The sequence below is a fragment of the Hippoglossus stenolepis genome, chromosome 1 (assembly GCF_022539355.2).
Source record: "Hippoglossus stenolepis isolate QCI-W04-F060 chromosome 1, HSTE1.2, whole genome shotgun sequence".
Classification (NCBI taxonomy): Eukaryota; Metazoa; Chordata; class Actinopteri; order Pleuronectiformes; family Pleuronectidae; genus Hippoglossus; species Hippoglossus stenolepis.
The window spans coordinates 31,133,998-31,278,176 of record NC_061483.1 but is presented as its reverse complement, the minus strand read 5'-3'; the positions used below and the strand labels follow the sequence as shown (position 1 = coordinate 31,278,176).

Here is a 144,179-nt window from a genome sequence, read left to right as displayed (position 1 = left end):
TGGAGGCCCATCTTTGACAAGTGCTCTGAACAAGCCGTGCCTTACAGCAAAGTAAATATCACAGGCTCATGTTTCTGCTGCCGCCTCTCTCTGACCCAACTTATTGATTTCCCCCTTTTGAAAAATACATTTAAAAAGGGCCTTAAGCTATCTGACAGCACTGAGGGATCTGACACACACTGGCTAGGCTTGGGGCCCTCTAGGTATTTCATGAGACCCCAAGCAGCTCTGGTAAGAGGAGAGGTCAGGGGTCATCCTGTCAGGCCATGTCCTGCAGGTCCTCCAACCCCCTCCCCAACTAATGTCCAAGTAAATCTCTAGGCCCCCACTCTCAACAGTGAAACATGAAAAAGGGCACAGCCATTACTGCCGGTTACCACAGCAGACAAGCACCACCCCTTTGTTTTAATTTTACTCCTATCTCCTCTTCCTTCCTCCAGCTCTCCTCCTTTTCAGCCCATCCCTCCTCCTCCTGATTCACTCCTCTGATTCTTAACTGTCTTTCCTTCCTACGCCTGGAGAAACTGACCTTGGACACTCAGTCTGCTCTGACAGAACAAACGTGGGTACAGTGGAGCTCTGTGGCTTTTTGTGCCCCTCTATGTAAGCGCAACACTTACAACAGCTCAGGGCTTTCCACTCCCTGGCTCTGAATTTGTCAAAATTGCACTGAAGATTTAATCAACATACAATGGGTGCCAGTTGTTTTAATATGCTTTATGTCTACTGCAAATCTCCTTTTCAGAGACAAGCAAATTATTGACGTCCATGTTTACCGTGTTTCTCGATATATACTGTATATTATTGTTACTGTATAGTCTTCTGCATTACCACCCTGAGGTGGACTGGAGAATGTTGGCTTGTTCTAGCTCTAATTTCCCCTTTAGGCCAAGGTGGAAACGCAGGCAATCACCAGTCTGCTGGAACCTCTTAGTTGTTGCTGTTGTTGTTTGTCATGCTGCTGAGTCGGTTCACCACTGAGGACCTTTAAACTCGACTCGGCTGCTGCCTGAACAGACTCGCTGTGCTCAACACTTGCTGTACGAGCTGAACTTCAGCCTATTTACCAATGAATACCAAAAAGACCACTGGGCAGCTTCAGGCTCACCAGATTACTTCATGTTACAGAATCCGACAGTAGACCCCTGTTTTCTGCAGCCTGCAAATTGAGGAATGAATTTCTGCCGCAGTTTATGAAGTTACACATCTTTTCTTGCCTGAGTGCATTTGGATGTATGTAGTAAATTTAGTCACATCCAGGTTCTTCGTCAAATCCTTTCATGAACTACCTGGTGTTGCCATCTTATTGTCTAATTGGTAACGTCAAATCAAGTCAATTTATTGGTAACTCATGTTTAGAAAGAACAGACATTGACATGTTGTACAGCGAAAATAGGGTAGATAGATAAAAAGTTACAACAAACAGCCAAGAAGACAACTAAATAACTTAAAAACAAACTATAAAATAAAACCCCCAAAAATATAAGTCTCAACCTAGGACTGGTTGACACCCGAATAGAGACTGTTGCAGTTGTGCAGTTCCTTTATGCCACAATTCTCTAGCTGAGAGTTGAGGATGCCATAATCCACTTTATCAAATGCAGCACTAAAATCGGAGAATTACCAGAATAACTACTGCTCTTACCCCATATCTGCCGACATCTTACAGTATGCTGCACCAAAAGATTATTCACAGGGGATTGATACAGTTATCTGTCCATTTAATTCAAATTAGTTTAAACATTTAAAAACATACACATCCACACTGTCACACCAAAACATTTGGTGCTCAGTTCCTTCTCCCATCTTTCTTTTCTTTTTGATGTAGACCAACTTGTATTTGCAAAACTTTATTTATCAACCTGCAAAAGGCAATTACAAAACTCTCTTCCTTTGAAAATGACATTAGTCGTTTCAGGAAAACGACATATGCAAAGGTTCGAGTGACAAGACCCTCTAGTGGCCATTGTAATTGTTACAGGAGCAAAGGAGAAGGTCAAATAGTCGATAGTTGATGTTGCCTCAAGTGAAACAAGAATATCACTTGCACTATATGCAAGCTATGTTACAGTTTCTATTGTTTGTAAAATGTACATGACCAGTGTTTTTCCTCCCTCTTTAGTATTCATAGATAATTACTGATTGTTAAATATTGATAATATATAATAATAAGATAACAATCAGATCCACTAAACTGTGCTTCATCAGTACATCCCAAATATTGTTATATTATCATACAGATATTAATTTTTAGGGTATGCTTAACACTAGGAAGAAATATTTAGTCAGTTTAGTCTTGTATTATATATATTTTTGCTGCACTTCACCCTTATGAGCTTTAAAAGTCCAGACCACCTGTAGCACCATGACTTAATGATTGCAAACTGGCCACTGGAGTGAAAAGAGGTTGGTTGTGTCAGTTCCATGCATTGACTGGGCTGTCTACAGGTGGTACATTGATATATCTGACTGACTTTACTGAGAGAGGCGAGCAAACAGACTATCTGTCCAAAGTCATTAACTTGTTTTGTACATGATTGTGTCAGGATTCGCATCTATTGATATTTTTGGAGGAGCATGAGAGGAGAATGCCATGACTGCCCCAACATATCAATAAATCAAGCCAAACCACACATGAATTATATAGAAATCTGTGGCTGACGTCAAAATAAGACAGAATCCTTAGACATTTCTACTCTAATTTTAATTAAATGCAATAAAATCTAAACTGTAATTTCAAAATCAGTTTTTTAATGAAATCCTGTAAATCCATACTTCAATCATAGTTGTGTATAGCATAGTTCATCACACCATTATATTTAAGGTCCAGTTTGGATTTTTTTAAAACATACAATATATTTTGCTTCACAAATGACAAAAAATACACATAGATGCATTTACCTACCAAAGATTTACCAACAGCCGATCACTCAGACCACATTTAGATGTGGTTTGGGATATAAAACACTGTGGATGCTTGAAAACCAAGGTCTGCTTAGTGGGAAAATAGAGCAAAATACTAATAATTTACAAAATTACTGCAGTCATAATTTTTTCGTTACAAATGTGCAAAGTTACTGCTTTAGTCTTGATTACTGAGTAAGTGATGTGGAGTATGGACTGCATTCATCAAGTTGCATTAAAGCTTTGTCAATGCCATAGAATTAATTATGGTAAAATATAATCATATTTAATGCACCGGACAGTAAGTAGCAGTTTCAGTTGGTCCAGTTAGGGTGAAGGTGGCAGACCAAGGAGCACATGGCAGTTCGAAGAAAGAGGTCAAATGGTTGAGTCTAGCAGTGGAAAAAACAAATGAAGACCTCTTTCAATCAAAGGGGAGGCAGTGAAAACATGGTGATTTCCGCCCACAATTCCATACACCAGAAAGCAGTACCTCACACTTCTCAGCCATATGTGTTACTCTTAGCTGCTGCAAAAACACACACTGCATAGCCTGTCCCTGTCTAAGCCCATAAGTCACATTTAGTCATGACCTACGAGTGCTGAGAATGATGGCTTCAGGAAAGGGGGACTTCCTCTGAGAGTAAAGAAGAGCAGAGGGGTGGGGACGAGACATTAGTGGGGCAGGAAGCATAGTGTGTGGTAAAGCTGTAGCATGGGCTGTTCAACGTTTGCCTCTCTTCATGGCCATGTGCATGTGCTACTGGATCTCAAAGGGGGCTTCAGGGAGAAGAGACAGACCCAGCGGAGGATGGAGACACCGGAGAGAAGGCTAATTTATGCCCCGGTATGCAAAAACATTGCCACAAAGGACTCATCGAATTCTTCTCTTTAGTTGTCACATGTATGTTGGTCAGAGTTCGGAGAGAACACAGCTCAGGACGCAGTGGGAGAGAAATCATGAGGTGGGAGAAGTTTAAAATAGACAGATCATGTTGCTCTCAGCTGTATGAATCACCAATCCACCACAACTGCACTGTGTCAGGAAAATGAAAATAACAAAGAGCAATGCTTTGTACATTTCCACGAAGAAACAAGTAGCAGGACAACAAATATTATCATGTGTAAAGATATTTTCTATTTATGCCTCAATCTCTATTGTTACACAAAGCCACCTGCGTTGCAGAAGTTAGTGGCAGCAGCAAGTAGAGACAAGGTGGCCATGACTACTTACTGCTGCCTTCAGAACTGATGATTCAGCTTTTTCAACATACCCTACACCTTGTGACCATAGGTAACACAACAACTACACTGAGGGAGATGATTTTGGAGGTACCGGTGAGGAAACAGATCCATGAGGAAACATTTTTGAGGCAACATCAGCTTAAAGTGGAACCAATTTTCTACTCTAACAAAAGTATCAAATGACTAATGTGAAAAAAATAACAGAAACAAAAAGGTGTGGTGTCAAATGGTGTCCATAGGCCCCAATATTCAAATCTGACTCGAAACGGTGTCATTTACACCATGTTTTTAGCCTAAGTGTCCTCTGTTGCCCCCCCTCCGTTGTCGTGTTTTCGTCCGGCATTTTATGTTTTTTATGTTTTTTTCTGTTGTTTTCCTTTACGTTTGAAGAAGTGGTCACCAACTTCAATTTGGCTGCAACACTGTTTACCACTGAAACTCCAAAGGTTTTTTGTGGACTCAAACACCTCACCCAACCCTCCATTGGCATAGTGGTGAGTGGCTAATGCCTGAATTTTCATTTTTGGGTGAACAGAGGCAGAGACAGGTAGAGACAGAGGTTTTTCCCAGGAGTTGGAGAGGACCAATCCAGAGCTACAAGAGAAAGAACATTGAACTAATGTTTACCAGGTGCTTAAAACATGACTCAAAATGTGATGCAAATATTTCTTCACAATGACTGGTTTGTAAAAATACACAGCTCTTTCCTGAGAGGTTTGCCACAACGACTTAAAACATGATAATATCTCAATATTGTGTTCACAACATGTTACTGATGTCCCGAAGGCCAGAAACCTGCCACAATTTCAGCTTTCGATTTTGACTCTCCAGTCTGAGCCAATCGTGTCATTGTCCAATTTAAGCCACAGCCCACTCTAATTAAGTATGTGTTGAGATTAGAGTGAGTGGATAATATCACGGTATGTGTTGGAACTACTTCTTGAAGAAAACATCAGTCAGTGCAGTGACTGTCATAGTCTTGTTGTCACACTGGAGTTACCATGTTTGATACAATTGTTCCTGTGCAGACACCAGAACCAAAATCACTGCTCACTATGTGCCGCTGTACCTGTTAACTTATGGTAATGCTGCACAGAGTAGATGCAGATGATGAACTGTTGTTTTTCTAAAATAGTTCCAGCCAGCAGCAATTCCCACTGAGACCACTAATTGTAGTGTTTACATATCTGCATATGTTCTAATAAAATAAATGATATACAGCTGAAGAACTCGTGAACTTTGGAATCTTCTAATTTTGGTAACATCACGCTGATACTGTGACTTATGGTAAAACCTGTTCTGACTGACTGTACCTGGCATATAGCCATGAATACAGCACAAAAGTACTGGGTGAATGGAGAAGCTGTTGTTTGTCAACAAATAGATTTGTCAACAAATAGATAGCACATAGCACATGTCTCAAATTTATATTTGTGTTTGGAAAAAATGTTTTAATTTGTGAGCTTTATTTCTTTTTAACATTTTGTTTCCTCTGCTTCCAGTCTTCATGCTACTCTAGGTTAATTGTCTCCCTTTTGTTGCATTATCATTTAGTAAACACATTATATCACATTTCATAACACTAGTCCTTTGTCTGTTTTCACACAGAATGGTAAAGCTTGAGACTGAACGTACTGCTGCAGATAAATAATGAAGAGAGATTCTTAACAATCATTCTACTAACACCCTCTGAATGTCAAGTGACTCTCAAGTCCTGAACCAAAAGGTCTTCATCAAAGACTAAAGCCTGATGGTCTTGACAAGCTCTCTGCCCAAGTCTAAACATCTTCCTCGTGCCTGGTCTGTTCTGGTCCTTTACCCAGACAGCCCCCACCAAAGCAAAGTGAATCTTTTTTCACGTCTTTCTCTCTCTCGTCCTCTCTTGATAACTACCAGCATTCTGCAGGTTGCCTTTACTGATCTGTCCCGTGGGAGGGTGGGGTTTGTAAGTGTTGGGGGGTGGGTAAGAGAGACAGGTGAGATGAAACTAGGAGTGAGGGTGGAAGGGGTGACAGGGTATAGAGAAGGAGAGGGGGCTGCAGAGTGAGCAGAAATGGCAGTAAGAGATAATGGGGGAGGTGAGGGATAAAAGGATGAGGGACGGAGGGCAGGGGGGGGTTAAGGAGTGCTGTGCATGTGCTTGGTGTCATCTGACTTTCAGGCTGGCTTGCTGATCTCCTCTGATGTACAGTATATGACATTGGCCTGGAAGCCCAGCCCCTAATCAAGGCAACAGCAGCTGCAGTCCTACACCCCCCACCCTCCCCCCTTGCCTCTCCACAGCCAGTGCCCACGGGAAGGAGGCAAGAAACCAGCAGCTGCTCACCTCCTCTCCCTCCTCTCCTCCAGTCAGGTGGAATGAGGGGATTGGAGAGGACTGGAAGTGGAACAGAAGGGTATCGGAGTAAAGCCGGAGATATTTGCATGCCTCCCAATGCTTCAGAGCCTCCAATTAGCATCGGAGGCCCCGCTGCCGGCTGCAAGACCAAACCACGGTTCGGCCAGTGGTGGCATTCCTGGGCCTAAGGATTAACACACCCCGCCTCTGGATGGGGATGGGCTAGAGCTACGCCCCGACCATGACCCTGTAACCAGCATGCATAAGGTCACACTCTGCTCGGCAACATTCAGGTGAAAGCTGTGTCTTAGCCATGAAGAAGTCCTTAAACTAATGAAGCTTAAATGAAACCAAAAACAACAACACTTAAACCCAGACAGTCCCCTTTTGAAGCTACTTTTACAACTTATACGATTTATGACCAAAAGTACATATATCACAGACACTTTTTTCAGCATTTATCGTTGAGCATATAGGCATTCTGTTATAGCCTCTCTTACAATGGGACCCATAGTCTGTCCTCCTTAGACTGGAGCTGGATTTATTTTGTTTTTACTGGACATCTTAGTAACATCTCACCACATTAAAGCAATGCAACATTCATGGAATACTATTTTAGAGTTTAAATAAATACTGATACAGCTTCAGACATACAATTAGCATATTTGTCAAACCGCACACTGTTAAGAGTAGACAGACAGTCGTGTTTAGCCCACACTCACACTAGGCTACAGCATGTACTTTATCCTGTCTGAAGATATGCCCATTCTAGGTCATGGGCCAGTTGTGCTTCAGCAGACAGATATTAGTCTGTCGACCATTTTAGTCATTATTTCTTGCTGTTGGGCTTCAGTTATGCGTTGTGAAATACATCTCTCCATTTCGTTCTAATGCATACTTTCTTTTTTCTCTTGCTTCAATCTGAAATTTTTCCTAAATCTCCTTATAATAACTTATCAACACCCAAGTGAAAATTATATGCAAAATATTATAAGATATTTTCATGTTGTACAAAGATATTGTCTGTATTTGTAAAGTGTTGTAAATTGCCATTAATAATTCACAAATATTCACAATCACAGCATGAAACACTCACAAAAACTTGCATCTACCTCGAAATCCACATCAAACTAAAATATGATGAGTACCTCACAGGCCCCATCGCTCCAGCAAGTTTGGTGGAGTAGTGTTTACATAATCGGTCTAACAAATAAACCCCAAATTAGACAGAGGTGAAAACATAACCTTCTTGGCAGAGGTAAGCTTCTCAAACGTCTGATATTTTTCATAAATGCCACTATTGTTACACGTCTTCTGGACGTGAAGTTCTAAATATTTCCTCACACATTAGCAACACCAACTTCATGTGCTGATGTCAGTGTTGTACGTACAGCTTATTGCTCTGCACAAAATTCAAAGCAGCTTCCCATTGGGATCAGACATGTATAGTCAAAGCTATTGTATATGCATAAAAGTGGGTATATTGAAGGAAGATATGGACATAGAAAATAGGATATTAGGGACAGATAATTTGTATTTATTTTTAGTCAATATTTACTATTCCAAATCCACAGTCTCTTTTATGTATGTGAGGACAACCTTTTCCTGCCTGGGTTCTAGTTGTTGTATGGAGCTGTCGAGCAAGACTACATTGAAGCAATGTGAATAAGGAACATGGATATAACGTGCACCTCTGTTCAAGGCACAACCCCAGAGGAACACAACCAACAGAGTACAGCACAGGTACAAAGACTGGATTTGAAGGGACTCAAGTTCCCAGAATCACCGCTTTGGGAGTAGAAGCAGAGAAGAAATGAGTACCTGTAGCTGAAACATCAATACTGTCACTGAAGAATGGCACCGCTCTAAGATCTAAAAACACCTTGGAGAAAGGATTCTCTCCAGTGTGTGCATCTGGTAGGACAGAGCATGTTTCATGTGCATTTTATATTCAAGCATGAACATGTGCATACATGTACTGTATGCTTTTGTCAAGTCTGTGAAGTGACTGAGGGACAAAAAAAACTGTCTTGATTACAGCACACACTGGCTATATATTAAATTAAATTAATATTTATTATTGTTAAATCTAATTACCATAATCAAACAAGACCTTGGCTTTGGCTCAACTAAAGAGGACTAGTAAGTGATGATTACCCACAGCAAATTTACCCACCATCTTTAGTGGTCGAGATTTTTCAAGAGGAAAAGTAATAACAATAATTTCAGGGCAATATGACAGTTCCCATAATTCATCAATTTTTGGTAGTTTTTTTTACATTGGTGTATGTTCAAGTGTTTCAAGGCTGAGGCATTGTGATTCCCAGCTGAGACTGACTCATGATTGGTCGGCAGGTGTATTAGTGGGACTCAGATACCCTGGCTCCACTATCCAATCATTACTGCAAAAAACTTTGTCTCCAAATGCCGTAACCGGTCCATTTCTACAGCTAATCTTTTATTTGTAAGTCATAATTTTTTATATAATGCATCACAGGAGTTTCACACAAAATGTGATCATGCTTATGCTACATTGTAAGAAATGTTTTCATGTGTTGATGTGTGTTGTCTGACTGGAGAGTCTCCTGCTGCGTTCTTTATATGTGAAAGACTCTGGATATTATCCGGACTTAATGTTTGAAAATAGCTTTCCAGGGTAACATCAGCAAACTCTACTACATGAGTCAAATCTCATCACAAAATCTATTCATTTGCTTGAGCATTTCACTGATGTGATTGTGCTTTTTATTAGTAGTAATTCTTATGAAAGAAACTACCACAAATCAGCAGACGCAGAGTTAATTATACAGTGATGACGATAGATGTAAGTAAAACATTTGATGATGCTATTTTTATATCCTGATCAGTCAGGCACAATTTAGGCCATAATTATACTGGTTCTGATACACACTTTACACCAAATCCTAATTTATATAACACAGGAGTGTTTGTGTAAGGTTTCGTACTAGAACTGGGACTCAATAGCAAAACTCGCCGACAGAGTTTAGTTTTCAAAAGGAAGTGGTCTTATTACCAGGCAGGGTTCGGTACACAGGGAGTCAAAATCACCACCGCAAAGGTATCCGAAACATGAGGCAAAAACGAGGTCAAAATATCCGGGCAAACGTGGTCAAGAAAACATAAGACGAGACAAGACATGGTGAGATCGCTGGAACGCTGCGTGCAATACGAGACGAACTGGCACTGGACAAGGGGAAGACACAGATCTTATATACCGACAGACATCAGCTAAACTACACACAGGTGAAACACATTAGGGAGGGGAAGCCAATCTGTGAGACACAGGGGGTAGGAGTGAAGCTGCCTAGGAGCGCAAGTATCAAAATAAAACAGGAAGTGTCATAGAACCTGCAACAGGAAATGGTGTGTGTGTGTGTGTGTGTGTGTGTGTGTGTGTGTGTGAGTGTAACCATGAAAGTACCCCCCCCCCCCCAAGGGTCATCTCCGGACGACCCAGGTACATCACGGTGAGAGTCATGAAAGTCAGTTGTGGATCCATGATATTACTGACCGATGTCCATGACCTCTCCTCCGGTCCGTATCCTTCCCAGTCAACCAGGTATTGACGACCACGCCCCCGACGGTGGACCCAGTTTCCTGACGTCGTAGACAGGACCGCCGTCGATGACTCGGGGGGGAGGAGGGGGTTTGGAGGTGGGGACTAATGGACTGTCGTTGACGGGTTTGATGTGGCTGATGTGGAAGGTGGGATGTATCTTGAGAGACTTGGGTATTTTTTATTTTACAGCCACAGGATTGATTATCTTGGACACTGGGAAGGGCCTGACAAAACGTGGTGCTAATTTACGGGGTACTCCGGGAACGTTGAAGTCCTTAGTGGCCAACCAAACCTTTTGCCCGACCCTGTACTGTGGAGCATGCGAGCGGCGATGATCTGCAAACTTCTTATATGTCGTAGATGCTTTTAACAATGTCTGGCGGGCTCTATACCATGTGTCGCGGCAACGGCGAATCAACACCAGGGCAGACGGGACGGTGACCTCTTTCTCCAGGGTCGGGAACAGAGGGGGCTGGTAACCAAAGACACAGTGGAACGGTGAAAATCCAGTGGATACACATGGTAGTGAATTGTGTGCATACTCCACCCATAAGAGCTGCTTGGACCAGGATGAGGGATTCTGGGCGGCCAGGCATCGATGTCCCGTCTCCATTGCCTGGTTCATCCTCTCCGTCTGTCCATTAGATTTCAGATGGTAACAAGACGAGAGGCTGGCTTTGGCCCCAACCAAACTGCAGAATTCTTTCCAAAATCGTGAAGAGAATTGAGGGCCTTGGCCTGAAACAATGTCTCTGGGGAACCCATGTTGGCGAATGACATGGGTCAAGACCACATCCGCGGTTTCCTTGGCGGAAGGAAGCTTGGGCAAGGCAACTAAGTGTGTCATCTTAGAAAACCGGTCAATGATGATGAGTATAGTGGTGTTACCTTCAGATTTAGGTAACCCGGTGACAAAATCCAGGGCGATACGGGATGGGCAGCGGTTGGAGCTGACCATTTGGGGCCTGGTGAGAGGGTTTGCAACGGGCACAAGTGGGACAGGCCGACACGTACTCCTTGATCTCCCTCTCCATGCTAGGCCACCAGAAACGTTGCCTGACCCTGAATAAGGTGCGCTTGATTCCTGGATGGCAGGCAAGAGAAGAGGAATGACACTAGTGGATTACCTCTGAACGAAGCTGGGGAGGCACAAACAGGCGATTGTCGGGGCAGCCATCCGGAACCTGCAGGTTCTCTTGGGCAAAAATCACTCTCTCCTCCACCTCCCAGGAGACTGCCCCCACCACACAATTAGTAGGGAGGACTGGAATGGGAGCCTTGGGAGAAGAATCAGGGTCAAAAATACGAGACAGGGCATCTGGCTTGACATTTTTAGAGCCTGGGCAATAAGTAACAATAAAACGGAACCGGTTAAAAAAGAGGTTCCATCTTGTTTGTCTGGGTCTCAGTCTTTTGGCGGAACGAAGGTATTCCAGATTTTTGTGGTCGGTCCAAACCAGAAAAAGAAGCTCAGCTCCCTCCAACCAGTGTCTCCACTCCTCCAGGGCAATCTTTATGGCGAGTAGCTCACGGTCCCCTACATAGTAATTCCTTTCGGCGTTGGACAGTTTCCTAGACAGAAACGCACCGGGATGAACTTTATTATCAGACACTGACCTCTGTGACAGGACTTCTCCAATGCCTATGTCTGAGGCATCCACCTCTACAATAAACTGAGATGTGGAATCCGGGAGTATGAGAATGGGGGCTTGGGTGAAGCGTTTCTTAAGCTCCTTGAAGGCCTGATCTGCCTGGGGGTTCCAGTTGAAGGAGAGCCTGGTAGAGGTGAGAGCATGGAGAGGAGCGGCTACCGTGCTAAAATTTCTAATAAAGCGTCTGTAGAAATTGGCAAAGCCCAAAAACCGTTGAACATGTTTGCGATTGCTTGGCACTGGCCAACCAGGATCTTCCTGGGATCCATCTTTACCTCACCCTCCGCTATAACAAAACCTAGAAATTATGTGGTGGTGACATTAAATTTGCATTTTTCTGCCTTAACATAAAGCTGATTATCAAGGAGTTTCTGTAGCAATTGGCGGACATGGTGAACATGAGTCTTTTCTTCGGGGGAAAAAATGAGAATGTCATCAAGATACACAAAAACAAATTGGTTAAGCATGTCACTTAGTAGGTCATTGACCAAGGCTTGGAAAACTGCAGGTCCATTCGTTAGACCAAAGGGCATCACCAAATACTTGTAGTGACCACTGGAGGTGTTGAATGCTGTTTTTCACTCATCACCATCTGATTCTAACCACGTGACAAGAGTTTCTTAGATCGAGTTTGGTGAATACCTTGGCGCCCTTCAACAGTTCAAAAGCAGATGCCATTAGGGTAAGAGGGTATCTGTTCTTTACCGTGATGTCGTTGAGTCCTCTGTAGTTGATTCACAGGCGAAGCGACCCATCCTTCTTGACTACAAAGAAGAATCCAGCTCCAGCCGGAGACAAGGAGGGTCTGATGATTCCTGCCGCCTGAGACTCACTAACATACTGGTCCGTGGTTGCCTGCTCAGGGGAAGACTGGGAACAGAGACGGCCTCAGGGTGGACTTGGCCCCGGCAGGAGATCAATGGAGCAGTCGTTGGGTCTGTGAGGAGGAAGAGAGGTGGCTCGGGCCTTGTTAAAGACCTCCTTAAGGTCTAGATCGTTTTTAGGGACTTGAGTAATGTTCGGATACACAGAGTAATTAACATGATTAGTCATTTCTATCAAGCCACTTTGTCAACTACTTTACAAAAAAGATAGATGACATACGCTCCTCATTTTCTAATCCACCTTCTATAACTACGTTTCCATCAACTTCATCTTCATCCCCTTCGCTTTCCTCTTTCACCCCCCTGTCTCCCAATCAAGTTCTTACCTTGGTAACCTCCGCCTGCCCGACCACCTGCCCCCTTGACCCCATCCCCTCTCACATTCTCCAGTCTATTGCTCCCGACCTTCTTCCTTTTCTCACCCATCTTATCAACACTTCCCTGTCAACTGGCTGTTTCCCTAACTCTCTGAAGGAGGCAAGAGTAAATCCTCTCCTGAAGAAACACACCCTCAACCCGTCTGAAGTAAACAACTACAGACCTGTCTCTCTTCTTCCCTTTCCCTTTCTTACATTCGAGCGAGCTATCTTTAATCAACTCTCCTCCTATCTCCACCATAATAACCTTCTTGACCCTCACCAGTCTGGTTTCGAGGCAGGCCACTCAACTGAGACTGCCCTCCTTGCTGTCTCTGAGCAACTTCACACTGCTAGAGCCGCCTCTCTCTCCTCTGTCCTTATCCTTCTAGACCTGTCTGTTGCATTTGACACAGTGAACCACCAGATCCTTATTTCCTCCCTTCAGGACCTGGGTGTCTCAGGCTCTGCTCTCTCCCTGCTCTCATCATACCTCAACGACCGCACTTACCGGGTAACTTGGAGAGGATCTGTGTCTGAACCTTGTCCTCTCACTACTGGGGTCCCTCAAGGTTCCGTCCTGGGTCCCCTCCTCTTCTCTCTGTACACCAACTCTCTCGGCTCTGTCATTCACTCACATGGCTTTTCCTACCATAGCTATGCTGATGACACCCAACTAATTCTCTCTTTTCCCCAATCTAAAACACAGGTAGCAGCACGAATCTCTGCCTGTCTGACTGACATCTCTCAGTGGATGTCTGCACACCACCTGAAAATGAACCTTGACAAGACTGAACTACTTTTCCTTCCAGGGAAAGGCTCTCCCACCCACGACCTGACTATTACCTTTGACAACTGCGTGTTAGCCCCCACCCAGACTGCTAGGAACCTGGGTGTGACACTCGACAGTCAACTCTCCCTTACTGCCAACATTACTGCAACATCGCGTTCCTGTAGATTCATCTGTACAACATCAGGAGAATACGCCCCCTTCTCACTCAGAAGGCGGCGCAGGTTCTGGTCCAGGCTCTGGTCATCTCACGCCTAGACTATTGTAACTCCCTCCTGGCTGGTCTACCTGCTAGTGCCATCCGACCTCTGCAGCTCATCCAGAATGCAGCAGCTCGACTGGTCTTTAACCAACCTAAATTCACTCACACTTCTCCGCTCCTCCGCTCCCTTCACTGGTTACCGGTGGCTGCCCGCATCCGTTTCAAAACATTAGTACTTGCGTACCATGCTGCGAACGGATCGGGTCCAGTCTACATCCAGGACATGGTCAATCCCTCACTGCGAGCTAAACACTCAACACAATCACGACTGTTTGCTGTCCTGGCTCCTAAATGGTGGAATGAGCTCCCCAATGACATCAGGACAGCAGAAAGACTAAACATCTTCCGCCGCAAACTAAAAACACACCTCTTCCGACTATACCTTGAATAAAAGTTTAAACTAACAATTTATTAGCACTTAAATGGCACTTACTTATAGCACTTTGTAGTTTTTTTTTTTTTGAAGAAATTGTACTTTCTTGATTCTTGTTGTTCAGGGTTTGTACCCTCATGGTTGAATGCACTTATTGTAAGTTGCTTTGGATAAAAGCGTCAGCTAACTGTAATATAATGTAATGTAATGTAATAGACATGGCACATAGAATGGATTCAGGCTCGGCATGAGTAACAAAACAGTTCTTGGCACACTTAGTTCCCCACTGGGCCACCCGACCTGTCTCCCGATCAATGCAGGGGTTGTGGGTCTTGAGCCAGGTATACCCCAAAACCAACGGGTATTGTGGGGATTTAAAAATCAAAAAACGAACCTGCTCGGTGTGGTGATCAGGGAACGCTACCTTGACTGGCTGAGATTGGTGTGTGACTTGCCATAGTAAGCGTCCATCCAGCTCGCTGGCTGATAGTGAGTGTGGAAGCGGTTCCGTCTGGAGTCCGAGTTTCTCAGCCAGTCCATGGTCCATGAGGTTAGCGTCGGAACCTGAATCCACCAACACCGACAACTGCAGAGAAAAAGAGGGAGCTGACACAGTTACTAGTACCTTGGGACGTGAGGGATTAAAGTTAATGAGGGTTTGGTTTACCAAAGCCCTTGTCAATGGTGAGCCCGACCATTTGAGCGGACACAAGGTGAGAAGATGTCCAGGCTGTCCGCAGTAGAAGCATCTGCCTTCCTGGAGGCGACGTCGGCGTTCCTCCACCGACGACGTGTGCTTGTTGCATAGGTTCTACGGTCTCCTCCGGGATAGGTGTATGGTTAGCGGAGCGGGTGGCTGTTGTCACAGGAGAAGACGCAGGATCTGCTTCCAATGAAACAGTAAGGAACTTGGGAGTGATCTTCGATCCTGATTTGTCCTTTAATTCTCACTTAAAACAAATTTCTAGGACCGCCTTCTTTTACTTGCATAATATCTCAAAAATCAGACATGTCCTTTCTCAAAAAGATGCAGAAAAACTAGTCCACGCCTTTGTTACATCCAGACTTGATTATTGTAATTCCTTATTATCAGGCTCCAGCAGTAAGTCGTTAAAGACTCTGCAGCTTGTCCAAAATGCTGCAGCACGTGTCCTGACAAGAACCAAGAAAAGAGAGCCCATTTCTCCAGTATTAGCTTCGCTACACTGGCTTCCGGTTAAATCTAGAATATAATCTAAAATTCTCCTCCTCACCTTCAAGGCCCTTAATAATATGGCACCATTATACCTCAAAGAGCTGATAGTACCTTATCAACCCACGAGAGCACTGCGCTCCCAGAATTCAGGCTTACTTGTCGTCCCTAAAGTCTCTAAAAGTAGAGTAGCAGCCAGAGCTTTCAGCTATCAAGCTCCTCTCCTCTGGAATCATCTCCCACTTTCAGTTCGGGAGGCAGACACCATCTGTACGTTTAAGAGTAGGCTTAAAACCTTCCTTTTTGATAAAGCTTATAGTTAGAGCTGGTACAGGCTTGTCTTAGACCTGCTCTTAGTTATGCTGCTATAGGTCTAGAAGGTCGGGGGACACATGACACTCGGAGCTTCTCTTTCCAGCTTCTCCTTCCTCTTCTCAATCGTTATCACATCAAAGAAATTCATATCTCATCAATACATGTTACTGACTTGACTTCTTCCCCGGAGTCCCTTTGCCTTATCGTCCGCAGATCCAGGGCCGCAGCTGTGGCCACATCGTGGATTATGATCTGTGGATCGCGTATCAGAGATCGTAATGGTGGATCCAGTATGGCGGATTCTGTATCGTGCTGGCTGATCGTGATAATAATGGTGGATCCTTTATCGTGTTGGCATCTGATAATGGTGGTGGACCACGATCGAGGTGGCAGCTGATGGTGGATCCTGATGGCGGCAGTGGACAATGACTGTGGACTATAGTGGCACCTTGATGGTGGATCATGATCGTGGTGGCTGCTGACCATGGACTATGATTGCAGCAGGACTGCTCGATACATAGTATTTCTCCTCAGATACTCGACCATTACTGACAATAATCCATCAATTCATTGACCTTCAGTTATGCTTCAAAATGTTTACCCTTATCAATGCTGCTAAAACCTTTATCTTGGTGATGTTCTCCTTTACACTTGACATCTATTGCACTTCTGTCCGTCCTGGGAGAGGGATCCCTCACATGTGGCTCTCTCTGAGGTTTCTACATTCTTTTTACCCTGTTAAAAGGGTTTTTTAGTAGTTTTTCCTTACTCTTGTTGAGGGTTAAGGGCAGAGGATGTCACACCTTGTTAAAACCCTATGAGACAAATTGTGCTTTGTGAATATGGGCAATACAAATAAAATTTGATTGATTGATTGATTGATTGGTAAGCAGTTATAATTGAACGGTCTGTTGTGTCTGAGGTGTGTGGTCATTTTGTAGCAGCCTGGTGTCATTTGCATATAATTTAACAAATGTAAACACAGTGGGGGTTACTGAAAGTCAGAGGTTGCAGATTTATCAGCATAACTCTCCTGCTGAGTTCAGATGGCTTCAGCGATTTTTTTCACAATGCAGAATTTGTCAACAGATAAAAGAAAAAAGCACCAATATACACATTTTCTGATTTACTTATGCAGCAGGACATAAAGGTGTCATGCAACATGGACAAGTTGTCATTTTATATTAGCATCAGATACTTAACTGTAAGCTGCAAGGTAGGTTCTTAAAGGATTGAAATTTTATTTCCAGCACATCTCATAGATACCTGGTCGAACGCTAGTAGACACCTTGAAGTCTTTGTCATACTCCTCAAACCATCACTTAACATTTCTTGCAGTGTGGTGGTGCTGATTATCCTGCCACTGACATCCGGAAAATTCATTACTATCACAGGGATTAGCTGGTTGCCTTTTCCCATGGTGCATCTCTTTCCCAGGTAAACGATGCAAACAAAACCAGTCGTGCACATGATATGAAAGAAAACGTGAAGCATCAGACCAGACCATCTTCTGCCATTGCCACATCATCCCGTTCGGATGCTGACATGTCCATTGTTGGCACTTTCGGTGGTAGACGGGGGAAGTCACAGTGGACACAAGCTCCTCTCGGAGATAGGGCTAATCTTTGCTCTCTACCTGCATCACTGAGCCTTGGGTGTCAATGACCCTGTGGCAGGTTGTTCATGGGTTGTCCTCCCTTTTATACTTTTTGTAGGTACTAACCTTCCGTTTGGGAGATGCTCTAACCATCTAAGCATCATAATGTGGCCCTACTCAAAGTCACTCAGATCTTTTCTCCTGCCCATTTGCCATTTTTCCAACATATTAACTTCAAGAATCGAATGCTACCTAATCCAACCCACTCCTTGGTACAGGCCACAGAATGAGGTAATCACTATGATTTACTTCACCTAACAGTGTTTTTAATGCTGATTGATGTACATTTATGATGCTAATTCAACATTGGTTGCAGAGTGTTTAAATTAAAATAGTTATATTAATAGTCTGTACCTCCCATGTACTGCCCATCTGGACACCAACATACCACACAGTAAACTACTATTATAGGAAGAAAAATAACTGTGTTCACAGCAGTACATCCAGAAGTTAAATACTGTATTTCATGTGAATCAGTGTGGTGGACTTTCCATAGAGACAGGTGCTGCTGGCATAGCTAGAGATAAGAAAGAAAAAAATATTTTTTTATTTATAAAAGACTATTTGGTGGATACAGTACTGTCAGGATAAAAGAGATAAAAGAGAAGGCCAGAAAAATGAATGAAGCATATTAATAGATATATACATGGTATGTTGCTAAGATCTTTATATTTACAGTTATGTCTTTTTAAACAACAATGGCAGTTATTTGTTGCCATATGTTTACATTGGAACTGTATTTTAGAAACAGATGGTAGAAAGCTTGTATCTGTCCAGCGTCACCTCAGTTATAAAGGTGGAGATTCAACTGTCACTTTCCAATCACCTGAGCTGCAGTTGCGTAATACCAGAGCTACCTCCTGTAAAGAAGGTAGTTGCAGGACGTAGACATGTTTGAGGCCCTTTTTAATACGCGTTCATAAAAATGTTGTTTTTAATGTTTAATGTTTTAATTTATTTACTATACATTTTTTCTCCACCAAAAGCATGTACGCCACAACATTGAACCCAAACTAGTTTTAATTTGTGAAAGATCATTGTTTAAGTTACTTTTCATGGCTTCACAGAAAGTAAAAAATATACAGATGTGTCAAACATCCAAACCAGTTTTAGTGTTGTGGCTGATCGGTGTATAGATATACTCACAAACTGATATAGTCATCTCATTTAAAAAATGTTTTGCTTTTGCTTTAAGCAAACATTACTCTCTCGTGAGGATTTCATGCTTTGTCGATTGTTTTCAGTTGCATAATTATGGCAACAGGATATCAGGAACCATCTTAATAATAACAATAACAATAATTATATTAATACTAATACTACTACTACTTCTACTATTACTACTACTAATAATAATAATACAGTGTTCATTTTTGGTTTGGTTCTGCATATGGGACTTTGCATCTGGACTTTGTTTCGTGGGATTTTCTATTGCAGCTGCTTACTCTGCTTGTACTTTTGTATCTGTATCTGCCCCTGTGAGGGACTTTAGAAGGAGGTGTCCAGGAACAGTTGTGTAACCAACCTTGAAATTATTGTTTTCAAATCTAGATCCTTAAGACCTGCACAATAGTAGAGAGAGAGCAAACTATGGGAGGGAAAAAACACAATATAGTGATATGTAGTAAAATAAATGTAGAGGAGCAGAGGCAGGTAGAGAGAGAAAAGTACTCAGTGCATGTTGGGAGGAGGTGCATGTGTTAAAGCAAATGTCCGAGTGAGATGCTCCGCAGTTCTACAGACTTTCTCCACCTGACCTCCTAGTATAATGTCCGTAGAAATCCAGGAGAAGTTGATGTGAGAACACAGCAGGGAATCCCCCGCTGGATCCACCGCGAGCGAGTGGGGAGGTTGATAGAACACAGTACAGATAAAAAAAATCCAAGAGAAAACAAATATCTCCCAGTGAAAAAGCAGAGCCAATACACGTTGAAGACACTGACGAAGATGTTAAGAGAGTTGGTGGTGATAAGAGCTGATGACGGTGTCGGCTGCTGTAAACATGATCACGTGATCTCAGCAGCGGAGTTAATATGTCACTTCCTGCCTCTGTCGGCTGCAACCGGTGGCTCCACCTCTCTCCTGACTAGGCGGAGGATTTGATGCTGTTGTGAAAGCGTCTGTGCAGAGAACCTCCCGCTGTGATGTGCATATTTGAAAGACAAATTCTGGGTAAACTCGGTAGCCTGATTTTACCTGGAGTATATGTCGGGAAATGGCTTTACAGACACTAGGAACCACAAGAGAGCCTGTATTTAGAGAGCAAAGTGATCTATTGGGACAATACAGTGATATAAGCTCTTTCATATGTGATGAGGCTTTGATTATTAAGGGCTTTGTATGTGAGGAGTAGTATTTTAAATTCTATTCTGTATTTTGCAGGGAGCCAATGCAGAGAAGCTAAGACAGGAGTAATATGATCTCTCCTTCTAGTTCCTGTCAGCACTTGTGCTGCAGCATGTTGGACCAGCTGGAGGCTTTTCACAGACTTACTGGGACATCCTGATAATAAAGAATTACAGTAATCCAGTCTAGAGGTAACAAATGCATGGACGAGTTTCTCAGCATCCTTCTGAGACAGGATGTTTCTGGTCTGTATTTATATAGCGCTTTTTTAGTGACCACACTGCCATTTACCCATTCACACACATCCATACAGTGCATCTATGGGCAGGACTTTTTTTTTCTATGAGGGGCAATTTTGCATGCAGATGAGGAAGACTGGGAACGAATGGCCGATCAGCAGTTCGATCAGCAGTTCGATCCCAGTCCTGTTGTGGCAAATGACATGTCGTGGTCAAACATAAGGATCCTCACAGTAGAGCTGGGGACCTTCATTGTCCAAGGCCATTAGAAAATTGTTGATAACTTTTAACATTGTTGTTTCTTTGTTGTGATGGATTCTAAATCCTGACTGACTTTCAAGCAGACCATTATTTTGCAAATAATCACACAACTGGTTAGCAACAGCTTTTTAGAGGATTTTGGAAATGAAGTTGAAGGTTTGATGTGGGTCCATAATTCGCTAAAACATCTGGGTCAAGACTGGGCTTCTTAAGCAGAGATTTAAATACTACTAGCTTAAAAGCCTGTAGTATATACCCGGTTAATATAGATATTTGAATCTGATTTACTATAGAACTGTTGATTAGAGGAAAAACTTTCGTAAAAAGTCTAGTTGGGATAGGGTCTAATAGACAAGCAGATGGTTTAGATTCCTTGAAAATTTAAAGTAACAGTGCAGTTTGGCTGATGACCACGTGTAGGTATCGCCACTGCTAGCATTAAACTATCATTGTTGTTGTTGTTGTCAAAACTTCAGAGTAGAACAGCCAGAGTATCGGAGAGCAGAGTTAATATTTTAGCATGGTTGGAGGCATTAGTGGTGTCATTATATTATGTGTGTGTGTGTGTGTGTGTGTGTGTGTGTGTGTGTTAGGGTGGGGTGGATGTGGGGGTAGCAGATAGCAGAGCAGAGCACATCTGCTCGTGAGGTTGGGGGTGTTGAGGGTGGAGGTGGCGGGTGGGGGCCCAGGGTGCAGCCTGTGGCAGCTCCCCTTTCCGTACCAGCCTCCAGAAGGGAGCTGTCGCAGGCTGATTTATACACGGCTAATGTCAGAGGAAAGCAATGTGGAAACTGTGGCATAAACACCAAATACCAGCAGAGTTTAGAGATTATCATTTAGTGTCTGGGAGGACTGCTCCTCCAAACAGCTATGCCTGCTCTCTCTGTTTCTCTCTCTCTCTCTCTCTCTCTCTCTCTCTCTCTCTCTCTCTCTCTCTCTCTCACACACACATGTGCTGACACACACCAGCAATCTCCTGTTGTGAGGGTTTATCTCAACAGTGACCTACAGTTTGCATATTTTTGTACTATTCCCTTGCCTCTTTCTGTCTGGTTCAGGTAATGGTTACAGATCTCTAGCATTTTGTTCTGGTCTTTGTGTGAAATGTTACATAAATCATGCAAAACCCGACTGATGTCACAACGCCCAAATTATGTGTTTTGTGACCGTGTTCATGGGAATGGTTCAAAGTCAGCATTCAGCAAAAAGTTTTAGGTACTTGCTGTCAAAAATATGTGAGGAAACACAAAGTGGGGGTACTTGTTATTACGTCCTTTTCTTTACTATTCTTGAGTGAATGTGTGTGAACCTACAGGCTACACAGCTGTCTTTTCTGTGCATGTGTTTGCTGCTTATTGTGTAAGGCTCGGAGGCCCAGAGTACAGCAAGCCAGGCAACGCGTTTTCGCAGCATCTGAAACATTAATGCAGAAACCCGATTAGCCATCCCATCACAGGCCTCCTGATCCTTGCCTATTGATTTTCCTTCCGTTCACCCTCCCCCTTCAAAAAGCCGGGAGGGGAGTCTCTGAAGAGCCAGAGCACCTCTTCTCCTCTCCTAGGCCTTCTCTGGCCCGGGCCCTCTCACTGATCCAGCCTGGCTGATTTCTACTGAGACTTCGGAGGGGCTATAGACTTCTGAAGAGAACCCTAGGTGTTGTAGGAGAGGGCTGGAGGAAGAAGGATAGAGATGGGAGGGGGTGGGGGCCCCACTTGTCAGTCAGTCTGTGAGCTGCAGTGATCATGGAGGGCTGAATCGAGCTGATCAGTATGCCGGGGTGGAGAAGTGTACACTCCAGAGAGAGAAGCTGTGTAATCAGAGATGAAAGTTGTTCAGGGTCTGGTCAGCTTGACTCTCTCTCTCCCCTTTGGTTTCACTGACCTGGAGCGCTTTCACTGAAGGGAGTGATGAACATCTCTGATGGCTTAGCCCAGAGACATGCTCTATCCATACGCTCCTCTAGCTCCACACTGCTCTTAGGGGAACTTGGCTGGAGTTCCTTGGCAAATAAGGTGCATTGTGAATGTAAACTAGAATCCTGTGGAACTTTTCGAAAAAGTAACTACAGGCTCAACAGCTTTACTGAGCATATATTGCTTTGGCCAGGTTTGTGTAAAAGTCATCAGGATTGTCAAAAAAAATTGGAATTTGAAAAAAAACAACAAAAGTAGGTTGTTGAAAACAATATGTCTTCAGACTGGAATGGCAATATAGATCATTTGTCCCAACCCATAGGAGTGTTTCCTAAAATAGCACCCCTTCAGATGCATGCATAGTGAACCTTTGACATCACAGTTGTAGTAATGTAGTTGCAATTTCTGCTGTTTAAAAGTATCTGTAGCCCTCACGTAGACCATCACGATTTGAAATCTTAAAATTGCCATAGTCAATATTTTCTAATTAACAATGGATTTAACGCTCATGTAATGTGAAAGAAATCTCTCATAGTGATGGACCCACAGAGAATCAACAACTTTGCAGTTCCTTTCCCGTATGGAGCTTTGCAACCATTTTAGCCCATTGTTTTTATTTAACTGCACACAGCTTTACCAGAACCAGGAAGCTGTTTTCAGTGGAAAATCTCTGAGAAAACTATGTAACATGCCTTGGATTAAAGGCATCAAGTTGCAGACAGACACGGTGGTGGAAACCAAAATGGAGCTATGTGACCGTGAATATTAGTCTGCCAGATGTGTAAATAGACAGGTATTTGCTGAAGAAATTACAGCAAAAGTAATTAATATATGTAACGTATAAATGTGTGTTGGAATTTTTATTTTTGGGCAATAATAAAAACTAAAGGAAAAGGTTATGCTACTTTTTTTACATTCACGACCTCAAGGCTGGAATGTCAGTATTAGATTTTCTTTATGCATGAGACGTTCTACCTTTAAAGGTTCAGTGTGTAAGATTAAGGTTAAAGGGAAACTGAACATAAAATACCCTGAGTGATGTTTTCACTAGTGTGTAATTGTCTAAATTGTACAAATTGTTGTTTTCTTACCCTAGAATGAGCCCTTTATATTTAAAAACTTTATATTTACATCTGGAGGGGGTCTTCTCTACGGAGGCCGCCATGCTTTTTACAGTAGCCCAAACTAGACAAACTTAACACATTTTGAGTTTTTATGACAACTGAAGGCTACCACAGGTTCTCTTTCATGTTTGAAAGGGGAGGGTGAGGTGAGGGGTATTCATCTGCAACATGCAACTTCACCACTAGATGTCACTAAATTCTACACACTGAACCTTTAAGATCAAGACCTGTAGGCTCTAATGTCCATCTCTACTGTGCGCTAATTGCTTTGATAAATATGTATTCTGCTTTAATGTATTATATCATGGCTATGAGCAGACTTTTCCACAACTTAAAATCAGTTTTAACTTTACTGTGGGAAGGGACATCCGTACTCTTGGCAACGTAAATCACTCTGTGCTTAGTGTTTTGGGTATTTTTGAAGATAAATATGCCTGCGGTCCAAAATATCCTCTTGTTATTTTGACTGTACTTACCCAGATGAAATCATGTAGGAGTTACCAACTCTGCCTTTGGTTCTCTCAACCGGCCCAGTGCTTGACCGTGTTTCCTTTTGCACTACTTCTTTAAAAAAAGAAAAATAGTAAAATTAACCAAAACAGACCGTGTCAGCATACTTTAAATGTCATCAGGATCAAACAGTTTGTGGGAAAAAAGTTTCACTTAACACCTCTTGCCTAGCATAGAATAGACTGTTACAAGACGAGCCACCTGAATTTAAATTCAGTTTGTGCTGCACAGATGGGACTGTGACAATGATTGGATCAGATAACTCAGTGGAAGTGCTGTGGATTTTTCTGGTTGCTAGTGTTTTATGCATAAACAGACTGTGTGTAGGTGTATTCAAGTAGCTTATACTTTGCCTCATGAACATGATACACACTCCACAGACAGATCTACATGTCTAAAAAAGCAGAGACTGGGAGGAACAGCCTCCATTCCTCGATGTGTACTCTAGAACACAGCTAAACTGATTCAGAGCCTAAAAAGAACTAAGAGTCTGTGTGTATGACAGAGAGTGCGGTAGAGAAGAGTGCAGCCAGGGAAAACCTGTGCTAAAACATCATTGCTCAAGGCATAATCGCTGTTAAATAGGTTGTTGACATACACTGTGCGCTGTGCGCAAACATCTCATTTGGCCAATTATCCCCTTCGTTGAGGTAGTGTGGTCTAGATGAAGAGGGCAAGCACAGATTTGGCAGAGACAGAGGGAGTAACTCTCTCCTATGCTGTGTTAATGGAGTTTCCAGATGTGCCTTAAAAGAAGAGGAGCAGGAGCCCTGGGTGACTTGCCACATGTGTATGTACACTGTGTGTGTGTGTGTGTGTGTGTGTGTGTGTGTGTGTGTGTGTGTGTGTGTGTGTGTGTGTGTGTGTGTGTGTGTGAGCATACCTTTGTCCATGACCGTGACTATATGTGTGCAGGTGTACTAATGTTTAGCGGACCACCCCAGGGTGTTACTCACCACGACAACCTCCTCCCTTTAAACTCCCTCAGCTACCCCACTACTAACACCTACACATGGGCAGAGAGGAGCAACCATTTCCAGTTGCACTTGAAAAATGATCCAATGATTGATGATGCTCAGCACAATGTGATGACTTACTGCAAATTTAGCTTTTATCAGTGTTTGCATTCTATCTGTTTCTGGGACTGATAATTGAATAAAAGTGGGATGTTGTGAATGTTGTGCACTGGAGAAGACAGTCAGGCCATAATAGATATGTGTTTGAAACCTGAGTGCTTTTTTGATTGTCTGATGGTGTCTGTGATTACCCAGTAGTGATAAATAGCTTGGAGAAAAGCCCCCCTACCCCCAGACTGCAGACCCCTCCTGCTGTAATCAATGACATGTTAAGCTGGCAGGCTTTTGAAGTGAGGGGTTTACAGAGGGGTGCTGAAGGGGTGACGGGTGTGTGTGTGTCCCTGTGTGTGTGTGTGTGTGTGTGTGTGTGTGTGACAGAGAAGTTGAGTGGTATTGATGATGTGCGGCGATGGGACACAAGGCAGTAAAGAGAGGCAGGCAGTCCAGTCCAGAGCTGCAGGCTTTTTTTGGGGGGTGGGTGGGGGGGAGGTGGGGGGGTTGACAAGAGCAAAAGCCAGTCTGGAACTCATCACGTGAACTGGAGTGACTGGACGGCCGATGGTTCACCCGGACAGGTCACACTCAAACCCAACCCACTACATTTTTTTCAGTCTGGCACAAATGGCACAATCTTCACAAGACTTTCAACAAATTCAGTCTTGTGAAGATTGTGCCATTTGTGTATTTAAAATTCACATCCAAGAGTTCTTCCTTGTGTCCATAAAACTATATTTACTGTATGTCATAAATATGTTTGCCTTATAGATGTTGGAGGAAATGTAATTGTGTGGAAAAAATGTACTGGGATAGTTATTTCTAATGCAGGAAACCATAGGTAAGAGGTTGGGGTGGATGGTGGATGTCTCAGACTAGATAAATTATTTGTATGGTTTGTGATTAAATTGAGAGCAACTAAAACTCTTTAAGGTTAGGAAAAGACCATAGTTTTCATTGTTCTTTCTCCACTAAATTAAATAATGAAGTAATTGGTTTGTGACCTATATAGTGACACATGCTGATCTGACTTTCAGTACCCTTAAAAGCTAGTACATTTTTGAAAAAAATATATGATTTTTTTAACATTACCATCAAAAATTGGTGAATGGTTTAGGCACAAACCCACATCCCTTAGGAAAGGACAGATGGCTTGAGCTGAAATTAGTTCTAAGATTAAGTTTTGGGACCTTTGTCATCAAGGCTACAGGAATATACACATGGTTAGGGTTAGGGTTAGGGTTCTCCTGTGTTAAAACCTTGACATCATACACTCAAACATCTCTCTCTGTGGAATTTGTGTCTTGTCCGTCAGTAAATCAGGTGGTTTTGGAACACAAAGGGTGTCACTCTGGCAGGTCAGGGGAGAAAAAAAGAATTCAAGAATTCAAGAATTCAGGGACTGGAGGACATTGGACAATAACTAAAAACTAAACAAATCTACACTACTTATTAATTTACATTTAATAATCAGAGCATTCATATTAATCACTCAAAATCAGCAGAAACAGCTGTTTATGGCTTGCAGCTCCCTCACACTCTCGTTGACTCTTCACTTCTTAACAATCGCTCCCCTTTGCCTAAGGATCAGGTACATGGGATAAAATTGGAATTAGCGCTGAAAGTTCTTCTTAGAACCATATAAAGCAAGAAGGCTAATGAACCAAACCAAAAGATGTGTTCCGTCTGTCTGTCTATCAATCTCTTCCACTCTGTCTGAGTAGGCTATCACAACACTGCACATCAGGCATCACTGTGTGGCCCACATGATTGATGTCTCTCTTTAATTGTATTTAAAATGTACCAAAAACACGATGATCATTCCTTAACTTAGCCAAGTGCTTTACGTTGTCCAAACAAAGCCATGAAAGTTCATATTTACTGAATCTGTGATTCCTTTCAACTGACTGAGGGCACTAACTACTTACATTCATAGAGTATACTGGAGTTAATGAACATAAATTACACTTAACATACACAAACGAGGGACATACAGTTATACTTGTCTTGTGCTATGTTAACAACATTGGTTGCAGAAGCTCAGTATAAATAGCATTAGCATGGCTGTAGCATTAGCCAGCACGGTAGCATGTTAAGCTAGCACTAACATAAACTCACATAAACCATTTAATCTTACTAAACTGTACTTACACAGAGTCCACAACCAATAGTTGGAAATAAACTTTAAAACACAGTTATAATAATCTGGAGTGTACCACATGAAAGCCATTCCAGAGAAGTGTTTAACTGCTATGACAGAAATGCTCTAATATAGCATTGTGATATTTCTGTGACAGGCTTATCTTCTTAGTATTTTCCCCCAAACTTTTTTCAACTCTGCACACTTGCACATCTGACTGGTAACAACAATACAATTAAAGCACCAGGAGAAGATTTTGAGTCATGTCTCCTTCCACCATGGGGTTCTATATTACACTTCCTATTACAAAAATATATTTAATTGCTGCCCACATAATAATAACTTGACTAACCTCAACTCAGCATAGCTCATAAGAAACTTGGTTTAACCAATTTGTGACCCTAAAGATTTACCTTTTAAAAATTGCTATTACTTTTCAAATCAGAATTTGTTAGTATACTGAAATAATACCATACTGCAACATGTGCTGCAGTATGGTGATGAATCAGAAACAAAGGAAATCCATTTTGCTGGTGATGTTTCCTCCCCATCTCTCTGTACTCTCTCTCTGTAGTAATATAGGATATTATTTGTGCTTTTTGTAACTCAGCAAAGCTGTAGTTTGAAGTGTGAGTCTGTTCTTTTTTGTGCATAGTTGTTCTCATGTGTGGGTGAGGAGGCATCTGTGTGTATTTGAGGATACTATATTTTAATGCATTTTTCTATGCAAATGTATAAGACCATGGATGTGTGTGAAATATTGTGTATGTATGACTGCCATGTGACTGTATGAATATATACTTTTTACACTTGTGCGTGCACTTTTGCACTGTGTGTGTGTGTGTGTGTGTGTGTGTGTGTGTGTGTGTGTGTGTGTGTGTGTGTGTGTGTTTTGTAGCCCTGAGAACTTGGCAGTGTGTCAACCGAGTGCTCCAGCAGTGAGGGGGAGCTGCTGTGTTTCTCTGGCCTGTGCTGGATCCCCTTTCAGCCTGACACAATCCCACAATCCCACAATCCCACAGCTCTGAGCTCTCAGCTGCAGCCTCCACAGCACCAGCGCTAACCCACTGTGCTCTCATACCCACCCAGATCACTGTTTCAGAATCTGGCCGCTGTCAGCGTCTGCAATGCTGCTCCAGCTCATTCAACTGTACTGCACTTTGGTGGAAGGGAGCCTAGACATGTCTGTTGTTTTACAGTAATACCATATTGAAATATCGTGGTTGCCAGATCCAATTAATCAGTGACAGTACCTCTGTCCACAAAGACTCACCAATGTAATTAAAGGGTCGGTTCATATTTTCTCATTTCCCCCTAGTGGTATCTCGGCATGCAGATAGTTTTGGGTTTATTTTTCTGTCTCTGAGCTTCCATCACAGTACAAAGAAGGGAAAACAGAGTATTCTGTTTCTACTTCTTAAATCACTGAACATTTTGATGTGTGTGCAAACTGGTCAGCCCAGTATTTAATACTGTTGAATGAATTGGTAGAGCACAGTCTACACGCCTTGGCTTCTTTCAGAGTCGGGGCAGGGCTGAATGTTCCCTTCATGTGGGGAAGTTGGGCTATGGAGGCTTCAATGATGCAAAGGAGCTTCTTTATTTCTCAACTAAAAATAGAGATTTAGTTAATTGTAGTCTTGAAACAGTTGTTGACAAATCACATTTGTCAGGTTTTGGTAATGAGGTGAACAGTTTCAGCACTTTCGGGATCGGTTATAGCTTTTCCAATAAAAATGATGAAGAAATATAAAAACAAACAACTGGCTGAATTATAAAAAGAGTCACTGGCTAGTTCTAGGCAGCTTATTATTCAAATAGTTTGCTCTTTACTCTTATTTAATGTGTTCATATTGAATGAGTGAGCGCTCTCATCTGCTTTAGTGTGCATCATCAATATCATCAGCAGAAGCAGCAACTCTCCCAGATGGACCTTTACAAGATGGGTATTGATTGATTCTTCTCAGAGTGGTGGTGATAATGTGACAAACAGCAGTCATTTCCACTGAAACATCACTTTGGTCCACTAGTGAAGCCTTTATCACAAAGCGTATCAGAGGCTTCCTGGAAGCTCTCTTCCGGCACTGGGGACCTGTCAGACCACTGAGCCAGTGGATCAAATGACACTGTGGCAACTGTCTTAATGACTCTGTGTCATGGTCCGGGATTAGAAAGAGAGGAAACAAGCAGTACAGGAGACTGAGATTCACAGTAGAAGGTTTTTGGCCTTCAGTTCCACAGAAAGAGATGATCAACTGTGATGTCTTTGCTAGTTTCAGACCAACAACATTTTCTCACAGAGCTTCCTTACTGTCTAAATAGAAGATACACATGTGTCTTTCTGAGCATCCCTGGACATGTTGGTCTTAGAAAGAAGTGTGGTCAGGCTTTGTGTTGGTGCATTGCTATCATGAGGCAGTGGAAAGAGATGGACAAACATTAACTAGGCACATTCATTGTAGTAATATATATAATATGTGGCAAAGTTGTGGTGGTTGGTTTGGTGGGCATAAACCAGTATAAGCAATGAGAATCCAACAATGCCACCCTGCAGGGTCTAACCCAGGGAGCAATGTTTATCAAAGGCCAGTACTAGTAACACAAGAGGCATTCAGGTTCATTATAATTATGAGGACAAGTCATGGTTCCATCCAAACAAAATTCTTCATTTAACAATATTACCAAAAATAAAATATTAAGAGAGCCATTAAACACACCAAAAACACATGCACAGGGGGAATTATTCAGAGCTGAGGCTTACCAGTGTAGAGGTAGGCTAACAGAGTAGAGGAGGTATCTCAGAGATGCACACTGACAACACACAGGAAGGAGATACCTCCACCACTTTAGGCTCTCAGCTTCTGAAAGGCAAGGAGGACACGTGCTGATAGGTCTACACTCACACACAACAAAAAGAAAACAAAAATGACAGAAACCAAAGAAAAACCTCCTAAAACTAAATTATTTTGTATTAGATGATAGAGAACTAATTTAGAAATTAGAAACCAAAACAAAATAAACTACGAAATTAATCTTAGAATTACATTTTTAAACAAACTAACTAATATACACAAAACAATATTATTTACATACGGTAGATGAACATGTACGTAGAAAGCCAATTTAAACAATATACACAAAATAAGATAAACCAAACCAACTGGGCAGCCACATGGGTGTCACTAAACAAATTTATGAATGAAATAACTCCACACACAGGAGCACCAGGTGGGATGAGCCAGCACCTGACTAACCAATTAGACTAACTAGAGGCTCAATGTTAAAAGAGTGGAGAAATAAAAAAAAGCACTACTCCCCAGTGAAGCTGCCAAACGCCAGTTAGACAACTCAGGCCCACAGTCCAGATCAGTCAGCGTCTGATAGCTCAGGGGAAGGAGGAGGAGAGAGCCTATGGTGCCCAGCTCGCTACTATCACCGACAGTGGTCTGCGAGAGGGTCACTTCCGCAGAGGGGGATCCACGTTAGCAAGATATGTAACAATTCTGGTAATCAGATGGACAGGAAACAGGGTGTGCCAAGGGGGAGCTCAGAAGACAACCACCAGTTTTTATAGAGTGACTACATAACGTGATTGGCTAATGATGGCTGAGTAATCAAGGCAGCAAAACAATACGGACCTGAATACATGAATACACTATTCTGCCACAAATAATGATATTGTGGATACACAACAAGTTTTCTCTCTGGCTAGGTGGAAAGTCCATCATTTTTATATCAATATTATAAAAATATTGACATAATATATCCACCTAGGTGTAAACTCATCTGGCTTTTAAAGGGAATTGGAGATGACACTAGGATTTGTTTATTGCACGTTATATCCAATCACACCCATGATTTATTAAGACACTATATATACAACCCTTTTTTAACCATGCTACTGGAGCAGCAACATTTTTTTCATGCTGTTAAACTAACAAAAGTGGATTCGGACACATTCTAAATGCACCGGCTCCATGAGTTTGTGTTTGCACAACGGTCTACATTGTGCAAACACAAACTTAAAAGCTACATTGTTTCATGTTTCATGTTTGCATGCAAGTAGTCCTCTTTTCTAACTTTGGTGGTGTATTGTTGCATATGTTCATGTTGACAATAAAAATGACAGCATTAGTGTTGCATTTATTTCAACATTAGATCATATGGTGTCATAATTGAACATAATAGTACTTCCACATAATCCTTCTATCAGACCCCAATTTCAAAACCTTTGATTTCTCATTATCAGACCACATGCCATTAAAAAAAAAAATCCTTTTCTAGATGTCTACCTGATAGTGCTGTAGCTAAATTTAAGGAAATATTTCCAATAAATCAATTTAGAATTATCATCAGGATATGTACCACAGTCCTTTAAACTAGCTGTAATCAAACCCCTTCTCAAAAAACCCACCCTGGACCCAGTGGTTTTAGCCAACTACAGACCGATATCTAACCTCCCCTCTAAAATCGTCAAGAGGGTTGTAGCCAATCAGCTGTTTGAGTTTCTCCAGGAAAGTAATGTCTATGAAGACTTTCAGTCGGGGTTTAGAGCCAATCACAGCACGGAGACAGCCTTGGCAAAAGTCACTAATGACCTTCTAATAGCTTCAGATCAAGGGTTTGTTTCTGTCCTCGTTCTGTTAGAACTTAGTGCAGCATTCAACACTATTGACCATCACATTGTATTACAGATGACCTGCAATTTTCTCTTATAAAACTCAGATAAAACAGAGGTTCTAATACTTGGCCCTAAACACCTTAGAGATACATTATCTAATGATATAGCTGCGCTAGACGACATTGCCCTTGCTTCCAATGAAACAGTCAGGAATTTGGGAGTGATCTTCAATCCTGATTTGTCCTTTAATTCTCACTTAAAACAAATTTCTAGGACCGCCTTCTTTTACTTGCATAACATCAAAAAAATCAGACATATCCGATCTAAAAAAGTTTCAGAAAAAACTAGCCCACGCCTTTGTTACATCCAGACTTGATTATTGTAATTCCTTATTATCAGGCTCCAGCAGTAAGTCGTTAAAGACTCTGCAGCTTGTCCAAAATGCTGCAGCACGTGTCCTGACAAGAACCAGGAAAAGAGACCACATTTCTACAGTATTAGCTTCACTACACTGGCTTCCAGTTAAATCTAGAATAGAATTTGATCCAGTTGCGGCTACATCGTGGTTCATGATGGTGGATCGTGAATCAGAGATCGTGATCGTAGTGGTGGATCGTTGAGGCAGATCCTGGATCGTGTTGGCAGCTGATTGTGGTAATGATGGTGCGTCCTGATTGTAGTAGTGGATAATGACGATGGATTGTGGATTATGGTGGCATCTGATTGTGGATAGTGGTGGTGGATCCTGATTGAGGGGGCAGCTGGTCGTGGAGTATTAATTTCAACAAGTCTGCTTAATAAACAATATGCCTACTCAGATACCATTACTGACAATAACTAAACAAGTAAATTAATAAATTAATTTACTTCTACGTTTTTTTTTCCCATGTTAAACGTTTTTTGGGGTAGTTTTTCCTTACTCTTGTTGAGGGTTAAGGACAGAGGATGTCACACCTGAGACAAATTGTGATTTGTGAATATGGTCTATAAAAGTAAAATTTGATTGATGATGTGGGTGTGTTACTGCTAGTGTAATAGTGTACTGCATCCTGCTCATGCATTCACAAAATAATCTCATAAAAATACTTCTCATCAGTGCTACTAGATTAAAAAAAATCTCCACAGGTAACCTTTTTTAAGTTGGAACTAAACTCAAACACAACACAAATGCAAAAATGAAGTGTACATAGCAAACAAATGAAATTGGGATCAGTAAATGCAAACAACACAAATACAGAAAAAGTATACAGATTCTGAGATAAGACAGTGCTTTAGATTTAGAATTAGAGTCAAGAATATTTGTGAGGCTAAAATAATCCAAGTCTGACCAAATGGCTCAGCTGACCTGAGAGCCACTTAAGGGCCTCGTTATGCTTCAAATGTATTGTTTTCTAATCCTCTAAAATAGTGAAAATTTCTCTTTTCAGGAGTGGAACTTTCAAGTAGAGATTTTGTTTTGTTTTTTTAACTTTCTGGAACAAGCATGGTAACTTTATGCAGTAATGACTAGGTGTGTCAAAGTATAATAAAAGGCAGGGTTAAAACTCTTAGGCTCTCAGGCTCCATTTACGCTTTTCGTGTCAAGACTAACCAAAGCTTCAATGAGCTTTCAGAGAGACTTGTCTAAAGTGATGGCATTTCAATTTCTTTCTGTGGTCCATATCACCCTTGCCTGATGGAACAGCTCCTATTCTAATGAATGCAGGTGCCTACACAGGCTGTGCAATGACTTGTACTTAAATCTCACCTTAAGTATAACAGTAAGCTTCCTTTTTTCTGTTTTATGAGCTTAACTGTAGTTATTGCATGTTGGGCTCTGAGCGCTCTCAAAACCTCTGATGACCTACAGTCAGTAATGCGCCAGGACTCATGTAAGATGACTCTCACAGCCCTTGGTTATGGTAAGTGAAACATTGTGGACTAGTTAAATACAAAAAAAGATTTGCTGACCTCAAACACATCCAACCCAAACCAAAATCTCTCACTGACCTTAACCTTGGTGCTATTGCTTCCTAATATGAGGACGTGAACATGGTCTCTGGAGTCTGTACTGGAGAAATTCACCTCAAACACCTCTGGTGCATCAAATGTGGCCTTTTATTCATTCCTTAATATGTAGCCTGTGAACATATTCCAACCAGCGCTAACATTTGTCAACATCATGTAGTTGGGAATTTTGTTTTTAAATATATAAATGATCGATAAATATAATTCCTAAGAGCCAAGGTAGTTGTATGTAGTGTTGTCACCGGGTGTTGTTGGGTAGCATGACATGACAGGGGTTACTCATTTATTCAAACATGTTGTGTATGAGTACAACATCCCAGGTAACTGTTCCCAGCTGCTGCAGTGCACATGTAACAATGTGTACTGCTAGCGCGCTGTGAGCTGCTGTGGTGTGTCTGGACTGCATTTCCCAGAGAGCCTCTATTAGTTGTTGTGGCATCTTTTTTGTGTCAATATAGATTCATCTGATTGTTCTTAACTAATTGAGTTGTGAAATAGTGAAAAATCACAATAGCAGTAGTTTTAAATGCCAACCTTTGTCACATACTCTGAGCTAAAGTGAAACCTGGATACTGCGGCACAATTTCTTGTGTATCTGGTGAACATCCACAGAAAACAAACTATGGTTATTTGAACAAGTTCAGTTTAAGAAGGAAATTACTAGACTGACATGCTGTCATGAGAAACAAATGTTTTTGCCCGCTGTGTTGTCTTTCTTGATCTTATTTAAAAAGCCAACAAGTCAAAGCAAATTAAGCCTTTAGAAACACGTCAAAGCCTTATATCACATCCCAGCTCATTGAATATAATGTTCAGGGGGAGCCACCCTACTTCAGACATAGACACTGCCACATCAGCACTGCGTGTGTCTCTGCATGTGTGTGCCTGCGTCTCTCATCTGTGCGTGTACGTGTGTGTCTATGTGCTCTAAATGCTGATTGATGTATCTCTGGCTTTGTCAGCCCTTTGGCATAGGTGGAACAGGTGTGACTCTGCCACAGAGCACGGCTCAGACAAGCCATATCACAGCACAATGAGGTCATTGTGCAACACACACATTCCAGCACAGGGCCCTCGGACTTTTACAGGCGGGAGGTAGCCATCTGTGTGTGTGAGAGAGTGGGTGTGTAAAAGTGTGTGTGTGTGTGTGTTGCTGCAGGTGAGGGGGATTTGGAGGAGATTTGCTCTATGAAAGGGATGTGCTCACCAGATGCGTGTCCCTACACACTCTCAGAAACACCTCCAAGGCTCAGACACACACACAGCAAGAGAAAGACACAGATGGGCCAAGTGACGATTCTCCAGAGTTGCAAAATCAGCGTCTTGTGTGTGTGAGAGTGGGCGTCAGGTTAAGTGGGGCTGGCTGGGTTTTCTCCGACCTTGTCACTCTTGTTTCAGATACAGTCAAGGCTTCGCTGGTTCTGCTGGACCCTAGGGTCCATTAGTACATTATTGATGTTACTACGGTGATGAAGTCATCTGGTCTGACTCAGGCGGCTCATTCAGTGGCATCTGTGTTTGTTTGCTTCTTGGTTGACGCTTCAGCTTCCTAGTATTAACATAATGAGACATAGCACGTGCTTACTTACTCCTTATTTCTGGAGGTAAGATGAGGTGGACCATGCTCTCTCTGTGTGTATGTGTGTGTGTGTGTGTGTGTGTGTGTGTGTGTGTGTGTGTGTGTGTGTGTGTGTGTGTGTGTGTGTGTGTGTGTGTGTGTGTGTGTGTTTGTCTGAGTGGTGTCTAGTGCTATCTCCAGGGTTGGGTGTCTGGACTGGGTCCCTTGTAGCTGCTTTACAGTTTAACCAGCCTTGACTTGCTGTGTGGTGACATGTCTGCACTACACTGATGGGATGACTGGGAGGATCTGCTCCTTGTGTGTGTGTGTGTGTGTGTGTGTGTGTGTGTGTGTGTGTGTGTGTGTGTGTGTGTGTGTGTGTGTGTGTGTGTGTGTGTGTGTGTGTGTGTGTGTGTGTGTGGTCCAGGTATTACTCATGTTGTGGGGACCTACATCTGTTAACACAGCCACATTATGGGCACTTATGTTCCTTATGGGGACAAAAAGCAAGTCCCCATGACATGAATCATTACATTTTAAATGTCTTTTAATGTTTGGACAGGGTTAGGTGTATGTTAATATGTTAAGCCAATGTAATGTCCTCTGAACTAATGGAGACACGATGTGTGTGTCTCTGTGTCTATGCATATGCTTGTGGGGATCAGAGTGGGTGTAAGGCTGGAGGCTGACTGCTGGGCTATGCTTGAAAGACTTCTGGCATGTGCTGGTGCCTGCATTTTTCACTCTTGACTGGAAGCATATGCTGTAGCACAATCGAGACAGTGTTAGACAGGCTTGGCGTGAGGGACTCAGGCAGCTTCCTCCACATCTGGCAGCGCTTGGCCCTCCTTCCAGGTGAGTCACATCCCCCGGGAGAGTGGCTCTGCTGCGGTCCTTGGTCCCTCAGCGCCTGGGCATCTGGAAGTGTCTGAATCTGTCTCCTAGTCACATCTATCTCCACATGCTTTTCCAATTTCATCACCCCCCACCACCACCTCTGCGGCCCCCGACCACTCACTGACCCCTGCTGTGCCCCAATCACCCCCACCTCTGCACTCCAGGTGACATGGTTTAGCAAGACAGATGACTGAAATTGACAACACCCCTGAAGATATGTACAGACAGGATTACAGGTCAAATTTGTATGAATTTTCATTTCTTTTGAGGAGCATTAAGGAAAGATATAACAACACTGTAATCAATATATTGATTGCTGGGATCTGGGAGAATGGCAACTTAACTAAAAATGTGTTAAAGATGGCAAGAAACCCAAACAAAACCCACTGTTAAGTCAGATTTTTACATTGCAGTCCTTATGTCTTTCAAAGATAATCTGTATGAGAATGGGAATAATTTTTTGGATAAAAGTAAATCAGGTAGCCATGAATGTGTGTGTGCGCATGCACATGCATGTGTGCAAAGAGGAGGGAATAAGGGGTGGAAGGGACCCCCCTAACCCTTAAACAGGAATGTCACAAGCAGTCTGGGTAATTATGTCCCTTAGCCTAATGGCTGTTAGGGAGGCCCAGCTGTGTGTGTGTGTGTGTGTGTGTGTTGGCCTGGGGAGGAGAGGGGGTCGACTGATGGGAGTTGCATGTGGCAGAGTGGATTGATCATGACACAAACAGATGTATGTTGGTGGAAAACATGTTGGTGTCCGTGTGGAATGGGTCTATCCTGATCATTAAAGAGATGAAAATAAACATCTTGCTCTGATTAACGGCAGCCGTCCCGGCGGACTTGTCAGCTATGCCGCTGACACACCACGCTGAGGCCACACATATGTGTGTTCAGATTTAGGTTTAACATAAATGTGTTCCTGTTTAGAAACTGGTGAGCCATGCTGCAGCTGCAAGGCATGAGTGTCAGACTGTAGGCTAATCAAGTGGGCAACCATTTATTCTTTCTGTTTTCTAGGTGTCTAATTGGAGATCTAGAATGGATAAGTGAAAATGTACAGTCTTTTCTCTCTCTCTCTCTCTCTCTCTCTCTCTCTCTCTCTCTCTCTCTCTCCCTCTCTCTCTCCCTTCTCTCTCCAAGGCTATTTAGAGAGGAATGCTGCATGCTGGAGTGTCACATTTCACCAAAGAAGCAAAAAAGATGGAGAAAGTGAGCAACTTTGAAATTGAGGAAAAAAGGAAAAAAAGATCAAGTGGGACTCATATTAGTCCATGAGGTTGATGCATGTGTAGTCATGTGAATGTGTGTATTATTATATGTGGTATTTTACCATTGTTTTACTGTTTAAAATGCTGTAGCGCATGTGCTACTGAATGTCATTAAGAACAAGCAATTAGCGCTTTGATTCACTGAGTGTTGCATACTGGGGTGAGACTAGTGTATGTGTGTGTGTGTGTGTGTGTGTGTGTGTGTGTGTGTGTGTGTGTGTGTGTGTGTGTGTGTGTGTGCCGTACAGACCTGCTTTCTGGACCCTGTGAGTGTCAGTGTCAAGTAGGGAGAATGGCAGTGTAGTAAACAATCCAGCCCACGCTCCTGGGATTACCTCTTTGTCTGTTCATGAAGAGGGCCTGAAACACATTTGCCCTGACATTTAGTGAGAAGAAATAAAGTCAAAATTGGCTGTGTTGAGTCCTACGTAAACCCCTGGAAATGGGTCTTGTTTACTGATCAGTTTATGTGATGTCTTTAGTTCTGCAATGGCATCCCTCCTAATGAGGCACCTCTTGTCTCTTCTGTTGAAATGATAGCCTCAGAGAAGATTTTATGTGCGTGCGCCATGTGAGCATCGATCAGTCCAGACTTGTAAAACAGCCTCCACAATCCAATTTTCTACCTTGCTGTATTCATTTTAATTTGCCTCACTGATGCCATCTTGGGTCAAGCTTGTTTTGGAAGAAAAGCAAGCACATGTGAACCAATGCTGTGAATCCAACCCTTGTGCTTCTTCCTGCGCATTCTAACTACAGCATCAAAATCTTTTTAGAATTTTTGTATGTATATGTAGTTTTGATCTGAACAGTGACGTATTTGTCTGGATGGATGGGTTAAAAAATGGCATTAACATACAAGAGACTGCTGTTTGTTTCTCATCTCTTCGCTTCTGTCAACATGGTTATTGTTCATTTTAAATATTAAATCAAATAAAAAGATTGTTCTCATATCTTAAAGGAAATTTCCAATCTCTCTAGAAAAACTTCAGTCTTACTTGAATAATTTCAAAGGTTTATTAATGAGAAAAGTCTTGCCTCTGAAAGTCAACAGAATTTAGCCTCCTGCTGACCAAACTAGCCAAAGAAAATCTTTTTATTGAACAAGTGTGATGCCCAAACCCAACCAAACCATCACCATAGTGTGGGCACATTTCTAGGTAACTAACCAATGATGTTGTCCCAAAATTCTGTTGTTTTCCTCCAGGTTTTGACAAATCTATCACTGAAATTCTTGCAGCCAGAAATGTGAATTTGATCGATAATCAATGATCCACAGATCTCACTATCAAGTGTTTTCATTGCAACTACTGTCAACCAAAGAAATATTCGCCATGAAAACTATGAGTACTGCAAACACAGCTTGACTCAACTCCTATGTCTCAGGGTGGAGGTAGAAATATCTATCTCAATAGAGGTTGGCTATCTCAGTTCTCAAATTTGCAGAGTGAGAATTCAGTTTTTTTACCACCTACATTTTTATTTCAGTGGTTTCCTTTGTACCAAACTATCTTTTACCAGCCCTTAGAACAAGTGTCCCTCTCAGTCCCTGCAACAAAAGTGATGAATGGCGCTGTCATCTCATCGCGTCAGCCCTGACGCAGGCCACCGTAGCGTGCTTAGGGGCCCTTGGGTGCTGCTGGGCTCAGTGTCAAGACTCTACTGCTACAAGTCCCAACACAACCCTGACACAGCCATGCCACAACACAGGCCCTAAGGTAATCTGTCTCTCTGCTTCCACATGCTCACAGACTTCTAAAAACTTTAACTTGAATCATGAAGCAGTACGGTAGACAAGACATTGATTATAGGGAAGAGACATAAAACTTTCTTTAAGTGCAACTTCAGCAATTAAACCAAATAAACCAAATAAAAAGTGACTGTATGACGTTTAATTAAAGAAAAAATTGAAAGTATTTCGTCAAATGTATTCTACAGTGTACTAGCTATACTTCCAAATTACCAGCTCTTTTCAGTGGAAGGTTCTCATTTTCACACTTACCAAGCTAAAAGTAACATTTAATAAAATAAACTATTTACAGCATACAGCACTCGTATGTAAGCTACACATTTGGAGCTTGTATGGTCAGGTGATCAGGTGAATGGTCTAAAGTGTATGCCACAAGTGCATGTATGATGTGTCTGAATCCACTTTTGCCAGTTTGACTTCAGAAAAAGGGTTCCTGCACCAGAGGCAAGGTTCAAAAGTGTTTCCTAATTAATCATGGGGGAAATTTGTATTATAATGGCCAGGCCACATGCAACAGTGTTTTAAGTCACTAAACTGAGATTTATACAAACATCTTCCATAAGTGCATATTTTCAAAAACTCCAGTTTCTATGTATTTGTGTATACATGTAATGTGATATATTTAAACTAAATTCAGTTTAAATATATCCTCTGGGCATCATGAATCAATCTATCCATACATTAGCTGTCAATATATTCAAATAAAAAACACAAATGTCGGTCTCATGATCCGAGGAACAAGAGGCTTCCCAGGGAACATTAATGTCATGACAATCCATCTAAAAAATATATTTGTATGATGATATTTCAGTCTGGACCAAATTGTGGACCCGCCAGCATTACCATTTCTAGCACCACACCATTAGCATGGTTAAAAGCACTTAAGAGTCTTGCACTTTGAATGCCCCCCACCCCCACCCAACCCATCCTGACTGTCTCCACAAGGTAAAAGGATGTAATTCTTCCTGTGCTGAAAAAAAGCATTGCCACTGAACATAACCCGGACAGTTTATATAAAATATAACAAGTATAAAATGTAAATCTTAGGCTACAAATGCACAAGCTGTGAACATCATTTATTTTTAATAAATGTATCAGCCCATAATAAACATACAGTTGAAAAAAAATCCTGAATACATGATACTTGTTCTGTATTTTAGAGACTGTTTTTACAGGTACAAGTGAATGTGCTTCCTGGCTTGTGTCTCCTTTTGGCTAAAAGAGGGTGATGTTCTCTGATGTGGGTCAGAATGAGAGGCAGCAGATCAAAGATGAACAGAGGCAGGGGGGTTAGATGTAGTGGTGTGTTTGTTTGGACCAGAGTTTGAGGAAAAGTGGAAAGTCCAGTGGTGGTTAATTGGTGTGTTTAGGTCTGAGGTCATGAAGGTGGCAACAGGAACACACTGCTCAGCCCTGAGCGGCAGATGGATGTACAGCCACCGCAGAGATGCTGCTAAATCTAATCACAACTAAACACTATCAGGACACGCACAGACCCTCTCTTCTTCTTTGCCACTCTGATCCTCCCTTTCTCCTCCGCCCTCCTACCCCCTCTCCAAGCTCTCACTGTGCCCAAAGCCCAGGGGAGGTCACAATGTGTCACAGCAGCAAAGGCCTCCAGATGAACCTGTTGGTAAGCACCCCCCACATCTAACCTCTCTGCACCACCTCCTACCTCTGAAAATACCCTGGAGGCCTGTATGACCTGAGGCATTCAAGATCAAGCAAGAGCAGAGATGATCATGAAATGAGGATGTTTTTCCCTTGATTTTTCTTTCCGACCATTTCATCAGTGAGTTCATCCTTACTCTCCTCCAATTCTGTATCAATAAAGCAGTCCAACACAAAGCTATGCATATGTCCAGCTGGTCTGCTGACTGAGGCAACACCGTCAACACTCCAACACTGACTGTGCATTTTTATCTTTGTCCTGTATTATTAAGTGTCAAACTAGGATTAATCTGCAGGAAGCGTTTACTAAAATGTTTGATTTGTAACATAAAAAAATCCAAACTGTGGTCCAGTCAATGTCCCATTATATCTATTATAGATACAATTTTCTTAGTGTTTCCTGTACAACGTTCACTGAGAGGGCCTTGTCGTGTTCAGACAGGATAGTGGGAGTTTAAATACAGACTGATAACTGGGCTTTTCAGAAAAAGGGAAAATTGTAATTTACACCCAGCAACTTCGTAACAGTAGAATTTATAGAACTGCAAATACTAAATATACATATAACATTGATTTCTGGCAAAATGAGCATTTCTTTCTCTTATTGTATCTGACCAGTGAAGACATTGAGGATCTAATATGTGTTTTAATAAATTCCAAAAACAATTTATTTTATTGTGTTTTTATAATTTTTATTGTGGTTTAATTGTGACAGATTTAACACAAAAAAATCCCAATTGCTGCACGACTGTGAGCCTTTCACCATGTGTACACCTAACATGTTTTAGTTATACTGTATCAAGTCAGTTATATTTATGTAGCCCTGCACCACAAGTCACAAGTTTGCCTCAAGGGGCTTCTCCGTCTTTACAGTATATGACATCCTCTATCCTTTTATCCTTGATCTGGATATGGAAGAACCACCTGAAAAATCCCTTTAACGGGGAAAAAATGGAAGGAAACTTCGGAGGATCAACAAAGGAGGAATCTCTCTCCTCAGATGGACATACATACAATAGATATTAAATCACCTTTTTTCAAGTCGTCTACTTCACACGTGACTGGCTGAAAGGATTCATATTCATTATCATAATCAGAGCAGCTGTCTTTACTGGCTTGTTAGCTTGTGTCATTTAGGCACAAAACTTTTAGCCTAGTTGCTTGAGTGAAGTGAACTATGTAGATCATGTGTTTGCTGTTCTGGTTCTGCTTTAAGCTACACTGTGGAGTTTTCTTGTAAATGATCCAAGGAAGGTTAACATTCACTGTTTCTCCCCAAAATGCATAGTGTGTATCCCCAAGGGCTCGTCTCATATTTTGAATCGTGCCTTGTGTACATTCAGTCTTTGTTTTTGTTACTTTTACTCTTGTCGTGCTACATTTCTGTATGTGCTACTCTCCTCAAATGTTGAGTGAATGTGATGAAACTGCTGGCAAAAACTGAGTTCCTTTAAAGGTCAATATTAAGGCTATTGATTGAAGCTTTTGGTAGCTGACATTTTGTTTAATTCTTATGATAAACAATTCACTCTAGCTATCTTGCTACCTCTGCAATTTGCTTTGCATTCTGTCTGAACACAGCAATGATAATAAAATCAATTAAGATGATAATGTCTGGCACAACTTTCTGTAGTGATTTGATCAAATATTAGTTGTATAAACCAGCCACTTGCCCAGTACTGGCTTGGAAAGGCTGTAGAACCCACAAACCCTGCACAGGATAAGTAGGTATCGATAATGGATGGGTGGATTAGTTACACAAGACTTGTGTAATTGAGCAACATCATATCAGTGGTAAATGGCACTGAACCAAGACCGACCCTATATCAAAAACTAACGTTTATGTGGATGTGAATTCATTCAATCAACCTCTGCCCACTCTAGTGACACCATTGCCCCAGTTTGATGTGATGACCCCAGGTGAAAGATTATGAAAAGTGCTGCTTATATTAAAATTATTCCCTTTGTGAGTTGCTTTGTGACAGCACTAGCCAGCTGTAAGCGTGTCTGCTAATTTAGTTCACTGAGATCACATAGCTGTCAGAGGTGGGGACAGACATGAATGTAATGGTTCCCTATCAAATACCAGACTCTCCTTTTTGAAGGACGGTGCCACTTGTCAAACCTGATCTTCCCCCGTGGTCAGGGCTGGGTAGGCCATATGTACCTTTGATAGCACCACAGAGCCACAGGAACAGCAACAGTGCAGCATGGGTTTTAAACAAGGTCATGCTGAGATATTATTTAATACCACACAGGCATCCACAGACATTATATATCAGCTATTCTAAAATATGTTTACAGTCCACAACACAGGAGTTGAATTAATAGGATGTTGCAAAAGAGCTCATATTTACTTTCACATTTAATTTTGGACCCATTGATTTAGTTCTGAAATTTTGGCTTTATTAATACTGGTTAGGGATGTAACAATTTTCCAAATCCATGATTCGGGTTCAGACATCAGTTTCTGAACCATGGTTTAGTTCATACCTCGTTTATTCGATTTTTTTGAGGGGCTGGGGATGTATTGGGTGCGTAAGAAAATTCTGGATTTTATTGAATCACCATGATTTGGAACAGTAAAGAGAGGAACACTTAGGAACATGTTGGACTTGATTTCACATAAATTACGTATGTACGTACACATACACACTGACACACACACACACATATATATTTGTGTGTGTGTGTCACTTATCCAAGGTTGGATGTTGTAGCAGCAGGCTGAGAAGGATGTACAAGACATTCCACTCCCCAGCAAGGAATTACAGGTCCTCCTGGAGATTCCTGAGTTGCTACCAGGCCAAATGGGATAAATATTATCTTAAAATATTAAGTAAATAAATAAATAAATTATCCCAGCAAGTTAGGTGTTAGGTGTAGCCAGAAAACCTTGAATGAAAGGCACCTTGGAGGCTTCCATATAAGATGCCCAAACATCCTCTCAACAGTCTCCTTTTGAAGTGAATGAGCAGCATCTATATATCCCTCTGGATGTCTGAATCCTCACCCTACATCTACTTAACTACAGAAAATTCATACCAGAAAAGATTAAAATAAATGCTTAATTCTAACCAATAAAGGTAGAATTTGAGATGTGAGCTCATGAGGTCACATTTCTGAAAATTCCTTTTTTGTTTAGAGCTACAGGGGCTTTACATAGTGCATGACCCTTCTCCTTCATTTTTGTTACTTTCTGTTAAAACATGTCCCTGAGTAACTGCCTATGCATTATCATGAGCTTTCTTTACTAATGTGGATGGAAATATGAGTGTGTTTGTAAGGGTGTGTAAGAGAGCTGGGATGGAGTTCACAGGTCAAGCAGGGATGGAGTGTCTAGTCACAGCACACACCGACTCCCGTGGTCTCAGCCTGACTCACATTTCCACTCACTCTCAGGAGCAGCTGGGAATCCTGTTATTTATCTAAATAGCTTCTTTCAGATCAAACTTGATCAGCTAACCTTAATCATCTCATTGGCTAAACCAGCAGTTCTACTTGTATTGTAGACCCCATTCCAACAAAGCTACTCGAAAACATTCTATCCTTGATAAATAGTACTTTACTGAAAACAATCAATCTATCATTTTTAGCAGGATATGTATCACAATCCTTTCCTCAAAAAAACCCCTCTAGACCTGGAGGTTTTTGCCAGCTACAGACTGGCTTGAGCCCTTATTTATCAGATTGATTCCAATTTTTGCAAATCAACTTTGAGTCATCTGTGCGCACCACAGCAAATCGCGGGGTTCCTCAGGGTTCTGTGCTTGGATACATTTTATTTACCTTATATATGCTTACAATAGGAATCATTATCAAGAAACGAACTTTAATTGCTATGTGAACAATACCCAGTTATACTTCTCTATGAAACCAGAAGTGTTGAATGTTTTAACGACATAAAAACCTGGATGGCCCGCAATTTTCTCCTATTATGCTCAGACAAACCAGAAGTTGTCATTCTTGGCCCTAAGCACCTAAGAGATAGATAATCTAATTATATAGCTACTCTGTATGACTTTGTCTTTTCTTCCAATGAAACCATCAGGTATATTTTTGATCCGTTATCAACCGTTATCAACCAACATAATAATAGTGACATGTCTGACAACTGCAGGACAGACAGGACAAATTGATCGATTGATCAATACACAGTGAGTCAGCGTGTTTACATTGGTTATTTCAATGTAACGTTAGTCCTGTCTATAGAAACGTCTGCCCTGCATTAAAAATGTTATAATAAGAACGGGAAGTTTGCAAAATTTGCAGCTTGACAATTTTTCAAACTTCATATATTGGACACGGTAACGAAGGCTCACTCAGATTTTTACATGTTTGTTTTGATGGCGTGAATAGCAATTTTCCTAAAACACTTGTCACAGAGATTCAGTTCCATTTTCATTTGCTACTGGATTAAAATAAGATATCCCGCTGGATTAAAAAAAAAAAATCATATTTATTTTGTAAGGTTTCACACTTACATTTTTGAGCACCTTTACCTGCAGTGGTTACCATGTTGATTCATTTCACCTGTTCGTAAAGAATTCAGGAATGCCCCACCTCCACCCCTAGTTTTTTGTGGGGTCCTGAATACACTATGGTCGAATGGGTCGAAGGGCTATATAGCCAATAACTCTTCATCACATAAAGAAATGGGACTACACTACCCCTTCACGGACATACGCAAAATGAGGGGTAGGGCCAAGTGGTAGAGGTTAGGGGTGAATTGGGTATTGACAAGGCACTGGGAATTAACCGGAAATTACATTGCTGTAACATTTCAATGTTAAAAACATGATCCAGTGCATTTTACTTGAATTATAACCTGTGTTGTGCAAGTTCACACTTAAAAATAAACATTAAAATTAACTGATTCACGTTCCAAAAACGAACTTCATATCTTTCACTTTCATACCGTATTTTAATTGAGCTACTCCAAGTTATTATTTTTCAATGAAGCCTCCTCCATCCATCACCAGCCCTCAAACACCAATGCCCACATCCATAACTAAATGAATGACTACATACTAATATAGAATCACAGACAAGGATTACTATTGCTTAATCCTACATCCCGGCACCAGGGGCCACACCCCATCTCACGTAACACATGTCACATTTTAATAACAGCTTTTGAGCTTTCCACCCTTTATGTGATAGTTAGTAGAAGTGACACATCATACAGAGTAGTCACTGAGTACTTCCTAATGAGCAAACTCGCTCTTACATGTCTCTTACTGACTAAGCCTTGGTCAGTGGGTCAGCAGGTACATCTTCTGAGTCTGAATCTTCTTCAGTTTTCATGGTTGTTTTCATCAATTAAACACTGCTTCGATAACAGCTGTGACAGAATGGATTTTTTCTCACCAGTGTGATAAAGCAACATATTACTGGGGTTTGGCAGTTTACCGCACACACAAACAAAGGTCTCATTAAAAACTGAAAATAGATGGAGAGGCATAGACTACAGCTTGTAAATGAAGATGAAATGAACAACGTAGGTCATAAAACAGTATTCTTTATTCAAACAGCAATACCTAGAGCAAGATTTTAATTTAAAAAAAAATATTCATGAATAATCAAAGTAATCAAAGTGCAATTTAGAAATGGAACACGTACAATGAGTCACTGGAGGTAAGTAGGCTAGCAACAATAACAAATTGACAAAAAATGATGGTCTCTTCAAAAGCTAAACAATCAGAATCAGAAATGAGTTGTATTACCAACTAAGTTTACACTTACAAGGAATTTGCTGTAGTGTGTTTTGTGCCAGCATAAATATAAAAAGTATAAAAAATTGAAAAATAGAAAACAAATACTAGATAATGGATTTTGCAATATGCTAGAACGCAACAAAAGGATTGTGCAATTTGGACGATAAAATATTTACAATTTTAGTATGTACAGTTTGTCCGTTATTGGCCACGGGAAGTTGAAGTGTCACAGTCTCAGGCAGGGACATTAGTGCAGTCCAGTGATAGGGTCCCGGTCCTTGTTGATGAGGCAAGCAGCAGTCGGGAAAAAAATGTTTTTGTGGCATGACATCTTGGTCCTGATGGCCCACAGCCTGCCAGAGGGAAGAATATTCAAAATTATGAACAATGTAATCCGTCCTTGTTACTCATCATTAGCTACTATGTGGTTGTCCTTGGTAACTACTAATATTTTTGTGTACCCTTTTTAAAAGCGTTACCAGCTTCTGCCATCTGCTTGCACAATCAGCTAATGTTGAGTGACAGTACCAGTAAAAAGGAGGCTTTTAATGTGAGAGGCTAGAAGGTCAGACTGAGGCTCAGCTAAACAGAGACAGGCCTGGAACTGGATGTGTCTTTACTCAAGGACAGTTGATTTAGACAAATTATGCTGATAATCAGATTCATAATCTTAATTTGGGTTTAGGTTTCACTTTCCTCATACTTTCCAATGCTGTGGCACCTCTTTTCATCCTCTGTTTAAATCAGTTGATTGTAGATCCTGTCTCTTTAAGGTAAAACCAATCTGCTCTGATTGGCCAGCTGGCCCACTCTGTTGTGATTGGTCAATTGCTTCCAGCAAGTATCGGAAATGCCTATGCTCTCACTTTACCTGGCTTTGTTAGGGGGTCTGTCAGAGGCCTGACATCACAGTAATGCAGAAGTATTGGCCAGATTTCTGACAGATGTTTCAGGAGGTTTTTCTGTGGGGTAGAGGCCCTCCCTTTGGGCTTTTTAACTTTAAATCTTCATATGAACCTGGTTCATTAAGAAGAAACAAATACTGTTAAATGTGATAAGAATGTTATTAGCTTACTATATACTATGCTTAAGATAGACACTGTATGTGCACTACCTAACACACTATAAACAAGTTAGGTGCTTACTAAAGCTGCTTTCAGACATGCACCGAACTCCGCAGATCCTCCGTGTTTTCTCCAGAGGAGGTGCATTTGTGAACGCAAATGTCCGAGTGAGAGGCTCCGCAGTTTCTGCAGACTTTCTCCTCCTGGCCTCCTGGTATAAAGTCAGTAGAAATTCTGAGTTCGATGTGTGAACACAGAAGGGGATCCCCCTCTGGACTGACAGCAAGCGAGTGGGGGTTAATGACATCCCGACTAACGCAAAAATAAAAAAATAAAAACAAAACAAATATCTCCCAGAGAAAAAACAGTGTCATTTACGTAGAAGACACAGACAAAGATGTCTGGAGAGTTTGTGGTGAAAAGAGAGGACGAAGGTGTCGGGGTGCTGTAAACAGGATCACGTGATCTCTGCAGCGGAGTTAGTACGTCACTTCCTTCCTCTGCCTGCTGCACCTGGCTGCTCAAACTCTCGCCTTAATAAAGTGGAGGATTTGTTGCTGTTGTGAACATGACTGTGCTCAGAACCTCCAGCTGCGTTCTACATCCGAAAAGGGAAACTCTGGGTAAACTACGGACCCAATTCCGTGGGTCATGTCTGAAGATGGATTAATTGTCATGGTGTTCTTTTCAAAAATCAGTGTCCTTGACAGCAACATTTTGTACTGACAGGAAGTGATGCAGTACGTGTCTAATACAAAACAATAATTGCTGCTCAAAAGCTTTTGTATTTGTCTTATTGTTAACAAATCCCCCATGCAGAAGCAAACAATTAATGGATCCTACAACTATGTATTGCGTGTGTATTCAAAGTATGATACATCTTGTTTTTCTGAGCCAGAAAGCTCCATTGTTGTCCCAAAAAAACCTCTAGGAGTCACAATGCTAGCAAAGCTAAAACTTTGTGTCAAGTGCATGGTAAACATGACCTGCTTTAACATCTTCGTTGTGGGTATGATGATGTTTGTCATTATACTCGACTAACCAAAGTTGCTTTATGCCATGCACTGAACTCTAAAGATCCTCCAAACCTTCTTCAGAGAGGCTATATGTGTGAACGCAAATGTTCAACTGAGAGCCTCCAGAGAGCCTCCAGACCTTCAGCTGGTCCACAGAAAGTCAGCAGGAGCCAACGTGTAAACAACAATCTCCGCAGAAAGTCCGGACCCAATTCTCCTGACTTCCTCCAAAGTTCATGTCAGAAAACGTCTCAAGCGTCCGTCAGTAGCCGAAGGCCTAACATTTTGCCAAATGCTGTTATTTGGACGAAGGAATAGTCTACAAAAGGCAAAACATTACAAAGGGTGCTCAGAGCAAAGAAGTAGTGATCCATAGGTTGCTAGGATAAGGATTTTCTTTTTGCACTTACATCTGGATATTCTGAAGGTTCATACCTTGTTACTCAGTGTGGATTAACTTGCTGTTACAGTTCTGGCTAATCTAAGTGTTTAGCAACACGTTTGTCCTGCCAGTTGTGTGTAAGTTTCTGTGTGTGCTTGATTTACAAATAGCAGATGTACTAAGAGAATAACATACATGCATCTAATTCAACAAATCAAGCTTTGGAATAATTTTTGTGATATATGCTAAAAATATTTGAAAGTAAATACAGCACAGGCATTTGACAAGCAAAAGAGACCCATTCTGCTACCAAAGGTCAAAACAGGGTACCTCTAAATAAGACTGCAGGAGGTGAATTTCTGAATTTGTTTTACCTGCTTTTTGCAAGAACGATCATTAAAAAATACTTCATGAGTTAACAAATGTGTTTAAAAACTCCTTTCCCCACTTCAAGCTGTGTGTGAGGAAGCTTGTGCTGCAACACTATAAATATATTGAAATAGCTCACATAGACTTAGCATAATACAAACATGAATGCTTATAGTATAGATGGCTGACACATGGGGGGAGTTCAGCACAGCTTCCAGTTGTGCCTCATCACCATCACCACACACACACACACACACACACACACACACACACACACACGCACACACACACACACACACACACACACACACACACACACACATGCCCTTCATACCATACACATGAAATATTGTCATTACACATTCCTAAGTTACAACTGACTTCCTACTACACCCAGAGGCTTAGCCTAGAAATTGTCCAAGGGGTTGTACGAACCCATTTCCTATCCTTTCTTCTCATCTGAGGTGATTAACTCCGAGACATCTTTTTCTTTGGTAATGGCCCACTGTTGAAGCCAACAAGAGGGGATCTTTGAAAAATATGATTGCTAAGTATTAGCTTCCATATGGGTCAAAAGGGGGAATACAGGGGGTTGGGATGTCGATCTGGGGATGAGTCCAACATATTTGCTGTTCTCTTGATGCATTTGTGCAAATACTGGTTTCCCCTTTTCTTGAAGAGCCACAGGTTGAGTCTTGCATCGTGGCCCTGAGACATTGCAGCCCACTACCCTTTTATTCATGGCCCCTGGGCCAGTGAATGTGTCTCTGTGTCCCTCGTCCCCCTGCTGAGAGATTCCAGAGGCTTCTCTCTTGGCCTCTCAGGGCTCCTGGGTCACTCGTTTGTCATCATGACCTATGACCCCTGTAGGCCAGTGTGCCGGGAGGAATGTCGGAGATGTTTACCTTCACTGAGACTGATGGTGTCCAGGTGGCTCTTTCTGTCCTTCTTTTTTTCCTTTGGTTTTTCGGTCTTGAGTTTTTTTTTCTTGAGCGAGGCATCTTGAGAGTCCCACCTCTTTCTGCTGCAGTCAGCCTTGTGAATAATGCAGAGGTTGAGTGAGAGTATAGATCATCATGCTATTGGTGTGCTAATACTATTCCTGTCATCGGTGCCTACCAGCACAAGTGTCCCACCTGGAACTCCTGTAAAAGCTCGGGCACATTCGTAAAAGAACTCTTTACATTTGCGTTACAAAGTATTTGGATTGTCTTGACTGGAAAGTAATGAGAGAGAGAAAGCTATTGATTGGCCCTCTGTCTGGGTCCGGTCATCCAAAGCTCCACTTCCCAGTTTGTGAGCCATCAGACAGCCAGCCGAGCGGCGTGGCTAGACAGAGAGGGCATTCAGTAATAGGTAATGGACCCCCACTTTCAGCTCCCTCCGCCCCCTCCACTTCAACTTGGTGCCATCTATCACTCTAGCACCGGACCTTCCCAGTGGCTCCTTGCTGGGTCCTCATCTACTGGAAACTCTTGGAAAGTTTCCTGCCCTCCCCTGCCCCCAGCCCCCTCAGCCCCTCTAAAGAGCCCATTAAACAGTATTGTAATGCAAACAGTAAGTCCAAAGAGAGCGAGGGCCAGGTGTCGGGTGCAGAGGGGATGAGCGTCTAATGCAGCTATTACGATTGGCGGGGAGGGTGGGTGGATTATCATAAAAGCGTCTCCGCTCCCTCTAATGTGGACATGTCTGATCAATACCAGACTCCAGGGAGGGAATGAACAGATGAAGCAGGAGAGAAAAGGGAGTAGTTTTATCAATCTATCTACCAGCTGAATGCTCTGTCGCCACAACATGGGATGGCCGGGATGACCGGGATGGCCACAGAGTAGTGGGAAGGACACTTTTTTCTGATGCAAAATTTGATTCATTTGACGATACGCATTCAAACATTACATTATGATTACCCCACAACCACTCACTGTTAACAGTTTGAACCAATATAAAGTATTTATGAATTTATCATTTAAAAAAATCATTAACTGACATTTTATTTCCTCTAAAAAAGCAAAAACTGTAGTATAAACAGGATGAGTGCTAAAGACTGCAATATAGCATTCAAGTATCAAGTATACAGACATCTTGGGATTTTTTTTTACAAACCACCAGAATTAAAGGGACCCAAAGACACTAAGTAAACAAAATATATATCCACTCTGCCTGCCATAGAATGCACAGGTCTGTTTTTATATAGTGCTTGTCTAGTCTTGATGAGCAATCAAAGCGCTTTACAGTATAGTTTTTGCTATTCACCCATTCACATACATGTTTATACAATGCATCTATCTGCAGCACTTTCTCTATCAAACAACTTGGGGTCCAGTATCTTGCCCAAGGACACCTACCAGGACATCTATCTTTACCATACTGAAGGCGCTTTCACACCTACTTTGGTCCAGACCTTACACATGATCCTTGGTTTGTAAAATGGTCTATCAGGTGGGAAAAAGCTATTAGGCAAATCTAATATTTTACTATTTACTTTTTTCCCACTGCTTTACAATATGCTAGCTATAAATAGCATTGTGCTTCTGACCTAGCTTAGGTCTTGTCATAGCCTATATATATTATGTTATAACCTATATATTAGCCTTCTCAGTTTGGCCTGAGCCAGCCCAAACAGGTTACTAGTAGTAGCAAGTATTCATTATAGGTTGCAGGAGTGCATAATGTGCTGTGGCTGACAAGCAACTGTACCACTCACATTAGGCTATAGCTGTTAATATTAAAGTAATGGAAGTTCAGATGGTTTGTCTTTGTGACCCTAGGAAGAGTAAGTTCAGCGGTAAGTAATAGATGACTTGTTTTACACACTAACAAATGAGTGTACAGTAACAGACTGTAGTTTCAATCAATCAAATTTTATTTGTATAGCCCATATTCACAAATCACAATTCTGTCTCATAGGGCTTTAACAAGGTGTGACATCCTCTGCCTTAACCCTCAACAAGAGAAAGGAAAAACTACTAGTTTGACTATATGTTCTCCTTTTTGAACCCCATCACTACTATTTGGTTTTGGTACTGCCCCCTACATCCCCTCTGAACAGATTCACTAATTTGTTGCCTAAAATGACTTTAGCTTGAGTTACTAAACTATTATATAAAAATTATAAAAATTCCTTTTGTGAGCATTTAGTGTCCGATTTTGCCAGGCCAGTGATACTATGTTAATACTTCAATAAATCAACTTTTTCTTCAGTATTGTTATAATGTTACATTGCCTTATGTCTCTGTTAGGATCACTGGCCGGAGACATCAAGAGATAAAGGTTACTACAAATCAGCCACTACAAGTGTGATTCTTCATGCCTGTATGTTTACTGCATTTAAGCTGAATCTTTCTTCTGTTTTTCACACTTTTATTCTTTGTTTAATGTTCTTATTTTGTCAGCTTTTATTAGGGATAAAATATTGTCAACAAATGTTTTTTATCATTATTTGTGTTGACCAAATTAACACTGACATAGTGTAAATATTTTCTTTTTTGTGTGGTGCTAATGCTAAATAATGATTATGTATCAGCTGTGGATGCCTTAGAAAAGAGTAATAATTGTTCACAGACCCATTAATAGACACTTACAATGCAAAATATTCTTAACCAGTGAGACGGGAGTGTTGTAAACCACAATGTTAAAATGTTGCTTTTAAATAATAAGTTATGGTGCTCAAAATGTTATATTATGTTAAGATGAATGCTACTAACTTTTCAGATTTTATAAATGTACTGAAATAATTTTACAATGGTTTGACTAGTTAATGGACAGCAAATCAATAGAAAAACAATAATTGTACAAAGATTTGCTGGATTGTTGGTTGAATTAAATAATCCGTTTGAGAACCATATGACTAAAAGACTGATCCATTCACATTTCAAAGATTAATAAATCAGTAAGAGTTCATATGCATGTTTATTTACTTCACGTCTGAAGCAAGCCTCATGAGCTCAATCTGATAATATTGCCTAGTGTGTGTGTCCACATGTGTCATACAGCTGCGGTGTATTTGTTCCTGGTAATGCCTTTACCTGCAGGTGTGTCCCATGTGGAAGGATGTCCTCACACCACGTCAGTGGCACTTTGAGCAGACAGGCACATGGTTTTATTATACATGTCGTCTTTCCAGAGACAACTGGTGTTTATCTTTATAAAGCCACATACATAAGCACAGACTAGTAATACTTGTCTAAAAGTGGATCTTGTGTACTTTCTTTCTTTTCACACATAATGGTGAGTAATATGGGGTTTAGTCTAACCTAACCTAAAGGACACATAGCTGGGAAAAGGAAAAACAGCTTGCACGCCATTTAGCTTGCCCACTACTTTTCAATTCAATCCCATTTGCTCACTAGCTTGTGGGTTGGGTTAGACCTTTTGGCTTAGAAGGTTTCCTAACTTAGTGAACTTACTGGGAAGTATTTCAGTGGCGGCCATAATGAAAGCAGTTTGAGTTCTGTAAATGATAAGAAAATGAGCTTTACCCGCCTCCTATCTAATCTCCTTTAGCATAGGAAACATCCGACCATCCTTTATGAAAGGAACAAATGCCATCCCACAATTCATTGTGGTGGCAACATTTGAAGAGACATGCACCATAGTTGCACCTGGATAGATCCATGTTAATATAGAAAAAAACTGAACAGCTGTTTCTTGTCACATGGTCCAGAACTGATGTAAATCCTCATATGATCATCTGAGCTCCTGATCTCTTCTCTGTCCAGTGTCATGTTGAACAACAACAAGCATATTGAACTTCACAATATTATCATCATAACCAACTACAAAAAAGTGATTTAATAGGCTATTATATCATAATATTCAATTATTTAAATTGCTCTACTTTCTTAACTTGTATATTCCTCTTGTTATATTATTTCATAATTTCAATCATGTCTGTTACTTTTATTTTTGATAAAATCTATTTTGCTGTTACTTCCTGTGAGTAATTTACTATTTAAAAGAAAGTGAATTCTCTGCTGTACATGGAGCTGCTGTGGAGCTACAGTCATGTGCTGTGTCATCTGCTCCGTTTCTTTCAATAGATGAAGAACAAAGTATACACAGCAAAGCTCCACCAGCACGAACAAAATCCATAAGACACAATACTGTGCACAAACACCCCAATTGCAGCTGGCATTAACATGTGTTTCATACCCTTATTGTGTATAGATATTTTGTAAATTTTTGGTTTACTGGTAAAAATGAATTTGATTGAGATCAGATTCATTTGTCTAGCTTACTTCACATCCTCCACAAAATCACAACAAACAACAGACAGAAGTATAGGTTTAATGAATGGCTAAAGACTGCTAGCGGCTACCTCCTCTGGTTTGGAACAGAGGCACTTGAATTGTATATTTCTGCTCATTGTTGTGGGTGAAGAAAAACATAATTTCATTTACCTTTGTGTTGATATAGTTACAATGCATCTCTTATAACCTCCAGAGGTGGTTTGGCTGATTGGATCAGAATCTGTTCTCAATGACTCTTGGGCACATTTCAACCTGTACTCTCATTTGGTCAAGCTCTGTCTGGTTGTAATCTGATCAACAAAAACATTGTAATACAGGTGTAGATACTGGTAATGACTGTCAAGTGATTTATGGAAAATGGAGTGCAGGAACACCTCAGCAGTAAGACTTAAGAGAAACAGCAAAGGATTCTGCCTCTAAAATTTAATCAGTAGTTGCTTCAAAACTGACACCCACAAACCTTAATTAGCATGTCTTTATGTTCAATATGCCATGTGTTCACTGAGCTTGATACCATCACTATGGCTCCCTTATACATTCACTACTGTGTCCTCCACACTTTGCTCCTGACTACAGAGAGAAGAATATATTCATAGTAAGCACTCATATCCTATGGTCTTGTGGTATCACTTGAAGTGCACTCCGTGCCTAGCTCTGCTTTCACTAATGCTGTTTTATATAAAAACCAATCTCTATGAAAGCCCTGCACCTCCCACACGTGAACAGTCCTGACCTCCCCTCTTGTTACATGGTAAAAGCGCTCTCCTCAATTTTTTTCTCGTTACATGGTTTTCCATCTCCTTCACACATAATCACATACACACTGGTAAATGACTGGATCACGTTCTGCATATCCACATGCGCGTGAGTAAACAATTGAGTCCTATGTTGTAATAAGCCACGTCACACACCAAAAACATTCATTAGTTTAGATCCTTCTCCTCTCAGTTTAAAGAGGACACCGGGGGCCATCTGCCCTCTATGTGATTTACAGTGCAGTGAGAGCATCTGCATTGAATAATAGCGAGGAATGACAAGTAAACTGTGGCGTGGTGACTGGAGCATGGTACGGACAGTTGGCTGGGAGAGGGGAGGTGATAGCTCCCCTTTTGGCCTTTTGTACTGTCAGCTTAAGTGAGGAAAGGCAGGCCGCTTGGACCCACTTGTATGACACATGTGGCATAAACACACACACACACACACACACACACACACACACACACACACACACGTGAAGACATGCAAGTGTATGTTGGGGAAGGTTCTGAACAATAGTCACCAAGGAGAGATAACAGATAATACTTAAATCATCTAAAATCAGAGCTAGACAATGCAAAACTACAAATTGATCATATGTGCAAAAAAGGCATGGTCCTCAAAGTGGATAATTAATTGTTTAAGGTCAGTTAAAGATGTTGGTATTATTTAAATGTAAATAAACAGGTTGATCTTATGTATTAAACCAGACTAGGATCTTTCACTAACATTAACCAAGAGCTGTGAGAGTCTGAATAGAACCGTGATAGTTCTATAGACACTACTACATGGATATTATCCTGTAGTATCAGATATTGTGGTGGAGAGTAAATATGATGTCTAATAAAACTTGTATGTTCAGAGTCACTGTGTTTGCAATTTGTCAAATACATAAATCAACAACATATTCTTAGTACTTGAACACAAAATACAATTCAGGCACCTTTGTCTCTAACACAATGTAACACTGTTAATTAGTGAAGACTTATAATTTCTAGGAGATAGGGTTGAGGTGACACAGCTCGTGTTAAATGAAGGCCCTGTCAGCCAAGTGTCTCATTAAAAGCATAACGACAGATTTCAAGTGTGCGTACTAGCTGTATTTCTCAAATAAAGACAGTGTAAAAGAGTTTGTAATGCTCTCCCAAAGCTGCTCATCTGCTCAAGTACTCAAGCCCCTTTCGCTCTCCCCTGCAGGAAGGCTAATGACAGACATGTAAGTAGGCAGCGTGACCTGTTCTGCTGCACATGGAGTTTATTTGCTGGGGGCACAAATACGTCTGCGCTGCTGCAGCCCAGGGAGCAGCAATCTGACAAGCAGTGCAGACCTAATCCAGGCCAGGTCTGGGGCAGTGTTTGGTATGCATCCCTTAGGTATGGAATAAATACAAGGCCGGTAAGCAGATCTGCTTGGCCTGGACAACTGCAGGAGAGTGGAGGGCTTTCCAACCTTGCGTTATATGCCTTGACGGGATGTCTCTTATCCATATATGTAACCTCATAACACTCTGAGCTTTTCACAAATAAGAACAGCTTTGATCTCCTGTGGAAAGTAATGCAGTTTTAATGTTCAACTTCAAGGGCCATTTGCTGCATTTTTATCAGTTAGCAAGGCTGCTTGGCAAATTTCTGAATGTCAAGTCAGGGGGTGTTGTTAGCCTAGAGGTGAGAGAAGCAGCTTTATGATTGGACGGTTGTCAGGTTGAGTTCCGTATTGGGAGAATGTGGGTGGGGAAAGCGGATAAATAACACTCTTCCCTCCCTACAGCACTTCGTTTCAGTTGAGCTACCTTTGAGCAAGACATCGAACCCCCAACTGCTTTAGAAAGAAAGAAAGTGGGGAAAATGAGATTATATATTAATCTGTGAATAATATAAATGTGGTTGTGTAAAAAGTGGTCAGTGGAAACTCTCTGGCTAAATTGAGGTTTTCAGAAAAAAAAAGAAAAGGAAAGTTTGTTTTGCACTTTCTTTTTAGTGAACCTTTAAAGTGTGTCTCCACCTGGTGGCATCCCACCACCCCCACCCCTTTCTCCCTTAAGCTGTAACAGATAGAGCACACCAGGTGTACCTGTTTAAACTTGCTGTGTAATTTGTGGATTAGTAGATGCCTCTAATGGCGAAAGTCATCAGAGCTTTCCTTCCTCCACATGGAGGAAAAGGAGGTGTGTGTGGGAGCGTGGAAAGGAAAAAAGACACAAAAGTAAGAGTAAAGGACAAGAGGTAAAAATCTGATTTATTTGTGACAGTCTACACATTAACATGAGGAAACCTAAATCTGAAATGAGTAATAATCACTCTTCAATCTTTTCATGTGAATGTGTGAATATTGGTCACTTTGGATCCATGGACATCCATTTGAAAAATATACTGCACTTGTCAATGCACAGTATACATAGTATAAACAAGCATCTCTGCATTGGAACATCTGGAGTTGTCTGATGAACATCGCTGTCCTCAATGACACGAATGTTGCAATTAAGCCTTTGCATTTTAATATCGATTTGAAGGAGTAAACATGTCACGGATTTCAGCAGCAAGTTCCTGTGTTCTGAACATAAGGACCACTCCTACCCTGCCTCTGATTGGCTCACCACAATATTCTTGCCCTATTCCAAGCCAGTTGTCAATCTTAATGCCGAAAGCAACCTACCCAACCAATAAAGGCAATAAATAACCAATCAGAGGCAGGGTAGGCACAAGTCATTGCCTTCCTCAAGTTGAAAAATAATGGATTCTGGACAATTGAGAGATAATTTACCATTCAATTTAACAAAGCACGGCTCCAGTTTTGCTCTGTGGAAAGCACATGTGGCTACAGGAGCTGTTTGGCTCATGCCTGCAGTAGACACCTGGTACCTGGGGTCAAATCACGTTCCCACCACAAACTATCTTCTCCGATCTTGGTTTGGGACCTGAGTGAGACCACCTCCTCTAAAGGGTCTCAGTGCCGTTGTTTTGGTCCACACCTGAGTGCAATGTTTCTGTTCACACCTGCCACAAATGTATAACTCATGTTACATAAGAGATATGACATTTTTTTTCTGCAAAAGCAATCGAAGATTAAGTTCTCAAATGTAAATAAAATAAACACTATTATTTAATTACAAAACTTAGCAGATTTTAGATTTTAATGCCAGCTTAAAATGCTTTGATACTTCAAAAAGTTTTCTATTAACATTTTGGATGGTGCCAAAAAAGGTGTGGAGGTTTGATACCTTAGGCTAAAGGTAACAGCGATTTGGTTTTTTGTCATGTGTGAAGTCCCACTCTTCCTGAGGAACACTCAACACAGACACTGACACATTCCTGACGGCACAAGGCATAACTTGTTATGGAGGCTGTTCACAGGACTGTGTTAAGGTGAATCCAGACACACACACTGGGCTGTGTGAACCGAGAGGGGCAGCGTTGATTTAGGGCATTACTCAGACAGAGAGAGAGAGAGAGAGGGGAAAAGAGGGAGAGTCTCCCCTGACTGCATTAGGAGAGCCTCCAGCCTTTGTGATTCCTTTTGATCAAATCTCTGTGAAAGATGAGTGTCATGCCCTCTTCCAGCCAGCTGTGAGGGGACTGCCCTGTGACTCTGAGGGGGTAGACGTGTGTGTGTGTGTGTGTGTGTGTGTGTGTGTGTGTGTGTGTGTGTGTGTGTGTGTGTGTAGAGAGAGAGAAAGCACATGCACACCTCTATGTGTGTGTGTATTGTGTGCACAGGCTAGGGAGGGAGCAAGCAGCTCCTGAGGTGAGAATGCCGAGTGGGAGGATCTCATTCCAATCCCCTGTGCCCAGTTTCAACACACACACACACACACTCAACATCTTGAGTAGTTTAGAGCCAGTCCACGACAACATGAGAGGAGTGAAAGCAGAGGATGTGTGTGTGCGTATGTGTGTGTAATGAGAGTTAAAGCAAAGTGACTTCTGTTTTTTGGTGAGCGCTGGTGGCTGAGTGTGTCTGTGTGAGAGAGGAGAGAGAAGCGGAGTAGATGTGTGTCTATGTTGTTGAACAAGACGCTGCTGGGTGTGATGGCTCTTTTGCATTAGTACTTGTGCGGACAGGAGAGTTGGAGACAGTTGTTTTGTGGGAATCGCAAGGAATGGCAAACTCCACGGTATCCTTGGAAACATCCGACTAAATGATAATGGCTGAGGTAAGAGAGGTGGCTTTTTACTGCTATTCTCTGTCTGCTCGGGCTCTTCTCACACACACTCCCTGCAAACATGATCAGGACACGCTTAACAAAGACAAATTGGACGCAGTCCATGTCGACAGGAGTGACAGGCAGGAGCAGTGCAGACTTTTATTCTAAATTGTGTAGATTAGAAAAAAATTACAATGTTTTAATTTCATAATTGACTGCATGTGATTTGTACATTTCATGAGTAGAAACATATTGACTTTAGTTGCTCTGTCATTCTGTGATTTATCTATACTTGTTGTAGGATTTGTTGTTACAAGTTGTTTCGTTGTGATTTATTGGCCTTATTCTTTTTTTAATACAGATCTTAGTTTTGAGGATCATAATTTTTTCTGCAACACTTTTGATTAATAAAGAAAAGTGGCCAAAGCTCACGAATGTGAAATGTCCCCTCACGTCAAGCAGCTCTACAAGATCTTTGTCAAGTTTAAATTTCAATTTGGAACAGTCAAAGAATACCTGAATGCAAGAATTCAGGATCTTTGATGCCAGAGTTGGTAAATGACCCTTTATGAAGCTGGTGATTTTGTAAAAGTTTTCTAAAGTCATCCAAAGTGCTCACATTTCTAAAACTTTGAGTCTAGCTCAGACACTTGAAGTCCTTGTGTGGCTGATGAGGAAGTCACAATGAGGGCGTCTTTGCCCCAGTCAGTGTGGACAGAGATGTCCTTACATGCCTTCCAAGAATCCATCAGACAACTTTTAAGTTAAAGTGTGTACTTTTACTTTTGAGAATCAGCCCCCATTTCTTACCTGCGTGTCAGTCCTCCATCCTGCCGGCCCCTCGTCTGTCCCTCTTTCCGTCTGTATATCTAACCGTCTGTAGTATCAGAGCAGCCTGCACTCATGTAGCCTCCTGGCTGCAGTCTTTTGGAATGTGATTTAACAGGAGCCTAATGTTTTGTTACAGCCATAATGTAACAATTAGCTGGTGGTGGTGGCTTCGGAAGAGGCAAACAATCTCTTAATGTGTGTGTGTGTGTGTGTGTGTGTGTGTGTGTGTGTGTGTGTGTGTGTGTGTGTGTGTGTGTGTGTGTGTGTGTGTGTGTGTGTAAACAGTGTTAAACAGTTGGAAGACAAACAATTGTGGTTTAATACCCTGCATGTCAGAGTGGAGCATCCAAACAGCTTCCACAACATGTGATGAAAATAAATAAATTGATGAATGAAGCAAGTGAAGAGATACTCACTGAAGGTGACTGTAGTCTAAAGTTGCATGGAATTATTTTTGATTTAGAATTTTTTTTTAAATAAAATGCCCATCTTCATTTTATAGCTAATTGGAAAAGGTAATGGGAATTACTCTCTTACGTACAATTCTTTTTTTTTACAAAATTTCAGACTATTTGATTTTATTCATAAACTTTTATATAATCACAACAAACAATGAAAAAAGCATTAATATGTCTCTTTGGTTGTTATAAAAAATGATATGTTATCAGTAATTTGATATGTCAAATAGCCACTGTTATGTAGAAAAATCTCTCCGTAAATATGGTTTTCAATCAGCTTTTTACATATATCATAATGATAATACGTTTTTTAAAATTCTATGAAAATTCATGTATTGAATTCGGAACAAGTGCTGCCATAAGTTTACCATGTGAGTGTGTATTTTCTTCCTCACACATTTAATGTTCCTCAAACAGGCCTTTTCCATTTTCTGATGTGTGAAAGGAAATTACTCTATTAATCCATGACAGTGATTTACAATTTTGTCTATACATGTGTTTGTGTGCATGTGTGTGTGTGTGTCTGTGTCTGTGTGTGTGACAGAAATAAGTTGTGAGTTGAATGGCCCTCTGTGGCTCCCTGTAACACACTCATGTCCTATCTATTCCTGCCGCATCTTATTCTCTCCATCTTTTGTTTCCTCTTTCTACCTCCATCTCTTTCTGTGGGTGTCTCTCTGTTCTTCATCTCTGCTACAGGGCCCCAGGGCACAACACACACACACACAGACACACACACGCACACATACACTAGAAAAAGAAAATCAGAGCAAGGGCCCTTGCTCATCTTTACAGAGTTATACTTCACTTTGTATGTGGTAGTGTTTTGGCAGTGGCGACCGAAGCCTGCAACCTCGTCAGCTTCATTAGGTTCATGATGGTCCATCCGTGAGAGGATGGGAGGGTGTGTGTGTGTGTGTGTGTGTGTGTGTGTGTGTGTGTCTGCTCCAGCCTTTTTACCCCCTTCAGCGTCTCCTTGAGCTGTGATCCGCCCCTCCTGGCCCCAGCCTACCCCCTAATACCCCCCCAAACTCTACACGTACACACACACGCATACATACACACACACACACTCAACAGCCACCCCTTACGTCTGCTTTGCGCTGCCACCAAAAGGCTTGTGAGGATTTGTCAGCCAGATGTGACAAGATTGTCAGGAGGCAGGCGAGGAAAGAGGGAGATCTGATATTAATCAGAGCGTAGCTGGGAGCCAAACTCTCTCAGACTCAGTGTACTAACATGTTCCCCTCATTTACTCCCTCTCTGAGCCAAACACTCCCTCAGAGTTGCTAACGGGGAGCCGCATACACCAGGAAGCCAACCAAACTTTGGCTTGCCTCTTCCCCCCTCCACCACCACCCCTCCTCCCACAAGCTCATCTCTTTGTCTTTTAAGATTTTTTTTTTATTTCCTTAAAGAAGCCAACCATTTTCTCATGGATATTCAGGTAAAGATTTGCTACATATTCTTGTCTGCTTGAGTGTTGAAGCATGTAGTGTGTATATGTGTGTGTGTGTGTGTGTGCTTGGTGGTGATTGACTGCTGGATGAGTTTGAAATAATGAGTTTTTCACGCTGTCTTTGGGCTGTATGGACTCCTAATAGGCTCAAACACAGCCTGTCACTACTTGCACTCGCCCAGGCTTTCCTGGGCTTGTCTTCTCCTTTTCAGGTTCAGTGCAGTGTTAAAGGAATGCTCATGGTTTTAGTTCTCTTTTTCTTTTTTTTTAAATTTAAATTAATTTTATGAACTACTAGTACTGGCATGCAGTGTAGCCTACTCTAAAGGAAGCTGTTAAATCACACATATGCTGGACGTCTTTGCAGCTGAGACTTTGTGTATAAAAAGTTGAATAGTTCATGTAAAACTTAATGTATTCATTTAAGACAATATCACAAGTGAATGATTTTTATCTGGTGCTGTGTTTAAGTGCTTCCTCTTTCATTGTGGAGTGGCATTAAATCATAAGCTGAGGCAGGATCACGTTGCCTGCTGAGCAGCTCATGTTTTGTAACCTCACTTTAACTAACACTTGTCATCAATTAACATTTTACTACCTCGCTGTCACATAAACAACTTGGTCCACGACGTGATTTATTCATGAGACTGTTCTCTGCTTGTACCATGCACACACAGACACGATGCAGACGCAGCCTGTGGTCGGCGGCGGGGCCAGGTGTAGTTTTGCTGCTGAGGTGCTTTTATTGGTGGAAGTCTACATTATTAGCAGGATATCTGAGTGGTACCAGGAGAACTGTCCTCCCACGAAATTCCTCAGTGTTTTCTATGTGTTCTGGCTGGGATCAAATATTTATTTCCTCTGTGTGTGTCTGTGTGTGTGTGTGTGTGTGTGTGTGTGAATGTGTGTCAGAGTGAAAATGTTTCTTGATTGCTGTGGTGCTCTTTTTATTTTTGTTGAATTCACCCTTTTAAATGTGTTTCCCTTTTATTTTGAATATGAAGCTGTAGTCAACAAACACTAAGGTACTGGTTCAACAGCTGTTATATGTAAAAACAATAAGATAGAAATTTAAATTCTAAATCAATTGAATGAAAAGTTAGGTTCACAAACATTTCATGCTCATTTAAAAACTGTTTTTATATTTGTATTTTATAGAGTGATTATCTTCGCCGTTATTCTGTTGATTGTTTTTACAGTAACAATTCATTATTTGTTTGTTTGTCATTGAAAAGCCAGCAGAAAGAAAACATTTGTCAATTACAGGTTCCCTCAATCCAAGGTTACTTTTTAAAAAGGTTTTTAAAGACTTGAACCCCAAAATTATATTGAGCAATAAAAATATATGAAATAATTTAAACTTTACACATTTGAGAACCTGGAACCCGTACGTGTTTTTTAAAATTTATTTATTTTTGATAAATTACTTCAATGATTAACTGTTTCTTTGTTTAAAAATAAAATAACCAGTTATAAAATGTAACAATTGGTTTTATTCTTGGCTAATAAATAATTTATAGATGCTTAATCAATCAGTGAGGCTGTTAGGAGAATCAACATCAACCAACTTTGAAAATATTTTTTTCTCATGAAAGTCTTATAACTGATTCACAAAACATTGGTAAATTATTTATTAATCATTAATAAATACATTAGTTGCAATTAATTAACCCCCCATAAAAGGTGCCTTAATATAAAATGGTATCAACAAAATGTATGTATGTGTAAAAGACATTCAAATAATAGTATTTACAAATAATATTATTTCAAACTACGACCAGGGACAATAATGGTTTGACAGAGAAAATAATTACTCTGAATTTTTCCAAATGAGGTGTGACAATAGTTACAAGCAGAAATCCCAGCCCATGGGTGCTTTTAGGAAATCCAGCTGTTTCCAACAAAACATTTTTAAAGTTTTAAATTGTACAAAAATGTAAATGGTAATAATGTGTGTGATGCAGTTCAGTGATCTATATTTCCCTGACAGGAAAACTCTCACTTCTTTTATTTCCCCTGTGCCATAATTGTCTTGTTAACTGATTAATGGCAGCTAGTAAAATCTGATCCCCCCTCACTTGGCCATCAGTCTCCGTCTTCCTCGGAGCTGCTGATAGCACTGTTGTTACTCACTCTTTGGCACCAGCACTGCTTGTTTCCCCATTGAGTGTCAGTTAGTGCCGGGTTGTTGCTAATTGATTAGTTTTCCACTGCATTAGGCCAACAAGTCCCTGTCCATCCCTGAGCTGTCCCTGTCCAAGCAGCTGTTCATTTCTGCTCAGTCTCTGAAGCACCGTGAGTCTTCGGGACCCATGGCAAAATGTTATTTCAACAGCCAGAAAAGACTATTTCATTCTATTTCGTGTGTGTGTGTGTGTGTGTGTGTGTGTGTGTGTGTGTGTGTGTGTGTGTGTGTGTGTGTGTGTGTGTGTGTGTGTGTGTGTGCGTGCGTGCGTGCGTGCGTGTGTGTTTATCCCAGCAATGGGATGGAGATGATGTTCCACTTTGACTAGAAAGTGAATAGCTTTTTTTCGAACTTTCTTTCTGATTTTGACTCATATTGCCAACTGTGTGTTTTAAACATCACCACATGAATACAAACTTTTAAGCTGTCACTGGGATTTCAGCGACAGCTTACATTTTTAATGATTCTCTCGAACCTGTTACTGAAGCCAGTTGTTACATTGTTGGTGCTTCACTTCTGTGTATGATTTTCATGCTGTGTGGATAGGTAGGCTAATTCATGCACACTAGCAGATTGGGTCGTCATGATATTGGAATGCTGCCTTCAGTTCACCTCAGTTCTTTTCCTTGAGCTCACCTCCTCCCTCTAATCTGCCTTCATTCTCCTCCATTCATCCTGCAGAGCGACCTGTGAGTTCACAGTCTCAATTAAGTTGCCTTTAACAGCAACAAATAGACAGACACTGAGGAACTGAGGACCGGTGGCAGAATCAAGGCATACGCAAGGAGACTGAATACGTGAATTTCACAATAAAGAAAGAGAAAGTTTAAGATTCGTCAAAGTAGTGCTGCCGGTTCCATGGAAACTCATACACAAAAAGAAACTATACACATAAATAGATTCAGAGAGAGTCAAGGCTGCATAGGTTCATGATGTCAGGAGCAGACGCAATCAGATACAAAATGTCTTTTTCATTCTGTGATATTGATGGACATGTTTTGAGCAGCATTGGATTCCTCTCTTCACTTTTCAACATCACACATTTTCTTGTGAGTTTGCTCAGTTGTCATGTTTTCTGTTTAGTTCTCATCATGTGACATATTTGTACAGTAAGTGGACCTTTAGTTTTTTTTCTGGCCAATTATTATTCTCGAGGTCAAGAATGTACTCACAGATGAGAGGGGATCTGAGTTTCTAAAAGTGTTTACATGTTCATCTGCACACCTTTAATTATTATGAAAATATAGTCTATCAGGAAAAAACTATACCAGCAGCAGCAAAGAGGTGGATTTTTATTCTGCTCTAAGTGTTCCAATTTGATAAACCATATCTCAGTTTGTTTGTTGCGCTGATACTGTAAAGGGACATAGTCATAAATTGTATATATATATATATATATACTTATATTATATTAGTCATTGTATTATGTTAAATAATAATATTTTTTGTTGCACTGTCATTACAAAGAAAAGCATAAGCATTTTTTTTGGCTTAACAACCACTGACTTTGCCACCACATACACTTTTTGTCATTTCTCTAACATGTACTTCCAAAATGCTAATTAGAGGGTGTGTACTGGTGGCGGGGATCGTGGGGAGGACATTTAGCAACTCTGTTATACATCAATGAAATAAAGGAAGCAACAGTGTGTTAGCGTTAGCTTTGTCTTCAAAAACACTGACCCAGCCGCATCATTTTGTGCAATTAGTCTTCTTGTCATCGATTTCACTGATGCGTGTGAACAGCCGTAGCTTTGTTGTGACAACAGTAAAGAGAGGAATGGTGGGGGGGGGGCTCCATTACCAAGAGCCAGTGTACTGTTGGTCTGCCCGGCGCTGCCATATCTTTTCTTCTTCTGCTATATCTGTGTGTGTGTGTGTGTGTGTGTGTGTGTGTGTGTGTGTGTGTGTGTGTGTGTGTGTGTGTGTGTGTGTGTGTGTGTGTGTGTGTGTGTGTGTGTGTGTGTCAGCGAGCTGCCTGAGATATACATTAAGGGAATAGCAGCAGTATATGTACCCACAGTAGGATGGGATTAGCCTAATTGGGCCATGTTGGTTCTTGGTGCTCTATAATGATGGGATTATGTCGCTGAGAGATGAGCAAAAGGGTTTTTACACCTCACAACTGTCCGGAGCAGGCAGAGCTGCCCAGTCAGAGATAACACCCAACAGAGAGGGCGATAGAGAGAAAAGCGATGCAAACGGATGTCATGGGACTGAACGCCAGAGCTGCCACACTGTTTCAAGGCCAGGTAGCTGCCACCACCTTCATCTCAGGTCAGTTTATCCGTCCTAATGATGAGAGGTTATTTTAAGGTTAAATAATGTGATGCCAGATCTCAAGGACAAGCCCAGCCTCGAGCACAGAACCAAGCGAATGACTAAATGAGAAGGAGGAGGCCCCCTACCCACCCACCCACACTCTTTCTCCTATTCCGCCCGTGGAGAGGGAGTGAGCTCCAGCAAGGAGCTACGCATGCCGCTCATGTATACTAAAACCCCACTGATCATGCATTATAGATGCAGAGGGAAAGAGGTGCCGTGGCGCAGCCACTCCAAGGTTTTCAGCATGTAACACTAACAACACTGGCTTTGATCATAAATCTGATGATGCTTTTCCCTCGGTTCCTGGTGTGTGAATGATTTTTTTTGTCCATAGGCAGAGAGAGAGAGAGGGGAAGCAGGGTCATTTTAGTGTATTAGTGCACTGGAATCTTCACTGCAGTCGGTGCCAAGTCAGCAGCTACCCAGAAAACGTGACTTATTACTGCTGTTTACTCCTCACTTCAAGTCTCCATCTGTCAGTCCACACGCTATGCTTCAGTGTGCTTCTCTACATGTTTGTCCGGAAAAGAAAAAGGCCATTAGCCAATAGACAGAGTACTCTGACCTGTGTGTGTGTGTTTTTGTGTGTGTGTGTGTGTGCCTAAGGCACTGATTGATTGAGATGGCTTTGCTTTTCTAGGTGTGTCTGAGACCTCTCGTTCTCGCTATACTGACACACATCCACATTTTCACATGCACATTTCACATGCACATTTCACATGCACATTCACACGCACACACACACACACACACACACACACACACACACACACATCCACATGCATATGCATATGCTAGAGCTACTGTCACAGGGTCAACAGGCCAGTAAGCGATACACAGAGGGAGAGCAAAAATACTTCAGGCAATCACACTCTCAGTTCCATGGACAACTAAACTGACTGTCGTATGTTTTTCATGTAGCTGTGTTAGATTAGCAGAACTACAACCACGCACTTTGACTGCAAAGTCACAGAAGGATAGGACGGCAGATTTTATATGATAGCTTCCATGTAGCTTTCCTTACAAATATGAAACATATGGATTTATTTAAAAGATAAAATGTGACTAATAATGTCTCTAAAGTCTCAAATGTCAGAAATGTAGAAATGTGCTCTGCCTTATTATAACTTCAGCCTTTGCCGGCTCCACCAGCAGCTCAGAGTTGACTCAAGAGTTTCTAACAACAGCATGGTATTCTGGCAGACTTTTGGCACAATGTTGACATTATGATATGAAACATCTACAATATTCTTATTTTATGAAATGGACATCCATAGAATTACAGTGTCTTGGTTTTAAATTAAAAATTAAAAAAAATGTATCTAAGAAGAAAATGGGAGGATTTTTGATGTAGTTTTCCAGTTACGTGAAAAGGGAATGAATTTTCTTCCTCTCTTTATTTTTTAACAGGCTATCTGCTGCACTTTGGTGAACTGTAACTGTGACAGCTTCAAGCCCGGAAAGCTGAAAAGAAGGCAGTGCGAAAACTGCAAGCATGGCTGGGTAGCACACGGTGAGAGCTCACTGCAAGATTTCTACTTTCATTGCCCAAGTTTTTAAGTGTCTGTTAAATGAACCTGAGACTAAAAACCGTGATTCATAAATCTACAATCTCAAATTGTGATGCAAGAGAATGGAGCCACAACATCCCAACCTGCAGCCATGGCTGCATGTGTAGCCTGCTGAGCTCTCATTACTACTGAAACAAAACTCATTGTACGTTTTACAATTACAATCAAAATTTACACACAAAATTCTAATTCTAATTTAAGTTTGGGAAAGATAAATATATTTGTTACACATACACACTGCACCTATTTTATGGTCTTCCAACTTCCTGTGTGGTGTGACTATTTGGTTCCAGTCTTGATGAAGTGATCACACCCCATGGTATAAGTAAGGCTGGTTTAATTAACTCAAGATGGATATGATCTGAATGAAGCCATGGATTTGTTACACTCTTAATAAACATAAGGTCATTGTGCATTTGCAAAAAGTAACGGCATTTAAAAAACATTTGTATCAATAGTAGATATTTACCAGGAGTGGGGGCTGTTTAAAATATGTAATTTATTCATTTCAGGTAGACATATTATGTTTAAAATCAAAATGTCAGGCTCCATCTTGGTGTGTTACTCTTGTAACACAGTCATGTCTGAATGTTTTGCATGTTGCCAGTTTTTGTCAACCACATCTGTTGCCTGTCAGCTGGTCCGCTCTCACAAATCTAGCTGTTTTATAAGTTTGTCCAACATGTTTGGCTGCTGCTGAATTTATTTACAGTCAATCCATTGTCAGGAATTAAGATTGGGCCCATTGCCAAATCTTTATTTCACTGTTTTAAATTAAAAAAATATATATATATATATATATATATGAGAAAAAGACATACACATCAAAACATGGACAAATACGTAAATACCTTTTTTTTAATAACTGAACCAAGACTTTGTGTAGTTTTGTGTACCAACAATTAATCTTCAAACCAGTCACTTTGTGTCGCAAAGAGAGAGAGAGAGAGAGAGAGTGAGAGTGAGAGTGAGAGAGAGGTAGAAAAAGGGAGAGATGTTTTTTAATTGTCATTAAATGTCTGAGAGACTGGAAGTAAAATATTCTGTTACTAGACTGCAAAAGAAATACTCTTTACAGTAATTATACTAATGACTCCAACATTTGTGCAATTTTTTTACCTTAATTTATGATTTTCCAAATATTCATATTACAGAGTACCACTGGTTCTATGAATCTATGTGGCTATTTTATGATGGGCAGCAAACATTAAAAAAAGCAAGTGCTGATTTATTAGTTAGCAGCTAACTCACCAGAATATTTGACATCAAATAATTGTATCAAGGGGTAACCTTGTCACCCTCACTCTCACTGCACTTTCTCTAATAAGACACAATGGCGTACCAATGGCCCATAATAACTGAGGGAGTAATTACTCAATGTTTTCATATCTGTTGGGTGATGGCTCAGATGACTTGGCTACACTTACATTTACAAACTGTATTCTTCTTCTGGACACCCACACACACTTAAACACTGTTTTGTTTCTTTTTGCTGTGTCTTCTATTTATGTGAGTGCAGAGATAGATATAGTTTCATGTGATCTAATCCAGTCAATTTTAATGTGTGTATTCTAGCCCTGAGCAAGCTTAAGGTGCACCACATGTACCAGAGCAGCCAGGTGGAGATTGTGCACTCCAACGTGGTGTTCGACATCTGCAGCCTGATGCTGTTTGGCACCCAAGCCATCCCCATTCGCCTCAAGATCCTCCTGGACCGGCTCTTCTCTGTTCTAAAGCAGGAGGAGGTCATCCAGATCCTCAATGCCCTTGACTGGACACTGCAGGACTACATACGAGGATACGTGCTCCAGGTGAGCAGCACCTCTAAAGATATGTGCTCAAAGTACTTTTTAGGTAAACAACACCTGGGTACACTGGCCATTGCGCCTGTACAAAGCCCAACACTAAAAATCAGGCAACATGCACCATAGCTAGAGATGCTACGCAAAAGTACTACAGTCCTCAGACACTGTTGTTCATCGAGGAATATCTTTAACACATAACAACCCCAAAAATTGCAACGTTAGTCTTTGTGCTCCTTTCTGTGCATATATGGGTTTCAGATACATCATGTACGTAGAACATGCTTCAAAGTTGTTGGTAGGCCCATTTAAAAATGTGTTGGCCCCACTCTGCCAGGTTTAAACAGTATGACTCCAGCTGTGCACTTCATGCAAACACATCGTTTGAATCTTGTAAGGATTACCAAAATGCTGAACTATTAATTTAAATATTAAAACAACTCAAAGTGTTTTATCTTTATTGTTTTCAGGGTGGTCTTGAGACAGAGAGATGAGGGGTTCGGAGGAGGGGGTGGAAGTGGGGAGGATGGGGCTGTCCTGGACTATAGAACCCAAAAACCCAGCATATAAGTGACTGAGAGTATATCATGGAAGCAACACAGGGACTTTCTGAGGAAGATAAGGAAGGACCAGGGAAGAGAGGAATCATGAAAGCATAGCTGAAAACAGGAGAATGTAGGGATTTGATATAGCAACCTTTACCACAAACTGTCTTAGTTTCCTGCTGGTGTGGCCTGCTTGTTTTTGTGGTGCCACCATCTAGAGGAGGTGTTCTGAGTAGATTTGTAAATATTATGTCTTTTGCTTCAGATTTCATCTCAAGCAAGAGCCAAGCCAGCTGAGGCCTGGGCTGCAGGCACTATGTCAGCATGAGCTCTCACTTCGATTAGTACATCATCAAGTATTCAAGTTGGACTGCGTTTAATTCATGTTAGCTCAACTAATGGCAAACGTAGAGTCAGAATCCTCGACAGGCGCCCAATGAATGCTCTGTGATGAAATATTAATCACGGTTATGGCACGAAGCCACTCCTCACTTTCAAAGACATCTGAACTCACATGTGATTGCTGCTGGCTTAAGGGGGAGAGGACCCACTTGATCAATGCGATGTGCCTCATGATCACCCTTCCCTTACTTGTGTGTCTATATGTGTGTGGTATGTTTGTGCACATATTTATTTTTGCATGCCTTTGGGAGTGTGCATATGAGTTTACAAGTCTGCTACTATGCGTGTTCTTATTGAGATGTGTGTGTGTGTTCTCCATGTGGTTCTACTGATACAGAGTGGGCAAACACACATGATTTAAATGAAGAGAAATGACCTGCAAGATGAAACACTGAGTGTCTGTGTAATGAGGGTTCTCAGGGTTCTGCACTGCCTGCTTATATTAAACCTCTATCTGATTCCTTTATTTAGCTGCTCTGCCAGTCTGTCTTATAGTGTGTGTCATCTAACCTACTCTGTGAATATGTATGAGCAACCCAACAGACACTTATAATGATAATGATGAAATTGCTCTCTTCTTTCTTCTTTTTATCACTGTCCTGCTCCTTCCTCTCCTCCTCCTTCATCACCTTGCCCTCTCCCCTTTCCTACACTCTGGTGCTGTCGCCTTTCTTCCTGCCCTGTCTTTAGGATGTCGCGGGGAAGGTACTAGACAGGTGGGCTATCATGACGTTCGAGGAGGAAATCGCCACCCTACAACAATTTTTGCGTTTTGGTGAGACCAAGTCCATAGTAGAGTTGATGGCTCTGCAGGACAAGGAAGGCCAGGCGGTGTTGGTTCCAAGCACCCGCACCAACTCAGATATCCGCACTTTCATTGAGCGCAACACCCCACGCACTGTTGCCAGCCTCTCTACATCCAAAGCCAATAAATTAAGCAGTAACAGCATGCACCACTTTGAGAACTTTATCAATAGCATGGCCTTCATGCTGCCATTCCAACTATTAGGCTCTGTTCCTGCACCATTTCTAGGCTCACCAACAGGGACACTGCAGCAGCAGCAACACCAACAACACCAGCAGCCATGCTGTGGGTCCTTGGAGCAGCAGAGTCAAAGAAGAGATGATCTAGAGCAGGATGATCTAGGGAAGGACAACACTCTTTCACGACCTCCAGAAAGCAGTCTGCGATGTTCCAGCTCGCTCTCATTCACAACTGATCGAGAAAGAGGTGGAGACAAACTAATAGACCACCTCTCCACCACCACAAAGATTGAGGCAGAAGACTTCTCCACTAGCGACAACTACTCTGACGGACCCTCCACGCCATGCACACCTTCCATGAGCTCTGATGTAACACAGATGTCACCTGAGGGGAAACTGCGCTCCTTGGACAGGAACGGGAGCAATTGTGTGGGGGTCTCAGGGAGTGGTGGGTGTATAGGCTCCCTGAAGAAGGGTCGTGTATATTGTAATGCTTGTGAGAAGACGTTTTATGACAAAGGCACACTGAAAATCCATTACAATGCAGTGCACCTAAAGATTAAGCACAAGTGTACAATCGAGGGCTGCAACATGGTGTTCAGCTCGTTGCGCAGTCGCAATCGCCATAGTGCCAACCCAAACCCACGGCTACATATGCCCATGAATCGCAACAACCGTGATAAAGACCTGCGGGGCAGCATATCACCTGATGAAAGCTCTCAAGGAGAAAAGAGGTCTGAATATGGCACACCCATCCCTGTCTGCTCTGCAGAAAGCCATAAATCTGTATCCAGCTACATGGTGAGCCACGCAGATGTTGGCTCTAAGCTCCACAGTAGCTCATTCCCCAGCATGGGCCAGAGTGGCATCCTCTTTCCCAACTTGAAAACAGTGCAGCCAGTCCTGCCTTTCTACCGCAGTCTAGTAACTCCAGCAGAGCTTGCCAACACCCCAGGAACATTACCCTCTCTTCCTATGTTGTCCTCCTCTGTACCAGTCAAACCCATCACAGCCCTTGAACCCTGCATGACAGACCCGATACCAAAGAAAAAGTCACGGAAGTCGAGCATGCCAATAAAGATAGAGAAGGAAGCAGTGGAAAGAGATGATCGGATAGATAAGGAGAGCAGCTCTGAGGATGACATTCCCTTACATAGCAGGGACCAGGATGAGTGTGACAGTATCCAAGCTGAAGGGCCTATGTGTACAAGACCAGGTGGAGAGAAGAAGGAGTTGAGCGGGGCTTACACTGGTGAAGAGAAGGAGAGGGACAGCCCCAAAAACCTGTTGGACCAAACCTTAGATAGAGAAATGAAAGAGAGGAACAACCAAGATGATAGGCCAAGGCAAGCTGAAACAGAGGTAATCACCCGTGCATCCTCCCCCTTTGAAAACAGACTGATGGAGACCCACTGTGAAAACAATTTACTATGTCATGAAGCCAATGAAGAAAGGGTAGACAGGGAACATGCAAACTCACTACATGCACCTGACAAATTTTCAGAGCTCAAGTGGGACGAGGGTGAGCATAGGGTGAAAAATGGGGGCACTCCCCAGCTCATAGACCAAGTCAGGGAAGAGGCTGATGGCTGTGTCGATGATTATAGTGACTCAGGGTTATCTCACTACGAACCCGATGCTGATCTGCCACACCACTGTGAAATTTGCAGTAAGACCTTTAAGAACCCCTACAGCGTCAAGATGCACTACCAAAATGTCCACCTGAAGGAGATGCATATGTGCACAGTGGATGGCTGCAATGCTACCTTCCCCTCCCGCAGGAGCCGAGACAGGTGAGAGGCAACCATATCTTCCACTTGTTCCTGCAAAGATTTTCAGAATTAAAGACTTATAGTATTCAAATCCCATCTCAAATGCGTTACTATTTAGCTCAGTCAGTTGGCAAGTTCTGTTTGGTTCCACCTAGAAGTCACTGGATATCAGTCATATAGCATCAGATCAGTTATAATCTTTGTGTCACTAAAACATGTGAATGTGCTGACAAGAAGGAGGAACTGAAATAAATTAATCTAGTGTAGTTCAAATGTATCAACTCTGCGCAGATGTCTGCAGATGTCTTGTAAATAAACTACAAGTACCTATTGTGTCTTAAGAACTGTTTCTTGGATATTCTAGTGTGTAAGTATTTTCTCAAGGCATGTTGAGATTCAGTTGAGCATGACTTGAGTTGTATATGTATTGGATTAAAGTCATTCACTATGTGGTGTGTGATACTATATATTATATATATTTAAAGCACATATTGTTTTATTTGCAGACACAGTGCAAATTTGAACTTGCACCACAAGCTACTGACCAAAGAATCCTTCAGCCCAGCCAGCACACTCTACCTGCCCTCATCCCACAGTAGAGACAGAGAGTCCGTTTGCCTGGACTACAGCCAGGACCGGGATAGAGACCTACCCCATCGAGACCCAACCAGCCACACCTCTGTCATCTTCCGAGGACACAACCGCATGGGTCTGGTCTTCCCTATGAGCAAAATGTGTACTGCACCAGACAGTGCTGAGGCATTGCCCTTAGGAGAGATGGAGGGGTTAGGAGGAGGAGGGGGTGGAAGTGGGGAGGATGGGGCTGTCCTGGACCTGAGCACCTCTTCTTCTGCCCCACCCCGTGGCAGCAGCAGTGCAAGATCTTCCTGGGACTCCGATGGAGCCGGCAGTGAGGAAAGGGAAGGGGTTGAGGAGAATGAGGAGATTCTCCCCATGGAGGACAGTGATGAAAGCTGCGATGGGATTGGCATGGGAAGGCCTGGGGGCGAAGAGTTGGCATTCGGGGGGGAGAGGACCCTCAGCAGCATTGTGGGAGGACAAGGCGGGCTTCAGGGAGGTGGGGGTGGATCTCCAATAACCTGCCACATCTGCCAAAAGGTCTATAGCAACAAGGGCACATTCAGAGCCCATTACAAGACTGTCCATCTACGACTGCTTCACAAGTGTAAAGTCCCTGGCTGTGATACTTCTTTCTCCTCTGTGAGAAGCAGAAACAGGCACAGCCAGAACCCGAACCTACACAGGAACCTGGCTGTCAGTTCAGGTGCCATAATGGACCAGGAGTAGGGTCTTAAGATCATTCCAACATGACTGATTTCCTTTGTTCTATTTGTCTTGTTGTTGCTGTTGCTGTTGTTGTTTTCTTTTGGGGGCGCCTAAAAAGGCTAACCAATTAGCACTTTTTAGAGTCTGTAATATCCTGTCATGTAATATTTTGTAAAAACCGAGAGAAAAAAAAGAAAGTCCAATCAGGATTTCATTTGTTGCAGCAAACACAATCTCCTTTTGGAACAATCAGCTTTGTCTGCAAAAGAAATGTTGATAAAGCATTACATACATCTGTATACATATCAACATACTGTTTTAAGAACAACTGAAAGATACAGTAAATTCATCTTCAGTCTCAATATTTCATTGTAATGCAGTACTGATTTATACCTATTCCTTTTCCTTACAGCCCAGTTTACACATTAAAGAACAAAAAATGTCTGTATTGTCCAAATAAGAGTTGAATCATGCCACTGTACCATGAGACTGTTTTTCTTCCAGTTTTTTTGTTGTCAGATGTCCACATTGTCCCTGTGAAGCTGTGCATTATGCATTGATCAAACGCAGTAGTGAAGTAACGTCTTCATCTGATGTTTCATGTGGACAATGGTCTTCAAAAGAGTCTTTGTTAAAAAGATATCATGTTGTGAACTTGACCAATAAGTTATTGTATGGTGTTGACCTTATCTGTCTTTACTGTTTTAGTTGTTCCACACTGCTAATGTTTACCAAAGATTTTTTCCGACCACAGGTGTGTATATAAAGTTCCTCATATTGTGTGAGGGGTGTTCAGTATTAAAAGGAGCCCAGCCAGTCTTCTCTCGTCTACTTTGTGATTATCAGCAGTATTTAGACTTGGGCTCTATTGTAACATACAATGGTATTCACAAAATAAACCAACAAATTAACAAAAAACCTTTGACTGATCCGGGTGAAAGAAATCTCGATATTGCTGATGTTTCATTATGAAATCTGCTCATGGGACTAGACTTGATTAAGGCAGTGCTCTTGTATTGTCTTTGGGGTTTCTTGCAGTATCTTGACTGACTGAACAAACAGCAGGAAGTAATGCTGTATTTGGAGACTACAGAAGCATATACTATGAATGAGTCAGACACTGAGAAATAACAATGGAAAAAATGTAATTTTTAATAATGGTCTCACATGTGATCACACCGTAAAAGGAACTGGTGAACAAAATGTTTATTAAACTGTATATTCTGTGAATAGAGTCATTTGTTATTTGAAAGAAACCAAAAAAATATACTGTATAAAATAGGTAAGGTTCACCATTAATATTATACGTTTTCCCTTTAAAAAAAAAAAAATGAATGAACAAGAAATTGTGTTGTATATGTATGATTATTTCACCATGGTTTACCGGTCTGGTTTTGCTCTATATTCTGCAATTTTTTTTCATTCTGTATTTAAATGCAGTGGACCCAATTTAAGATCCTGTTTGTTGGTTGTTTGGATTAGTTTAAAAAAGGAGCGAAAACCCACCCATACTGATAGGTGTTCATGTTTCCTTTGATTTAATGTTACAATATTCATTCGAATTAAATAAAAAGCCATATGTTTGCAAGCCTCATTCTTTTCAATCTTCTATATGTTTATAATTATGAATAAAATGTAATGCACAGTGCTTCAGCACATATATATGCATGTACATACGTATATTTATATATATATATATACACACACAGATACACAGATACACAGATACACATATACACATATACACATATACACAATATTATGTGTGTCCTTAACTTAAAGTAGAATAATTATTTTGTCTTACTCATAATGGCAGCAGGACTATCTGATCCAGGCTAACTCTCTTGAGGCCTTGCACAACTCAGCGTTAGGCTGATCAACACTGATGAGTCTCCAACGGACACATTAAGCAATGGACTGCCGACAGGACAGCTACGCTTGCATAGACAGGCTTCTCTGCATTAAAATAGAGCTGAAAGTTATTTTTCACTAAAATGACAAAACAACATATGCTCTCACTTGCATCTAGCCATCGGATAGTTTTAATTTTATTGCTCTCCAGTAGTTGTGAACAGAAGTTAATTTATGTTCCTTGTGGCACTGACAGACAACATTTAAAATAATATCTCTCCATAAAGAACATCTCTGGAAAATCCATACTAACAGTGGAAGGGCTGACAGGGTTCAGAGTGAATGTTGATTCTGGTGTAAATTAGAAGTAAACAATCATTTGTCATTATCTCTCTATTACTGGAGCAATCTACCTTATTTTGTCTAATTTTAAGGTAGGCCTACCAATATTTAGTCATATTCCACTGAAAACACAAATTTACCACAAGTTTTGAAAGATGTATCCAGTTCTAACACAAATAAAGATTAAGAAATGAAGAAACTAAATGAGAGACGAGAAAAAAGTTATCCTGCCATAAGTTAATTGCCAACAGGCTGAGGACGGGAGTTGTCAACAAAATGACTGGGTCCAAGTCAACCGCAGCTTGACCCCTGACTGATATACTGGCCCGAGTAGGCAAGCAACCGAATCAGACACAAAGGCAGCTCGGGCAGTGAAACAAATATGTCGACACACAGGTGCAGTAACAGCAATTAACAGTTTTTAATAGTTGTTTTGATTTTACTATGATTTTGTTTATTTTGTTTATTCTAGCACGAACACAAAAGACATCGAGATGGTAGTCACATTCAGCAGTTATTCAAATTTGCATTCCCTCAAAATGGCATACACTACATGATCTGAAAAAAAGCTCTCACGGTTACTGAAGAGGTGAATTAATCGCTGTAATGCTGCTATGCAAAGTTAAAGGGCATGGATGGAAATGGACCAGGGACAGTGGAAGTACTGCTGGGCCTACATTGAAAAAGCGAGGAGGACAAATCTGTTACGCAACATGCCAAAGTATTGCACTATTACAGAGGGCTGAAAGCCTTGCATAACTCAACAATTCAACCCACCCATCACATTTACTGTACATTAGCAAGCTTGCAGAGCTGTTCCTCATCACTTAGGAGCTGAAAAACACGGTTCTGACAAGTGGCCCCCATCCTTTCTCTGATACGTTGCAGAAATCTAGTACCACTCACAGAGGGCACAATGGATTATTTGAGTCCCGCCTGTGCGTTGTATGTAGGCGACAATATTCAGCAGAAACCCCAGTTGATCTGTAGAGGTGGTGCACTTGCTCAACTCCCTCTACAGAGCTGTATCTGTATCTGGAGCGATTTGAATCTTTAGGGCTATTTTTAAGAAGCATGCACCCTTCTCTGCATTTGTTTGGTGAAATAAACCTGCAGTGTTCAGGACAGATTTATTTTGACCACTGACTAACAGAAAAAGTGCTAAACCTCCCTTTTAAGATGATAGAATAGGAACAGTGAAGCCTGAATGTATTTATCACCAGAAACTGACTCGTCTTGATCTTTTTTGATTCTGCTTCCACCCCTAAAGTGTGTTCAGACTGGAAGGAATAAAATTACTGACACACATTAGAGTCCAAATACATAACACTCCAATTCAAGAAAAACACATTTTTGAGATGAGATTAGTTGATCAAACAGATTCAAACTGTCAGTTTAAAAGAGAAAGCAAAAGTGAACTGTTAAGTTATTCCCTGATTGTTGGATGTAAATGTCCATCCTGTTTACAGACCAACTTATTACTTCAACTGCTGTACCTATGGAGCTTCTGCACACAGGTCTGTTTCTTTCGTGCTAAGTTGTCTTGGAAGGATATTAGAATCAAAAGATATTTATTGGGCCTAAAATACTATTTTCGTTCTTCAAATGACCTAATATATTTGTCACTGTGATTTTTTCAACCTGTTTTCAATGCAAATCCACTTGTTTCAGGTACTTATTGTAATGGCAAATCTGTTGAAATTAACATGAGTATCTTACAGAAAGTCAACTTGGAACAGTGAAGAAAATTAGCATGTAGGCCTATGACATGTTTACGTCACTGCCCATCAGAGCAGGATGCCTGTAAATACCTGTAACGATCGCAGTCATTTGACCCAGGAATTAATGCAAACTGCACCCTTTCACACAAAAGACTAAATCCAGATGTTAGTGGGTGTGTGTGGGGTTTTTGGTCCAGTGTGAAAGGGTTACAGTCAGTTGTTTGGGGCTGGGCAGGTAGCATATACTGGGATTGTCAGAGCTTTTCCACTAAAAACAGCTGCTACAGCTGTTATCTGTGAAACCCAAATAATTAAATGAAGGGGGCTAAAAATCTAGAGCTGTGAGTTTCTACAGTTTGTGTTTACCGTGGCTTTTTCAGTGGCTTTTTCTCGCAGTTGTTGGTGGTGTGTACATTGTTATCATAACTGACAAAGTCAAAACTACCAAAAATTCAAACATTAATAAAAGATATCCTCATACTTTTTGTGAGAATACATGAGCTTATTGCTATCCTAAAAGTTACTGCTGTGAGCCAGCACCTGGGAATCAGCAGACATGTGCACATTACTGTGAAAATCCCAAACAGTGAAACTGAGCCCCCTGAACAACAATGTCGCTGATCCTGCCACATGTTCCAGAGAGAGGGGTCTTTCTGGGGCACTGACACCGGATCCCACTTCGAGGTCCTGGGATGGGGATCAGGGCCGGCCAAGGGGGGCTAGCTGGGTTAAGTCAGAGGGGGGTGGTGGGGGGACAGAATAGATTGTCCACGGGTGCTTGGGAAGCTGAAGAATATAAGGGGGTATTACCATCCTGCACAGCAGCCAGATGGACAGCAGATGACTTTTGTTCTACCAAAGGAAGAGGAGGTGGAGGTAGAGAGAAGTAAAAGCAGAGGGAAAAAACAAGTACAAGTTTTCAACTTTACAAGGCAGTTTTCTCCTTCTCTTGACCATGACATGTTCATAAAAATCATCTGTGTGCCGCAATGTGTTCTGTCATGAAATCCATTTATACATTACACAGTTATTACATCCTAAACTATGAAGTTTTATACAATTAAGAAAGACAACAAGAAACATTCAAATCGGATTGTAGCCTAGAATAATGTCCAACAGCTTTAATTGATCTGTGCTCACAAATTAAGATCTTATAATGCACCAGTGTCACCACAGTGGGTCCACCAGCGCAGGAATGGGAACTGCCCCCTGCTGCTGGAAATATCTTCTCTTCCACAGGCCTCTACTGCCATCTGATGGTGGACAAAACCACCCACAATCCTCTGTTGACGTTTTTATCTCAACACTTCACCTCAATGAAATGTTGATCCTGGTCATCAGAATATTCCTTATGAATATGTACATTTAACAATATGTAACAAGTTAGTATGTAAAATTGTTGCAAAAAATTAAATTGAAAAATTGAAAAATAAAGTAACTAAGTCCTCTTTTAAATGACTTCTTGTTTGAAAGCCAAAGCAGAAATAAATACAGCATACATATTATTTTGAAATTAATAATACACAATCAAATACTGAAATTGTGGTACAGAACACTTCTGTCATAGGATCAAGAAGGACAGATGAAAATACACATGATTTGGCCCAAGTGTCTCATAACCTTTAAAATTGTGGGGGAGGTTAACATCTGGCAATGCTGCCCATCCTTTTCTTTGACCCCTGCAATGGAAAGGACGATTTGTGGATCAGGCGATCCAACAAACTTCAAATACAAACTGTGAAACAGATAAATAATATAGAGTCTGGCCTTTTTCTGTTGTCTCCAAAAGGCCAAGCAGTTACTCATTTTGCTGTGAGTGTGCAAGATCTTTAAAAGTTTAGACATTTGAACAGTTGTTTTTTAATGACATGCTGGTGTAATATTCCCACTATTGAAGGTACGTGGTAGCAGCTGTTGGTGATGGCTGCTTGCCAATAGCATCAGCCATTGTTGTATTTACAAGATAAGAGATATGCCTGTAGTCCATGGTAGCCAGTGCGAGACGAACAGTTGTAGCTCCCGAGCAGTGGGGAAGCCAGGGTGGCTGGTGACTGTTTGTAATAAGAAGCGTAGTCCTAAACCAAAGCTCCCAGTTCACCACTAACCTGTTCAAGTCTCTAATAAATTTCCCCACACAGCAACACACCCACTGAGGAACCAACTGTGGTTATTGGCAACTAAATTCTGAGAAACATGAAGTCAAATGTATTCCAGGGGCCATATTAAAACTTAAGGGAAAATGGAGATAGAGTTAACTAACTCTTTATGTCGGCAGTCATGACAACCTACAGTCAGAGGTCACAAAAATGATTTGTACTTGTGCAAAGATGATGTCGGCCTCTGTAGTAGTTTCTCTGGACCCCTGCCTAATCTGACCAGCGATGACATGTACAGCCGCACGTCATCCTTTCACCGCTGGCTGTCGAGGTGGTGTCCACAAAAAAATGTGGGCTTCGTAGATAATTGGCAAAGATTTGGGGGAAAACCTGGTCTGATAAGGACAGACGGCATTCATCCCTATTTGGATGGAGCAGCTCTCAAAGTTTATTAGACAGTCAACACCATAAAAATCCAGAGTTGAGACCAGGAGGCAGAGTTGAAGTCTAACTTCTTCTGGAAGGCAGATGGATGAAACACATTGAGTCAAGTTCTACTTGAGGGAGTTTTTTTTTCTCTTCAAAGTTGTCAGTGCTGCTCGTTGTTGGAACTATTGTGTTTCTCTAGAATTGTTAAGGTCTTAACTTTACTATGTAAAGTGCCTTGAGATAATGCATGTTATGATCTGGAGCTATACACTTTTTTTTTAATTGAGGTTGAAAATGCTTGACTTGATGATATCATACCTCCAAGATAAAAATGTCCTTGAGTATTGTCTGCATCATGTCACCAGATCCCCATAGACACCCATTATAAATAAGCGGTCCTCCTTTAGGGCCTATCCAACTTCCCTCCATTTCCCTCCCTACAGAAAGGGACAGAGAGCCCCATTCCTGAACTCAAGTGGTAGAAATGGCCTCAAAACCATGGCCGAACCTATATGATACACCTTTGACTTATCCTGATCTCATTCTCTTTGTAGATTCAATCAGGACAGATATATCCTGAACAAGATGCACAATTAATGACATACGCGGCTTGTTCACCATGCCAAGTTGTAGAGAGTGCTAGATCTTTCTGCCCGGTGGCTGAGCTGTTTGGACTATCAAAAGCTTGTATTTTAGGTCAAGGAGAGAACGTCACCATGTACACTGATTCAATGTATTCATCCGTGCCACACTGTCAATACACTGTGGAAAAAGCAATGCTACAGATAGGCAATTTCGCACTACACCTTACAAAAACATCCTCCTGGATGCTTTGCTGCTTTCCCTATCAGTAACTTGTGTGTAATTGGTCTTCGCACATGTAAGCAAAAAATCTAATTTCTGTAGGAAATGAGTCAGTGGCTGTAGGTCTTTCTCCTGTCTCCCCCATTTTGCAAATGCACCTCTGTACTCACTACAGACACTATGGTGTCTCACCATTGCATGTCGTAACTACCAGGAGAAAGCACATTGGCGAGAATAGCGGCGCACACCATCACCTGCAGGCATGTTGGTCAGAGCCAACCTGCTGGAGCCAACTAGTGGGTCCCTGCATCAACTGCAAACCAGGGATTTATTCCTGGTTAAGTACCTGATATGTAGGAACTGGCATCAGCCCAAGTGGAGTGGACCCTTCCAAAGTCTGCTCACCAGACCCAAAGCAGTAGTGGAGAGAGACACCTGGATCTATCTGTCTGAGCAGGAGGGCGCTGAGCATCTTCTGTTATAATTAAAGTTGTTGTTTTTTATAAATGCTGCATGTAAGTGGAGTTGGATTTTATCAGCACCACAGTTCTCCTCTCCTTGCTACTTTCAGATACCCCATTATATATCTCCTTGACCTTGAGACATTTTCCTTTGGGGTCAAGGAATAGTGGATAGGAAAGGAGATTATTTTCACTTTTTAACAGCATACATTTTTAATCAGCTGCAAACTGATCTGTTCAGTTCACCTTTCACCAAAAATATGAGCTTGTTCTATGAATGCCGCTCTTTTAGTATGATATTGCACTAAACAATAGCTCCTCATATGTAAACTCTTATAATCACAGTATTTCACTGAATCAGTTAAAAATCCTAATTTCAGGTTGTTTAGTGGGCGTTTATAACTAAGATAAATTATTTGTGTTTGAAAGAAGTGGCAACCCACTGTGACATTATCTATTTGTTGGACTGTATAGAAAGTCTGTCATGAAATACCCTGCAGATTACATTCATTAGCCCTAGCATAAGGATAGCGTTAGTTAACATGCTTTTTGTTCAATAAGAATCCTTCAGTATGCAGAGGACATGGGATGTTACGTGCTGTATCTGATGTGACTCCTTACTATTGTCCTTTTCAAGTCTTAATTCACACAAACACATTCATACAGCATTACTCTTGTTTTTTATCACACATATACACCATTTACACAATTTACGGTTCACTGTCTTGCTCACATTAGGCATGTAGACTTGTGGAGCTGGGGATCAAACTGCCAACCTTGTGTTTGTGGACAACACACTCTAACTCCTGAACCACATCCACCATAAACATCTGTAAAATCCATCTGAAAGGTGATACCAAATCCCCGGTGCATGCCCCACCAAAAGTGCAGCACCACATCAAGCAGATTTGAAAAAAAGAGCTGGACAGGAAGAGAACACCCTACAACAGTATCGAACAATGAATTATTGAATTCATGAAATATTGCTGTAGGCTCTATGCCTAGCAGCCCAGTCAGCGAGTCAGCGAGAGAGAGGGAGAGGGAGCTCATGTTAGCCAGCGAGATAGGGGAGGTAGACTGCCTGATATTTTGAGTTTTTGTATTTATTGGCAGTCAGGGCAGGATTATGTGTGCAAACATCTACTTCTGTATCTATATGAAACTGGAAAATGGTAGGTGTCCAAGCCCTTTGAGATATATTCAATCAAATATAGAAGTTTGTTAAATACCAAGTTCACCATTAGTGATACAATCCATAATCAGTGAATCTGTGAAAATTGTTCATTTGTTTGGTCACAATCTGTCTCCTATTTCACTGACAAATAGACTGCATATATCAAACTGATACATCAGCCACAGAGGTCCGCTAATCCTGTTATTTTTTGTCATTAGTTGTTTGTCAAGATATTTACGACGCTCGTGAAGTCATCGTTTCTCTCTTCCGCCGTTTCCTCCGCACGAGCAGCTGTCAGCCAATGGGCTTTGAGAAGTGGCGACATCTCTGCGATTCAGGAAGCCCTCTCCGCTCGAAAAGATGAGCAAGACTACGTAAACCACATTTCCGGTATATACTTTCAGAATAAAATAGAGACGGAACAGTAGTACACAATCTTTCAACACGTTACAAGTTTCAGTGAACATTACAATATCTCTTATATATTGTATAAGAGAGGCCATGTATTTAACATTTGGATAATCTAATAAGATATTTAAAGGTACTTTACGTTACCTTAATGGTGAATGGTGAAGGGGAATGTGTATTAAGTACATGTCCCATCTGTTGGTGAGACCGTGTTAAGGTGAACTCTGATGGGAAACTTCTACCCATATATAGAGAATTTGGTCAAAATTAAAACCAGTTACACAGTCATATGGTAAAACCATACTAATACCAATGAATACCATAAAAGAAAAACAAAATCAGTGCTGGACTTGGCACTTTTATTTTGATGACAACGAAGCCTGTTCCGGTGTTGTCGTGCTTCCGGGTGTGAACTTGATTCCCCAGGTCTGGCTGCAGTGTTGACTGATGAGTGTGGAGCTGTGGACTCGCTCGGCTCTTTAACGTACATTTCCTCTGTTTGGTGCTCGGTGGTTCCACGGGACATTTCCCCCGGAGGTGAACGTTACGCGGTCCATGATGTCTGTGGCCGGGCTGAAGAAACAGTTCCACAAAGCCAGTCAGGTAAGGAGACGCCTCTCACTGCTCGCTCACAACAATTGATCGATGTTAACGGTGAGCGACAAACGGAAACAGGCTTCATAATATTAATAATAATACAAATCTAATAGTGAGTTATTACATCGTATCGTTGTGGACCGTTACACCGGCTCAGGTGAGGTTTCGATGGATTGTGCGTATTGTGTGTCACGTTCCTTTTCCTCCTGATAAGTTCATGTTAAACGAAGACATCGTCACACCAAAGTCTTTGGACATATATGACAATTTTATATATCTCGCATACATGCGAACACACTTTCGCGGTTTAACACGATTCAAGAGCGTTTCCGACACAGTGAAGTCCAGTGGATCGTTCGGTTCTGCTATTGATGTATCACGTCTCCATCTCGTAGCACACCAAATGTTTGACCTGGTTCTCGTTGTCTGGACCAGTGACAGGAACAGGTGTATATTATGTATACTGCATTACAGTCGCTCGCTCTGTTCTGTCCAGATGTCAGATCATCCATGTGTCTAATGTGTTGCTTTGTTGTGGGATAGTTCCAGAAGAATTCTAAGTTGTACAGGTGTCATCTGTCAAACCTGACCACCAGAAACACTCAGTTCTCCATGTAAAACACAGGTTGGACTCTCCTTTTAATTTGGAAATGCATCAATCCACTTTTACTCGTAAAGACACCTCTTCTTCTTCTTCTTCTTCTTCTTCTTCTTCTTCTTCTTCTTCTTCTTCTTAAAGCCTCCTGCCACCAAAATACACTGTGGTGGGTGGCTGTGATTAACTATGAACCACTTGTAACATTTAGTATGTGTTTTTGGAAAATAAAAGCTGGCTCATCTGCTGGTCTAAATGAGCAGTGGCTCTTGGTGATTCATCCATCACTCAAGCTTTGATTTAAGTATTTAAGAACATTTTTAAATGAGCCAATAGCTCCTTTACAGGTGGAAATGGATTGGATTAGACTAGAGTTTGGCATGAGGGCTTCCTTACAGGCTCATCTAGGTGTTCCCTTCAAACACATGGAGCCTGCTGGTTTTGGTTTTGGTTTTATTCTTTTGTGTTAAGCGACAAGCTCAGTAAATAGTGTTTCTGTAATATCCGTGAAATACTGTAATTTATTGTAGTCACTTTTAGGAAACTCTGGACAGCCTTCCTGTGAAAACATAGAATAATTTTTACATTATCTCTACTATAGTTTTTCCATTTTACACTTTAATTTGAATGGCACACTCACACAGACTAGAGTGCAGGCCTGGATCTGTCCTACCTGTCTGCTCTGGCTGTAGTTTGATTTAGTCAACAGGGTTAGGGTTAGGGTTAGGGTAACCCCCTAACCCTAACCCTAACCCTAACCCTTCATTTGAATGACTTCAAAGGAGGAAGTGCAGCATCGACTGTGATATTTTTATTTGGGATGAGAGCTTCTGGACACCGTAACCCTTACCCTCCATTAATTTACAGTTGTTGTCACCATGATAACCACGTTTAAGACACAATGTGTACATGTGTGTAATTTTAATTGCTAATTGATTAAACTTGTGTCAAATACAATTTATTAAGCTTAGGTTATTTCATAATTAATACAATTTAATAGAGCCTCTCTGACCCTGTTGACTTTTATTCTTCACTGAATTTATTCAACGTGTATTCTACAGTAAGAGTTTCTTACTGTAGAAGTGACATGAGCAGATGATGTAACTGCTTGTCAGAACCAGGGTCTTTCATAGATAATCATATATAAGGCAATTCATGTAGAATAGAATGTAATCCTCTATTGTATTTAATAACAACAGGCAGACAATTTCAATAATCCTTATAACATCTGTTATCATGTGATTTTGGAAAATGAAGTAATTACTTCCAGTACACTTGGTATGCATAAACTATTCAATACATGATGTATTTAGGAATTTTCAGTCTTACTTTGGTAAAAAATGCATTTCATTTGACATGAAAACAACGTTAGTGTTTCTGATTAATTATCTACCAATTATAGGTAGATCACCATAGTTTCATAATGATTTGAAGAATTGTTTGCTTACACAATCAGTCAGAGATCTCTCGGTCGACTGAGATTCTTCAGTTCCAGCATTTGGTTTTCCTGCTTTAGCTGTGGCTCTGTTTAGAAGTAATGAATTTACAGAACACAACTACTTAATACGATATAGTCTCTGGCTTCTGAACTATTAGCAAAAAAGGTTGCTGGACATTTTTGATCTGTGACCGTGAGCATAGTTAACACGCATTAGCTTGGAGAGACAACTAGATTTTCTTAAATAGTATTTATATATCGCTTTTATAGTCTCGTAAAGCTCTGTATCGTACGCTTTTTGCCATTTACACAAACATGCGTACAATGCATCTATATGCAGCACTTTCTCTATGAGAAGTGGCAAATTTGTGGACTTCAGTATCTTGCCCTAGGACACTTCGACATGCGGAATGGGGAAGACGGGATTGAACCGCAGACCTTTTGGTTAGACCGCTCTTAGCCCTGAGCAGCAGCTGCCCCATGTTACCCATGTATATCAGGACCCTGAACATCTCAGCTGAACCCTGTTCCAAACTCTGGCGGTACCATATAGTTTTGTTTTATCATCAATATGTGAAAAGGAACAACTGTCAAATACTCATGTTGTACTGCCAAATCATTTCACTGGACCCTTCAGGCAGCCCCTGCCATTGGCATTTTAATTCTGTGGGAAACACTGCAAAAAACGTATTTCCCACAAAGTTACTGCATGGTTTTAAATCAAGCTCTTAAAATAATTTGTAATTGCTCATTTGCCAACCTTGACGACCTTAGACCAGCATGTGACTGAATCATAGATCAGGCCACACATTAGAGATTTACTGTCTTATTCAGGGTATGACTGTCTATTCCCCTCACAGCAGAGAGAAAATCTGATTACATGTGAAATTAGTCCCATGTGCATGAGACAAATGTCAACCTGCCACCTTCCGTTTTGTGTCTGTCTGCTCCGCACTGTTGTTGTGGTGTCATTCCCTCCATGCTTTGATCAGTGTAATTTGACATTGAACTAGACGTGCCGGTTTTCTTCTATTTTATAATAGAAATTCTAATTATTTATAATAAATTACAATTAATTATTAAAATAATTGTATGTAATTTCAATAGATAACATGGAGGTGTCTATGTTGGTCTAACTTAGGGATGTTGTCCACTCTCACATACTCATTATATGGACACATTTATGTACAGGCTTTTCCTTTAGTGGGAAGGGCTTTATACTCTCATGGACAGTGTTATCTCCTCTGAGTCATGCAGTGGAGCCGTCAAAGCCAATTCTGTGAAACAATGCAGAGCATTCAGTCATTCGCACCACCCTCAGTGGTTTTCTGCTAGTGGAAACAAGGTGTGAGACCTGACAAGCTGTGACTATCAATCAGACTTTTCATACCTGCCAAAAAAACTAATAATGGATCAGTTTCTAGAATTCTGTTTGCCATGTACTGCATGTGAAAATATTGTTTGGTGTTTCACCTGCTTCCTGAACGGGAAGTACCCCCTGAAATGAGACCAGATAAATAAATGTCCCTCAACCAGCGGAAGATAAGTGGGGAGGGAAACATTGTCAGTTCCTGTTTATTTCAGCCATATCTGAATCTTTTTCCACTATTAGGAGAGAGGGGGCTAGAAGGATGTAGTGGAACATCATGTCTGGCCAGGTTAGATACATTTGTGTGTGTATGTGTGCACACAATGTCAAGATGAGTTCATGCTTTAACTCAAGCATGAAGCAGAAAACGACTGCTGAGTTGTAACTTTTAGTTAGGGCTTCAGTTCTGGTTATTTTCATTATTATTGTTGTGCTGATCATTTTTCAGGTTCTGGTCAGATGTCTGGTTTTGTCAAACCAACAGTTCAAAACGTAAAGATCTTCAGTTTTCAACAAAGGAAAAGAGAGAAAACAGTCCTCTCCTTCCTCTATCTGTTACTTGATAACAGCACTGTTGTTGTTGTCCTTGTATCCACGGCTCAGTGTAATGTTCAAAGTTCACAGTCATTTGTACAGGTGGAACCCACCACTGTCTGTGAAGTTTTATGACTAATACTCCTGAAGTCGAGGTAGTCATTAAAGCCTGCGGTGACCCAATGTCTGCTCCTCCACTGATTTTCACTGGCAGGAGGAGCGGTTTGAGAACAATATTAGCAACAGGTGTCTGCAGCTTCTGATAAATCTCTTAACTGCTAGACCTAACTATTATTGTAAGTTTAAGTTCATGACAGATAGATTTAGAGTTGGTTGGTCTTGTGGTACAGTGGAAACTGGCTATAGTGATAAGAGATTTAGTGATCAACCGTTTACATGGATCAAAAAGCTTGGGACAGAACTGTTTCTATACAAATGCTGTTTAAATAATTCTGTTACAGTATTCATTTTGGGTTTTTTCATATATGTTTGGACCTTAAAAAAGCTATTTTTTACAGTTTGCACCGGCTCTGTCAGTAATTTACTGCTCCTCTCTGTGTCTCCATCATTCGCCCTGCGCACTGCCAACTGAATCTAGCCCAACCGAGCGGGCCCTGCCATCTCCTCCGGCTCTCCATACATTGACTAAGTTTACAAATTCTGTTGATAATTGCTATCTAAGTTGAAAAGCTCTATAGATAATAGATAGATGGATAATTCTGTGCAGCGCTCCCAGCAAGCACTCTTACAGTATATTCCTTTTATACATGTAGAACAGACATGTTAAGATGATAGTATCTTATTTTGTATAGATGAGGTGGAGAAGTGGAAACCAAAATGCCATGGTGTGCTGTTGGTCTAAGGGTTCAAGGTACTGTTGTGAATCTGGCTGGACACCTTTGTTTCATGTACTGCCCCATGCATGTGAAGCTAGTGGCAGACATTTACTGTGAAGCTGGGAGTTTGGACATTGGAGTTTGGGGTTAGATAATGGTACCAAAGATTAACTTCACATTCATATATTTTTCTAAAACAAGATACACCTTGCACTTGGGTTTGTTTTGAAACAATAAACGAACAGACTAGATCTTATCCCATCTAACAAGGTTGATGAAGGACAATTGGCGAGAAAACAGTGTTGTAATGTTACATTTAGCGGGTTGATTTTATTCAGTGAGAAAAAGAAAACATGCGGTTTAAGTGGACACACAGAGGACAGCAGCTCTGTGCTGTTTGTAACGTACACACACAGAGACTGAGGTAGTTGTGTGAAGACTATTCCCACACCTAACCAGTCATTGTATAGTGTATGTGATTTGTGAATTGTCTGTTACAAAAAGTTTATAGTCAGACTGGTTTTGTAGATATCATGACCTTGAATTATGACTAGTCAGAATTAAATTGTAGATATCTGAAACTAAAATCAAAGATAGTGTTAATTCAACTGAATTGTCTCTCTCTCTCTTGCTTTCTCTCTTGTTCTGTGTGAACATTTAACATTTAAACCTTTTAAAGAGAACCTGTGCAAGTTGATTTCACTTGCTCCAACATGTTTTCTCTTCAGGTTCGTACCACAGTGATGTTGTGCCGCTGTGTCATTTGAAATCAGCGTTGTACATTTTTGGAGCTAACAGTCTTCTTTGGAAGTTTTAATGCCCACACCTAATCCCACACTTTTGACGACTTGTCTCCGGTGTATTGTTAGCAGTGCTTGTCTCCATCATTTTTTAAATGTACTCCAGAGAGGTGACGGCATTGTCTGTCAAAGCACAGGATTGGCTGGATTATTGCCCCCAACTCCGGAGACGTTGTCACAGTGTGTGCCGTGTTTTACAACGTCTTTTATTTGATGAACGTGGGGGCAGTCACTGATGCATCAAAATGATCCAAATAGGTTTTATGTCTAGAAAAAAAGATAAATAGATGGTAGGGCCAGTTGGAAAGTTTTGTAATCGGTGTTACTCCTACTTGACAAGTATTACTTTAAAGCATTCTGGAGGCTTAAGTTTGGCAGCATACAAAAATCCAAACTCCCTCTATGTGGGACAGTGTAAGCTAAGGTCAGACCTGCCTCATGTCATCACCACAGGTCCGGGTGTGCTGCAAGTGCATGCACATCTGCAATATTGGTTATCTTTGTTCTGCTGTATTAACATGTCGTCAGTAAAACCTGTGGATGCCTGCACCCTGTACCAGATACAGAAACATGATAGTAATGTAGCCCACACCTCAGTGAAAATAATCCATCCATCTTTAATGACAGCATGATGGAGAGACTGAGCCACAGTCGCCTGGTTGTCTGGCAGGCAGCTCTTCAGCTCATTAACATTTCAGCAGCTCATCATCATTGTGTGTGTCTTCATGGTGACGTGGATCACCTTATGTTTGTGGTGCAAGATGAGAGCCTGATACATGATACACAGAAACGGGGTGTTCTCATGGAGGATTTCCCCAACAGTGAAATATGATACCAGAAGCTCTACTGTTGTTTTGAGTTAAGTTTTCTGGGAGTTTCATCATTTTTTAAGAGGAAAAAACAAAATTTTATTTATACATATTTTTAAATCTATCCAAGGATATTATCTTGACTTTCTTGACTTAACATACTTTTTACACTTGTATTCTACAACACATATCATATTCAAGCTAATTTCTTGCTGCTGTTGTTGACACTTGCACAAATCTGCCATTTGTCCATATTGTGACAATGGTTACTACTGTATTTTGTCACATTGAAATAGTATTCGTGGAATTTTGTATAGAAATAATCATTTGAGCTTCCAGCGAGCATGAAATACATTTAGTATTGGGACAATAGAGTGAGGAAGCAAAATCCGACCTTATTTGTTTCTGGCTGAGAGTTCCTGATAGAAAAGTCTACCCTTTGCTCTTTAGGAAGGTAAATGAGTATAGGAATGAGGCAGGAGACAGAATATGGGCAGTTTCCATTGCAATAGCACTTTACATTGTAGTTCTATTTCAAAGTTGGTGACTTAACTTGGAGCTAACTAATTTAACTTATCAGCCTTATCTTTCTCTAATATCTTGTAATTGGTAGCGTGCATCAAAACAATGTGCTAATATGCCTCCAAATTATCATCTCTAGCTAATTAATTGTAAATCCATAATTTCAACACAAATTTAATCGAGCTTATAACACACATGGCTGCTGTCTGTTTAATCTTAATTATTCTGTAGTCTGATGTCTGTACACCACAATTAATTGTTCCTAAACATTTTTTGTTCATTTTAACAGAAGATGGTTAATATTTGAACTGAAACAAACTTCTGTTGGTGTCACTTCAATTGTCAGAATTTTTCAGTAAATGTTCTTAACTACTTGGGCAGATCAACTTCAATGTTCTGATTCAGGATTGTGAGTGATGGTGAGCTACTACCAGTATCAGTTAGTGGTTTTCAGTCTTGATGAACTCTGTCACAAATGATATTAGAAATGTTTCATTGTTACTGGAAGACTATTCATTGATAACATATAGCGTGAGAGATATATTAGGCATGAATGTGATAGTATCACATCTATTGGACTCACAATTGCAATTTATGTCATATAAAATTGATGCAGCACCATGAGAAAAATGGGCCTCATGCAAAAAAAAACTATAGTTTTGCTCTCAAGTGGTGTGTATGAGTGCTTTAGGAGAATTTGCTGTATTCACCAATTTTCTCACATTTTCTTTCAGGTAAAAACACAAAGTTGTCCAGACCTATTGTAGGGGTCAGATCAAATCAGGCATTAAAATGGGTTTTGAATCCAGATGGCATCTACATGTAAACCTGATTTACATATTCATATTAATATGTGTCTCCAGTTTCCACACTAAGATCAATTGCATTTTGACTTGTAATCTGTGTCACAATGAGTACCTGATCACCTCCTGAGGTGGTTTGGCTGATCAGATCACAATCTGAACCCCAATGGTTGTCAGGGGAATATATGTACTTTATTTTAGTCAAGCTATATATGAGCAATCTGATCCTACAAAATAAATGAGGTATTCGTCACATTTACACAATTTGTTCACTTGTTAAAAGTGCAGTTCGCTATATATCTTGGTCACAATATTGTCAAAAACAATATAAAGGATATGGCAAACATGTTTTGTTATTTGTCATATCAAAAAAGAACAATATCTGCTAATATGCAGTCCATTATTGGATATAGATTGTATTTCAAATACATCAGTGGCGTTAGAAGGCTTCCATGCTGCTTTTGCAGATTAACTCTTTGATTTAACAAGAGAGAAACTAGATAGGTAAACGATGATGATCACATATAAGTGGTATCCTGCTTTCTAGTTTACCAGCTGTCGTTCTGATTTCGTGTTCCACTCACACCATGCAGCCTGACTGAAGGAACCAGTATTACATTAGTTCTGGCCAGGACTTGGTAACTACCGACACTATGGTAATACACAGGTGTGTCCCTGCTCAGGACAGGCCTCTAATGAGGCAATAACCTGGAATGACACATTTAACCCAGGCATGATGAAGAACAGGATTAATCCAATACTGTGGTGCCATCCTGTTTTTCTTATTAATTTCCTTGCAAATCTTCTCTTTCTCTTTTTAAGTCATTTACAGTTTCTGCAATAACAGCAGCTTCAGTTTCCTGTAGCAGAGCAGTGGTTTCCAGTACATGTGCCTGACTGGGATCGAGAAACATGAAAATACAATGTCTTCTAGACTGCCTTTTCCGACGTGCTCTACGCCCTGAACCACAGCTGCAGGTGTAGTTGGGTAGATAACTCTGTACAGTAAATCTTGAATGAAAGGCTCTTTTTACAGTATCTCAGTCATCTAGGTCATGGTATGTCCAAGTGCTAAAAACAGGTGAACTGGACTTGGTTGAGTTTCTTGAAGAAGTTTCACCTCTCATCCAAGAGGCTTCTTCATTTCTAACTGACTGCTGGGAGTCCCAGGTTTTTAACTTGTAGGGTCGTTAGGAGTCGTTGAGGTTACCTGAGAGGCTGGACCCGCCCTGCTGTTGGTTTCACTGGAGTCGTTTGTGGTTGTTGAGAGTCGTTGACTCACCCACCCACCCCCTGTGAGTCATGTGTCCTACGTTGTGAATTGTAGTAAAACTTCTTGGGGATGGAAGTCAAGACTGTATTGTATGTGGCTGATAGGTAGTGTCTTAAACCTCCTATAAATATAAATATAAATTAAAATAATAATTTTCAATTGGAAAACCAACATTGATGCTTCTATATTGCAGTGCATCATATTGCTAGTTAGACATTATGATGTTCCTGACCTTAGATTGTAGGTCAGGGGCATTGCCACAGTCTAATTTGTCCTTCCATTGTTTCATATTGGTCAGAACACCTTATCATAATAACATAAAAACTGTATACAGTGCTCTTTATCCAGTTTTTTTTTCTTGTCTCTCTTTTCCACAAACATCCTGACAACAGCCCAATCTCTCATAGTGTCATGACGTTGGACTCTTAGATGATTAGTTTTGGGGGGGTTTTGGACACTTTTCATTGTGGACATTTTTGCTTGTGTTTGGTTTATTGACTATTACCTGTGTTTCCTTGTGTTTAGTTTTGTGTCCAGTATTTTTTCCCCCTGAGTTCTGTGTTTCCTGTTTTATTTAAAAATGTAGCTCCTTGTGTGTCTGTAGCTTTATTTCCTGCCTTTGTCCTGTTTCCCGCCCTTGTGATCGCCTGCACCTGTTCCTTATGTGTTTCAACTGTGTTCAATCATCTCTGCTTCCCCTGTGTATATAAGTCTCTGTGTTTCCCTTTGTCTTTGTCAGTTCGTCGTCGTCGTTATTGGCCTCACATCTTTCGCTTGTGAGTTTTTTTGTCAATCCTGGCGTTCCTGTAGATCCTGTCCCCTTGCTCTCTTTTGGCAATCTTTTCTGATTCCAGTGTTTTTCTGTTTGTGAAATTTTGGACTTTCTTTTTGTAAGAACATTTGCCTTTTATTAAAGGACACTTTTTGTTTTGCTCCTGAACTTGCTCCTGCATTTTTGGGTCCACCTGCACACCTCAATTCTGGACAAATCAAGGCTTGATCAGGCCACCATCATATGCACTCCCTCACTGACAGATTCACAGGGAGAGTCAGTGTTATGCAGTTCTGCCTGCCTGCCTGCTGAGGAAGGTAAAAACTCTGTGGATTTTCTGCTGGTCCACCGGGGCCAAAGATGGAATCTAATTATGTGGGAAATCCTGGGCATTATCAATCACACAATTGGGGAACCAGTAAAGCTACCTGGACAACACTAAAGTGTGTGTTTTTGAGCCAAGTGTACAGCCTTTTATTGACCCTACCCAATCAATGAAGAGCAGCTATGCTAAGTGTTTGGTTTGTTGCCTTGTTATATACATGTACACACAGTTAGAATGTTCTCTGTTTATTTAAGGGAATGGAATTTAAAGAAGCTTCAGTATACACACCGGTCTTTGGTGTCCAAGGTGACATATCCACTACTTTTTTCTCTCAAACAAATTAAGGTTCCAACCAGTCAAGTGGTGTGTCTGTCAGCAACATCTTTAGGTTCATTGTTTGTCTTTTTTTTTTTTTTCGCACATTAACTGAATGTTTCAGTCCCACCACTCATCTACTTTGCTTCCTGTGTATGTTTTGTGGTCAGATGTAATTTGAATTCCTGGACATTGATTTAAAATCTAGTAGGTTTGTGGGCATCACTCTGTCTTGATGCTGCACAAGACATAGAATATTGACCTTAACATTTGGTGAAATAGGCTCATCATATTATGATATGTGCCTAATGATGGCCAAAACATGATTCCTCAGAAACAGAGTTGAAACATAAATCTATAGAGTTGCAACATCCTCCTATATAACCCAACGCTTTTGTGTTAGGTGACTTTGAACAATTGGAAAAACAATCATGGAACTAGCTGCCCTCCAAATTCACAATTTTAATTTGTGCTAATACTAGCAAACTAGGCTCATTAGCTCCCACATTTTGAGTATATTACAAACTGAAGATGATGGTCCCTCCCAAAGAATTAATGTTGTAGAGACAAATGGCCAAAAACACTAAAGGCCAATTGCTAACATGTGCACGTTTTGATAACTCATCAAAAGCATTACATCAATGTTAGTATGTTAAATATTTTGATATCCTCCTGTTAGTAGTGTAGGCTAACACAGGAATCGCTAGCCTGTCTCCTAGCAACACCAGCCCTAGGTTGTCACTCAGCTGCTGCCATGGGAAATACCCAAACAGAGACTTAAGGTTGAAATGCTGTGATACTATTTCATCCTCTTACAACATTAGAAATATAAATGTGCTTTAGGTGATGTATAATGCTCAAAAACTGAGGAACCTTAACAAAAGATATCTGTGCTGTAATACCAAAATACTGTTGAACTTATTCGCTTCTGTGATCTCAGCTGGAATTGACTGGGTGACTGTAGTTTCTCATTCCACTCACCACTGAACAGACTATCAACACAGATGAAAGGTCATAACTCCGTCCAATATGCATTGTTATGAATGTATTTCAGTAATTTTGAGCTTTGATGAACTCACTTCTAAATGTCTGAATTATCTGTCAAGTAAAAAAAATTACAAACAATATTCTAAGTGGTTTGTATGGAATACCTCTCTTTAATTATTATAGAATCAATGATAATCTGTCCCCTCCTCTTTCCTTCTCAGTACACCACTTTTGGGATACACAGTTAGCATAACAATATGCTTCTGCTAACACAGACACCCACAACCTCAGAATCCCTGTATACGTGTGTTGGCTGCCGATTCACATCCTCGAGAGATTCCACATTGTTTTGAGGGGAAACCGCTGTTTACTCCATGTGGTTTGAATGGAGTGTGACCTGTGACAAACTGACAGTGACTGACAAACTGACAGTGACTGACAGACCACTGAACACACAAAAGCATCACACCTTTTTTTTTCTTCTTTTTTATGACATTTGGACTGTCTTGCTGTCAGCAAATATTCTAAATTTGATTACATAATGAAATTGTATTTTTAAAATACTCCTGTAGGCTCTCATCTGGGCCTGAGCCGCTGAATGCACTGCATGACAAAACGTCACTTTCATTGATCGCATCCTCACAAGCATGGTCTGTTGTCTGCAACTTTGAAGAGACTTACCTATATTAAGGATTCATTTAATTGTATCATGTTGCCCTCTTATGGATATAATGCACAAAATAGATAAAATAGATGAGTTTTTCTAAGAAGTAATAATCAAACATCCCTTTTTGACAGCTCTAATCTGTAACCTACAGACACACAGTCCAAATATACCTGATAACCTGTCCGGACTAATTTCCCACAAGACCTACCAGTAAAGCTAAGCAGAAGACTGTGCTTATCTTTGCATTCCATTAATTAGTTTTAACACTCTGCAAATCCTGACTAATTGAACTAACCTTACTGTATTTAAAGCCAACCTGTCTTATTAACCTTATAAGTAAACTTTATATCTCTTCCATGAGGTTAAGAGGAAATCACCTTTTCCAGTTTGCTAAAAGTTTGAACCATATGGTGAAGATTTAAATTTCTTGATATTGATAACATTTTTCATGATTTGATAACTGAATTTTCATGCTCCAGTCAACTTGAAACAGAGTTTTCCTACTGCATTGTATGTATGAATGTGTTCTTTTCATAAATTATCACATAAAGTGGTCTTCCTCTTAACTTAATTGTTGTAGAAGTACTGACCTGCTTTTCCAGGAACCAAGTAAATGTTAATTCATTGGGCTATTATAAAGATCAGCTCTGCATGTGAGTCATAAGAAAAGAGCACAGGAGCAGAATCTCTTGTTGACTGGCGCAGAGTAATGGGCCTCAATGCAGTGGCATGGCCAAGTGGGGCCACCATCGTACAGTAAGGCTATAATCCAAGTTTTTACCATTTCAATATTAATATTAAATAAATAATATTTAATTTAAAACTAAATCACTATGGATTTGGGTGAGAGGGTGAGATCATGAATGCAAACTGCAGAATTACACAATAATGCTCGGGTCACTTTTCTGACTGTTGGAATATCAACAATTTCCTCAGGGAATATCCCTACTCCCTACTAGGGAAAGTCTGTTCAGGGAACTTCCCTTGACAAATTCCTTGATTCGGAACACCCTGCAACGTCATAAACTCTTCTTGTGAACATAGTAAACACAACCCAATTGAATGCAGCAAGTGACTCATGAACAAAGTAGCTCATAGCAACATAGCTAATGCATAGCTAATGCAATTGCAACATCAATGTACTATCTGAGAGTAAAACCAGGATACACTGCAGTATTTTGGCTGATTATGCCAAAATTGCACTATTGACTAACAATAACTAATGTTGAAGTAAGTAATGTTAAGTGAATTGTATCTTTGCTGAATTAATGAGAAGCTTCTACTAATTCCTGTAAGGTAATACCCATATAATTGTATGAAACTCATTAAATTAGTAGTACTGACAGAATCATTTTAGTTATAGACTTAATGGTCTTTCCCCTTTTGCCCCTAAAACTATTTAATTTGTTAGAAGCTTAAGTTCATTACTTTTCTCCAGCAGAGAAGATTGGTTTGTGGAAATCAGCAACACCATTCATTAAACAGGCAGTCGGCTGGAAGTATAATTAACAGCAGTATGATGGTAGTTAATGACTACCGAGCTTGAACTTTTAGTAGGATTACACAAAAACTACTGAACCAATTTTGTTGAATTTGGTGAACGGTTTGGGTATGGGCCAAGGGAAAAAGAAGTAACTAACATTGCGAGACAGGGCACCAGGCTTGGCAGAGTTATGCACTCAGCCAGTGCCTCTGTACTTTTGGTACTTTATTCTCTCTGTAGTATCTGTGTAACACTTGCATCCCTTTCGGTTGTTGCAACTGCAGTGCTTGTACAGTATATATTGGGTATAATATTATGAGAATTTGTATGAAATTCATATAATATTGGTTTCATACAAAGGTTTCAGACATAATAAAACAATCTCCGTTTTGATTTAGGGCCTGATCCACTAAAGGTTTGCGCGTGTAAAAACGTGTGCAAACTTGATTTCACCCGCAAAAAAACATCCAAGCTGATCTACTAACGGTGCGCACTGAGGATTGTGTGCAGAATAACATGCGGTGTGTGTGCTTAATGAATATGCTTTATCGGGCGTTTCTACCCAAATGCGGAAAATATTGGGAGGAGTATATGCAAATACTTTAATTTAGCACACGTATCTTGATGGAAACAAAATGCTGGGATCGTGACTGCGTCTATATTTAATACGTTTGAAAGGTAGGTGCTAATCGGCACAGCGTTGTGCACAGATGTCTGCAGTTATTGTGGTGAGGAGGAGACAGCATGGAAGAAGACGGAGAGAATTTTTTTTGTTTGGATGTTTGGATTGACAGAAGCAAAAATAATCCAGACCTATCGCCTATCCAGCAATGCCATTTTGGAGCTTTTGGATGAGCTCAATGCTGATTTGGAGCCACCAACAAGAAGCAATCACACAATACCACTGGCTGCATGTTGGGCAACAACCCAATGCTGCGGGATTGCGAGCATGCATCAATGTAATTCAAAGTCATTTCTCATGAGCGGTTGAGGTATGAGTTTCTTTTTATTTTCATGCAATACTCTTTAACTACGAGAAAAACACCATGAGCATTCACAACCACTAAAGAACAGAACATTTACTTCAAGCCTAAAGAAAATGAAAGTTGTCATTCATTATGTCTTCCTATTTCCTTCTTTTTGCCAACTTTACATTTTTAACTGGGGTTTTTCTTTTTCGCAGGTTGCGCTTGTCTCCAGTGAGTTCATCTCCTCCGGTGCGCTCTCCTCCCTCTCCATTCCCCGGCTGCTCCGTTGTGGGACCTCACCACTGCCTGTACCCCATCTTCGATCCCTCTTGCAAGGGCCAGATACAGTGGTGACCAGCTGCCTGGTGTTCGCTACAATGGCCCGAGTGTCGCGCCTGAGCGCTCGTGCCACAGAGGAAACAGCTCTCACCTCCTGCGCAATGGATGGCAATCCATATTGAAGAGCTGCAGACTGATTTTGTTGTTGCCGCAGCAACTCCCTATTAATGTCATCACAATCTGGGCGCTTTTAAGGCTGTGCAGGGGTGCCTGCTGATTTGGGCTGAGTTGAGGAGTGAGGCGGGGATTGACGAACTTCTGACCAGATATCCACTTTTTTTGCAAAGAGAACCTTAGAAAGCCTTAGACACTGGCACTTTAATTAAATTAAATATATCCAGGAAAAACACGTGTTTGTCTTATTGTGCACTTACCTTCTTCTGCATTTGGCTCTTCCACCAGCCCCCCACCTGTTTTATTTGCAGAGGTTTTATTATTAGCAATTTTTTCTTTTGTTCTTCTTCTTATGTCCTGCCATCTTCTCTGTATTTCATCGGCTGTTGTTTTTGTTTTACCCACAGCATTGACTTTCTCAGATACTCTCCCATATCGCGTTTCTTTGAGTTATATTAAAGGGGCCATATTGTGTACAATACATTTTCTGGGCTTTTACTATCCGTAATTACTTGAAGGGGTCAGTAGGGACCCTCAGAGTATGAAAACAGTCACTCCACGGACTTTTTCACTCAGTCCATTCTAAGAAATATGTTATTGAAACGTCTCGTTTCGTACTTCCTCCCCCGTATGAGTCATATGGTTCGCACTCATCTCTCAGCCCCACCCAGCCGGTACCAGTCCAGCCTCCAAACCCACCAGCCCCGCTGCCCACCACCACCACCACCCCTCCACACCGAACGCGACACCAAGCAGACTTGTTGCTGAGCTAGCAGCTTGTTAGCTACCACAGGCTAACCACAACAAACATCACTGAAGAAACACTGCAGCGTGGAGGGATGCAAGGAAGAGAATGTGTCCGTGCACATTCCTCCTAAGAACGTTACTGTTCGAGACCAGTGGTTACGCTTTATTTCTTCTGACGTGCCGTGTCGCTGTGCTCAGTACGGAGTAGCGTAGACGTTACTCGGAGCTGCAGAACAGTACATTGTACAACAAACAACAAAAAACAGTACACAAGGACATATCCTGTAAGACCCAAGACAATAATGCAGAATAAAAGTGAGTTGAATATTGCACCTGCCCAAAAAACACTTAAAATGATAAACCACTAAAACGATATTGTTAAGGAACTTTTGACCATCCTCACACATTACTGTATATGTCACAATAAATTATGTATATAATGTAATATTATATTATATCTGTTGTGATGTCATGAGAGGGAGTGTCATCGAGGGGAGATACATCCCCTCGAGCAGACCCATCATGGCATCCAGTTAAGTGACTGCATTTCCCATAGTCAGGAGGGTAACCAGGGCCAAGGCTGCTGCCCAGCTGAAAGAGATGGCTCTGATTGCCCTGGAGAGAGAGAGAGAAGTTCAACTGAAAATACCTGTTTGTTTTGTTTAGCTGCTGTCTGCTGGCATTAAGTTAACCTTTTGCTGAAAAACCTGAATGCATTATTTGAGTTAGAAACCACCACTTGTCATGTTCCTTTGTGCACCCACGCCTCACAAGCCGATTCCGACCTCTCAAGACATCCCACTGAACAGGAGAATAGTGCCTGTCTAATTCCACAGATACTCCCTTGTCTCTCTAAGCAGTACCCAAGGTCAGGTTATAGATAAAGGGCCAACCAACAGTACAATGTAGTGTCTACGCTCATATCTAACTCAGATGCACCAGAGAGAGAGACACCAACTTCAACTCTCACTAACTTTAACTCTTCTGCGTATTTCACCAGTGGCAAGACGTAAGGACACAATGTGATTTAGTTATGCATACTTTAGGCTTAACTATCCAATAGGATGTGAACACCTCCATGTAACATAGAGAGTGACAGCAATTCTAGCCATTAATGGATGTGCTGTTAGAATGGGTGATGCAAGTAGAGGAAGATATATGTGGATGCTGTGGGAGACATCTTCAGACTTGGGGGTGACAATTACTCATGTTACTCTGTTAGCATTTCTTTATTGTTGTACCTTCTGGTCTTATTGATGCATCAAGTTTTAATTGTGTTTCTTATTTGTATGCATGTGTATGCTTATTTTACACTGTAAAGCACTTTGTGACATCTCTGCTCTCGAAAGGTGCTATATAAATAAACTTACTTTATTACTAACTTACCTACATTAAAATATTTTGCATAAGACACCAGCTGCTGCCTGAGTTCTCCTTTCACCAACTTCCAAAAAACGTCCATAACAGAAATAACTAATAAACTATGAAAAAACAAAACATGTCATTAAAACCTAAAAACCAGAGTGTAAAGGTTATTGAGATGCATGGCCGAAGCAAGATGTTTACTTATTGAGAAGTCTGATAGACGTTGGGATGAATGAGAGCTTGAGGTGGTTGGTCTTACACTTATAGGCTCTGTAACGTCTGCCTGAAAGTAACCGTTCAAATTCAGAGAACAGTATGTGTGACGGGTCATAATGGATCCTTTGTGCCAGTCTGACCACAGAACCTTTGTAGATGGTCTGATAGTCCTTTTTGCCCATCACCTTCATAGCCGGTTTTACTATGTTCTCCTTTTTGGATTTTAGCTGGACTGTTAGAGTTCCGAACCATAGTAACATTAACATTCTGTATCTAATTATACTTTCTAGCACAGCAGCGTAAAACGTTAGTGATCATACCGAACAGTCTAAGTCTGCTTAGGAAGTGCAGCCTTTGAGCTAGCTTCCCACCCAGAAAGTCTACATGGGCACTTTCCATTTCAGATTACAGTCCAGCTGTGTGCCCAGATATTTAAAAGGGCTCACCTCCTCAATAACTTTTTCACTGATTATGACCAGGTCATAGACTCTAACTTCTCTGGGGTCGAGTATCATCTCCATCTTTTTCTCCGTCTTTTTTATGTTCAAAATTTGATAATGACTGTCTAAGGGGTCAATCTCATCCAGGTACATTGCAGGGCAGTCCTCCCTGTGCAGCAAGCTTAAAATCACTGTATCATCAGAGAATTTGATGATATCATTATTTGGCCGGCTACTCCTGCGTTTAGGATTTAGTATACAGTGTGTGGAGTAAATTATTTCCTCAAATTTTTTTAGAATTTGGAAAGGCTGAAAGAGGGACCATCATCAATACTCTGAAAACAGAGTAGTTAGTACTGTTCCTAACACTAGTTTGAGAAATCTTAAGGTTGACAGACCTGCAATTACAAGATATAGCTCTGAACCTATGACAGTTGCTGTTCAGCAAGGAGTGCAGAAAATAATAGTAATTTAACTTGGCCTTAATTTGAAATTATGGCCAAACCTTTGAGAATAAGAACTGAGTTTAATAAATGGGAATTAGCCTTTAACATACAAAGTAACAACAGCCTTGGTCTGGAATGCTGGGTAATTATTTTGTTTGTTTAGACTAAGCAATGTTAGCAAAAAGAGAAAGATATTGTTCTTCTGTGGGTGTTCGTGTGTTCTCTCCAAAGGAAGGAGCAAGCATCCCTTCCGCTCCCCCAGACCCTGGGTTCGGGTTGGACCTGAGACTTGTGTTCAGAGTGCAGGAAGACGCAACATAGATCTATCAACACAGTCACACAAACAATGAATGAATGCACCATGCTTGTGGCTTCTTTGATCTGTGACTTAAAAGATCCAGACAGTTAGCACTGAGGCTTCATACCAAAGACCCTGTTGATCGGAACTGTTTTACTTACAATGATAGTTTATTGAGCCCTGTATTCACTCTCAATTCGCTGCTCAGGATAATTGCAGCTCTAATGTGTAGATAAGATGACATCACTGTGGATTAAAAGCGGGGCCAACGGCCCCCATCAATTTCCCCCCAGCTGTCACCTGCTGCTGCAGCATGTACCAACGCACCATAGAACATGTCATCGTCACAGTGAGCACTGCTGCTTCCCCCTTTCTCCCTTCAATGCAACATCATGCAACCCTTCTTACTCCACAGTACATTTTAATGTGAATCAAGGTTTAATTTTCATCTAGAAAAATCTACACAATGGCAAAACAATTCTGTGGCAGTAGACCTTGCCACGGGGCTCTCCCCACAGCAACCAGAGATGAACCATTCACTTTTTAACATACTTTATTGAATCAGACACACACGAGAATAAACATAAATAAACTTAAACTTAAGCAACTAGCTTTCCAGCTCAGTCCTTCGCTCAGTGTCCGGGCGTTTCTCGCGTGTCTGCGTTCTGAGTCCCTCTCCATGAGGCAGCGCAGACGCTGCCTTTTAAGCACGAGGACCAATCCGCTAACAGCTCTCACCTGTGCTGATTGATCCTCTGTGGTGCAGGTGAGGGTGCTCTCCCAGCCCACTCACCTCCACAAATTCATTTGACAAAAACTTCAAAATCGACTTTTAAAATGTAATTTTTGCAAAGCATTTGCAATTCTTGGACGTGAGATGATTCCAGTTTGGTATTCTACAGTCATAAAGTATTTTCAAACTACACTGTGTTCTTTTAAATCCTCTGTCTTCTTTCATGGATCCATTTTAGGACATGGTGATGAATGGAGGGAAGGGAAAACATAGGGCTCCATTTGAACAATCTAACATGGTTCAAAAGTGTTGTATTTAGTCTCGTAAATAGTCATGGGTGTGTTTTGGATGTGACATACCTTTTTTAAGCTGGCAGTGGATTTGCCAGATAGTAAAAGAGAAATCTTTCAAAGCAACATGGGGCAACCAACAGCATTACTGTGCTCTCTGTTCCTGACTAAAGGTCTGTACTTAACGCACAGAGGTCAATCCCCTTATCTTACTCAGTGAAATGAGAGGTTTTGCAGCATACTTGTAAAGGTGTACAGTGGTACCTTCCTGTTCATTCCACTCGGCACACTGTCCCCCCCTACCCTCTGTCCTCGAAAGGCTCTGGCAGCCTGATTGGGCTGTCTGATTTCTACAACCTGAGCTTGCTAATTTTATCCAGGCTCTGACCCACTTGGTCCCTACAACTCTCCTACACCTGGCATTACTACTATGCACTGTACACTTCATACTGTATACACGCCACTTGTACTAGAATGGAGGCAGTAGGGTTCTCTGTTTGGATTTCCAGGGTAGCTGAACTGAGCCTCAGCCACTTGCAGCAAAGATTTTATCTCATGATTGGGCCTATTACTATATCAACTTATCGTACAATGTATAAACATTAAGTCAATAATTTGGCTGACCTCGATACATTGCCCATTGTGTTGCTTTTTTGTTTATATAAGAATGTCACCAACAGAGAGTTGTGAGTTGTGCTGCTTCTCTCCTCTCTTCTGTGTCTGGGAGCGAGGCGGAGTTTACACTCACACAAATGCCTCGGTCCGGCCCCGCCCACACTGACTCACACAAGGAGAAATAGAAACGAAAGTAGAGATGAGATGAAGTGAAAACATAATGGGTTTAGGCTGGATGAGAAAGGAGAGCTCATTAATGTCAACAAGGCGGTATGTTGAATTTGGAAATACAGGGTTTCCACCACATTCATTATTACCCCTGATGCTGTCAGGTTGTCAGACGTTATTAGGACCCGTACAATACTTGGAGGAATTACTTTCTGTTTGTTTGATTTGCTCAAGATGGGGGACACATTTTAACACAGTGAAAAAAGTCTGTGCGTTCTCAGTTCACCTGCTACACACAACATGAGACATACAGAGCCAGGACACAACAATCCAGATCCATGATCCTATCCTGATTACTAAATACATGTGACTGACACTTTGTGTGTGAAGGGCGACAGAGGTGAGCAGTCACACAAACACACTTATACGCATACACAATCCTGGAGGAAATGGCTCCTAATGTCCCATCTGACTCTTCAACTCAGCACTAGCCGTGATTGCTCAACTGTCTTTTATTCTGGATTGATTTTGAGGTTCTCCCACTTTGTAGCTTCCTGTAAATGTTGTGCTGTTGGGGGAGCTACTAATTGGACTTTTAGTCGGACTGAGTCTGTGGTGAAACCCCTATCATCACTTCATCACTCTATTTTTAATCTGCTAATTTACTAAACTGCTCCTTAAAGAAGAGCCATCATTCTGCATGGCTGAGTAACATAACTGCCTTGTGGTTCTATTAGTTTTTCCTTGCATCCATAATAGTTACATGAATTGTTTATCAGTGACTGACCTGCAAATCAGTTTTATTCCTCACTGGCCAACTGCCCCAAATCTCCTAGTATTAGTCCACTATTTGTGCACACAGAATTTTAATCCTCCTTAAATGTGCCAGGGAATGGTCTGTCCCAGTGGTCCCATTACTCTATGTGACACACATTTGAAAACTCTGCAAACTCACTACAGTTAATGCTGTTAAGGAACAAGTGTTGACTGTGGTATGTTACCAGTTCTTTAACCACAACAAACATGAGCCTAAACAACTAGACATAAATTACAAATACCAAACTCTCTCACTCGTGTGGATTTATTTATTTAGAAACTGATGGATGCTTGATTCAGCTTCACTTTCAAATAGCATATTGCTCACTTGTGAAAGGTTGGATTGAATAACCACAACATGTTTCCATGCCCATCATTCACTACATGCAGCAGTATCTGCTTACCTGTACACAGGAGTGAGGTCGAATCTGAGATTAAGTTGTTTTAACAAAATCCTTTTGGAATATGTGTTATCCCCCTGCTAAATTGTGTGTGTGTGGGGTGGGGGGTGCATATAGTGGTTAGTGTAATCCTTTGGTTTCCAGAATAAAACTTGAACCTGTGCCACCTCTGCATTGCTCTTTGCAAGCATGGTTCAGAGAGAGATTTTATTTTATGTTGTTATCCAAAAGTTTCATTAAGTGTCTTTACTGTAATGTTTACTGCATTTAAAAGTAGTTGTATTTGTAGTATTCAGCCTTTTTGATGTTGAAAAGTTAGGAAAATTAGTGACATTGCATCAAAATCTAGATGCTTACTCTAGGACTCTTCTCAATATATCGACTCTACGTTATGGTCCAAAAAGGACAGTGTCAAGACATTTGAACATCTCACAGTCTCCGGTTAATTTGAATCATTAATATTTAGTCAATTTAACAATTCTCTCGTTGCTCTCTCTGTGCAGCTACTCAGTGAGAAGATCAGTGGGGCAGAGGGGACAAAACTGGACGATGACTTCATGGAGATGGAAAGGGTGAGTTTGCTGTGACGGATGTGTAGTTTTACACTTGGTAGTGACATCCTGTGTTGAAAACATGTAACTGCAGAACTAACTGATGGAAGTAGACAGAAGTGATGGAAATGGAGTTTTGCTATGTTTGCTGCTTTGTTGCTTTGTTGCTTACATTTATGATACACACAAACACAAACACAAACATATATACGTATTGTAAGATATGAATTAATGTAATATTCTAAATATCTTTCAGAATGACAAAAATATCTGCAATATTTACATGTATTATTTCCTGTTTATTGTCTTCATCTCTATAGAAAATTGAGGTGACCAACAAGTCAGTGTTTGACCTCTTGTCCAAAACAACAGAGTACCTCCAGCCTAACCCAGGTCAAAGAAAAGAAAAAACAATGATGAACCATATTGTGTATTATTTTGTTAAATACATAATTGTTTTACATAATTGTTTTGTTTTTTTAACTACTCTACTACAACTTTGTTTTGCAAAAGAAACCCAATAATGGAATGTGGAATATTCATCTTTTTTCTCTATAGCCTCTCGAGCCAAACTAAACATGCTGACAACAGTGTCTAAGATCCGAGGGCAGGTGAAGACCACCGGCTACCCTCAGACTGAAGGCCTGCTGGGAGACTGCATGCTGCGCTATGGTCATGAACTGGGAGAGGACTCCGTGTTTGGTACCATTCTTATGTTTCAGAACTTCTCCAATAACTGTTTATAGACTGGTCTACCTATAACTACCAAGGCTTGTTACAATGATCATCAACAGCATCATGCATAAGTCATATTCAACTTAGTTTTACTCCATATTGTTTTTGATACAAACTCTGAACTTTGTTTATAGTTTATATATACAATGTTTTATACTGCATTTCCACAGCATATGTCCTACTCACCACTCTGCTGCTCTGTTACATTATGGTGTCATTCACTGTTCATTAATTCCACTTCCAATTGTTTCGGTTGATGTGAGACATTCAACTCTTCCTGCTCAGATGTGTCACATTTCCTCAGGCTTTCATGGCTCAATGCTTTGGTGATGAATTTGATTTGAGTTTGTGTAACTTGATTATCAGAGAGGAAAACCACCAACAACTGTGCAGTATATCCTGTTAGGTTCAGCTGTGGCTTATATATAATCTTAGTTTTTAATGTGGACGTTTTGGTTGTATAAGTGAGATCATGGAAATCAACTTATGAAATAAAGAATTTAAAGCCTAAGTGATTAAAGGGGAATCGAGATATTTCTATAGTGTAAACTGTTTACCAATAATTTCCTTTTTGTAGGATCAACAGCCTGTTGTGCATGAATTCAGATGATTTGTGTGTTACATTTCCCTGCTACAAAAACTACAGGCTAACAGAAACATTGTGGTTTGTCTCTCTGTCCTGTAGGCTGTGCTCTGCTGGACATGGGTGAGGCCATGAGACAGATGGCAGATGTGAAGGACTCCCTGGACATAAACGTCAAACAAAACTTTATTGACCCCATGCAGAATCTACAGGACAAGGACCTGAAAGAGATCACGGTACACTTTAATATAAATTAAATTAAATGAGGTGACATTTTTGAATAACCTGTGGCAGGTTATTGATTTTGGTCCAAAGTTCAAAACGTGACCTTAAAGTTCTAATAATGCTGACAGTGTTTGCAACACAGGGGAAGTTTGACAACACTTCAGGGTGTGCAGAGATTACTGCAGCACATTTGCAATGCTGTTTGAAATCTGCCATTAGATCAGTGTCAACATGCATGCCTTGATGACACTTTCATTTCATGTAGAGTGCATACAGTGTGTTTGCCCATACCATAAACTGCATTCTAAACCTCACTTAAGTAAAAGTACAGAAATATCATCAACCAACTGCACTTAGATTTATTTTAAGTCACTTCATAAACAGCTGGATAGTTTGGTCTATAAGGACCTAAGGAACTAAGGATCTTCCACCTATCCAACTTGTTCTCCCTGGTATCTGATACCTCTCAATCTGTCAAACTGTGTTGAACTCACTGATGGTAACATGGGTCTAGCAGTTGTTTATTTGCAATACAAATCTTAGTTGACAGCTCACTTTGACTGCATTAATATGTAACTTTTTGCCAATGACAATATCAATCAAACTGGCCCATAACCAATCTGCTTCAGCTGAATTATCAGTGCCATCAATTCAATTAACTTTTATTTTTACAGCATCAAATCACAACACACGTTATCTCACAGCACTACATAGTAAAGTTGAGACCTTACATTATTGATTCAACGTACCAGAACTTACTTGTTACCAAATAATGTTGCATTATTACATACATATACAGTCTTAAGATAATCCATTTCTAGCAGTTTAAAATCAATAAATGATAATAGCAGTAGTTGTTAGTGAATGGAAATGGATATAATAGTTATAATAGTTAACAGATAATAGTAGTTGCTGCTAAAATCTGCTGTCTTAAAATGCTTCTGCTTTCACACGAAAGACAAACCACAGCACAGTCCACGTAGAAATGTCTGGATCAAGAGTCTGTGTGTGATTGTTTGAACTGCACCACTGTTTGCTCTATAGCTTTCACAGCACAATGTCTGAACTGAGCCAAAGAAGTCAGGTGTTCACACTGTGCTCCTGTTTTCAGCTCATCAGTCCTAAACCTCAAGCCTTGAAATAACAGACCTTTGGTGCATTGTGGACACTATTAATAGGAAACTGCATGCTGTGTGATGAAATGCATACAATGTTTTATACAATATCACATTGAGGCAAAAAAGAAGTAAGAAGATATGACATTATGTTTCAAAAAGTACACCGTTCAAAACAAATGAGATGATACACCACACGCTGCGTGTGCAGGATGTGGGACTTGTTGTCAGTCTCTAGGTACATGCCAGTTAGTGTGTAGAGATCATCATTTATAGTTGTTGTTTGTGTCCGCAGCACCACCTGAAGAAGCTGGAGGGCCGCCGGTTAGACTTTGACTATAAGAAGAAGCGTCGGGGGAAAATCCCTGATGAGGAGATCCGACAGGCTGTGGAGAAGTTTGATGAGAGCAAAGAGCTGGCTGAGAGGAGCATGTTCAACTTCCTGGAGAATGATGTAAGAGGACCACTACATGAAGATTGGACCAACAGCTAATACAAGAGATGTGACAAACATCCGGCACAGCAGCAGGCAAAATTAAATAAAACTCTTCAACGTGAAGATTTAATATATTAATACATTGATTGTTTAAGCCGTGCTGTTTATTAGAAATGGTATCATATGTACACTTAACAATTATGGTGTATATTATCAGAAGTACAAATGTAGAAAATGTGAGGTTTGATTCATACATAGTGAACAGACAGTCACAGATGTGATTTGAATGGATGATGAAGTTAATGTGTGTGTTTGGGTTGTGCTCATGCATTGGGGCCATGGCCAATAGGTGGAGCAGGTGAGCCAGCTGTCATCACTGATCGAGGCGGCCTTAGAGTACCACCGGCAGTCATGTGAAATCCTGGAGGAGCTGAGTGGAAAGCTGCAGAAGCGGTAAGGAGGTGGTGTGTTGTCTTTAAAGACACACTTAACTGTGCTGTCAGTAGGGACTCTGTGACAAAACTGCGTCAAACTCGGCTGCTGCTTTGCAAAATGTTTATTTCACTCAGAGTGGTTGTGACATGAATGCCAATGGTGACAGCAGGTGTGTGGGCAGCACTACTACAGCCAATATGCTTAAATGAATGTGTTACAAGGTTTATGGCACCATCTCACAAGATGCCACTCACACATTTTACAAATATAAAGGACCCACACAGACTGCTGTTGTTTCTTTGTATCAATGTGTGGGACTGACCTGAGAGCAGCTACGACCAGTGCTGGGTATTGCTGCCAACCCAAATGATACTCAAACCACAACTATTTTTTTAACCAAAAACCTTTTTGTTTATTCTTTTTATTTTTCACATATGGTTACACACATTTCTTTGCACACTGTTCACTTAAAGTATCTTTAATATTTTATGAATACTTCTGTCATTTAAACTCAATCAAAACCAAGCATAATACACTTTGCTACACTCTGCTACATGTACACCTGTTTTCATGATGGTTTTCGATACATCACTGGAGTGTCCATATAATGTTAGTGGGAGGTGTCTATCTGTGTCCCATTCAGAGGCTCTGCTAGTAATGAGGAAGAGGAGGCAGAATATTCAAAAAGCATCATGACAGTATATTAGTTTACTGCTGTGAAAAAAGTGACTGAAGATTAAGAATGTGAAAATTTCAGTCTTCATTTTTACTGCTTAGTAATCAGTTTGGCTGCCGCTGAAGTGAAGAGACTCCATACACAGCTCAAGATTGGTCCATTCAGATCAGCTTCCTTCAGAAGCAGTGCTCTCTTTCTAATGGCACGTTTATGTTTATTGAAACGGATGACAACACATGTACGAAAATGAACCTTTTGATTTTATTACAGCGCTCAGTCTTTTTGGGTAGGTGTCTATTAGCATGGCACATCTTGACTCTTGACACTCTTCTTTGCAAAAGCGCTCCAAATCTGTCAGATTGCGAGGGCATCTCCTGTGCACAGCCCTCTTCAGATCACCACAGATGTTCCATTGGATTCAGGTCTGGGCTCTGGCTGGGCCATTCCAAAACTTGAATCTTCTTCTGGTGAAGCCATGCTTTTGTTGATTTGGATGTATGCTTTGGGTCGTTGTCGTGCTGAAAGGTGATATTCCTCTTCATCTTCAGCTTTCTAACGGAAGCCTGAAGGTTTTGTGCCTAAATTGACTGGTATTTGGAACTGTTCATAATTCCCTCCACCTTGACTAAGGCCCCGGTTCCAGCTGAAGAAAACCAGCCCCAAAGCATGATGCTGCCACCACCATGCTTCACAGTGGGTACGGTGCTCTTTGGGTGATGTGCAGTGTTGTTTTTGCGCCAAACATACCTTTTGGAATTATGGCCAAAAAGTTCAACCTTGGTTTCATCAGACCATAACACATTTTCCCACATGCTTTTTGGAGACTTCATGTATGTTTTTGCAAAGTTTTGCCGGGCTTGGATGTTTTTCTTCGTAAGTAAAGGCTTCCGTCTTGCCACCCTACCCCATAGCCCAAACGTATGAAGAAAGGGGAGATTGTTGTCACATGTAGTACACAGCCAGTACAGAGCCAGTACACAGCCAGTACTTCCTGCAGCTCCTTTAATGTTGCTGTAGGCCTCTTGGAAGCCTCCCTGAACAGTTCTCTTCTCGTCTTTTCATCAATTTTGGAGGGACGTCCAGTTCTTGGTAATGTCACTGTTGTGCCATATTTTCTCCACTTGATGATGACTGTCTTCACTGTGTTCCATGGTATATCTACTGCCTTGGAAATTCTTTTGTACCCTTCTCCTGACTGATACCTTTCAACAATGAGATCCCTCTGATGCTTTGGAAGCTCTCTGCAGACCATGGCTTCTGCTGTAAGATGCAACTAAGAACATGTCAGGAAAATCCTACTAGAACAGCTGAACTTTATTTGGGATTAATCTGAGTCACTGAGTCACTGATGGCAGGAGTGTACTGACTACTATTTAACACGAGTTTGAATGTGATTGGTTAATTCTGAACACAGCCACATCCCCAGTTATAAGAGGGTGTGCACACTTATGCAACCACATTATTTAATTTTTTTATTTTTCCCCCTAAAAGATTTCAGTTTGTTTTTGTTCATGTTATAGGTCACATTAAAGGTGGAAAAAGTTCTGACATGATTTATCTTGGTCTCATTTTTTTACATCACAAAAACCTGGCATTTTAACAGGGTGTGTAGACTTTTTATATCCACTGTATGTGGTATGTTGCAAATAATCCTTTCATTTCATCTTTTGTTTAAGGCAACTCACATTGACATACTGTACTGAGACGTCAGTAACCCGACAGTAGTTTATCAAAATGTCTGATTATCTTCTCAAGTACTGAAACTGTGCTTCAGGACATAGAATCAGTCTGAGTGTTACTCATTCAGCTCAGGCCCGCCTCTCATGTCCCAGTCTGTCAGGAAACCACTTTGGCAGAGTTCATGTGGGAGTGAGTAAAAAGTCTGAAGACAGTCGTCAACATGACTGCTCATGATGAATAATACAAGTATGGGTGGACTGATCTGTCATGGAGAGACAGTCATCAGTCTGTGTTTCATAAGCAAGCTGCCAAGTCATTTCAGTGTTAAATGCTGACACTTACATGTTGCATTGATTTCATTCATTGATTCATTGACACTTTGTGGGACTGAACATTTTAGTTAGTGATTTTAATATGTTATGTTTATGGTGATAACTTGGAGTTGGTTTCAATAAATCAATCTATAAAATTGTATTTGTATAGCCCATATTCACATATTACAATTTGTCTCATAGGGCTTAACAAGGTGTGACATCCTCTGTCCTTAACCCTCAACAAGAGTAAGGAAATACACTACAAAAAAAAACTCCAATTAACGTGGAAAAAATGTAGAAACCTCAGAGAGAGCCACATGTGAGAGATCCCTCTCCCAGGATGGACTGAAGTGCAATAGATGTCACGTGTAACTGAGAACTTCAACAAATTAAGAGTATTTACAACATTGATTAGAAGAAACAGTTTTCAACATAATGGAGAAGTTTGACAATGTTTAAAGTATTTATACATAAACAAATGTCTGATAGAGATGAAGGCAGCAGCAATGACAAATGAATTGAGGAGATCCCAGTCTATGATCCACCATCATGATCCACGATGTGGCTGCATCTGCGACAGAGCCACACGATTGGCCTTTTGGCTCTGTTCATTAAAACCAACTGACCAAACACACAATATCCTAATACCTCTTGCAACACATTTAAACTTCACGTGTCCTTTATTTTCCCATAAAAAAATAGTCACAAACCAAAGGGCAGAAAATTATATTTTTTATTGTTTTAGCTTCCATGGTTATGTCCCTACATTACTGTTATGGTGGTTCAATATGCTGCTCACTTACACTGAATTCATTTTCAAATACATTTCACATGAAAGAGACCCTATGATAGAGATCATTGGTCAATCAGCACAGCCCCCTAGCAAGCGACCATTTTCCTTATCATGGATCCATGTTATACAATGCTCTGTGCTAAAAATTCATGATCTTACAATGGGCTTATAAAGTAGAAAAAGATCGATCAAAATTTAAAAACATCAGATCTCACACCCCTACATTAGTAAGGTCCAGATGATCTTTCGGTTCTTCTGAGCGCATTCATGAACCTCTGAAAATTCTGGAGCCTCTTAAAAGAAAAACCTAATGCTGTGAATCAGTAAAGCATCACTTCATTGTCTTTGTTTTGCCCGAAGCTTTTTCTTTCTTTCACTCTGCTATCATCTCCCCATAGGATATCAACAGCCAACTGCCGTCCCAAGAGAGAGTTCAAGCCAAAGGTGATAAGGAGCAACACCAACACTCTGGACAACAGTCAGCACAACGGCTTGTCCTACAGCTCCTCACTTAAATCCACCGGTACAGCTGCCACATATCTGTCTCTGTTTTATTTGTGTTTTCTTTTACTTTCTGTAACTGTAACTTTCAGCACCATCCCCATTGTGTACTTTGTGTTCCACTGTGGACTTTTTTTCTGTTGTCCCTTTCAGATATCCAGATCAACCACACAGTTAATGGGAAAAGTAGGTATACTTTTATACAGTGTTGAGGTGTGATCCCTCTCATTCCTTTTCAGTGCTTTAACCTCTGGGCTCTTATGCTACATCATGTGCTTCCCTCCAGCTGGCATTGATAATATTTATATCCAGATATAAAGTGGCTGGATCATATATCAACTCAACAACACATGCATTAGTTGTGTTTTTCTTCACTCACCAAATCTAGATGAAAACATACACTAAACAATATTTTCATCATTTGCAAACTGACAAATAACATCTCGTTTGCTCCACTCACACCACTTCCTGACAAACTTTATAAAGCACCTTTCAAAACAACAGTTTCAAAGGGCTTCACATAGAGGACAAGTAAAAACGAGAATACAAAACATGTCATCAAAGACAGCAATTGATATATTACAATATCTAAATCAAAGACAGCAGATAAAATAAAACATAATTTTAAAGTAATGGCAAAAGAAAAGGGTAAAAGAAATATAAGTAAGAACAACAGCTAAGTAAACATCATTTGGTAAAAGTACATTTTGATGGATGGTTTAAAAACAGATTAAACTATTAAATTAAACTATTTGAAAGGGTGTGGGCCCTTACAGCAAAAGCCCTGTCAACTTTGGTCTTCAGACAACACATGATTTTTTTTCTTGGCCTTGGAAAAAACGTTAATGGACTCATTGGCTCCTATCTCATGGCAGTATTTATAAAGTGTTGCTGCCCTCCACTGGTAAAAGAACAACTGCACTACAGATTAGAAGAGATGATTTCTTCATCCTACTCTGAGTTTGTACTTTGTTTCGTGTTGTCACATGCTCAACACCATCTCCATTTGTCTTTACATCTCACCCAGTTGATCATATAACCACTGTACCACTGTCATGGCCTGACAGCCCCACTACCAATGGCAATCTGCACCGTGAGTAACACACCCTGACTCAGCACTGACACACGTGTGTATCACTCTGTAACATGAATCAGCAGAAAGTTACCCAGCAGCACTTTTGATAATTGATTAGTCTCAGCTGGTTCCAAGGTTTCTGGCTTTTCAACTGTCAAACAAGCAACGATGAAACTCGAGGTAAACTCAAGGTCATTTTCCAACCACATGTCAGGCCTGCATCAGTGGATTCGTTTTTCTGTCCATCGTTACACAGAGTTTGCTCTTTTTTTGTTTTAACAATTGAAAGACATCTTATCAGACACTTTAATTGAGACTAATCATTTGAATAAATATGAATATATATATCTCAATAGTGAAAGACATCATTATTTGCAGCCTGTTAAATACTTACATTCTAAGAAAGAAGTTTTTACTCATCATTATGCACGAGTGAAATAGTTATTGCATAATCTTATCTTCTTCCTTTGTTTGGGTGCAGAGTCGGAGGTGCTTGACCAGCCGTGCTGTCGCGCCCTCTACCACTTCGAGCCAGAGAATGAGGGCGAGCTTGGCTTCAAAGAGGGTGACATCATCATCCTCACAAACCAGATAGATGAGAACTGGTATGAGGGCATGATCAGTGGCGATTCTGGCTTCTTTCCCATCAACTACGTAGAGGTCATCGTCTCCCTCCCTCAGTGAAGCCCGGCACCCCCGAGTCCTTTACAGACTCCGTCTTGCCTCATCACGTTCAGCCTCCGTCCTCAGCTCGACTCTGACCAGAACATGTACAGAGCTGGATCAACCTGAAGCTGAAGGGAACATTTTGTCTTCTGATTTTCATTCTGAGCGGGAGAGCTAGTAGGTCTGTCCCAAGCCAACGTAAGATCAGATGACGTTAAATATTTTAGTTTTTAATATTCACGAGACTGAAACCAAGTGAAATTCAAGCCATTAAGTGCGACACTCTGCCTGGTGGGATCTGTTGTGTCCTTCAGGTCTGACTGAGGTCAAGGTGTCAAGCTGTTGTCAGACCCTGTCGTCCCTCCCATGAGTCCCTCAGGTGAGAGAAGTTCATCGCACTGGGCTGTCTGCCTGCCTTTGCTTGAAGTGCACCAGTGGAAACCATGACTGTATCGTTTAACCACTACATGAAAGGCTTTATTGCTTTTATGTTATAGTCACATTAGGAACATCATATACATTCCAGGATTTTAATCCCATTTTAGTTTTCCAATTTTAAAAGGTTGGTGTTTGCATGACAAATCCACTCATAGTGACAGTGTGAAGTGTCGTGGACACACACAGCTAACATCCTACAGTACAGACTGAGTCCAATGACTGAAGTGGTTAGACAGATCAGATCAGTTTGATCATCACAATTACCCAGATTGTTTTATTTGTCTACATCTTGATTGTTTCTGAGATTTATGCCTTCTTCCACATACAATGCAGGACAATGAATATCACAACTAAAAGAAATTAAGAAGATATGATTTGTTTTAATGTGGGTGAACAAGGCCCTTTAAAAAAGGGTATGTGAGTTGAAGGCTGCCCTGTATGTAAAAAAGAGTGCAAACATAATAGATACAAATAAATATATATATTGTTGCCCAGTGCCCAATGAGATGCCAGTATGGCTGCCGGAGTCCCACATTTCCCTGATCTTGTTTTGTATTTTGAGAAGCATTTTATGTTCAGTATTATTGTCCATACACAAGCCTAATTTTACTGTTCAGGATGCCTTGAGAGCACTTGGCAGACACAGGGCTGAGTTACCTGTTCTCATGAAGCTAGTTGGTGAGATCAGGAATGCGTTGACACTGCTTTAAATCAGTCTAATGTGAGAACAGAACAGATGATCAAACAGGTTTTAAAGATCCAATCAATATTTTTATATCAACAATTGGTCAAACGACAACTCATGACCCCACAGAGAATTATCACTATCACTTGCAGTTCCCTTCAGCTCAATAACATGTTAAAGCATCTTTTAATTCCTTAATAACATAACGTGTCTTATCTGTGTGAGGTTCAGAAAGTTTGGGAGTTCTCTTCTCAAGTAGCCAAATAAAATTGGTTCAATGCTGCGTTAAACAAATATATAACCAAATAGGACAACCAAACATTCTAGGAAGAGAAAATGAAGGATTCGGGGAGAATAATCACCCGCACTCTCAGTTGTAAACTTTGACTTGCAGTTTTGGAGTACAAACTTTTAATTTTACCTCCAAATAATCAGTATCTTGTTTACGGCCCGTCTCGTTGTCTGATAGCTAGTTCTTGACCTCGGACTTAGTGGCAGCGGTGTTCCCATGCTCCCAGATCTGAGTAGCTACAAAGTTACATGTAAGTTTAACAGAGAGAAAAGATCAACAATCATGAATACAACACCCACTGAACCAAAATTATCCTGTAAAATGTGGATTTAAAACAACATTTGATGTGTGCTGTCTTTAGTTGGCTCTCTCTTTACACTCCAACACTCCATTGCTATTTATTTCAGAATTTTTTTTATAGTTTTGTGAACATTTTCACTAATCACCTCACACTCCAGCAGGATGATGGATGTATATTAGTTCTCTGTGTTCAGGTCGGCTTATCATGTGTTGTAACTCCGTACCTTTCTGTTCACGTCTACTCTCTTTATCTGACTGTCTGTTCGCCATCTGTGCTCTTATTTTTACTCTCTCTCTCTCTCTCTCTCTCTCTCTCTCTCTCTCTCTCTCTCTCTCGCTCACTCTCTCTCTCTCTCTTGCCTTCTCACTCTGAAACCATGAGAAAGTGCTTTTTGAAATCTTGTCTGTATTGCACTGGAGCTTTAGAATCTACCTACCACAAAAGTTTTATGTACATGCACCTTTTTGTTGTTCGTTTTAGTTTTTTACACTTATTCAGCATTGCACTTTGTGTTGATCTCAATGTGGTTAAAATCACTATCAGATATACAAGTGAAGTCCAAATGGAAGATACTTAGATTTATATAATAACAGATGTTTTTTGTATTCTATAATGAATCTACTATCTCAATTATTGTAATGTCATGTAGAAAAACTCTTAAATCAGACATATACAAATTGTGGAAGTAGATGAGCCAGTTAGCTTGTGAGACTCAGTCCAGCTCTTATTAGCCAGTGATAAGCAGTAGATGAGTAAAAGCCTACAGTAACTGTGTGGCCAGGCTGATAAAGCTGTTAATTTAAGTCCCATCGTGGCATACATTGGTAAAACACCTGATAACCAGCAGTCATCTCTCCTTTAATAGATGTGGTGAGTTAAATGCCATCAGACATGAGGGTGCAAGAGCTTAATTACCGTCAGCTCTCAAAGGAGGGGAGGAAGCTTTTATTTACCTCTGCTCCAGAGAATGACAGCTCTTTATCTACGGTATCCTGTTTCATATGTTTATTTTTTTAAATCATATTTTAGGAAGAACATTTCCTGTTTTTTTATATGTTCCTGTTTTCAAAGTTTATTCCATGTTTATCTGTAGGATAATCCGTAGCAATAACTCCATTAGTGAAATAACAAAGTGAAGTCTGCTGCTAGCTTTTCTCCGAAGGTTTACATTAAAAACTGTCCAGCTGCTCAAAGTTCATAGAGTTTCTTTTCTCCTTTGCTAAGTTTAACAACTGCCATTAGAAATTTCCAAAATTGCGACTCCCATGTATTTTTGCAAAAACTGCAATACAATCACATTGCTTAAAAATTGCTCTGCTCAGAATTCTATAATTTACAGCTTATATCAGTTTATGTTTAGATTTGGGCTCATTTATTGCCCAATTTATCATTTTGACTCTGACCAATAATCAACAGCAGCCAAGGCCCGTGGGTGTTGTAGTATTTGGAGCCACCCACCACCACAAAACAACATGAGAGAGTCTTGCTTCAGTTATAAGCATTGTATTATCTCAGAGAGTCGTGTGTAGAGAGCACTGTAGACTCCCTGCTTTGAAACGTTTGATGTGCTGAGCAGCAAAGACAGTAATTTAACCATTCTCAAAACTAGCAAAGCAGAGGGGAATGGGATTAATTAGTAAATGAAAAGTATTTCTGTTAAAAGACAACTTTTCAGCAGAGTAGTGGGTGTGACATTACTCTTTTGTGTTACTGGTGGCTTTATTGCTTCATCTCAGCACAGGTATTTTGACCACACTTCAACCTTTAGCTGATTTTACGAGTGAGCAGCCTTTATTTATTCAGCTCTTATTTGAATACCAGCTTCGATTTGAGAATGAATGGTACTCAGAAATATTATTATGACAGAGACCTTCTTTTCCCTCCAGACTTGTGTGCATCTCATAGTTTTGATTTACTTATAATGTGAAAAGACACAACTTCAGACCTAAACTCAGGTTTGGGTGTTTGTCCCAGTATGTACTCAATGGACTACATTCTTATTCTATGTGATATAATTTCATCTTCTATTGTAAGTGGACAAATTCTACTTTATATTTAATGGAAAGAAAATAAATAAGATGTATTGGATACTTACTGTTGGCTTGCAATTGCTAAGATGTTCAACGTGTTGCATGATAATTACTTCTTTACTTTCTAAAGATTGTTATCATGGATTGTGGATACTGGGGAGCTCTTAGCACAAGGTGCTGTCTGCAACACAGTCACAGTACATCACAGAAAAGAAAGGTCATCAGATTATTTAATCCTGCATCCAGTCTCTAGAATATAACAGGGGAAAACTTGTTTGAAGAGATTTTTTCTATAAATGTAGTTACTATAAAACAACAGGAAGAATCCATATGAACTTCATTTCCAAAGTGTTTGACTTTTTTAGAATTGAGACTGGAAGCAAGATTACCCTGTTTCAAAGTATTGTTTGTTTTACAGTTTCTCTATGAATGACTTGTTTATACCCTAAAACAAGAACACTGTACCTCTGATTGCCTTTCCACAAGAGTCTCTCCTCAGTATTCATTTTACAACCAACTTGTAGGTGAAGGAAAATGGCTGCGCAGTTCTGTGTTATTTTTTTTTTCAGTAGCATAATTTATGCAAATAGTGTTTTATAAATGTTGTAAATTAATATATTAATAAATATATTGAGTAAATAAATGACAAGCAAATATTCAGCCCATGTGCTCTTTGTTTACATGTATCTTTATCCACAAATTGACCTATATGGCCAAAATGATGTGGACACAGCCATAATGTCGAATGTGTTTGAATGAGAGTTCCATACAGCCACATCCCAATATCTGGTGGGGATGCTAAAATCAGAAGCATGTGGCCTGATATAGAATCAGATTAAGGCCCAGGGTTCATGTATGTGGTGTCCACATATTTGTGGCCATAAAATGTACCTAAAATCAAACTCACAAGTGGATCTTGAGACTATTGCTGGTGTACAAAAAGCAAAAGCAAAATACTCCTAGACAAAACTATATTCAGTTATTGGACAATTCTCAGATGTGTGTGCTTTCCTTTCTGTGTGATTCGAAACTGAATTTCATATCTTGATGCCTCTGAAACCGATTTAAATTAAACAATCTGAAAAAGATTCACCTGCCCTAAAATCATGCAACCTGTGATGAGGTATAATACATTTTCATTGTATTAGGAGGTTGCAAAAAAGGGAACTTTGGGGTAAATCGCCTTAAATGATAAACCTTCTCATCATTGATAATCCTCTAAAGGGAGTCTGTACACACTATGGTCAACACAAACAGTCACACATTTTGATATGTTGAGGCTTTAAGACTCACCCAGCATCCCAGCAAACCAGCATTGTCAGCAGCACTCTGGTATTTCCACAATGTCCCTTTTGAAATGAATTAAATATCTGTTTACAGGATAGTGTCCAGTTCAGGTTGTCTCTCAGGAGTGAAAGGCTTGTTAATGGACAGCCACTGTTTTTTGTGGTTGATATAGTAAGTTGTTTAAATGGGTCTGTTTTTAGTCTGCCAGTTTATAGGAAAATACAGGGTTAGTTCACCCAAATTTTAAATATATGCTCAGTTGTCATTTATTCACCACCAGTAAATTGGAGGTGGATGGAATTTACTTTGTGATGCACAATAGAAAATAAAAATTCTGCATAATACTCATTCTTCTGTGAACAGTTTTATTAGAACTTTGTGCTGAAGAAATGGCATCTATAAAACAGTTGAAAGCACTGTCCCTGGATTGTCCAAAAGACACGTTACTGTCGAACAGTTCTGTGTTATTTCGTTGTTGTGAACACCACATATTCAATTTCATTTACCTCCACATTATTTTTATCAAAGTAGTCTATCTCCACAATTTCAGTTAACTATGGGCAAGTAAGAAATTTGGGTGATTCATTACAATAAACTATTCATTTTGCTGACACCTTGAATTCTACAGTAAGATCCATGATTTTAAACAAATGATGGCAGCAACAGTCTTCCACTCAGTCATAGACTATATCCAGACCTGAGCACTCCTTTGCTTGGACCCCCTGCTCTCCCTTATACTCTTCAGAGGCTGCCTCTCTCCTTTATGGGAGTCTTGTCTCTTTGGCTGCTCCAATTTAGTCTCTCTGACCTCTTCAGGCTCCCTTATACTGCTACAGTTCACAGCACAAGTCCAGTCCGGCTGGTGTCCCACCACCAGGTCTAACGCGGGGAGAGAGGTGGTGCTGGTCACATCTCTGAAGCCTAAAGAGGATGTGAGAGAGGGACTGTCAGGGGGAAAGGTTTCATATCCCCCCCTCATACCTTGGCAACCTCCCCAGGTTGTCCTCTCCCTCATCTTTAACACCTGGCGGATCTTCTTCCAGCCCAGGTGGTTGAGCTCCAGCAGGTTGAGAAGGATACAAAAAACTCCTACACAAAACATGAAGCACAAGAAGATGGTCTTCTCTGTGGGTCTAGAGACATAGCAGTCCACCGGCTGGCTGCAGGGGGCTGAGGTGCAGAGGAAATGGACAGGCACCTGGAAGCCAAACAGCTTCCACTGGGCCAGGACAAAGCCCACCTCCAGAATAGCACGTAAACACACATGGAAGATGTAACATTTGGAGAGAACCCCTCCAGGGACCACATGACCCTCTGCGTTCCCTTCTCTAAAAGAGCAAGCTCGGGCCTGGCTTAAGGTCACTATGTTCTTGGGGTCTCCCCTCTGGAGGTTCTGCGTGGGTATTCCCTCCAGCACATCTGCCAGGCTGTGTCCTAAATGCTTATGGGAGCGAACGGAGCAGCTATCTGAGTCACAGCTCCGATCATATGCCTCCAGTCCGCTGTCACGCCATACATCTGGGCGTCCCTGCCCTGGGATATCCCCTGTCCCCTGTCCCAACCTTTGGGTGGTGTTGTGGGGCCGCTTGGACAGGTTGTGCCATGTGTAGATGATGAAGCAGAGGGATGGCGTAGAGACGCTGATAATGTGAAACACCCAGAAACGAGGTTGCGAGATGGGCGCAAACGCGTCATAGCAGACAGTGGAGCATCCTGGCTGAATGGTGTTGCACACAAACATCTCCTGCTCGTCGGTGTACACGTCCTCAGTTGCCACAGCCACAATGAGCAGCCTGAAGATGACCATAACGGTGAGCCATAAACGACCAATCATGGTGGAGTGCTGGTGGACAGCATCCAGGAGACGTTTGAGCAGGGTCCACTCCGTCATGGTGGCCTGTGGCTGATGGCTGCCTCGTGGAGGGACAAGCTGCCTGGAGTAGAACAGTCTGCTCTGTACTGATCCACCTCTCCTTCTCCTGAAGCCCTATCCTGGTCCTGCTTAAAACTTAAACTATACTACAGAAACCCTGAGAACTGTCCAATTTAATCTACATTACTCTCTGTTTTTCATTTTTTTCTCAATTCTAGCTGACCTCTCGTTTCTTAATCTGAAGGATCTCCTACAATCAAAGCACCTTCCCTCCTCAGCTGAAGCCAGCAGTCCTCTCTGACTGAGTGTTTGCCAGCCCTGCCCGGCTGCCTTGCGAGCAGCTGAGCCATTGCAAAGGACAGCCATCCCATCTTTTACAGATAAGGATGTCCACTTGACATGAGTCACTTGGCGCGTCCACTTCTCTCTTGTGTTTAGGATCCATTTTAAAACTGAGAGACATCAGCCATCCTGTACCAGAGGACCTGCTGATAGTGTTGACTGATAGAGCATTCTTCAATGATTAGTCCGCTGAAAGCAAATGGGCTCTTCCTTTAATGGAGACGCATATTTTGGATGATGAGCAGTAAGGATGCACATACTTACTATAGGGTTCAGGACAACAGACATTATTATACCCAAAAAGACATCAACTCTGGATACACAACTGAAGTTTAGACAACTGAGAATGAGGCAGTTCAGTCTGGTGTCTCATGAGGTTTTCTGTTCCAGGCCTTGCTTTGACTGCTCCTCTCCAACCACTTGCCAATCCTCTTATCTTTGTTTTAAAAAAAGACCCTTGAAAGGTCTACTAGCATCAAATCATCCTGTCCCTAAGATAAAACACTCAGTGACCTCTTTCCTTACATCAAACAGTCCTGGAAAGCTCCGTCTGAGTCTCTCTCTCGCAGAGCTCTGCTCACATTCTATTTATGACATGAACAGAAATGTTTGGTGCAGCGTGAAATAAAAATGTTTTTTACCCAGCCAGCTTCCTCTCACTCACATGTCGACTCCTGTCTGCCTTAATCTCTACTCAGAATCAAACTGCTACTAATCTCAACAAACTGGACTGGTCCGGACCCTCATCTGTTGAATCACTGGAACCTGTAGACGTTGGTAGTCAAAAAATGAGGCCGTGCGAGCAATTTAGAAACGTATTTCTCATTCCAAAAATGTACTCTGAGAATTAACATGGGTGTCAATGGGCCAGATATATTTCTTCACTCTAGCGCTCTCCTCAAACAAATGCTTGTTACTCAAAAACTATAAGTCCTATCTGTAAAATGAAAACATTTTGAGAATCCAAAGACTTTATCTAGATATCTTTATTTTTATTGGTGACAGTTAAGAAATGGGGCCGTGGGAGCGATTTAGGATTTTTTTCCCGTTCTGCTCTTTCCAGAAATTTCGGTCAAAATTAACATTAGAGCCAATGGAGAAGATTTTGAAAAAGATTCCTTGATTTTTCGTGACGGATAGAAGTAGAGGTCCGAGAGATTTGAGAGTGACATGTCTGCGAAGGAAACTACTTCTACTTCGTTTTTATCCAAAAATCATTTCTGACAGCCTCCATTTGTGGATTTGAGAGCAGTTTTAGTGAAGAAAAAAGGGTCTCAAAACAGTCATTTTCGGCCTCTCGCTCTTTTGATAGAGCAAGCTTTACTCCCATTGTACGTTTTCGGCTGTTTTATCGCGATTTGTTCGCAAACCGTTTAACGAAATTCTTGTAAAAGAAATAGCACACCATTCAACGTAATTCCGCATGTGTTTTTGTAGGTCTCGTGTATGTGCGACAAAATTTGCGGGAGGAGAAGCGGGACAAAATTTTGTAGGGAAGAAGAATAAGAAGTCAAAAAATAATAATTAAAAATCATATTTTAATGACTCATATATCAGCAGAACAAGAAAACAAATTACATCAAACTTGTGCTGAATAAATTGATGTTCATACAAACATAAAGCTGATGAATACATCTTAATACAGTAGAATTCTATGTGTTTAAAAAACAGCCCAATGCGCCCTATCAAAAAACACAGTTACTCCTTTGGTTGATATGCTGTAAACAGGTTCACATCAAAATATGACAGACAATAAAATAACAAAGCTACTTAGGTCCAGAATGATCAGAGTCTAAATGATGAGCAAACGTCAGTTTAGACCCAAATATAACGTAAGAGAATCTGAACATAACGTGGTACATTCAGGAGCAGAACAATGTAAGAGAAGTGAGACTGATGGGCAGGAAGGGAGGAAACAAGGAGTAAGGAAGGGAGGATATGTGAATGAAGGGAAACAAGTAAGAAAGTAAGACAAGTTAAGGTGACGGAAAGAAAAGAGAGATGAGATAGAGGGAAATGGAGAAAAGGGATGTTTTACACCATCAGGCACTGCTGCATGGTGTGTTACAGGGAGCGGGGGGGAGTCAGGACGAGGGGATGGTTGAGGGAGAGGAAGGATGAGAGAGGAGATGAACCATTTAAAGAGAAAACTGGGGAACATCTTCCTCCTCTCTGTCCCATCGATTTCCTTCTTCTCCTTTCTCTTCTTCTGTCCCTTCTCTCTCTTTCGTCTCCTGCTTCTTCTCCTTGTTCTCATCGGTCTTCAAGGTGAGTTCCTGAAAAGACAGAGATGACATAAGTTTCAGCATTTTCTTCTTCAAAGTCAAAACATGAAACAAACCTACAATCCATATAATTAAAATCTAAAATGATCGGATGTAACGTACCTGAAGCTCAGTGTTCTGCTGGGTCAGATATTTTACTTTTTCCTGCTCAGCAGACAACTTCTCCTCTGTCTCCATGAGCTGGTCCTGCAGAGCTTCAAATTTCACCGTCCAGTCGCTTTCCACTATCATGTTCTCCAGGGGCTGGAGCTGAAGATCGGAGCTCAGGGAGAATTTTTCTACCACATTCACTTTCATCATCATCTTCAGATCTTTGATCTCCTTCTCCAACTCTTCTTTTCTGGCTCCTGATATTGGAACAAAGCGGCGGGCTCGGCGGAGGGCTCGGCGGAGGGCTCCACGGAGGACTTGGCGGGCGGCTCGGAGGAAGGCCTGAGTTCCTTCAGACAGCATTTGTCCAAGTGACTGAAAGACACAAATATACATATACCAGGTAAAAACACTGTCCCATCCTAAGTTCAGATATATTCAATGAGACAGAGCTGAATGAATTTTAGTCATTTACACACGTTTGCTTTTAAAGACTTACTTTGTCTCCAAGGCAGTTGATCCTCTCCATGTTGGATGAAGTGAATTTCCCTGGTGATGTTGATCAATAAAGATAATCTTATCTTATCTTATCGTATTGTATGAATGCAAGTGATCCAGTGTAACAGAGTTGTTGTAAAGTATATTTGCTGTGAAGCACTTGTCTACTGACGTCGTGTGGTGGTTTAAGGACGTTTTCAGAAAGAAGATTCTCGTGCAGCTGTCGTCTACTTAATGGTTGTTGAGTCTGATTCTGCTGAGAAATGTGTCTCCTTCATATGTTTGGCTGAGTTAATCGGCTTTGGCCTGTTTCTAAAGGTAACATCAAAGAACAGTTGTCTTTGTGACCTGGACTGACACATCCGAGCACTCACTGAAGTCTACAGGAAACAGTCCTTTAACATGTAGGGTGGTAAACACTTAACAGACACAAACAAAGGACTGTTTTATTCCATCGAGCCGGCTAATAGGATTGCAGTTACTTGACCTGTGCTATTTTAACACCATGGGTTGCACCACCTCAGTATCATTAGCATTAGCATTAGCTTTAGCATGGCTGTAGCATGTTAAGCTAGAATATTATTTCCATATATAAATTCACGCACACATCATATCAAAAGTTATTATAACATATTTCGTACAAACTCATCTCAATGCGATTTAAAGTCAAACCTGTAAAAATGGCGTCAGAGGGAGTCGGACACGTCATGGACACAGACGGAGACGTCATTTCTTGACACCAATGACTGTGCCAGCTCCTCATACACAACCACCACCTCAAACACTCAGAGGACACTGCAGTTCTGGCTCTGATCACAGACTTACATTATCACACTTCTGTGTTGGTTGGTTAATGGAAACTGAAACTGACATCATCATCATCATCATCATCATCATCATCATTATTATTATTATTATTATTATTATATTAACTGTCACTGCTCATTAATAACTTCTATACATATATAGATATCACTCTCATTATTTTTTTATGATAACAACTAGTCTGTCAGCGCTGAAACAGAATGGTTACACAAGTAGTCTCTGTCTCTCAGAGACTGTATACAAGACCATCAGTGACTGTATATAAAGATGATCAGTGACTGTATATACAGACGATCAGTGACTGTATATAAAGATGATCAGTGACTGTATATACAGACCATCAGTGACTGTATATAAAGATGATCAGTGACTGTATATAAAGATGATCAGTGACTGTATATACAGACCATCAGTGACTGGATATAAGACCATCAGTGACTGTATATAAAGATGATCAGCGACTGTATATAAAGACCATCAATGACTGTATATAAAGATGATCAGTGACTGTATATAAAGATGATCAGTGACTGTATATAAAGATGATCAGTGACTGTATATAAAGACCATCAGTGACTGTATATAAAGATGATCAGTGACTGTATATAAAGACCATCAGTGACTGTATATAAAGACCATCAGTGACTGTATATAAAGATGATCAGTGACTGTATATAAAGATGATCAGTGACTGTATATACAGACCATCAGTGACTGTATATAAAGATGATCAGTGACTGTATATACAGACCATCAGTGACTGTATATAAAGATGATCAGTGACTGTATATACAGACCATCAGTGACTGTATATAAAGATCATCAGTGACTGTATATAAAGATGATCAGTGACTGTATATACAGACCATCAATGACTGTATATAAACACCATCATTAACTGTATATAAAGAGGATCAGTGACTGTATATAAAGATGAGTCTTGTGAGTCTATCTTTAATAACAGCATATTCTCTATATATAGTTTCTACAAATGCAGTTTGTCTCTGTGCCGTCATGTCACATGTCTGAAATATATAGTTGGTGAAACATTACACCATGATGTAATTAACATGTTATACAATTGGGTTCAAACAATGTGTTAAAGCTGCTTTCATCTTTTTTCAACCACTTAGATGCAGGACTCAATGAATGAACGATATATCATGTCCTCGTAAAGTTGATCATTGTCTCCTAGAAGACATTCAGCAAATACCTGTTGAATGTCTAAAATGCACTAGTTAGGGCCCGAGCACCTCCGGTGGGAGGCCCTATTGTATTTCGAAGGATTTGTATTTCCCTTTTGGGGCTTTTTCAGGGCCTAGACATGCTCAAATTGTTACCAAAGTTTGCAGGGAATTCAAAACCCCAAAAAGTAATTGTATTCTGGAGTAATTTGAAATGGGCGTGGAAAAATGGCTCAACAGCGCCATCTAAGGAAAAGCCCCTCAGTTAGCTTTCACCGATCTTCACAAAAATCGTAGCCCAGGTGTATCATGACCAGACAAACAAAAAAGGTCTGAGGTGCAATTGGAAAAAAGCAACAGGAAGCCGGCCATTTTGGATTTAGTGGCCATTTTGGCCATTTTCCACATTTTTACTTTGACGAACTTGTCGTAGAGCTTTCATCAGATCAACTTCAAATTGAGATGAGTGTCATCTCAACAAGATGGAGATATAAACTACCTTGGTATATTTGATTTCATCACACGGTGTGACCGTGGCGTGGCGTAGCATTTTGATGACACGCCATCAAAACACGAGGTTCTGTATCTCAGACATATTTGGTCCAATCGAGTCCAAACTAGACATGTAAGACAAGAGTCCCGGCCTGATGACATCTACACAGAAATCATGGCTTAAAATCACAGCGCCCCCTGCTGGCTACAGGAAGTGACATGTTTTATACTTTGATGAACTGCTCCTGGCTGCTTTACAATATGCAGCTCAAATGAGCTCAGTCAAGTCATTGGACCATGGTCAGAATTGTGACATTTCCTCAAACCGTGTAAACATTGAGGTGCAGCGAAGGATCATCCTTCGCCAAAGGAGACGATGTTGTCATAAGTCCAGTGTGCATTGTCCTATCACCACCAAGCTTCTGTCTCATGATCAGAGACCAATTGAAACAGATTGATTCGCCATGAAACAGGAAGTACTTTGTAAATCCACTCTGCATTATCCAAACGGCTCCGAACTACTGACCTATGATCACAATCCTGACCTGAACACATCCATATATTAATATTAGTTCAGGGTCATAGCGCCACCTACTGATCAGTGTGAAAATTAAGTTGTTGTAACATTGTCCAATTGACACAAAATTGCTCATGCTACATCAGAGCCCCTACTTGAACTGATCTATATGTCTGTATGTAATAATAGTGATGGCGCCACCTACTGGCAACAGGAAGTAAGCTTTGTTTTACAACTATCATTCGATTTACATAAAATTTTCACAGTGTGATGTGCAATTGATAGCGTGGACCGTAATGAGCAATTAGCAGGCAAGGATCGACATCGCGTGACGGACACAGGAAGTGAAGCGTTTGTCCTTGCCGCAGTGCGCAAAACGCATGCAACGCGGAGACGTGCGCTTGGTCATTGATCGCTCTCTCCACCGACCGCAACAGGCTTCAAAATGCCTGTGCTCGGGCCCATTAGTGCTACAACGTAGCCCTAGTTATTATTATTATAATAATAATAATAAATAAAAATAAAATAATAATTAATAACAAAATATTATTATTATAATTATAATAATAATTGGCCCGAGCACATGCTTTGGTGAGAATTTGAGGGCTTTAATTTGTTGTTGAATCCTTTGATCCTGATAATGCAGGAGTGGAGTTGTTTGTTGACGGCTCAGCATCAAAGGATTCATGGTCCATGTATGTCCGAGATAGAGAACCTTGTGTTTTGATGGCATGTTATCAAACCTTGACGCCACGCCACGCACCACGGTCGATCTTTGAGTTAGTTTTTATCTCCATCTTGTTTAGATGACACTCATCTCAATTTGAAGTTGATCTGATGAAAGCCCTGGGACAAGTTCGTCAAAGTAAAAATGAGAAAAATGGCCAAAATGGACGCATTCCAGGGGGCGCGGGGGCGCTGTTGAGCCATTTTGCCACGCCCATTTCAAATTACTCCAGAATACGTACATTTTCACCACTTTCTAATTTTCTGCAAACTTTGGTAAGAATTTGAGCATGTTAAAGCCCTCAAAAAGCCAATTCATTTGCCTGAAAAAAAAAAAAATAATAATCCTTTCAATTTCAATAGGGCCTCCCACTGTCTCCTACTGTTCGGTGCTCGGGCCCTAAAAAAAGAAATGCTGTTATGCAACTTTATCTATTCAATGCACAGTTTTCACATTAATATCAATTCATATTAAAAGCATCTGTTCAATGCACAATATTTAGCTTCTCAGTTCAACAATATGTTTTGCAGAGGTGCTGTTACTGCAGCACAATGTTTTTACATATAGGCTTTGAGTTGAATATGGCCGCAAATATGACTATTTCCTTATATATAAGTAGTCCTCTGTACTGGAATGGATTCGGTCAACAGAAATGCTGGGTTTCTTTTATTTTGAAATGCATACAGGAAGTCTTGCAACCATTTATTTTTGTGACATAAATTCAACAGATAAACATTGAAACTCAGGTGAAACATCATTTCACCTGCTTTAAAATTCTGCTGTGAACCCCAATTTGTATCTGTCTATGACACAAACGTATTTACAACCCATTTCAAATTAAAAGCACTCCAGCGTTTCACTTTCTGAATCCATGCATTTGTTCTAATGGGACTTTGATTGTTCGGAATATGAAGGTCTTCATACCTTAGTGTCCTGACATTTAGTTTAGTACATAATCCGACTTGTATTGAATGAAATGCAGTAGATATACCGGCTGCTCCGCCGCCAGTAAAGGAAACACTGTCCGTGTGAACAACAGACACACAGCTGGTCTGCGGCACAACGGCAGTCAGTGAGTCCAAAGAGTTCGGGGATCGACAGTGTAAGCTTCAATGAAAACACACACGGTTTATTACCTCTCATCAACCATGTCAAATTTCAGCTTGATCTGGTCAACCGGCTACGAGGATAAAACATGTAATTTATTGTTGCCAGTAGGGGATGCTATGAGCATGACTGAATATTAGCATGTAGATGTGTTCAGGCTAGGACTCTCTCAAACATGTGTAGTTTGGTGCAGATTAGATAATGTACACTGAAGTTGCAAAAACTTCCTGTTTTGTGGTAAAACATTGAAATTCAACACCATGTAACAGACACGCCCTCTGACAAAAACTCAGGAAGACTGCTACTTTTAATCATCAAGGTGTTTAGATTGCACTGAAGAAATTTGAAGTTGATCTGATTAATCCTCTAGGAAAAGTATGATGTGTGTGAATCGCCAAAAATGACCACTTAATCAAAATGGCTTACTTCCTGTTGGGTTTGGAATATGGGTCCACAGACATTATTGTAAGTCTGGGCATGATACAGATGCCCAACGATTTTCATTTGACATGTAAATTCCTTATACATCTAAATTTTGTACAAAGTTTCACCAAAAGTTACGCATGTTTCGGCTAAATAATATGCGATTCATTTGTAGTGTAAAATTTACAAAATTCAACAGGGCCCTCATGCGGCCATTGCTCAGGCCCTAATAAATCATTTTGGCACCCATGTTTACAGATTAGAGTGTTTCACTTTAACCCTGATGATCTGGCTGTGCGTGTCACGTTACATCTCGTGTTGTGTGGCAGGTTAACTGCTTGCACAAGAAGTGTTGGACTTTTTTGTCAATGTGTTTAAATACGTCTCTTATAAACTCTAGAGTGAATTAAACAAACATAAACTAAACTTCAGGAACTGTAATTTTCCTAATAACTTTTTATATAACTTTGGTTAGTGATTGTTGAATATGGGCTATAGAAATACAATTAGATCAATTGATTGATTGGTATTTATTGTTCATGTGTAAAGTGAGAGCAGGTCAGTAGGGGATGAGAAGGGAGGACATGCAGCAGGATAATATGGCACCGTACAATGATGCCATGCCTATAATGTACGTCTGCCCTGATCGTGAAGCAGCAGTGGCAATAATTGTGCAGTGGCAAGCCGCTGTAGTGTCCTGACGTTTAGGTGAGTGAATTAGCCTGACTGCATTTGTTAGGTTAAGTACAGCTGGATATCTGAAAGATATCCTTGGTATGAACTCGCTTCGTAGAACAGGCCATGTAAGTCACTCTGGACTCTGAGCATTCACTATTGACTAATTACCTCCACCCCCGTCCGTTTGTTTGTTGGTTTGTTTGTTGTTAGCAAGATTTCACACAAACAACTGAACAGATTTACATGAAACTTTTTGGAAGGATGTGGCATGGTTCAGAGAAGAATTAATTCATTGATCTTGATAAGGGAACTGATCTATGACGATGATGAATGATGGTGCAGCTTAATTGAATTTAGTGGACTGTCGAGCCTTGGCAAAGGTATGAATTCTACAATAACAACTGCTACTGGTCTCTGTTCCTGTGTACTGCCTCAAGACTTCACCTAGAACCTATATCATAAAAATATCTGAATGATTTAAAGCCACCTGGGCTTTAGACAATTTGTAGTACAGTGTAAGGGTTTCCATATCATCAGGTATCCACCATACAGCATCTCGTACTTTTACTGTCTATTAAAATAGCCTTTTTGACAAAAAACATAAAAACATGGCAACTCCTCATAAACCAGTTGAGTTCAGGAGCATCATACACTGGAGGGATCCTGTGCTTAGAATCTATATGAAATCTCTGCATCTGAGTTCCTCGAGAAAGATCATGGAGGGAGTGGGATGCAGCCAGAGGAAGCAACTGTAGAAGGCTTTTCACCTCAGTACAGTATAAACACTGATGACACTGACATAAGAGCATGACGTATATAAACTGCTTTATCTGAAGTAGCCGTACATCTCGCTTTTACTCCTAGAAAGAAGGGTACTTTCCCAGGATCAGGTGTTGCAGGATTGTTGGGACCTAGTATTTGTGAACTATAGGTGGGCCTACATGTGTAGCCAAAGCCTGCAACCACATGTTTCCTTTGTTCTGGAGACAAAGGAGAGCTTCCAGAACTCAGTCTCCCAGGGTGCATCAAATTCACACCTAGGTGTTAACCTGCCCCTGGACACAACTTTCCACCACTATTGGTCACTGTGGGCCCCATGACCCATATGGTCACCAGGCCAATAAAAGCCCAATTCCCCCTCTTTTCTATCTCTTTTCTACTGACTTCTCTGAGGAGAGGTGAAGCTCCCCTGCTCACCCAGCCAGGTAGAAACTATTCCTAACCCAGCTCGTCCAACCTCCAAGCAGGCCTGCCTGGAGCAGACTGCTAAAACCTTCCAAAAGGCAGCGACACAAGAGCCTGCCTAAGAACTTCAGCAGTTGCAATTGGCCATAATACAAAGTCTGACCAGCAGATGCACAACAACAGGAGCCACAACCAGCAAGACCATTTCACTGGACTTCAAACACCTCAAAAAGGACCTTTTCCCCTTTTCATAAACTGGTAACACAACTGGGCTAATTACACTAGGCTATGCACAGGACTGTTGAATTCTATTCATGTGATGTTTTATAAGTTTGATTTGTGTTGTGATGTTCAATAATTTCCCAAATTGGGATCAATAAAGTACATCTATTTATCTATTTGGTAATGTTATTTAAAAGCTAATGTTAGTTATGTTATGCTCTTCATAGAATCAGACTCTCTCTTTGCATGCACTTAACTACTTTCTCTGACCTGGCACCAACACCTCACACACTCATCTCCCCAAACTATGTGTGACCTCAACCACATGACTCCCCCCCTCCAGGGGGTCTTTTGTTTCATTGTGGCCAGCCGCCATTTTAAAACTCACTCACTCACTCACTCACTCACTCACTCACTCACTCACACATACACACACACACGCATACTCACATAAACATCTGCATATCTATTTATAGTAATTACGCTTAGTTTGTGTGGTTAATTATTAATTTTATTATTATTATCAGAGTTCCAAATTTGTAGTTAGTACTTTCATGAGACTTAATCATTAAATTGGCTATATTGCCCCGAGGCAGCTTTAATGTCAATTTAAGTTATTATTTAATATTAATATTTTTAATATTAATATCAAATAATATCAAATAATTTTCTTCCAAATGTATTGACTGCCCAGAGGCACACCATTTAATGGTGCCACGCTCAAGGTATAATAATCACAGCAGGATCATGATGATGGGGTTGTACAGGTAAAGCATTAAGCTGATGTCCAGACAGCCTCCAATGGTGCTTTTGTCTGCAATCAACGCAGATCGAGGCACACGCTGATTTACCATCTTTTAAAGGCTCCTTTGGGACCTGATGTAGCGAGGGCTCGATAGACTGGAGAGTGGCCCCTCGCTCTTGCCCTGAGCAGGATTAGCGAGGGCCCCTGTCCCATCTAACAAGGCAAAACAGAGGAGGGGGGCCGAAGGTTCCGCTGATTGCAAGCAGACCTTGACTAAAGCCCAGACACAACATCAACCAACCCAGACCTGCAACCATTGGCTGCAACGAATATGCCTGTAAGCAGCGCCACTGACAGAGAGGACAGGAATTGGCTTTTCTCCTGCATTGGAGTTACGGCGCCCAGTGTATTTACGTTTCTATCCAGCATGTTTTAGGCTCCGTGCCCTGCTGCTGTTAAAGGAATTATCCACCCTCTCAGTCTGTTCAAGAAGGAATTCCTGATGATTCCCCCTGAGCTTTGTGAGGAGCAGCCTGGGAATGTATCACAGACGGGATTAAAAGGAAAAGCGAGAAAGAGAAGGGACTGAAAAGTCTTTCTCTTTCTCCTTTGAGTTATTTTTCAGCAGGACTTTTATCTGAGCTCATGTTAAGAGAGAACAGATCATAAATATGAATGGAAAGCTTCCTTTAAAAGAGGCTGGGCTCCTCATCTGCTTCACACACTCACAGACAATGTATCTAATCCCAAAGCAGAGGATTTCCTAATCTTAAATAATTGTTGCAGTATAGGGTGTATATGTTGTTGATGATTATTCTTATAAACAAAATGTTACTTTTATGATAAATTTCTTAATTGCACTGTGGGGACTTGACTGGATCATCACAGGTCAAATGTCTGGATGTCTGTGTACTCCAGACTGTTGTTAAGATTTTGTATCAATGAACTGTGTAAAACATTTTGATGACACATTACTGAACAGTGACTGAATTTCCACCCTAAAGTAAGGTTGTTCACCCTTTCAAGATAATGTAAGTGATACAATACGTAGCCACTGTGTGTCCAACCTGATCACACAAGAAACAAGTGACAGTAAAACTACAAAGACGGACAAAGACATTATTTTGTGTTTTCTGTCATACTCAATGCACGCACACTTGCTTTTACAATTAGGTAACAAAAAAAGTGTGATGTGAACAACTATACTCCTTCTACTATTACCAATAATAATTATAAAATGTATGGCAAGCTTTTAAAGAATGTTACATAAAGTGTTTAATAAGGTGAACAAAGACGAACAGGAATTAATTCAGTAAAAAATAGAAAGGGGGACATTTAATTTTCTATTACTCTATTATTCTTATGTAATTTGAGAAACTAGAGACTATGGTCAATCCTTTTACTTCAGTTTGGTAGATCAGATCAGACCAAGAAGTGTAAAGTACAAAAAAATATATATATATATTTTATGTAGACTAACTAATAAAAATATGTAAAAATTTAATTTAATTTAATATATATATGTATATAGGCTCCTTGGCATGTTACAAACAAGCACAAAGAAATGAAAATGAACTCTAATCAAATGTTAGTTGATTGTTTCTTAGCAAGACTATTGATTAATGTATAAATCAAATAATGTGGAACTTGACTCTCCACAGACATCCAGTATTCCTGTCAAAAACACAGCAACAACACCACAGTCTCATGTTGGTTCCCATCATGGAGGCAACTCCAGTCTACTTTATCATAGGAGCTGGGAGGCCAGCGAGAGGCTCTCTCTGCTGCCTGCCCGGTAGCCCCCTAACAGGATTAAGGGGGATATGGTGAGGTGCTACTCCTGCATGGTGTAACTCACTCTGATGTGATTTCCATTTGTCTGGCCTGGCCCTTACTTTCCCCTCCATCTAATCCCTCACTATTCTCACTGCCACCCATTAGCCACGCTAATCTGCTACTAGGCTTTAGAAGGAGAAGCTTCTTCACAGCGACGCTGATAAACACAGGGGCAAAGGGATGTTTTGCACTGTGTGGGAGCACACACCTTCACACAGGACTTGTGGATCTCAAGCAGTTGGTAAGACTACAATTAGAAATTCACTTCTATACTTTGTGCATGGTGTTGTGATGAAGCCTGTTTGCTTTGCTCTACTGTTTGACTGGCTCTGGCTCGGCTCAATGTCGTGTTTCATGTGTCACTGCCTGTACTTATGAGTCTGTGATGAACAGAGCATGTGTGTCATTTCAAATAAGTTGATGTATAAGTTCATCTGAACCAATTATGTGCAAGAGGCCTCTGTTTTTAATGTAGAAAAGAGTGGATTCTTGTTGAAGCCAGCTGAGAACATGCTCAATATGTGGATAAGTGGGTGTTACCTCACTACTCAGTGCTCTACATTAGACACACGTGTACATTTACAGTCAATGTCTACATTGTAAATTCATAATTCTTTGACAGACGTTTTTGTCTCAATGTAGGTCTACATGTCTTGTTTCTTTGAAAATACAGGAAAAACAAGATATGCAAGTATTTTCCATAAATACAATTTTACTAAAATGGGTTGAACATTTCACACTGCACTGATTATTTCACTTCTATTGTAAAAAAATATATATATATCATTCTACAGCTGTATTACTTGATAGTTGTTTTTTGGCTGCTTCTGGTCTCCACTGACTGACTCTGCATGTTTACCAGAGAGTCACTGACTGTCTGTCAGCTGTTTGCTGCTTTGCAGGTAGTGGACAGTGGCTGTATACAACCCTGTCCCCTAAAGGATATTTATACACAGCTAAATTGCAAGAGCCCATATAAAAGACTAATTATGACTAGACTTAAATTTCTATTCATATACAGTTCATTGTTGATATGTTGTCTATTTGCATAGAAATTAGTCACAAGTACATACTTATTGACACATTAAGTGAACACACTGACATTAACATTACAGCAGAATGTTGACAGACAACATATTTATTTTCTGCCAATTTTGCAGTACAGTATTCAACTCCAGAATCATTCCAGTGTTTTATGGATCTGTGTAGACTCTCACAGCTCTTGGTTAAGGTCCAGGGGTCTCATTTATAACCAATGCGTACCCACAAAACAAGGCCTGAAACTTGCATACGGCACTTCTCACGCAAACGTTGGGATTTCTAAATACAAACTCGATGGGAGAATGTGCGCACTTGGGTCACTAACTCTGACCCATGCTTACAAACATTTTGGAGATTGGAAAAGGACGCTGCAGAAGTGAGGTTGTGAACTGAAGCCAGATTATTGATCCACTTCATCATTAACTTTATAATCAGCTGCGTTATTTGTGCTCGTGACATAACTGTTCCATAAGAGCCTTCAATTGAAAATGATATAAAACAACTTACAGCAAATAATGTTCAGGTTCCATTAAACAGCGGAGTTGCAGAGCTGAGTCTTTAATAGTTTTTAATATCTTCTAACACTGTGCGTGTATCATCAAGTACGAGTGTGTGTAAAATTGTAAAATTAAAATCTTAAAACTTATTCACATCCTAACCTCCACTTTGGGATATTATTTGGAAATAGAAGTTTGAATAGTTTGTCTATATTTTTGTGAGTGATCTCTGTGCGCTCTGTGCGCCTGATGGCACAGTCACATTCACTGCAGCTGGAACATTCAGAGGGGTCCCCCAACAAGCCTCGTTTTCTATTGGACAACTGACTGATGCTAAGTGATTGTTATGGAGGTTTTCTGGAAGCTGGTGAAAGGAGAACTCAGGCAGCAGCTGATTTCTTATGCAGAATATTTTAATGTAGACTTGATGCATCAAGGAGACCAAGAGGTGAAACAATATACAAACACTAACAGAGTAACATGAGCAATTGTCACCCCCATGTCTGAAGATGTCTCCCACAGCATCCCAGTATATCTCCCTCTCCTTGGATCAACCATTCTAACAGCACATCCATGAATGGCTAGAATTGCTGTCACTCTCTATGTTACATGCAGGTGTTCACATCCTATTTGGTAGTTAAGCCTAAAGTATGCATAACTAAATCACGTTGTCAATCAATCAATCAATCAAATTTTATTTGTATAGCCCATATTCACAAATCACAGTTTGTCTCATAGGGCTTTAACATGGTGTGACATCCTCTGCCCTTAACTCTCAACAAGAGTGAGGAAAAACTACAAAAAAACCCTTTTAACAGGGTAAAAAGAAGGTAGAAACCTCAGAGAGCCACATGTGAGGGATCCCTCTCCCAGGACGGACAGAAGTGCAATAGATGTCACGTGTAAAGGAGAACATCAAGATAAAGGTTTTAGCAGCATTGATAAGGGTAAACATTTTGAAGCATAACTGAAGGTCAATGAATTGATGGATTATTGTCAGTAATGGTCGAGTATCTGAGGAGAAATATTATATATCAAGCAGTCTTGTTGTAATCATAGTCCATGGTCAGCAGCCACCACGATCATGATCCACCATCAAGATGCCACTATAGTCCACAGTCATTGTCCACTGCCGCCATTAGGATCCATCATCAGCTGCCACCTCGGTCGTGGTCCACCACCATTATCAGATGCCAACACGATAAAGGATCCGCGGATCCTTTATCGTGTTGGATCTGCGGACGATAAGGCAAAGGGACTCCGGGGAAGAAGTCAAGTCAGTAACATGTATTGATGAGATATTGTGTCCTTCCGTCCACCACTGATAAAATACGCAAAAGAGTTAAAGTTGGTGTCTCTCTCTCTGGTGCATCTGAGTTAGATATGAAAGTCCATGAGCGTAGACACTACAATGTACTGTTGGTTGGCCCTTTATCTATAACCTGACCTTGGGCACTAATGGAGAGAAGAGAGTATCTGTGGAATTAGACAGGCACTATTCTCCTGTACAGATATAATGTAATATACATAATATATAGTGGCATATACAGTAATGTGTGAGGATGGTAAAAAATTCCTCAACAGTTATGAAGTTAACATTGTACAGCCGAGTGATGGAATTACAGTGTAACTGTAACGTTAACTGATGTATTTCTTTTAAATAAAAACCTAGGTATAGGCAATAAAATCGAGAGAGAGTAAAAACTGGGTGTATTAAAATACAAGGAGTGAGAGTAGGAAAGTTCAATTGCATCCTGTGCTTCTCTAATATCTTCAACAAAGCCACGATGATGATGGAATTTATCATCAATCAGTAAATCAATCTATTTGTAATATTACTTTAGATGGTGGACTACACAATTGAATTAGACTCATGCTGCTCTCAGTTGTAACTAATGAGCTTCTGGTTAGTTTGTCCTCTGACAGTCATGTACACGTAATGGGTGGTGGGAAGACTGCTGCTGTGCTAACACTTTAGTAATATACTGTAAATACAATAGTGGAACCACAGTAAAACTGGTACCACAGCGGGCTACATACCGATTACTCAGTAGCGTCAATTAGCTCAGAGGGAAGGGAGGAGGAGAGGGGGCCTGCCGTGAACGTACCAACAGTGCCAATGAAAGACCCAGAGAGGAGAACAATGCGGTACAAACATTTCAGCCTCTCTTATACCTGCGTCAATGCCGGAAGTCAAATGGACTGGAAACGGGATGTGCCATCAGCATCAAGGGAGAGCTCAGAAGACAACTACATCTATATATAGTGTCCCTGTACTTGTGATTGGCTGATAAAGCCGACTGATCAACAGCGCAAAGCGCTGACGCCCCGACAATGGATCAGTCAAGACTGAAACAACCAAAGCTAGCTCCAGGGCTTAAAAAGAGCAGAAACTGCATTAGACACAGGTTCAGGAAAGTTGGCAGCCTCACACATAGCTTCCTCCACGGGTCTTGGGAGATGGTGAACATTGGAATGCTGGCCAGCAGTAGACCAAGTCGTCCGTCGTACTTCCACTTCGTTGTTGTCAGGGTGACTGGTGGGTGGAACTGTCAAAGGGGCAGATGGTTGCCCGGTCGGTACAGTAGTGGGGACCCTCATTGGACCTGGCACAGTGGGGACCAAGTCGGATTGCGAAAGCAGTACCCCAGGAGTAGTTTGTGTCACTGCAGATGGTCTGGCTGTCATCAAAGTAGGCGTCATCTGAGGACTTTCGGGCCTCAGGAGCATCAGGTCACCAACAAATGACAACTCATGACAAGAGCGGCATGTCCACAGAATGTGGGTTACTAGTAGAGGCAAAACCAGGAAGGTCAGCCCCAACCACAACCTTAAACAGGGTACGATGGACCTGCCTGGCCTTGGTATGGTCATCTAATGGTGTAATACTGAGCCACCCTCTTTAGGTGCTTTAATGACTTGATACACTAAAGGGCTCCACAGATCTTGGATTTTATGACGCTGATATGACTCTAAGTCATATTGTGTGTATGTGTGTATGTATGTATGTGTGTGTTTATGTGTTTTTGTGTTGTTGTTCTCCCTCCCTGCCAGGGGGTGGTGCTGTTCCCCTGATCTGTGTTTTTCGTGTGTATGAGTTTTTAGCTCCAGCTAGTGATTGGAGGATAGGCTGATGGAGCTGACTTTAAAAAGTCACCTGCCGATGCAGGTCTTGGCCTTCGTCTTTTTTCTGGCTCCCAGCACGACCGTGCCTTCGTTTGTTGAAACCCGTCTGATCTATCTTGTTGTGTGATCGATATTTTGTTAAGAGTGTTCTGTGTTCATTATCTTTTGGATGATATATTCTAGGCAGTCCTGATAATTGTAGGGAAGAGAAGCCTCTTTGTTATTGGTGACTCTTTTTCTCCTGTTGTTTTGTTTAGTAGGCAGGTAAGAACACTGTATTTAGTTTTTTCGTTTCTTTTGGACATAGGTTAGATGGTTTGGTGTTATAGACCGTTGTGTTTGTTATTTCGGCGGTGCTCTTCCTGACGTTTCCCAGTCAGCTCGCTCTAATTGGCTGTTGCTGATTTATGCTCAGTATTCTGTCAGAGCTGACTATCCTATAGTGTGTTACAGCCCTAAAAATGGTGATAAAGAATCACATGAGTGATGTGATGTTGTTTCCTCTGTAAGAACTTAAGAACTGTAATAAGGAAAAGACCGCGGTTTCCCATACGTACGTGGGAGCATCGATCTTAGACTCAAGATCTAGACCACTATGTAGATCATGGTTTAATGCTATAATAGCTTAATATGTGATTATGTGATGAATTTGAATCCTTTCATAACTTTATGGTATTAGCAAATCCTCATTATGTTATTAATGAATGATCTTTTTAACCACATCACAGATTTTAATTTAACAGACCAGAATAAGAAGTCAGGTTTCACCCATTTTGTAAATTTAGTTTAAACACAGTATCATACCTTCATTATTATCTTAATGTAAATTGTTGACTCTGAAATATCAGTTGAAAAACTAAAGATTTCTGGCCTATGCACTTTTATGATGCTAACAATGACTATAAGTGAGTGAAGCATCCATAATTCATCTTTGTTAACCTCATGCCACCTAGGGACATTTTTGGCTTTTACAATTTTTACTTTTTTTTTATTATTGAAAACCTAAATTAAAATGAAATATCTATAATACACTGTAAAAGCTTATTCCCTCACATGCATTTTGCATGAAATACTTTAATCTGACACAGAACATACATTAATAATGCATACAAATCTTTGAAATATAAGTCTGTGATAATGAAAGAATATTTGATATTTATGATCAGGACTGAAATAAAATACATGTACATATTTATACATGTAGTGTTTTCATTGCAGTTTTAGGAGGTGGGCATTTTGGTCCTCAAGGAGGGTTTTTCAATGTGACACCACACAAGAAATAATTTAACAGAAAAGTCAGTATTGTTGCTGATCCACTTTGTATAAAGGCCTTGTGTAGCATTGTGCAGGGCCATGTTTTTTTAATGTTTATGTTATTCCCACTTGTAAGACGTGGTTCTACACTTGCCTGTCATAATCTATCAACTACGATGTTCTTCAGTTGATGCATGCAGAGCACCGGTTGCTGTCCTGCATGATGACACATTTCAATGTTGCCTTATTTTGCTACTTACTGCATTTACTGTAGGATCTATAATAATCTCAATCACTTTGTGCACAAATTCTCATTTGTGTGCATTTGCAGCATCATGACAGCACATAGTTTAGTGCTGATACAAGCTGTCAGATAAAGGAGCTAGCAGCTCCACTACACCTCTCCAAACGATGGACAGTAGCCAGCCGCCCCTGAACATGACACATCTCATTAGAGCTGCTCAGTATCCTGTGGGCCGAGGCTTGGATCTGTTACTGCAGTCTGACATTGTAGCTGCGGTTGATTACAAACAAGGTCAAGGACGACACGGGTTAAAAGATTCTCTCTAAAGGAGGCCAGTTGAGATGGAGCTGGTTTCTGCAGTATATGTGTTGTTGTAGATTAATTCTCATTGATGTGTCCTGTTATCATTAGAAGCAGGGGGATGTTTTATTAACATGTTTTTTTCTTTTGACTTTTTCAGACAACAAACTGTTTATGTTGTACTTGGCATAGAGTGAATTAAAACAGAAATATAGTCTTATAATGAACATAACCAACATAATTGTAACATACAGGGTGTCCAAAGTCAGGATATAATGTCAACACAGTTATTACTATTATACAATCAGCCAATCATGTGGCAGCACTGTATAATCCTGTTGGTCAAGGGTACTGGTCATATCAATCAGTGGAATGAATAAAAGTTTGATCTCAGTGAATTTGACTGTGACATGGTTGATTACGTTTAGATCAATATTCTGGCTATTGGTCTCATTCAGAATAAGACATTGTGATTACATGAGGTGCTAATAGAATATATTCTATTCATAATCCATTCATAATGTTTACATGTTAGTTAAGCATAGTCTGATTATGACTAACATCATTATGTCCACTATGCCATTACGTCTAACATTATTCTGTCAGTTTAAAAACCCCAACCTGAAATTTGTACGATGATACCGTATACCAGTTTAGGGGTTTTCTTTCTAATAATGCAAAAGCTAATTTTTCCATCTTGTTAACACTGAGGGCATGCTTTGTCAAGCAGTTTGTAATTGCACTATGTCGTAAAATGCTGTGAAAACTCCAACAGGTCATTATATTATGATTAAGATGTATGTATGAATGTATATATTTGATTATTGCTTATTCTGATTCTGATCTTATTCTTGTTAAAATAATCAGAAACTGCTGTTTACATGGCAGGGTTTTATTCAGATTCTTAGCTTAATCTGGTTAATAATATTGGTGTCCATGTAAAAAGTCATTGTTGGTTTGATTTTTTTCTAAAACAGATCTGGGTTTTTACTCCATCCAGTGATCAGTTCTGTGTTGGTGAGAGAGGTCAGAGGAAAAAGATCGGACTGGTCAGCCTGGTCTGATGAGTCTGGATTTCTGCTGAGGCTGCAGATGGTAGAGTCACAATCTGGAGTCAACAGCATGAATCCATAGAGACAACCTGCCCTGTGTCAACAGTCCAACCTGTTGGTGGTGGTGTGATGATGTAGGGAGTGATTTCTCGACTTTGACACCAATCATCAGGATTTTTCTATGATCCTGATTTAAATGTCACAGCTTT

At 40.7% G+C, this 144,179-nt stretch overlaps 4 protein-coding genes across 5 annotated transcripts in view; 3 read left to right on the top strand and 1 right to left on the bottom strand.

Moving 5' to 3' along the window:
- Positions 1 to 59,145: 59,145 nt before the first annotated feature.
- bnc1 (basonuclin 1) lies at positions 59,146 to 76,830 on the top strand. Its single transcript, XM_035160510.2, has 5 exons — positions 59,146 to 59,630; positions 68,290 to 68,392; positions 70,026 to 70,261; positions 71,890 to 73,976; positions 74,462 to 76,830. The coding sequence occupies exons 1-5, from the start codon at positions 59,616 to 59,618 to the stop codon at positions 75,261 to 75,263; spliced, it is 3,243 nt and encodes a 1,080-aa protein (XP_035016401.1). The 5' UTR covers positions 59,146 to 59,615; the 3' UTR covers positions 75,264 to 76,830.
- Positions 76,831 to 84,944: 8,114 nt separating this feature from the next.
- Positions 84,945 to 120,794, top strand: sh3gl3a (SH3-domain GRB2-like 3a). 2 transcript variants are annotated; one of them, XM_035162369.2, is made up of 11 exons: positions 84,945 to 85,131; positions 107,113 to 107,181; positions 107,481 to 107,553; positions 107,719 to 107,862; positions 108,581 to 108,714; positions 110,114 to 110,272; positions 110,604 to 110,707; positions 114,551 to 114,675; positions 114,807 to 114,839; positions 115,681 to 115,746; positions 116,210 to 120,794. In XM_035162369.2, exons 1-11 carry the CDS (start codon positions 85,084 to 85,086, stop codon positions 116,410 to 116,412), a joined length of 1,158 nt encoding a protein of 385 aa, XP_035018260.2. In that variant the 5' UTR covers positions 84,945 to 85,083; the 3' UTR covers positions 116,413 to 120,794. The 2 variants fall into 2 exon arrangements, with proteins under 2 accessions (XP_035018260.2, XP_035018269.2); XM_035162378.2 differs by lacking the exons at positions 114,807 to 114,839; positions 115,681 to 115,746.
- A 1,318-nt stretch (positions 120,795 to 122,112) lies between these two features.
- gjd6 (gap junction protein delta 6) lies at positions 122,113 to 123,318 on the bottom strand. Its single transcript, XM_047340310.1, has 3 exons — positions 122,990 to 123,318; positions 122,825 to 122,929; positions 122,113 to 122,755 (listed from the first exon to the last, which is right to left on the bottom strand). The coding sequence occupies exons 1-3, from the start codon at positions 123,316 to 123,318 to the stop codon at positions 122,113 to 122,115; spliced, it is 1,077 nt and encodes a 358-aa protein (XP_047196266.1).
- Positions 123,319 to 136,562: 13,244 nt separating this feature from the next.
- The window catches only part of zgc:158785 (uncharacterized protein LOC791214 homolog), a 15,763-nt gene continuing 8,146 nt past the window's right edge, over positions 136,563 to 144,179 (top strand). Inside the window, exon 1 of the mRNA XM_035160966.2 lies at positions 136,563 to 136,697. The gene's annotated coding sequence lies outside the window, so the exon portion shown is untranslated. The remainder of the gene's footprint in view (positions 136,698 to 144,179) is intronic.

Excerpts from the sequence above, each read along its gene's own strand:
- bnc1 (XM_035160510.2), top strand. Across the intron at positions 68,393-70,025 it reads GCATGGCTGGGTAGCACACG|CCCTGAGCAAGCTTAAGGTG; the intron begins GTGAGAGCTCAC and ends TGTGTATTCTAG. Across the intron at positions 70,262-71,889 it reads TACGAGGATACGTGCTCCAG|GATGTCGCGGGGAAGGTACT; the intron begins GTGAGCAGCACC and ends CCCTGTCTTTAG.
- sh3gl3a (XM_035162369.2), top strand. The coding sequence starts at position 85,084 with ATGATGTCTGTGGCCGGGCTGAAGAAACAGTTCCACAAAGCCAGTCAG. Across the intron at positions 107,863-108,580 it reads GGGAGAGGACTCCGTGTTTG|GCTGTGCTCTGCTGGACATG; the intron begins GTACCATTCTTA and ends TCTGTCCTGTAG. Across the intron at positions 115,747-116,209 it reads TACCAATGGCAATCTGCACC|AGTCGGAGGTGCTTGACCAG; the intron begins GTGAGTAACACA and ends GTTTGGGTGCAG.
- gjd6 (XM_047340310.1), bottom strand. The coding sequence starts at position 123,318 with ATGACGGAGTGGACCCTGCTCAAACGTCTCCTGGATGCTGTCCACCAG. Across the intron at positions 122,930-122,989 it reads CCCCACAACACCACCCAAAG|CGGACTGGAGGCATATGATC; the intron begins GTTGGGACAGGG and ends ATGGCGTGACAG. Across the intron at positions 122,756-122,824 it reads GTGCTGGAGGGAATACCCAC|AGAAGGGAACGCAGAGGGTC; the intron begins GCAGAACCTCCA and ends TTGCTCTTTTAG.